Source organism: Anas platyrhynchos, chromosome 6 (assembly GCF_047663525.1).
Source record: "Anas platyrhynchos isolate ZD024472 breed Pekin duck chromosome 6, IASCAAS_PekinDuck_T2T, whole genome shotgun sequence".
Classification (NCBI taxonomy): Eukaryota; Metazoa; Chordata; class Aves; order Anseriformes; family Anatidae; genus Anas; species Anas platyrhynchos.
The window spans coordinates 18,754,898-18,866,742 of record NC_092592.1 but is presented as its reverse complement, the minus strand read 5'-3'; the positions used below and the strand labels follow the sequence as shown (position 1 = coordinate 18,866,742).

The window sequence follows — 111,845 nt, the reverse complement described above, 5'->3', positions numbered from 1 at the left end:
CTTCTTCAGGACCGACATACTAATTTTACAGAACTTTGTGGACAGCCACCCAAATGCAGCCCGTCACCCACAACACATGGAGAAGGATGCCTTGGGGACTCCTGGGATGGGTCATGGTTTGGGTTTGGAGGATGGGGAGCACCCCTAGCACCTAGCTGGTGATTAGTTGAGTTGATGCCCGGGTAGGTAGGACCACCTTTACCTCTCTTGGTGGGTACCGCACCCTATGGTATTTTGTCACCCCAGAGTTCAGTGAGAAGTGGTATTTGCTAACAGTAACTGGGAAAAACGTCTTGGGTATTTTAGGCTTCAACATAGTTCATGGCCTTTGGCACCATGGCTCAAGGTGGCAAGAAGACAAGGCTGAAACTAGTTTAAGTCCGTCTGCTTCACCACCTTGTCCTTTAAAATATCTTCCTCATAACACCTCATTGCAGCAGCCTCGATGGGAGGACATCTGTAAATCGTCCACCTTCCTTTCATCCCACAGCCTACCTACGGTTCCCCCGACACAACCCTCTCCCTTCTTACCGAGGAATCACCCAGGCCCTCGAGGAAGGATCTGGCAGCGTTGGTGCTCCATCAGGGACATTTCAACCCCCCCAGGGTGGCCGAAAGCCCCTCAGCACCCCGTGCTCGGCGCCGGGGCCCCCCGGGCGGCCGCGTCCCCTCAGGCCGCCTTCCCGCCCCGTCCCTCAGCCCCCAGCGGCCGCCGCCGCCGCGGGGCCGCGCCTCCCCCCAAACTTTATTGCCTTCCCCCCCCCCCCCCTTTCTCTCCCTCTCCTATGTTTTTTTTTTTTTTTTTTTTTTTTGAGGGAAAAAGGTGGGGGGAGCTCAATTTCCCACTTGCCAGCAGCAGATAAAAAAAGTGGGGAGGGACCTCTTCTGTCACAGCCTATGTAGATTAACCTTTCAATTAGCTGTTATCAGGTCCTGTGTCTTAGCACCAGTCCTCGCAATCTGCGGCCGCTCAGCGCCGGGGAGGCTGGAGGTGCGGGCTGGGTTTCTGGTTTAATTTCTGAAATTAAGGCTAATTGTTCGTGCGGCCCCCCCTCCCCCGCCGCGAGCCGATGGCTTGCGTCTGATCTGCCCGTCCACCTTGTAGTGTTTTGGAGGGAGAAGAGGAGCCCCGCGGAGGAGGAGGAGGAGGAGGGGAGACAAGGTATTCTCTCTGTATTCATCTTCTTTTCCCCCCCCCCTCTCGCGAAGGGGCTCAGGGAAGGTAACTGGTGCAATCAATCCGCTGGCTGGGGATTCCCTCCACCCCCTCCCCGGCTCGTCTGGCTCTCCTGGCTGGGTCCCCTCCGTGTGTGTGTGTTTGGGGAAGGGGGTGGGGGGAGGCTGTGTTGTTGTTGTGTTCCTGGCTCCGCTCGCAGCCAGGAGAGAGAGCGAGCGAGCGAGAGACAGAGAAGGAGCGAGCGAGAGAGAGAGAGAGGAGCCGCGATCGCGTTTCAGGGGCAGCACATTCCGCAGGAACCGCTGCTGCAGAAACACAGACGGGCAGAGAAAGGAGGTCACTGCGAGCAGAGGGGGGACACCGGCACCCGAGGTCAGACTGCCCGGAGTTGGCGCGGGGGACAGCAGGGAGCATGCGGTGGGGCTCGTCGTGCGCCGGGTGACAGGCTGCGATTTACCATCATCACCCCCTTTCCCTCCCCTCTCGCAGCGCAGGGGGCTTGTCACCAGGCTGGGCACTTTTTTTTTTTTTTTTTTCTTTTTTTTCCCCTTTGCATTGGAGGCTGCTGCACGTGTTTGCAGACACTCGCGCTGGGTAAATGCCTTGCAACGCTCTGCGTTGGGCAGGGGAGGGGGAGCGGCGGCAGGAGGCTGTGGCTGGGCTGCCTGGGGTGGGCAGGGGGGGCCGGGGCTGTGCTGCCCGGGCGGGCTGACAGAGCAGCCCCCCGCCTCGCATGGCGAAACTCGCAGGGACCTGCGTGCAGCCGGCAGTCATTGTCGCCGTCCCCGTTTCCCCCCTCCCCACCTCCCCTCCCCTCCCCTCCCTTCCCTTCCCTTCCCTCGGCGGCGCGGGGCGTGCGTGTGCGCGATGAGCGGCTGCCAGCGCCAGGCACCTCGGGCTGCTGCCGCTGCGCGCACGCCGCTCCCGCCCGCCCGCGCGGCCGGCGGCCCCCGCGGCGCGCGCGTGACTCTGAGCATCGAGGGCCGTGCCTGTGTGTGTGTGTGTGTGTGTAGCGCGCCCGCCCGCACGCCCCGCGCCCGGCTGCTCGCGGCGGCCACCGCCGGCGCCTCGCTCCCGAACTAACTTCAGCGGGTGGGGCGGTGGCGGATGGGGGAGGGGAGCCAGACGGACGGCGGCGCCAGCCAACGGGAGGGCGGGCTCGCGGCAGGTCCCTCCTCCGCCCGCGGCCGCCGGCCAATCGCTGGCGAGCGAGGCCCAGCGGGGAGGCGGGGCCGGGCGGCTGTGTGGCGGCGCCGACAGCCAATGGCGGCCTCCGGCACCGCCCTTTCTGAGGAGTGGGCGGGGCGGCGCGTGGAGGGAAGGGGCGCGCCCGCTGATTGACGCGTCCCGCCCTCCAATGGGAGAGCCGGGCCGGTTGCTGGGCGGGACGATGCCGCTGGATTGACGTCTCCCCGCCGCCTATGCTCGCGGCGCGGCGTGCGCGGCGCGGCCCAATGGCGGGCGCCGGTGGGCGGGGCGCGGCGGGGAGGTGAGGTTTTAATGAGCCTCCATTGGGCTGCGCTCAGTGTCATGTCGGCCGCGCGTCAGGCACAACGGGGCGAAACAAAATGGCGGCCTAGGTGAGGCGCGGCCGGGCGCGGCGGCCGGGGGGAGGAGCGGCCCGCGGGGGCGGGGGCCGGGGGGGCAGCGTGGCCGCCTCAGCGCGGCCCGGCCGCGGGGGGAGCGGGCGGCGGGCGGCAGGGTCCGGGCAGCCGGCAGCAGGGGGAGCCGCTGCGGCGCCCCGAGCAGGCTCCTCCCCCGCCCCCGCCGCCGCCGCCGCGGTCCCGCCGAGGTGAGTGGCGGCGCCGGGGGGGCCCGGCCCGGCCTGCGGGCGCTGCCCCGGGGCGCGGGGAGCTGCGTGGGGAGAGCCCGGGGCAGGGCGGCCGCTGGGGGCGGGCTGCGGAGCGGGGACACAGCCCCGCAGCGGCGCCGCCTGGCCCCGGGCTCGGCTCCGTCCCGCTGCCCCCGGGAGCTCCCCGGCCCCTTTGGGGGGCAGCGCTGGGGAGGTGCGGGGGGGAGCGGGGTCCCGGCAGGTGCGGGGCAGGCGGGGCGGTCCCGGCGTGCGGCCGCTCCGGGTGCCCGTGCGCTGCTCGCGCTCCCCGCAGCGCTCCTGGGGCAGCGCTGAACTTAGTGCGAGGGCTGCGCGTAGCGCACGGGCAAGTTTCAGCCCCTTCCCCTGTGCCCGTTCCCCGCTGCGCGTCCTGTGGCACGGGGTCTGGCTGCGGGAGGTGGGGAGCGCTCAGTGTCATGTGCTGCCAGTCCTTGGCCGTGTCTCCTTCCTCCCCGTCTCTGTGTAGGTGACAGCGTTTCGCGATGCTGAAGCGAGTGTCTTGCCTCTTTTCGCATCGCTAATTGAGGCTGGGGGGGGAGGACAGAGCTGGTGAGCCGCAGCGTTTGTAGTAATGGCTCGGAGGAGAGGAAAATGGCAAAGAGCTCCCTGAATGCAATGGCAGGCTCCTCTTCTTCCTTCTCCTCTGCTGCAATCCTTACCTGACCCTGATGCTGCAGCAGAGAGCTGGCCTGCTGCTGCTGCTTCTCCTAGGTCTGTGCGGAGCAGGTAGGAGGAAGCAGAAGGAAATTGTGCTTCACAGGTCACCAGCAGGTTGCACGAGTTGCTGTTCTTTTTTTTGTTTGTTTTTCCTCCCCTCTCCTTTTTATTTCTTTCTCTGGTAGCAGCGTTAACCTCAGTTTGAAAGCGTTTACCTGCATTTGCATTTAAGACAACGGAAGTGTATTTTATATGGATTTGTCTGAAAAAGACATCAGACAGTATTTAATAAAATGCTTTTTGGTTACTTGTGTAGTAACTGGCTTAGTTCTGTTTGGGAGTGGGTAACAGATTTTTGTTGTTGTTATTAGTGTTTTTTTTTTTTTTTATTCTCTCTGACTAGGCAGCTTGCTTTTAAAACGTGGATCACTCTGAAATAGTTCCAGATACCAGTTCAGCCTAAAAAAGACCTCATTACAGGATTATAGGATTACTGATGACACCTAAGAATGACAGATTCAGTCAATGCGTTCTTTAATTAGAACCAGCTGTACAGTAGCTGTAAGTTTTTATATTTGCTTTCAGTCTAAATCCCAAGCTGCAACTTAGCAACTTCTTGGTATTTATCTGATTCTTTATGACTTAAGTTGAAGGACAAACCCTGACTAGAGATGGCTTCTCTCATTTTAAAAGTAACATATTGTGCCCCCCGTACCAATGCTTATGTTCTGCAGCTTTTCGGTAGCAGACTTCTTAACAGACTTGATAGATATTATAACATGATCAGAACTTTATGCACTGTTACCACTTTCAAAATAAGATATCGTGTAGTATAGAAGCTGGAATATGACATAGCATAGAGCTTCACGATTCTTGGTGTAAGACTTGAAAGTGGTCCTGTGTATGTACGAGTCTGGGGAACCACCTTATCTGTCATTGGATGGGTGCTGTTGAGGGCTTGATTAAAGGTTATTTAATTACAAGATGAGGAGAATTAATAAATAGAAATGAGTGCCTGCTGTTAACTTATAATCACTCTTAAAAATCGGTATTTCCTCAAAAATCTCTGGGTAAACATCACTTTTTTTTTTTTATATTTATTTAAGTATTAAATGAGGTGTGACCTTTGTTGGCAGCTTTGGTGGAATAAATCCTGAACTTAGAAACCTGAACTTCATTTGGAAGCTCCCCATGCCTTTTTACGTTCAATTTGTAAAGCTCATTTCTGAAGCAGCTTGTGGAGCGAGTGAATGGGTACGTATAGATCTATATGTTGTTAATCTTGGATCAATAGCTGCCCGAGCAGGACCTGATTTATGAAAGGCCTCTTTAACGTAGAGCTCCCGGGTCACTGAGCTGGATTATGTTGCTGGCAAAGATGTTTGCTGGCAGAGATGTTTACTATGAGGAGGTTACGCTGAGATTTATGTATGGCAGACTGTGCCGTATGGGTTGTGGAGGTCAGGCTGCTGCACTTCGTGTACGTCTGCGATCTAAGTGGCAGAACAACTGAAACTCCTGGTAGGGGTAAAACAACTCCGAAATGGGATCAGGTTAGCTTTACAGCGCTTCCTAAAGCTGAACAAACTTAGATTCTGCTGGAAGGTGTGAACTGAAAATGTCTTGACTTTTCTCTTGGAATATCCCGCCCCATGTTGGCAACTCGATGCTCCTGCTGATACACTCAACTAGTGTTGATTTAGTAGGCGCTAGCATGCAGGAGGTTGTGTTACACGTGGGGAATTTAAAGTAAATAAGGAAAAATGTAGTTCTGAATGTGTATTGCTGTGAAATTCCTGTACCGAGCAGCAGGCTCTACATGAAGCTACAGGCTTATGCTCACCTTTTGCCACAGTCACTGGCCAATAAAAATTCCTGTAACCCACAAGTTGCGGCATTTATACAAAAATGCGCATCGGTGTCCGGGCGCCTGGAACAGACCTGCACTGTGTGTTCTGGAATTTAATGGAAGTGATGTGGTTGCTTGTATGAAATTCAATATAACAGTGCTGCAGGAGGGTGAAAAATGAGGGAAGTATGTCTGACTCAGCAAACGCAGCTTCCAGCGTTGAATTGAGTACTGACCATCTTGATGAGGACTCATAGAGCAGCCGAATTAAGGAACTTTGTAACGTGGAGCCGGCTTTCTAGGAAACTGGCGCGTTGTTTATATGCAGCTAGAAGGGCCTTCCAAAGCTTAGGGCCAAGCATAAAGCTATTTGTGCCAGTCTCCCCTATGGGTAGGCTTCTGCTTTGTTTGTCGTGTTATTGTTCTCAGAGTTGTGAGAGAGTTCAAAGGATTCATCATACCTTGGAAACTTGTATTACCTATACTTTTTTTGTAGTTTGCGGCTACAGTGTTGCTTTGGAATCAGGCGAAAATGGTGAATCTGAACACTGCTGTCCAGGGAGGATTAAGTTAAAATGCCTGTTTAGAGATCAAGTTACTGTGTTACTACTGATGCTGTATGTTCCCAATAGCTAACTTGTGTGAGTACAGACTGGAAACAAGAAACATCATCCAGCCTGTGTGGCAGGGTTCAGTATGAGAGCCCCTTAAATGTTCAGGCCCTGTGTTGTTATCAGGAGTGTGTCTTCGTTCCGGCAGTCAGTTGAACTTGTATATTTGAGTCTGAAAGTGCTTATGCTTCAGTTGAACATTAAGAATGTGAAATTAATTAAATGAATTGATTAATATTTTTACTATTTGGGTATAGAAGAGTTTCACATTCCCAAATTACCAGCTGTTCTTTTGTTACGAATTCTGTTGTGTAGGTGTAATAATATGTGAAACATTATCTTGTACCTTATATTTAAAGAGATTTTTGAGGGGGGTGCAGAGGAGAGCAGGTATAGGAAACCAAAAGCCTTTTTTTTTTAGGTAATTGTTCTCTTCACAGTTACAGAGAATTCTTTTGAACAAGTTAAAAAACAAAAGATTACTGTATCAATTCATTTTTTTTCCTATTCATAATTTACTCAAGTTTTAAACATGATTGAAATGCAAGGTGACTTGAATAAATGAATATAAATGAGGGCCAAGACTTACGTAATCACAGATATTTCTGCTCGTTGTAGGCTGATTGCCTTGGCTTGAGAAATGTAGTTTCAGATTACTTCATCTTTGGATTTTGCTGAGAAACTGGTGAATCTTCTATTTTATGAGACAGCACGCTTACTGAGAATGAAGATTTCTCTCTTTTTGTATCTATTTGACTTTGATTTATAGTAATCGTACAGCTCTGTTCATGTGTTCAAAAGTTGTCACTAACATTTCACAGCCAAAAAAAAGCTGTTAAATATATTTAGTCATTAGATGACCACTGTTTTAATTTTTTTTTCCATTTTATAAAAATGAATGTGTTGCAGAAGAAATAAATTCCTCATCAGGATGTTCTTTCAGATTTCTTAAAGAAGTTTTTGTAGCCTCTGAATTTTCTGTTAGAGGAATATATTCAATAATAAGTCAAAAAAATTGTTCTTGGAGCTGAATCACTGCAACATGTTTTGTCGATATGACCTCCATATGTGTTCTCATGCTGACTGTGTATTTATGTGAAAACGTGTCCTGTGACTTTGTTCTAATTTATGTTCCTGAGAGCCTTTCTCAAAAATAGGTGCCTGTTAACTGCACACCTTGGAATGAGATGTGCCTTTGTAATTACTTTCTGCATTATAGGATAGCTGGGTATTAATGAAAGATGTAATGCCAGTAACACCGTTCTGATTCTGGAGTATTGATTCTTCTCCGTTGTGTAATCAAAACAGGGCATAGTGCTTACAAGGCAGCGCACAGAAATGGCTGTGGTTCATAACTTCCATCAGTTAAGGGGCTTTTACTGTACAGGTATAATCCACACATGCAGTCATTCTCTTACTCCAGTGTGTCTAAGAACAATTTGTAGGCAGTTCGTGTTTTTGAGCATATTTTCAGATGTTTGGCTGGATGGAAGCTGCCTGACAAGTCAGTAGTAGGCTAAGTGCTGGGGTGATGGAATTCAGGAGAACTAAACCCATTGAATGCTATGGGAAATGTAAGGATTTTCTAATGACCTCTTTGATGTGGGGAGGCAATTATCCAATGCTTCAGATAACTTCTCAGAGATCTTTTGCATACTGCAGTATGTACACTATGAATAAATGTCGGATTGTGTTCTGCTTGTTACTCTGGCATTAACTGTAATCTCCCCTGCCTTCTCCTTTTTCTTTTTAAAGGTTGAAACAAATGTTTTGTAAGGATGTACGAGTATCACCATGAATGAATCCTTCCTGCCTGTCCATATTGGTCAAGTAGTTGGAAGTTTCAGCCAGCAGATGCTTCCCTGTCTTCTCTGACTCTTCAGGATGGGTTTTCTTGAGATGCATCCAAGCAGTGTGTGGAATCCCTTGATTTGTCTTTGAGGTGTGAGCAACCTCTGAAAAATTTCCTAAAAGGATAAGGAGGAACCTCTATGGGTAACCCTTGGCTGGAAACCATTACTGGTCAACCATGGTAAAACTTGCCAACCCACTTTATACTGAGTGGATTCTTGAAGCTATACAAAAAGTTAAAAAGCAAAAGCAACGGCCATCTGAAGAGAGAATATGTCACGCTGTTTGTGCTTCCCATGGATTAGATAAGAAGACTGTTTCGGAACAGCTGGAACTTAGTGTTCAAGATGGTTCTATTCTTAAAGTTACCAACAAAGGCCTTGCATCCTACAAGGACCCAGATAATCCTGGACGGTTTTCAGCTGTTAAGCCTGGCACTATTCCTAAATCTGTTAAGGGATCTAGAGGAGCTTGTAACGAGCTTCGTAATGTGGATTGGAATAAACTGTTGAGAAGAGCAATTGAAGGGCTTCAAGAACCAAATGGCTCCTCCCTGAAAAACATCGAGAAGTATCTGAGAAGTCAAAATGACCTAGCAAACATTTTCAACAATCCTGCCTTTCAGCAGAGATTGCGTCTGGGGGCCAAACGTGCTGTGAACAATGGGAGATTACTGAAGGATGGACCTCAGTATAGAGTGAATTATGGTGGTTTGGAAAGCAAAGGACCTCCAAAATATCCCAGTGCTTTCCCAGCTTCTCTTCCACCTGTCAGCCTTCTACCCCATGAAAAAGACCAGGTAAGGCTGAAAAAATGAAAGCAAATGTAGTAATGCAAAAGTAACGATCTGTCTTGTTCTTTATTTAGCCTTTTAAATGCATGTAAGCAAAGGTGCATGCTGAAAATCCGTGCAGGTTCAGGTCTGATAAGGCACGTTTACTTAGTTCCCTGCTGTTCTGTGTTGGGTAGTTTGTTTTTTGGCTTTTCAGTGGGTAAACAGCAGCAGGGAGGAGTACAGCTGTTTGCTCTTTTCTGAGTGTGAAGTTGTTCTGTCTTGTCTGGTGGACTGATGCTGATAGCTGCTATCTGGTTTGCTTGTGGCATTCCTACCTTCACTTCATGCGTGGACATGATTTTTCTTGTGGTTCTAACACTAGGAGAAGTACTACCAGTGGAACTCGTGATATTTAAGATACTTAGTGTTTTGTTTTTTTTAAGGTATGTGTATGTAGATAGTTCACTTAGCTTTAAAACTGTAGTTAATAGCAATAGGAACTGGAGCCAATGTAAATATTCTAGGAATATAAGTGCTGTCAGAGTGACAAATAGGGGTAAACTTGAGAATCCTCTTCCTATCTTCATTTTCCTTGGACTTGTTAGATGTGTGCTTTTTTTTTTTTTTGATTATTTGGACCTTCGTTTCAGGTTAGTTACTCACAGCGTTGAAGCCTTGAGGGAAAACGTTTGGGGGATGTCAGTTGGTGTTTTGTTTACAAAAGGCTAGCATCCAAGACGTGTCTGTAGGTATTCTTTGATTGTTCCTGATTTAGTGTGGTGAAACATATTTTGAGTTTTCAGTGTGCTTGGAAGGAAGCAACTTGTACTTCAGTTGGGTTATATGAAATGGAATCTGTGTGTTTTTTTTTTTTTTTTAACTTCATAATGGTAAAGTTGGAGACAGTTCTTTTTTGGCATGGAATATGCCAGACAACTTTGTTATTGTAGAGATGCCATTAGCATCTATTTCTAGATACTAGACTATGTTGTTTGTTTTTTTTTTAAGATGATTTTTACTCATCTTTTTCTTTCAGCTGATCTTAAGGCACTAAAGGGCATAGAGAAGAGAGTGCTTGCTTTAAAAAGAAAAAAAATACTGAGTCAAACTTCAAAGAGTTGTTCATGGAACTGCCAGAGGTGACACAAGGAATGTTGGTACTTGGAGGCTGACTTTTGTGAATTTCTCTAAATATGGTTGGTCTTACATGTGAATTTTTGTCTATTCCTGTCAAGTTGGACTTTGTGGCTGTTTGAAGGATGCATGGAGAGTCATGCTCAATAATCAGAATGTGAACTTAGAAGGTTTGCTTACTGTGCAATTACTTCTGTAGCCATACACTGTAAGAATTGAATTATTTGTAGTGATAAAGCTTCCTATTGTATAAGTACTTTCAGAGTGTCTTCTGTAATTCTGGTATTGCATTGGCATGAAAAATGTGAAGTCTGAAGTACAGAGCTATCACAACAGTTCAATGCTGTGATGCTTCATGTGAATTCTGGTTAAATAAAAAAAACTTCTGTGGTAGGCTACGCACTGGGACTGGCATCCATTGCTAGAAATGTTAGTTGGGTCACGGTGCTGAAAAAGCCGTCATTGCCGTACTAAAATGCTGGTACAGGGATAAATCTGTCTTTCAGAAGTTAGCCAAACAAATCTGTTATCTAGCAACTGCGTTGGCAAGAAAAAAGCTTTTGATTTGGGTGCCTCAAAATTAGCAGTGTGACTTGCGTGTTTAAAAACTGTTCGACATACACTTCTTCCCGACATAAAAATACTTCTGACGTGAGGTTGGCAAAGCAGTAGTTGTGCGTCCGTGCAGTGCACATCCTCTCGTGCTCTGCTCAGCTGTACTAGTTGTGGCCCAGGTTACTGGGCAAATGCGTGTAGACTTTGTTCAAACACAGGGTGTTTCCTGATCCCCATAGCTATGTGGCTTTAAAAACACTAAAGAAGGGACGGTTCTGCAACTAATTCTATAAGCAGGCTTGTTATTGGGATGTGACTGCGTGTTCATTTGATGTTAATGGTTATGTATGAATGAGCAGAGCAATGCTGCAGGAAAACTACTTGGCCATTTTAATTGGAAGAGTTTAGGTGGTAGTACTGGTTATATGCTGTGGTTATATTTTATTGTCAAAAATTGAGTAATCAATTGGCATCTCAAATGAATGGCTGGGCTTGAAAGAGATGAGTGTGTTTTAAAGCTTCTTTGTTTGACTGTTTATGTAGTTAGCTCCAGCAAAAGCTGAGTGCACACATGAGCTTTTGGTGTGGCCTTTTTTTTTCTTTTGCAAAGACTAGAGGTGAAGCTCAAGTGTATTTTCTGTCAACTTACCTTGAGGAGAAGAAAGAACAGGAGGGGTTGTAGAAAACTGCATAGACATATGACTGTTGAAGCTTCTTAACTATACACAAGTTTAAAAAAAAAAAAAAAAGAAATTAACATCTCATCAAGATGAGAGGTAAAGATATATTGCATTACAAGTCTGCATCTTTTCAGAGCTCCTTCTTTGGCAACCTGAACTTTCACACTTGCAGTACCACGTGCCAACTCTGATCCTTTCTTCCTGTGTATGAGGTGAACCAGCAGTGTTTGAGGGGCAGGCGGGGGGGATGTGCTGGTGGCTTTTCGCACAGATGCACCCCTTCCTTCCCCCTCCGAGCCATTAACGTGCCTAGTACACGGAGGAGATGGTACTGCTGTATTACAGTGCCACTGTTTAAAAAAAAGTTAGTTTTGTGGAGCTGGAGCCATGACTGTATGCCGGGGGTGTTGGGTGTTTTGTGTGAGATGAAGCACGTATGTGGAACAGGGAGCGGGAGGTGCTAAATTTTCCTCTGGGTGATGATACCGCGCTGCTTTTCTTGCCTCCTCGCTGAGTGGGTGATCCAGCACGAGTGGATGTCTTGGTTCAGTGCAAATGGAAGGAGCTGCAGTTAGTTACAGCAGCATTAGCTTGTATCACCATGTTTCGTCCTGTTGCCATTGGCCTGGAATGAGGGATTTGTTTAGAAACAGTATTTCTTTCAAGTGTTATCTTGACTACTGGGTTTGGGCAAAGGTGTGTCGGCTCGCTGTTACAGGAAGCAGAAGCACACAGTACAGCTGTTTCAGTTCTCTGTTCCTCCACCCCTTTCCATTCCCTCCTGTCTGTGCGGGTTGCTTTTTCAGTTCTTGAAGAGATGCAAGCACAGGGCTTATAAGAAGGACAGGTTGCATTGGGAAGTGGCTAACTCATCGGCTGTATGGCCTCTGGGCAGTTCATTCTGGGAAATGTAATGAGTAGCATAAAGATCAAAAAAGATGCCACAGTTACCTTGAATATTCTGGTGCTTACATTAAGAGAGCCTCTTGCTTGATGTAGATGGGTAAGGTGAATCAAAGCTCTTGAGTAGCTGCTTATTTTAAAGCGTGAAGTTTGTGTTAAGGAACAGCCTAGCCTCCAGCCAGAGGTGGGCTCTTCATAACAACAAAGGCAAGCTGAAAACAGCATGATACCCTTTAGGTTGAGGGCTTCAAAGGTTTCTCCTTTCCTGTAAATAAACAAAAATGAAACAAACAAAAAACAATGCATACAGGAAAGCAGAAAAAGAGAACTTGTTGCTTGGTATTTTGATCTTGTGCACTTTGCTGTAGTACAGTGCATAGTTAGTTTCAACAATTTAACTGCTCTGTGTGCTCCTCCTTATGTTCAGAGTATCTTGCATAGATAGCATCTCTCCCATGCTTCACACCTTCTCTCATGCAGCATCTTCAGGAAAGGGCTGTGGAAGTATGTTAATTGGAACATGCAGTGTAAAAGTTGAGAGCGCAGTAGGAAGGGGTGAGAACAGAGGGGGAAATGAATTAGAATATGCTTCGTGGTACCTAGCTTTTGGATAAGCCTCTGACACACTAAAATACAAGTCTGGAAATGCATCAGCAAAAGTTCTGGTTCACGTTCTTAAATGGGTGGTGAGTTTTATCTTCAGTGGAGTCAGTTGTGGAGCAGCCCCTGCTCTTTGCACACCGTGTTTCTTGTTCTCCTGGGTGCTTGGAGGAGCACTGGGAAGGCTCTGCTGCTCGGGAGCTGGGTGAAACCTCCTGGGTCTTAAGAGGTGGTCATCTCCTGAGCGCGGATGCTGAGTAGATGTAAACCTGAGGAAGCAGACATTTGTAGTCTGTAGACAGGGCTTTAATTTCTTACTTTTAAACATAATTTAAAATTAAAAAAAGGCTTTAAAAGATGAGGTAGTGGCCACTTATTTAATGTTGTCAGAGAACAGTGGGAATGTGTAGTCTATCTCAGTGGCAACATCCCTGCTGTGTTCTGTACAGCTGCTACCTAAAGGATCCTTCAAAAGAGGCAGTGCAACTGCTGCTAATCTGATGCATGCAGCATTTTCTAGGTTGTCCTGAACACTCCCTTAAACAGCTGAACAACTGCATTAGTAATTGTTTCCATTTGATTCTTGGCATGACTTTTTTTTTCTTACCCTCCTCCCCCCCCTTCCTTCACTTTCAGTTTGTATTTCTAAGCTGACCTTCATGCAAAAACAAACTTTTTTTTTTTTTTTTAATACTCTGAACTCCTATCTAATTTTGTTTTCACTGGCCTAGGTACATTTAGCTTTTCAAACTGTAACTTGGCATAGGTTGAATTTCAGTTTTCTGGTATGCAGCTTGTGCCAGTGCAGACACTGGGTGTTCCTCCTTCTGTCTTTTAGGCAAAGGTCCAATCTATAGAGGAGCTTTTTTGGCATCCAGGCTCCTCCCTGCTCTGCTCTTCAGTTTCCTGCCTTTATGTGGCTAGGCAAGCAACTGCTGGCTGAGGTTTCTTTGCTTGTTCTACCTTGTTCCCTCTGGCCTCTAGGCTTTCCACTGAGCAGAAACTGAAAAGTTAGGCAGAAAGGAAGTGCTACACAATGGATCTGACTGATATACACATACAGGAATATTTCTACTGCCTAGCTTTGGCTGTCGCTTTAGATGGAGTCTGTGTTCCTCAGGATAATTTTGAGTACCAACATTCAGGAAGGTAAAATTCTACAAGAGACTGCAGTGCTATAGCTGAGGAGGATGTTGTCTTCAGAGACAACCTGTGTTTCTGCCCTTGCAACATCTTCATGGTGACAAAAGGCCATGTTATTTGTTGTTAGTTGCTGCAACACTGCTGTCATTTGACAAGCACTAACTCATGTTTGTGCATCTCACTGTTTCAACTTAAAAGGTATCCACCTTAATTTCATGGAAGAGGAAGTGCCTTTGGCTCTTGTCCTTGAAGTTCTAGGATGATTGCTAGGTGCTGTTGTCTCTGTAGTTTGGGATACCAAAAGTACCAAATCCTTACTTGCAGAAGCCAAGTGAACACTTAAGAATGGGTCCTATTCACACTTCAGATTCTGGAGCTTAGCACAAGTTGGAGAATCCCTTACTCAATCTCTTGAGCATTTAAAACTAAAATGGAAGTCTTGTCATGGCTATCCTGGAGAAGCAGCTTATATCACTGTAAATGAATAATGGTCTTCTAAAGTGTGTGTGTGTGTGTATATGTATTTTTTTTTCTTTTAAGATACAGCAAATTTGGATCAAACCAAGGGAAGTGCTTGTATAGTTCTTCTTGAACTGTGTGGTGGGATAAGAATTCCAAACAGCTGTTTGCAGAGTTAGGTTGGGATGTATCTTTGTGGTGACACTGAGGGGCTGGCTTCCAGCTTAGCACACAGGTCATCTGGTGGCAGTTTCTTACCCAGCTACTGGGGAAGGCACTATTCATCCTTTTTTCCCCGAACTCAATGTTTAGTTGAGGAACGTAGTTTCACATGGTGTACTGTTCGTGGTTCTTGTTTACTGCGAGGAGCAGTTCCAAGCCTTATATTGTAAGTTGTTTAATCCTAAGGACTGTTAAAATTTGATTCCCGTGGTAGTTTCTCTTCAATTACTTGATGTGATGTACTGCAGTGAGAGTCTTGGATTGAAACAGACAGCAATGAATTAAAGAAAACCTGTGTGGTTCTGCAGTTCTGTTTGTGGTTGTTCATCATTCCTCTCTTCCGCAAACTCTCCTGTCTCAGCTGGGAGTGACACTGGATCCTCAAACTAGAGGTTTTACTTTTCATCTCCTTTCACAGGGTTTCTTGTAGAATATACAAATGGCTGATGAGTCTGATTTAGACTTGAGGAGTATGTTGGAAAATATCCACCTACCTTGGATATTTTCTCAGTGTTTTATTCTCAACTATCTTAAGTGCCTCTCCTCTTCTGTGTTCAATAATAGTGCGTGCTGACTCTTGGGTCTTTATTTTGTGGCAGTTGGAATGCAGTGAGTAATTTCCTCATGTTGCAGGAACTTGGTTGTAAAACAGGTGATGAAAAATATTGGAAATTTGCAGTCCTGGTAGTCTGGCATTTCTTGACAGATTTTATGTATATAAGCTGTGTGTGTGTATATATTTATATAATTTCTAAGAAAGTTCTCTGGATATATATCAAGTGGTAATTAATCAATAATTCTTCAGTTTGATAGTTGGAAATGGCAAGAGTAGTTTTTATTTTATTTTTTTAAAGAATTATGAACTTCTGTTAAAAGAAGAATTACTGAAATGGTGTAAAAGCATTTTTTTTCCCCACATTTGAGCCCATTTATGGTCCTGATAGCGTCTTCTTTTGAAAGGCAACTCCCTTCTGTTTATCCAGGACTGTGTTTTCCTTGGTTTAAAGATAGATGCACGTTTCCTTTTGATTGTTGGGTCCTCTTTCGGCCAGGACACTAGGACTTCATGGCACAAAGCAGGGACAGGTTACGTCCTTCTGTGTACGGGATCAGCACTCCTGGGACTCAGATCACGGCTGTGGAATTTTGAGGACCAAGTGCTTCAAATCAGGCGCCACGGGGCTGACGGATCTCATGCTGTCACTGGTGTCTACCTGATAAGAGGCTAACTAATCTTTTAGCTAGAAGGATTTCCTCTGGATGCTAATGGGGTACCATGACATTCTGTTGTCATGTAGACTATATTGTCTTGCTAAATGGCTTCCTTGTTTTGGCAATTAGGGAAATGATAAACGTAGGGGATGATAAACATGACTGTAACTTGATTAAATGGTCTAGTGTGCTTAAATAACTTAGCCTGAAAACTTAAAAGCTCAGCAGGAAAATTTTTGACGTGAAAACCTTACTAATAGACTGTGAGGTGGCAATGGTGCTGCTATTGACATCTGTTAACTCCGCTAAATTGCTAGAAGGAATGTGAGGTTTTGGTGCAATTCTCAAGTATTCAAGTGGCTAGATACAGTGAAAGTAAGTAATTTTCAAATTAATTTCCTGCTTCCAAAACTCATGAGCCTGGGCAGCACTCACAGTCCTGTATTCGGCATCTGACTTCTGAAACTTGCTTTTGGGAGTGGTCCTTCTGTTAAGTAAGTGACTTAAAATTGCAGTTCCCACTGAGTTAAGCTTACAAACTTTGGAGAAGGGAGGGTTGGACAACACACTTAACATTTCTGGTTCTGTGAAGTGAAAGGGACTGTGATGTCCCCTACAGCTGATGATGCAGTAGGAACTTCTGAATTTGGATTTGTTCTGTTAATGCGTCAGTATGGATGCTGGTGTCGGCTGTGGATCATTTCATATAGATAGTCTGGTTAGGTGTGTATAAAAGTAACAAGGTTAAAACAGAACTTCTAGGAGTACAGCACTTCATGTAGGAAAAGAAAATAAGAATTAAAGTAGAGTTGCTGTAGGGTGTGTTTTTACACTTGAATTTAGGCAGTGACAAGCCAACTTTACTTGCAAAATGCAGGTCAGCTCTTCCTTCTAAAATACTGTTACTGTGTTTAATGGGTCTTAAATATCTGCTTTTTTTCGCTCTCACTTGTAAACAATCAGTTTAGAACAGCTCAGAGGTCTGGTGTGGGTCAGTGAGGCTTTTCTCCCATGAGGAGACACCTTGTGGGATGTTGCAGAAGTAGATCAGAATAAGGTGCACTGATACCTTAAAATAGTCTGTGTGCGCTCTCTGTCCCTCAAGGTTTGTAAGCTGGCTCTTCCCTGTGAGATGGGATGCAGCCTTCAGTCCTGCCAGGTTCACTTGCTTGATAGGATTAGCAGACTTTTTTTTGGTCTTTTATATAAATTAATTCCTGAATTGTCCTAGTGTGGCTTAGCAGCAGCTGAGTGGAGGTGTATGGCAGTGCTTTGCAACCACTTTCTTCCTTAGAAATGTGGATACTGGATTGCTGATTCAGAGCACCAGGTATCACTGCCACTGAGGCCCTTCTGGGTTGAAGTTCCTTTAAGGGCCTCTGTTTGCAACTCCTTGGTAATGCAATCTAGGATCAAATTCAGTGTTTTTTTTCCTTCCACCATCCTCACTATTCTTCCTTAAAATCAGACTTGCAGTTGAAATGAGTATTGCTGTAATGTACTGGCCCAGAATTTTCAAGCAGGATGACATAACTTGAGTGTGTCTGTAATAATGCTGCTTCTCCAGAGCACTTAAGATTTGTGGATAATGAACAGTAGTTAGCCAAGCAGTTATTACAAATACATAGTTAAAAGGTGATGAAAAAGGCAGTGCTTGATAAGCCTAAAGAAATTCTCAAGACCAAAATAATCTCTTTTAGTAACTGAATTTAGTAATTATTTGAACAAGTTCTTTGCTTACTAAGGCTACTGGAGCTATCCCTTACGTCTGTTCCAAATTTGAAAATACACTCAGCTGTGATTTCCTACTTTGTTGCTCCTGTTTTGTCCTGTAAAGACGAGTAAACCTGCTGTAGGAGTTGGGTTAATATCATCGTCGGGGAAGAAGAGGACAGCATACTATTTAAAAGTAAGCATCTAAATACCAGTCAGATAATAGATATCCACATGGAAGCTAATGTAGTACACAGTGGGGTTTTACTTAAGTAAGGCATTTTTTTTTGACCTGGTAATTTCTGTTGTTTTGAAGTGTCCAGCTCTCTTCCTTTCCATCTTCATCCCATTATGAAAATTGAATTGCACAGAAAAATTGTTAATACTATTTTACAAAGAATGCTGCTTTAATAGTGGAAAACTGCATAGTAAAAATAATTCCTATTTATTTTGACATGCTTGGCAACACGTTCTGCTGATTTAGCAAAACAAGCTTTCGTATAGATGCTACACACGCTTTCTAAAGTTCTGAAAGCTGTAGATAAGTCAGCCAAGAAGAGAGTAAAGAAAGCCAGTCATCAGGTTTGATTGTCAAGTTAGATAGCAGCATGTGCTGCGCGCATGTGGAGCGGTCTGTTCCTGTGCGGGTGAGTGCATATGTTTAACTGCACGAGCAAGGATTCGCGTGCACGCTGGCTTAGAAACCAGGGACTTGTTCTTCTGTGGCCATTTGAAAGGATTCTTCCTGCTGGGTCACTCTGTGCTTGTCAGCTGTGCATCTTGAGGAGGAGGAAATTGCTGGTACTTCCGTTTTCTCAATGCTTCTACATGTTCCTAAAGCAAATTTTCAACTAAGACATTTTTGAAGGTGACAGTTTCCATTGTAGGCCAGTAATTCCTCCTCTTGCTGTCTGCGTTTAATGTCACTGTCTCTTGATTAAAAGTCAAATGTTTTACACTGGATAGAACATGCAACACGATAGCTCTTAAGAGAAATCCTGACTTAGGTTAATCCTCCTGCTTGACGTCCATTGAAGAGCATCTGATAAACATGAGTTCTGTTCTGGGCTTTGCCCTCCCAGTTCATGTGAAGATGGGCAGTTATTTTACTTTAATGCTTGTGTGTGTTTTATTTAACAACAGATGAGTAGCTGCTTGTCTTGGGGGCATGTTTTCAACTCTTTCAGTAGAGAGTTTCGGAAGTCTTTCTAGATAGGAACATGGGAGATGGTAGGAACATCTTACTTAAAATAATAAACCACTGGAGAAGTCTTCCCATGTGTCCAGCTTCCCATACACCTCTGAATTCAAGATTGTACCTTAGGTTTGTCTGCACACTTATGGAAATGACTGATGCTGCTGTTCTGCCCAGGGCTGGCAAGATGGAATTTTATACCTTTGAAAATCTGAATGGTGGGAAAGGGCTGTATGGGAGTTGGTTTGGTTCCTTTCTCATCGAAACTCTGCCTTCTCAAGTAACACTTCCAACATGTTTGATGGGCAGCTTCAACCTGTTACTGAGGACAGATAACTTCTAGGCTTAGATGGGACATAAAAAAAATTTACCTCATTTTGTTAATAAACCTGTTACAGTTGACTGTATTTGAGGAAAATGTATTTGGCAGCTGGCAGCTCTGTTCTTCTTAATGGGGAAAAGGAGTCGGGTGTTACGGCTTCGTGGTGTGACCATGCCGTATTCAGTCTTCTTCATGGAGCTCCAAACAGAACTGCCTACAGTCTGCAAATGTGAAACTGAATCTTAATGGGTTATATTGTTTCTTGCTTAGTGCTGTGTTTGGATGTATTTTGAAGAGACCTCTGAAAGATTCAGTTTCTGGGGGTAGAGCTGCTAAAGTAACAGCTGAGAGTAAGCGTTTTCGCTTTGCTGATCTGTGGGGTAGTAACATTCTAAATTGCCTTGTATTTTGGTATAGCAAGTGGGCTGTGCTGAAAGAAGTCGTTCGTTTCCTTTTTTTTTTTTTTTTTAAGTGTTGTATGGACTTTACTTCTAAAGCATGATGCCTTAAAACTTTTTTTTTTTTTGACATAGAATTAGTTAAGATACAAATGTCTTAGTGTGCTTAATATGAGAACAACAGTCATCTTCTCATGCCGGTGTAGCAGGTGGGGGAATCCTAAAATAGTTAGAGTGGCTAAAGTGGTTTTAACCTTGAATCTTTTATTTGTCTTTTCCTTTCAAAAATACTTATCTTAGTTTTTAGCTGACTTGTGTATTACCTTTCAATTTCCGGCAGCAGCCTTTAGAGTAATATCTCTCCTCTCCGCAGAACACAAGCATTCTGTTTACTTCATGTTACTGATACCATTGCAAGGCCAGCAGCTTTAAATAAGTTAACTTTTGTCTTCTACATGCATAGCTATGACTCCCATTGTTTTTTGCTTTCTTAAGCCATGACAACTTCACTTTTATTTCTAAAGTATATATTTAGTAGATTTTACCAATTAGAGCAGACATCTGTTTGGAGATCGCTGGCAATCAAAATCACTTACGAAGAAATTGTTGGCTCGTGATGCCTCTAGAGCACTTCTGTAAGTTCAGCTTCTTTTTAGCTGTTGCTAAGAGATAAATTTCCATTGACATGAGGGACGTGAGGACTTGTCAGCATGCTACCAGTTGTTTTATAGGCTGTTAGCTCTGCCGCCTTGCAGATGGTTGGAAAACTCCTGGTAGTGGGTAAATGTGTGCTGATTATCTCATTGAATTAAGGTAACCTTTTGTCATTCATTGAATTCTGCAGACCAGGCACTGAGCAGCTGCTCTGCTGTTGTTGAATTCTGGGTTTGGTGAATACAAAGATTATGCTAAAGGCTGTTCAGTCTAGTGCCAGGTACTGAGCATTGGACCACTCTAAGATTTTTTTGATACTGTCTTCAGTATTTTAATAATCAGGGCAATCATAAACATTATGAAAAAACTGTTTTCAAATTTTGTCACCATGTGCTCAATGATATTTTAAAGCTTTAGAAATAGGTCAGGAAGAGAGATAGCAGAGAGCTGTTAGCTTTTGATTTTGTCTTTTTCCCCTCCCTCCTACTTCTCTCCCCCTGCCTCTTCTTAAAGCAATACAAAGCAAAGGCACTTGTTTCTTCCTGTTTCTTGCATTATTAATTTTTTTTGTCTTTATATTTGACACTATCTCATGTGTCAAATATCAGTTTAAACTAGTTCCTAGTTTATTGATGAGACTGGCCTCAAGGACAGTTTAAGCAATCTGCCTATTATGAAGTTCATAAATAAATCTGTTTATCTGTTTTGGATTACACTTGAGTACACTTGTTTTATTGGATGTGTGTGTTTAAAGGTGGTAGTTCAGTGTCGTGTTAAAACTTGCTTGTAAACTTGTCTTTTTGAGAACTAGGCAGAACTAAGTTTTCAAATAGATTGCTTTTATTGAAGACTTTCCAAGAGTCAAATAAAATACTTTCTAGAATAATTTTTGGGTGAGGTAGGACAGGGGCATTCCCAGGTAGAACTAAAATGACTTGGATTACAGAAATCAAGAACCGATGTGGATTGTAGGACAGTTTTACAGAGCTTCAAAAAAAAGTTCAAGTCCTCATATCAGTGGTTATCCAAGAAAATTGTGTTCTGTAAGGATCTGGAAGGTATTTTGTCTTGGGGGTCCTAAGCAAAGTGTAGATTGGATGTCACTGTGTTTGGTATTCCAACATCTTGTCTTCAGGGTAAGAGGTGAAGAGAAGAGGGCTGGGGTTAAACGGGCTGTGTTGAGAACGCCACCGAATGCACCTTACAGGAAAAGGTGCTTGTGAGACGGGCTCAGATTCCCCTGACTTTGTTCTTGAAAGTGTCTTCTTTGTCAAGTATATGAGGTTTTATGGGTTAGACTTTATATTAGACTTTTTTTTTATATTAGACTTTTTTTTTATATTAGACTTTTTTTTTATATTAGACTTTTTTTTTATATTAGACTTTTTTTTTATATTAGACTTTTTTTTATATTAGACTTTTTTTTTTTATTAGACTTTTTATGGGCCCAGACTTTAATGGGCCCTTCGACCCGAATCACGTGTGCTGATCAGAGCTCTCCCAGTAAGTTGCTGCCTGCCTTCTGTACAATTTCAAGAAGTATTGTTGGGCTGCTTCTGTTGAAACTAAGTTGTACAAAATCTGTGGAGTCTGTTTTGATGTAGGCTTGACTTGTATTCACAAAACAGCTAATACTTGGTCTCCAAAAATATTTTTCTTAGACCTATTAAATCCCATCACAGATGTATTGGACACAGCTTACATGTGTTGTCAGCATCAGCTCCTTCCACGGATGTTGCCACAGGCGGCAGAGGTTCGGTGTTGGTGCTGTGCCTGGCTTTGTTTCCTAGCTGTGAGGTTCCAAGTACATTTCCAGCTTTTCAAGGAGTAACATAATCTAGAACAGATAACCTGCTAAATGAAAATAATACCAAATCATAGTGTTTTTTTCTTTTTTTTTTCCGGACAAAATATTCTTTCTGCTAATTTAGTAGAAATATACCACAGACTTCTCTTTTGAGCTTGTTAGTGTTTGTTTAGCCTTATCAGTGGGAAGTTTGAGGGGAAAAGTTGTAATAAATACTTCTTAGACACTTCCATGGTGGATTAAGATGTGTCCTTTTTGTGAAAGTGAGGAGCAGTAATGTATAATTTATATGAAACCTGTTCATGCTATGTACAATTCGGCTGAACACTTGGGGTTCTTTTTTTGCCCAAATTATCAGTTAGAAACCAGACTGTAATTCTGTGCTATCTGTGTTGGTGATAACAGTATCCTGTTTCCTTCCTTCTATGGTAAGTTTGGAGGCTTCTCCAGGGTGCTAACAGGTAGTCAGTAACACCAAGAGCCCAAGCAGTAGGCAGGACTCAGCAGATTTAATTCTCTGGTCTGTGTGGGACCAGTTCAGAAACTTCAACTGGGCAGTATTTTATTTTGTTGTACAGCTGCTGATGAACCCCTCCCAGGAGGGGACCTTAGCTGAGGTTAACTTGGATTTTGTAGTTTCACCCCTTCTAATTAGGGGAGGGAAAAAGCCAACCATGATCTGCATTCACTGTTGGGGTATAGAACACAGCATAGTTCAGGTCATGTCGTAGACCTTAATTAGGTTCTTTTGCCATATTAAATAATTGAATAGTTAGCTGAAAATAATCTGAGGAAATGGGAAACCTGGAACGTAAAATCTTCTTTCACCCATCTGCTCACCTTCCACTGTCGGTGTGCACAGCTTAGAGAGGAGCCAGCTCAAGGCCCTGACTGCAGTGTATCCGTGTCCTGAGAGAATGCTGCCTTAGGGCACTGCGTAGCCTTCCTGGCCCGGGGAACTTTGTGCAGCAGGGTGCCCTGCCGGGTCTGCAGGGGCAGTAGCACAGGTGAAGCTTTAGAACGGCACACAGGGAACACGTGTGAGCTCAAGAGCTCAGGCTTTCATAGCTGGATTAAAATTATCTTTCTTTGATTGTGAGTTACAACAGTTAAATCGCTAATCCATCAGAGTAGAATGCAAAGACCAAGTGAATGCGGTGGAGGCAGTTTTTTGAGCCTAATGCTTAATTCTGATTCAGGAGAAGATAGTTAGGGTGTGCTGCAGATGTTCTATTTGAGGATGGATGGATTTCTCCCTAGGTATTAAATAATATTGTAGGTATTAAATATAATATTAAAATAATAATAAAAAGATGGTACTTCCCTAATGGAGCATAAATCAGGCTACTCAATTGGGAGTTATAATGCGGAAGCTCTTCCTGTAGTACCATCGTTTTTTCTGTTTACCATCCAAAATTGGTCAATGCAGGTTTTTGTGTGCAAGATCCGTAGTGACCTGCAGCATCACCTTTCTTTTATTTATTTAAGGTGGGAACCTGAGGTATCTAGCGGTGTAAAATGGGAATGAGAAATCAAACTGAAGTGCAGTGTGCAGGTCTTGAGGTGGAACCTTGCCTTTTCTCTCTTCCCTTTCCCCATGGATTATATAAACTCAATTTAATGATGCTTCAACTAGTGATATCTGTAGATAGATGTCTGTCTATTTATCTCTTCAGCTGTCATCAGTATTGATGGGGACCTGCCTGTGAAAACTTATGGAGACGTTTGGTTAGTGTGTTATCCTTTATAAAATACGCTGGAGGAAAATGTTCTGAGTGCTAGCAGGTTTTCCTTTGCAGCTGTCACTGTGACAATGGACAGCTGTTAAGAGAGCAATAACTAAAAGGCAGAGCCTTTTACCTCCTCACAGGAAGCAGCTTTTTTACTCGTTTTTTGTTTGTCCAAGTGATGCAAAAGAAAATACTTCCAAGTGTCTGAAATTCTAAGCCATCATGAATATGCCCGATGTGAAAACAATATCCACAAAGCCCTACAATTCCATTACAAAAAGATGTATTATGCAGGTTGTTGTCCTTGTAAATTCACAGCATGATGCCAAGAAACCATGAAAAGAGTTTTCTGTTGCTGTAGAGTCTTTTGTCTGTGGCTTATACTAAGGGTAGAAGTGAGGGGTTGGGGGAATGCTACCTTTCTGTGAGAGTTGTCTTCTGTGCGCATGTAGTGCAGCATACCAAGGGTTGGGTTTGTAAAGCATGCTTTCCTCATGGCTTAGCCTTTCGTACGGATATGCGGTACAGCACAGCATGGCCGAAGGCAGTCAAATGTTGTCTTTCCTTTCCACTCCTGCTTTCTCCTTTGATTCAGTGAAGACCATTTGTGACACCTGAGGCCCAACAAGGAAGTGCTTCTTGGCTGTCAGAATTTCAGACCTCTTATGCTAAACAAGTCGGCGCTTATTTTTGCCCACCTACTTGTTCTTGGAGATAAGTTTTGCAGTATATGAAAACATCTCAGTATTTAATTTCAAATATCCATGAGAAACCCTTCCTGAATTGTTCGTTGCTGTCTTGAAATGTTGCTATTTCAAGCTGTTAGGGTCCAAGGATTTCCAAGACGAGACATTCCAGGTTCTCCTAGGAGGACATAGCAAGCTGGTCACTAACTGAAATTCAAACAGGACCTGTTCTATTCCTGTTAGTCTAGGATGGCATCTGACACGGCTGGACATGCAGGATTTCTACCTGCATGTCTTATTCACTGCCATAATCAGAACTAAATGTGTTATTTTCTAGTGCCACAGGTAAATGAATCTCTAACTGCTTTTCAGTCTCTAAGTAATGAGTCTAATCTATTGCAGTAAAAGCTCTACCAGTCAATGTGTGTGGCACTTTAAGTAATTCTGTTGGTTAAATCTAATTACTGTACAGTACTTTTTAAATCAAACTTGTACTGGCTGCAGGGCAAAGCATCTTAAGCCTTGTCAAACTTAAACTGTACATTATGTGGAATTATTTTAAGAGTGGTAACTGTGATCCCCCTGTAAATATAGAACATGCTGCACGAGAAAGAAGAGCTACAGCTGTTGAAGTTGGTCAATTATATAGGAAATAATGGGATCGACTATAGTGAGATGCCAGGAAATAATTGAGTGTGTAAATGAGAGCCAAACTCATTAGTCTGTGACGACATACAGTGAATGCAAGGTTTTAATGATAAACTGGGTACTAATTGCAAAGCTTTTTCTATACTACAAACGAACTAATTTATAAACTGCCAGCACCTGAAGAAAGAATTCTCTTAAGCCTGGAAGCTTGTGTATTATAACATATTTATTGGTTTGACAAAAGCTGTATTGCATTATCTGTCCAATTTAACCAGGAAGTATTTTTCTTATAATCTGACTGTAAATCTCAAGAGGAGAAAACTGTAGGAGTGTGATTTTGCATTGTAATGCTGTTTAGCAGTAGTGATTCGGGAATTGATGCAAATAACAGTTTTAAACAGCTTCCAGGGAAGAGATTTTTTATCTTCTATGATGAAGTACCCACAAAACATCAGTTCATCTTTGCGCATCTCTTACATTCCTACACAAATGCATTTATGTGTATATAAACATTTTATTTGCATCGTTATATATACTGTGAATTACCAACCTGCTCTTCTTGTGAAGACTGACATTTTTATTTAAAAAATGGGAAAATACAGTGCAAGACTCAGTGAGGATGGAAAAACAGAAGACGACAGTGAATGAAAGAAAGGTAAAAAAATACTCCATGTGCTGTTAACTCTACAGTAGTGACTTTCACACTTCAGAGCAGCTTCCATTCTGCAGGCACTGGCAGCCGTTCAGCAGTGTTGAACGGAGCAGATTTTTCTCACCTTAACCTAGTCAGTTGTCCAACTTGGTGCTGGCTGCAGCCAGCTGTAGATGCTTGGGCCAACAGGTGCAGAGTTGCTGTAAGAAATGCCACTCCACCACGCCCCACTGCAATTAGTCAGCCTTCTCTTAGTGGTGTGTTACGACCTTCTGAAATGACTTAGCAAAATTGTCCAGGAACCTCTGCAGTGCCAGTGCGTTCCTCACCCCTGAGGAATCTTACAGGAAAGCTCAGTGAGGGGTGGGAAAAACCCAGTAACACAGCCTTCTGTGTAAGCATGGATTCTGCCCTTTGTCGTAAGAACTTAAGGCACTGTCACGCTCAGTGCTCACGTGTGGAATAATAGTCACCTGAATCCAGCCCCGTTATCATGCCTGTGGACAGTAAAAGGACACGTAGAACAGAAAGGACCCCATTTCTGTTCTAGTTAGTGTAGCAAGAAGGGGGGAATAAGAGACACCCAAAGGTGGAGTCTCTGCCTTTGGGCAGCCAATGGAGCAGTTGCCTGTTTTGTGGGTGGTTTTCAGACTATTTTTTGTTGAGAAAAATTGCTAAAAAAGTTGCAATGATCAGGATGTGTTTTTGAGGGGTTTCTGTTCACTGAGGTGTTTTGTATACCCTGGTAGCTGTGTGTTGTATGTCTTTTATTGCAGCTCCATTTCATTGCCTGCGTGTAGTAGCAACTGGGATTGGTTTGAAGGTAGCATTGTTAATTGACTTTGGATGGTCTCAGCTGTTGGGTTTGAGGAAGGGGGAAATGTTTTCATAAGGGTTCCTCCTTTTTAAAGTTGCAAGAAATACTGCTGTGATTCATGAAAGTCTGTACCTCTGTTCATTACTAGCCCACTCTGATACGTGACAATTTCCAGCTCAGCTGTAATGTAGATACTGCCTGGGTCTCATAGCAAGAAGTTAGATGGGTGCATGTTTCTCTGCTCAAGACAGGCTGTGGAGGCGTAAAGTGTGCAGGGATGGGCACAGCATAGTCTTGCAAAGATAGAAACTTGTTTCGTGGACTTCTCCACCTTGAAATCGGATCACAGGTTTGAAGTAGATAATGTATGTGGAGTTTGAGTTAAGTCTGAGTATCTCAGTATTTATATCACTAAAGAGTTTGCCCAAGTGCATGTGTGAGCAAGCAGCCCCTTTGCATAAAGCATCCTGTCTGTCCCTTCTCAAACCAGAGGAGAAAAGAGAAGAGTGTGGAAGCAGTTACCGCCATGCTCGGAGCTAATGCATGTTTCCAAGCACATACAGAGTTTAACTCTTTGTTTTGCCAGAGGTTTTCAGACTGTACCGTGCAGGCACCAGAGCTCATGTGTTGATAGGCAGTGCCCATCATGCTCACCATGGGAGAGATGGAGACGGACTCCAGCTGCAGATGTGCCCAGACCCCTGGACTGTTCGGTCTGTCCCAGTAGCTACACGTGGAGCTGGATTGCTGTGCCTTCTGCAGAGTTGCTGCTGCTTCTGACTTCACACAGGATAGTGTTGAGCTAGTTTGTTTCAGCAGTCGATTTTGTCAGTTTTGTGCAGCCAAGTGACTTCCACAAGTTTCCCCAGCCAGTGGGTATGATAGAGCCTCCCAGGCTGGCTCTGAAGGAGCCACCTGTTGCTGCTGTAGTTTTCAAGCCAACTAAGTTTGGGAGCCAGGATGCTAAACCACATCAGTGTTAGAGGAATTAAACCCAACTTCTAAAACAGGTGGCTGGGAGGTTATTGTGACAGCCTGATCCCAAAATGGTTTATTTTGTGTGTCTTCGTGCTATTGGGGAATTTCTATGGTCAATAGAAGAGTATCACTGCATCAAGAAAATGTACTGAAAGCAAATAAATCATTAATGTTGACTCTTGCTCAGATCAAATGTAAATGCTTTTACTGTATTATGTATTAATGGTCTTGGTTTGTTTGGGTTACTTTAATGCACAATTGTTTTCAAGGAAATGAATCTTTTTGAGCTTGTTCAAATATACCAAGCTTAATGAAAGGCAGTGTGAACTGGATGTGGTTTAATGAGGCCTGCTTCTATCAAATTTACTGCTTTAAACCCAACTACAAATAAAGTGAATTAAAGACCAAATTATTTCAATATAGATGTGCATTGAGCCAGAGTGTTATAATGATTAATTTCCTCAAGTGTTTAATTCCCAGTAGGTTTTTGTGTCAACAGCCAAAAAGGAATTTATTGACTTTACATTAAGCATAGTTTGGTCTAGTTGATTGTATTATTCAAGTGTAAATTAGTGGGTGGTAGAAGACTGTGTTGTATTGGAATTTTATTTTGTCTTAAGCAAATTGTCTCATGCCTTATTAACCAGTGCTTTAAATGTATAGTTCTGATGCTTGGAGTAGATGCTAGGGTGATCGTAAGTTTTATTTTTTTTATTTTTTATGGGTTTCTTCTATTCACTGTGGAAGAACATCAGCATCCAAGCACCATCCCCTCCCCTGCCTTGAGTGGGTGCTTTTAGGATGCTGTTGAAAGTTTGAATGTGTTGTGGCAAATTCCCTAGTATTGTTGTTGAGCTCTTTTCTTTTTTTTTTTTTTCTCATGCTATGAGATGTTTAGGTTCCATTTCAGTGTATAGTAACTTACAGGTGAGTTTCTTATCTGCAATAAGCATAGTTGAGACACAAGTCATTTCTCATTGCTTCCCTTGAGAGTCCTGTCCTATGCATCTGTTACTCTAAACAGGTAACTTCGTGCGTTTTATGGATTGGAGTCACGAAACATGATTTGACTGCATGTCTTTCCTCATGCAAAGATAATGCTAGGAGAATATTTTTTATTTTTATTTTTTGGCTGTGTTTTCAAGGGTGGGAAATGCAATGTGGAATAGCTAAAACAGTGTATGTGTCATTGTCAAAAAGTTGTATCCTCAGACGCATTCTCTTCCCTACCGTAGCCTACCATCAAAGTATCATTAGAAATGATAGGTGTTGAAACAGATGATCCTGATAGACCTTTTTATGTTTCAATTAAAAATTGTGCTGTGAAAATTAAAAATAAAAAAAAAAAAAGTAGATTACTAGTTGGACTTGACAGCCCTCCAGTTCGAAAAATAATTACCGTTGGATCAAACTTCCTGTTCAATGTCTGCTATCAAGTTATCTATCAAAGAAAATGAGATGAGTGATTAAAAGGTTCAGATCAAAGGCAACTGATTTAGCTTCACTGGAGGCTCCCATCTTTTAATTTAAAATGTATCTATGTCTAACTGATTACTTCTCACATTTATAAAGAAATATTGACATCCTGCTGAAGTATGCAATGACCTCACTTCTAGCTGAGTTGTGTAGGTTTCACTGCAGGCACTCCGAAAGCATTGATATTCCTGTAACCTTTAGAGGCAAGATATGTGTTTAGTGTATTAATGAGCTGGTTGAAGTGATGTACAGTAATTTCATCCTTCGGTAAAAACAGATGTGAAAGATTCCGTTTTAATATTTAATCAAGCTCAAAGCCTCTGTTGGCTTGTTTAAGTTGACCTGACAGCATTATACCTGGAAACACTTTGAATTAAACCCTGAGTGCTTGACCTTGTTCAAACAGTTGTAATTTAATAAGGCTGCTGTCTTTGTGGAGATAGTGCAGCTAATGGGCAAATCCTTTCTTGGCCAGGACTGCTTTTTATTGCAGTGGAAAAACTTCCTATCTGTTCATAAAAATATTTTAATCAGGTAAAGTAATAAAAAGGAGAAAAGAAAAACAGCCCAAGAGCTTTTGCTCTGTTGGTTGCTAGCTCTAGATTATAGTTCAGGGATCCCAGAAGAGGCTGACTTCTTTCAGGTGTCTTCCAGTGTTGTCTCCTGACAGATCCCTGGCTTTCACTGTGCCATGGCTCATCTTGTTCCAGAACTTTTCATAGAGTTAGGGTGTGGAAGCTAGTTCTGAAAAGGTGTGTGTTTGTGTAGGTTTGCTGAAGTCAGTAGACCTTAAATTAGTTTAAGGCAAGTGAAAGACTTGTGCCTGCAAAAATGTTTCAGCCCCCCAATCTATTTCTGCTGAGCTGCTCTCCTGCCATGGAACATCAAGCTGTGCTAGACTTCTTAAATTTCATTGTGCATAATGGAGATTGTTTTAAAACTTGCAATAATCTGCTACTTGATCGGGAAGACAGTCAAACTACATGAAGAATGTTTTCATAATTCTAGAGGCTGTATAATTAAAACAACAATAGTAACATCAAAATTCTCTTGAAATAATTTTAATTCCAAAACATAGCAACACTTCATTATGCCACGGTGTTATTACAAAACATCATATGGTTGTTGCTAAAGAGTATTAATATTGTTTTGAAGTACATACTGGCAAGGACTGCATATATTCACAGAAAAACTACCATGTGTTGAATGTGCCTCACAATGCCAAACAAAATAATCATTAATTTAAAGAAACCATTTTTCTCTAGGAAATCAGGACTTGTAAACTCAACTTCAGTAAAATAATACTAATTCTAATATAATGGAAAATGTTGCATTACGCTTTTCTTCATACTCCTTATGTGCAATTGATAAACACGATACAGATGCAGGCATTTAACACTTGTGTTCTGGAACCAAGCAACACATCAAGGTAAGCTTAGCTGTGCATTATAAGGAAGTCTATTAGTACTGACTGGCTGCCCAGGAGAGGATCCAGCACACTTTTTTTTTTCCCAATCACCAGCATTTTTATTTTTTTAGCTTTTTTATTTTTTCCAAAGATGACATAAGCAATGAGGAAATAGCTCATAGTTGCTGAATCTCACTGAAGCATAGCTAGTTGAGGGTAGCCTGACTTGCATGGGTGAAGAAAAGAAAACAAATTTCAAAACAAATATTCTTTCATCTGATACTTACTCTATTGACACCTTGCATTTAGGGATTTTAATTGCTTCAGTGGTTTGAGAGCTTGCTAATGGTTTGTCAGTCTTGAGTTGGCTGCTGTGATCTGTCATCACCCTCCTTTCTGTGCAGTAGCTTGCTTGGTCTGAAGCGTGCATTTGTACCAGAACTTCAGCATGAGCACAAGGACACCAGTGGTAGGAAGCAGCTGTCTGCTGTGTTCATGTTGGGGACCTGGGGCAATGCTTTGGGTTCAGTGTCAGTCTGTGTTAAGTGTGGTTTTGTGGATGACCATCAGGTTCTGCTTGGGCTGCTGAAGCGCTAGCTGATAGCATTTTGGCAGTTCATTGTCATTGGGTTGGTAATGGCAATGTGACGCTCTTCATCTCCAGGTGAAAGTTTAGGCCCTTTACTGTGGGAGGTCATCGTGAATACTTGCAGGCTTATGTAAATAACAAGGGATCTTCATCCCCTTCCTCATGAGCAGGTGCCTGTTTGAGACGGGGTAACTTCATGTTCTTACAAGTGTAAACAGAGTCTGGGCTATTGATTAATAACTCCTGTAATGCAGGAAATATGTGAGGGTGTTGCCCTTTAACACAGCCATTCCTGTTTTGATTTCTTGGAATGTATCTGTAGCCATCTGATAAACACATTTGAGGAAACTTCATGTGCTGTACTTGCTTTACGCTCTAAAAATACAGCCCTTTTCCTGGGGCTGTCAGTGTGCTGCTGTAGCAAGCTGGTCAGCTTCTTCAGTTGTCTCGTTCTCCTGGGGGGCTTGCAGTTGGCTGTCGGTGAATTAGCGCGTGACACAAAGCATAGATGTAGGGGTGGGTGTGTTTTGGAGCAAGGATTCTGTAGCTGGTAGGTAAACTCCAAATTAATTTGGCTAATCAGAGGAGGGAGATTTGAGGTTAGGTTTACTTGACTTGAATGTGATTGAATACACCTCTGCCCCCCCAGTCCCAAACTAACAGAAGAGGCTCATCTTCAGACTTAAGATTTACTTTTTTCTTTTAAATGCATTTCCTATAATTTTTCACACTTGTTACTATTGAATTTTGGAATATAATAAGAGGGGGAAACAGGCTCGTGCTTTGTGAAGATGCGATGCCATTTAAGATGGTAAATGGTTCCTTGTGAGTCAAGTGTGTGGGCAGGTTGGGCTCCTTGGAAACTGAGAAGCTACTAGAGTGCATCTTTACGTGCCTCTGCAGTGTATGGTCATCACCATTAGTGAGAATCCTCATGGTGTACTTCCTTTACCGTTTGCTTATTAAAAGCAAGATTGGCCATGTTTAAGGAAAAAACACAGAGCAGTTACTGGGAGTAACTGGGCCTGAGGAGAGGTCCAAAGTTTTGACTTGTGTAAGGTGGTTTTAAAAATACAGTCTAGTAAAATGAGGCAGGAGAAGAAAACAATGTAAGTAAGGGATTACAGCTTTGCAGCAGGTTGGCAGGGTTTGTTTTGATGGGAAGTCTCTAGATTTTACACATCATTAAGCAGTGCTACTGTCTTAGGAAATATCTGTCTTAAATATGTACTGCTGGAATCAGCAGACTTGTTTAAGGTAAGGCTGGTCCATTATACTAGAGGTGGAAAGAAGTATTGGGGCTAAAACTTCCTTGAGGGTACGTTTGGCAAGGTTAGCTGCTGGCTGTTTTAATTAGTGCTTTCCTACACTTAAAAACAAAAGAAAACAAAACAAAAACAAATTAAAAAAAAACAAAAAAAAAAACAAAAAAAAAAAACAAAAACAACACCAGAATCCAGAGTTGTAGTTTCATTGCAACTGTAGTCCATGTCAGTCAGCTGTACTTCGCTCTTCTCCCCTCAATAGCATCTAACTTCTTGGCCATATGTTTTGTACTTGGTCAAAAATAGCATCTAAGTTTTATGCAAACAGTGGTCAAGGGATGTCTTTGGAAGTGTTACTGCTGAAGGAAAAGGAGGGACAGCTCTACCTACACTTTTGTTGGTCTTGTGGGTGGTGGCAGGTAGTCAGCTGAAGTGTTGATGCATGATACTGAACAATATGTTCACGTTTGCTGTTGGTGAGTTAGAGACCATGGGGACATCAAGAGGAGGAGGATTGCTCGGGTTGTGGGGGTGAGTATGAGGGATATAGTTTGAGAATTTGGAGACAAGGAGGTAGCAGGGAAGGTACAAGACAAGTTGGTTTCTCACTCGATTACCTTCACTAGATGTGTTGTTCTGGGAAATGAAGTATTCATAAAAGTTCAAGGCTCTGGGTTAAGCCAACGTTGTTATAAAACTAAATACTTTAAAAATCTCATGGGTTTAAGGGATATTTCATAGCCAAAAATAAAAGGGGAAATGTGAGTGTTTTTTCTTGTACAGTAACAGATACAGATACCATGTTTTTTAAAGGCTGTGGATATTCCAGCTGCACAGGCCATGGAATTAGCCAGCCAGGATAGCCACACACAGTCAAGAAAGACACTAACTTGTTTGGTGTAATTTCTCTGCACTGTCTCCTCTCCCATCCTGTTCCCATTATACAAAATTGGTTTCAAGAAACACATTTTTCCATTTGTGTACCTTAATGGAAGATGCAACAACACTGGGAATTGCTATATATATAATACATATATATATGTATATGTATATAACTTTTTTTTGGAACAATATGGTTCAGGAGTCATGTAAGCTCTTCTCTTTTGGCTACAGACAGACTTGAATATAAAGTAGACAGCCCAGGTTTTGCTTTGGTTACAATTTCTGGCATGTATTCTTAAGAGATTACCCCTGGAATCTCTTGTATATACAACTCCTCCACCCCCAATCCTTTTAGTCCTTGTGTAATGCAAGTCCAAAGCATGATTCCTGCCTGAAAGCATATAGTGGTATTTTTGAAGTTGGAGAGGTGGGGAAAACCGATGTATTAAATAAGGCAGTATGTTTTCCAGTGGTTGAGATGAAGAAGCTGAACACTTTTGTAGTACTTGGTAGTGCAACGCACTTCTGGTGGTGTAAGCATCTTGATTTGTTTTGTCTTCCTGGAAAACAAATGCCTAGATATGTAATTAAAACAGTAATCAGGCTAGCCTGTTTTCCTCAGTAGGAGGTGCAAATAGTTTTACAACTTGTCATGACTACAGCTTTATTTTCTGAAGGTGCAAGCAATTACCCTGTTGATATAGCTGTGTACATGGTATCAATACCCTGTGCTGTGCCTGCGGAGTGATCAGTGTCACATTGAGTGCTGCATGGTAGGATCTATCTAATGCGGTTCTGTAACACCAAGCCCAGGGGGGACTAGCAGCATGAGCAGCAGTTTGCTTTTGACAGCAGAATGTCCTTGTTGCTATTGATTGGGTTGTTCAGTGAAGTGAAAAGACATTGATCCAGCTTTAAACTGGTAGTTATATGATAATCCTGGAGATGAATGAGTATCAAGTGAGGTATTGCTGGAGGGAGGTGGCATGGGGGGAATCCAATACTGTTTTTTTTTTTTCCCTGTGTAGTTAATAATAGCCTAATGATACTTTAAAAATAGATGTTTTATTGTATAGATCTGCACTAAATTAAATGCAACTAATAAATATGAAACAGATCTTTCTGTACAACAGATGTAAATAGTGGTGAAAGGACATATGTCTCTTCTCTAATTCCCCAAACAGTTGTGTTCTGTGCTCTCTCTAGTCTAGGGAACTGCACGTAATGCTGATATCTCAGCTGGTGTTGGGGGTGCTGATGAGGGGTCACTCTTGCAAAACTACCAACAAGACACCGAAATACTGCTTGGCACTGAGGTGCTCTGAAACAATGCAAGTACGTTGTGCAGCCAATGCCAGTTAACTTGCTTGTCCCTTCTCCCTGTCACCACCTCATCCCCCAATACCATGTAAAGCTAGCAGTGTGAGATGATGATAGTTTTATTGCAAAGGTAACTTCTATTTTTTTTCCAAAATGAGGAATCTTGGGATATCAGGTTTGGAATATTCTCTTCCAACACTATTTCCTGGCTGTCTCAGATGTTACCAAGCTGAAAGGGATAATGAGATGGTATTGCTGAAGCATATTTGCAGCGTTAATATATATTCTGGGATTTGAGTTTACTTCGACTTTTGTACTCTAATATTATTTTTTCTTTGGGGTAGAGACTTCCTGCACAGCTTGCTTAAGAAACAGGACGAGTGTATATGATATCGGAGGATTGCCCTTTCCCCAGTCAGTATTTGGTAAATGTTTGTTAAGGGGAGGACTGAATGCCAATGGCTTTATCGCCCACCCTTGTGTTGCCAGTTACCTGAGTGGGGCTGCTGCTTCTTCCACCTGGGATACCATGAGCCTCACCCTTACGAGGAACACCAACATCTCCAGAGGCTGTGTCTGCAGCACCACGCTCTTCACTCCCTCTTACCACTACAGCTCACCTATTTGTAGGGCTGTGGCTATTGTAGCCCGAAGGTAGAAATTAATGGGTTTCCTTTTGTTGCACTTTGTACTTTTTTACCTCTGTCAAGCCACAGTTGTGCACACGTAATAAGGAACGTATGGAAAGATACTGTGCAGGGGCTTAATTTCTTTGTTCAGTATGGTCCACGGAACCTTCTCTAAATGAGTATGCAAACTGTAGCCTGTATTAAGGAATCATAGTGGTAGAAGAAACTACAGATCAAGCTTTGAGAAATACTGAAATCCACCTTCCATTCACATCAATTTTTGCCTTCCATGCTCCCCTAAAAGACTAGTACCTCAAGTGCTTGAATTGCTGACGTCTATGAGCTTCAGAGACACTGAAATAGTGCGTGGGGGAAATGAGGATGGATGGATGAGAAGCAGCATCAACAGCAGTGTGCAGAACTGCAGTCGAGCAGGCTACCGAAACAGGTGCTGGCCGTAGCTGTTCCTAGTGGGCAGCTGGAAAAAGGGATTTGAACTCCGTCGGCTGGACCACCCCAGGAACTTACTGCCTCACCTTCATTACTTGCCGGAGTTTGGTAGTACCGATGTGAGCTCTTAGGTGGATTAGATGCATGAGGTGATTGCAGTCTGTGTATCTTTGCTCCTCTTACTTCACTGCATGATTGTAGCTATTGCAAAGGATGACTGGACCAGAGGAATTGCTCAATTATCTCTCCTGTTTCCTGACAGTATTAACATTTTGGAGCTTGAATTAAAGCTTTTACTCTGTGTTGTCAAAACCAGGTTCTTCACTTTTGTAAATGAACTTATATTTTTTTCTTTAAGAAAAAAGCTTAGGTCTTCAAAAAGAATGACATAAAGTAATACCATCTAATACATTATGCATTTTTGGGGGATTCTTGGAGCATTTTTCATATGAACTGCATTACAATTATTCTTAATGTGTAGACAGTTGATTATAATTATGAAAGGTCATGGGTTTTATTGCAGTCAGTGCTGGCATCCAGGATCAGGATACTTACTCAGTCCCGTGTTTTCACATTCAACATGTTTCTTTGGGTTGTACAAGGAAGGTGTTGTTAAAATTATACGAGCTTCCACCTCCCCCCACTCATTGTACACCTTGATGTACAGATATTTTTGCTGTTAGTCTTGCATTGCTTCCTAAGTAGTGTGCCTCTTTTATATATAAGGAGTAACGAAACAAAAGGCAATGATAGCTGATTACTGATAACCCATTTTACTACTTGACCTACATTGACCTCTTCCAGGGAGGCAGTGTAATAACGCTGGGTAAGACTTTTTCCAAATGGGGATGCTTTTCATATGAATAAGTATTGAATATGACTTGTACTGTCGCTTCTGCTGCTTTTTTGTGCGTGCCCTTGCAAGTGGGGGGATGGTGGTGTTCTCATAGTCTAATTGCTTAAATGTGTATCCAAGAGACACGTGCTGTTATTAGTGGCTTGTTTTGGGAGAGTTACGTTTGTTAGGAGTGATCCTCCTTACTTTTGTAATACACTTAAGTAGCTTCATACATAAATTAATGGCACTGAGCTTGAAAGAGGCAAGAGTGATTTATCAGTGTTTTTGTCCTAGGTAATCCCCCGTTGTTTGGTTCTGGTGTATTTCTCTGCTGCTCTTTTGCTGTAACTGCCACACCTAATGGCTTTCCAGGAAAGCAGAGGCAGGCCCCCCAAAATATTTCCATTTTGGAGGAATCCCTTTTACGCAGAGGGGAGGCCTGTGCTAGATCCGCCTGCTGCTTTAAAAGTGTTCAGTGGCAAGTGTTGCTCTCAAAAATGTGTTTAATCATCTGACCAAACTTATTTTTCATTGTGGACCATACAGATAATGTTTTTGTGTTAACCTAATAGGCTCCTATTCTTTCAACCAAATGCAAAGGGTTGGTTGTCAGATGATGACTTGACCAACTGAAATGAAATAGAGACCTGTCCCCAAATTCGTTGTGATGGATTCCAGTGAATGGGAAGGCCAGCTGAGGAAAGCTGTGATGTTTTTGCTTGTGAAAACAAGGTGGGGGGTAGTCTAAAACGTGTATGGCTTGGTAGTGTGTGGGATTGGTGTATTAAAAACAGAATTGTTTTAAAATACTAAACTGAAATCTAGGATTAGCAGTGAAGTTCCTGCAGGGGAATTCTGCCCTCTTTGATCTCCAAACAGCCTAAGTGCGGATGAATGTGGATTATCTCTGAGTGCTATTAACTTGTTACCTTATGGTGTTGAGTCAAGTGGGCCCGTCACTTCACTTCTGAACTGAAGGGGTGCTGCATGGCCCAGAAACTCGTCCCTTGGACAGTTCTGCTCCGGGTCCTCACTTCTTGTCTCTGCATAGTGGGGGCTTGGGGAGGGAGGTTCCTTCCACCTCCATAAATTTGTATCTCAAAGTGGAGAAGTGCTTGGTACAACCACTTTTTGGGTAAGAGTGAGTTGAATATTTCTTAATAAAAATATTCTTCTCAGAGCTGACACCTTTGGACTAAAACTGTTGTAGGCTCTTCTCCCTCCTGGACTGCAGTTGTTCTAGCAGCAGGTCAAGGGGAGGGATGGGGCCGGAGCTGCCAGGTGCTGGGCTCCCTTGGGTGCTGGTGTGTCAGTGCTGCTGAGAGGGGAAGGAGCAGTCCATAGGTGCTGTGAGCAGCCTTCTGTTAAAGTATTTTCTCTGTTTAAATTGTAATACTATCAGGTATCCAAAGCAAGGAGGGAGTCAACTCACGGGTCCTGGAATTGGAAGTTCTGGACAGCTAGAACTGGAATCCTTCCAGTGAGGTAGTGGTCTTGCATGGCTGTGTCTAGCTTCATTCAGGTGCTTTCACTTAAGTGTGACGTAGAGACAGTTGTGAAAATGCCCTGCCACCTTGTTTGGTATTGTAATGGAAGTGGACTTGGTTGGGGGAAGGAGGAGTTCAGTATTGCACTAATGAAGCTATGCCTTTGTGCAAACAGAAGTTGCAGCGTGGCTCTGACATCTTTTTCAGCTCTGCCAAGTGGTACCTCTCATCTGTTTGCTGGGAGGTTGTGCACAGTTCTCATCTGTTTCAATGCTTCCCTGTTGTCAGACTTGATAGCCATTTTTTTTTTACCCTGTTTATTTCCCCTCCCCTTCTGGACACTCCAGAGAAATCCTTGGTACTTCCTTACAGGGACGATACGACAATGTGCTCCTGCCAGTGAACTTCGGGAATAATGGTTTGAGGAGGCTTTATGGGGAATGTGTGGGGAATACCTTTTGCCCAAAATTGTTTGCATATCCCATTCTACTTCTACTCCACATCTTCTTTTCCAAGCAGCAGTGATGTTCTGAAGGACACTGTCAGGAGATTGTGTGAATTCCTATGAGAAAGGCAGACATCTTCATAGAGATCTTAGAGTCTCGTTTCCCCCCATTCCCTATTTAGCTGTGATTACAGGTGACAGAGCAGCTTTTTTCCCTGTGAAACACAAGCCTCAGAAAGCAGAAAAGAATGCAGGTCCTCTTGCAAGATACTTTATCCTTCAGTTGTAATGAACAAGATGCAAAAAAAAAAAAAAAAAAAAGTAACAAATAAGAATTTTTCAGATGTCCTTTAAAAAAAGGACTTTCTTCCATAGCTGTGGGTATTACCTGTTGTTCTTGTGAAGGACTAGTGTTTTGCTTTATTTTGCTTGATTATTGGTTTTTATTAATATTTTGGAGAGAGACAGATTTGAAAGCAGAAGTTTAGAGTGCTTTATTATTTCAAATGATTCTTTTCCACCAGACCTTAATGCTTTAGGAAATCCTACCTGAAAATATCCATTTTTCATTTTTCCCTATCATCTGTAAGACAGTGTAGCGTTTGCTAATATGAAGGCATGAGAGATGTCCCAGTTGAGTTTCTTGGAGGGACATGTTGTTAGGGAACACTTCTCAACACTTCCCAAATCACCGTATTAACGGTGTATTTGGCTTATAGCTGCTGTTTTTTTCTACTGGCATCTTGTGGGAGCTGTTGCAATGAAGACCTTTGCTGCCTTATTTTTAATGTGGCAAGAAGTATGTGTTAATGTATAACAGAGCTATTAGTTCTCATCAGTCGTTTCTAGCTCACTTTGAGCAATAAACTACTTTCATCAGTGAATGGCTGTCAAACTTACTGTTCACGTGAATGTAGACTCATTAAATTGCAGTATTATAATTAAAAGGTATATAAATCAGTGAAGGCTGTACAGGCTGTCATTGATAGGGGATTTGAAGAGACTTTTCTAGAGCAGTTTGCTGTAACAGCAGAAATCCCTGGATATTTCAGGGTAAGGTGAGTTTTGCTGGCACGTGGGGTGTTGCGTGAAGTTTTACTTGTCTGTCCCGAGAAGAGGAGGGCATATTGCTCCCAATATAAAGGGGATGCTGGAGACACTTGGGTCTTCCTGCTCTTCTTGAGGACATTCAAACTCCGTGGATTCTTTGATGGGGCAGCAGGGGAGTGGGTTACATTTAGTGACCAGTAGAAGCAGAGCTACAACCTGAGTTTTCCCAGCAGAAAACAACAAAAAACAACCAACCAAGTAAACAACAACAACAACAAAAACAAACAGGAAATTGCCATCCCAAAGAACTTACTAAGGAGTAGAGAAATGGTAAGAAACCTTTGTTAATTACCATAAGCTCATTATTTTTGTGAAATAGCAGCAATGGGTTATCTTAAGATCTTTTCTAAGAGCCAATGATCTTTGTTATATTGAAATTTTAAAAGCACTTTAAGAGGAATAAAGTATGTAAGCCTGTGTCATAAAGCACTCCTAACTTGTCCTTCAAGGAAAATCCTCTTCAGGATTCATTACTTATTTTCTCGGTACGCACTTTGTGGTTCTTGCTGAACAAAATCAGTCTGAATTTACTGGCCACTCGTACAGATTTCAGTTTAACTCCATGTTTTGTTTGTAAGGAAAACAGTATTTGTTGTGGTAGAAAAGTAGTGGTGGTCCTTTCTGCCTGCTCGCAATTCGCTTGAGGGACCAACTGGAGTTCTAACTACAACACAGGGGAATTCTGCAAGATAGTGTGGATTCATTCCCCCACCCCAAAGTCAAGTTTTTGGCCTGCCTCGTGGTCATCAGAAGCTGGGCTGTTTTGGGTTTCGATGCATTATCAGAGAGGTCGACAGGGAGGATTAAAAACATGCTACTGGGAGAATGTTGTTATTGTCTGTCTTCATACCTGCTTTTCTTTCTGTATGTTTTGAACTACTAATTTGGATTTATTATTTATTAACTTTTTGGCAGGTTGGAAATGTAAATCAGACTATTTTGCTGAAATAGGCAATTTGTGCTTGATCTGAATAGTACTAGATCTATCCCATATGAGAAATGAAAACACTGTTGTTGTAATCTCAAATAGGAGCATCACTGAGTAAGTTACGCGATTCAGGTTTGTGTTTCTGAAGTTCTGCTTCTGCCGAATATCATTTAAATAGTCTGTCATTAAGAAAGATTAGAATAAGTTGTTGTTTTCGGTTGCTGGGTTCACTTGCCGGGTTCATTTGATTAATACATTCTGGCTTTCAGACTTGGAGCTTTGCTGTGTTTTGAGTAATAAAATTATACAGGTTTTTTGTGCAATATTAATACTTTCCCTTCCTTTCTCCCCTCTTTCTCTTCCTCTCGTCATGTTTTGTCACTGTCACCTCTCTTCAAGTGTAGATCTATTTCTCATATGAATTGTTGTTTTCTTTGGCAGGAGCTACAAGCAAGTCTGTGTGAAATTATGTAATGTCTGAAAAGTTATGTTCATGATTAATTAGCCTATCATAAAATGATTTTGGCCTGTGTGGAATAACTAGATCATACTTTTTATTTACTTGGCACTGGTAGTCGGCACTCTGGTCACATCCAGTAACTATAGAGTGCTTTGTATTAACTGCTCTGTACACGGCCCGATTTATATTTGGAACACGAAGTGCACCTTTTTATTGGCCAGTTAATGCGAACTTCGCATTCAGGTTCAAATAAACTTTAAAGGAAACTAGCTTGAGCTGCAAGTATGTCTTATTTCTCAAATGGTAGGATTTATAGTTATTTGCTTAAAGCTGAGCACCTTTTAAATGGCACGTTCAAAAAGTTTTTACAAGAAGTGAAAAAAAATGAGGGAATGAGATGTTATATCTGAACTGCACTGACATCAGTGGCATAGCACTGACTGCTGCAGAGTCAGCATCTCATCGAGGATTTTAAGGCTGGAGAAGGCTTTCTGTATAATTTATACTGTAGCTTTGCCTTATTTTTCTCTTTTCTTTCAAGAAATCTATTCACTACAGTTGAATTGTTCCAAAAATACTGTGTGGATTTTGGATCTTTCAGATCTTGGCTTGGTTAGTAGGATTTCTTGTTAGTAGTAAAGGCTTTTAGGTTCTATTCTGAGTGTCAGAGCAAGCATGATCTGCTCTGTGAGTGGGGCTATTTAGGATTCTTTACAGACTTTGTTTCTAAAGCAGTCTGGATTTTAGACAAGTAGTGTTCAAAAAATTCTATGCTCTTTAAAAGTTGTGATTTGTATCATTTAATTGATATTTGAGAAATGCTTGCTTTTGCAAAACTGAGGGAGATATTTTGCTCATCCTTAATATTACTTAGTTAAATTACCTTTGCTGAAGAATACCACATCTAACTTCTGTTTTTGCTAAGCTGAGGGCCTTCCCTTGCTTAGGAAATCTACTGTAGGCTTTCTACAAAAATTCTTAAGGCACCAAGGGACAAGAGCTGTAAATAACCCTGATTTAGGGTGGTAAGAAATAAGCTAATCGCCCTGGTTGTGCCTCAAGTACCACTGTCTCCTTGTTCAGACTGTTAAAGGAAATAGTGTTTCTCACGTTGACCTACAAGGGTCATTGTGAAATTTAACATTTTTTGACCCTACCCTAAAATTTTTGCAGGAGTCTATAGGATCAGAATTTTGTTGTTTATTTTCTAGTGCTATTAGCTCAACAGCAAGCACCTGAATTAAAAACTTGACATAGCTGGTTAACTTGGCCCTTGGCCTTGCAGGTTACTGTAGTCCTCAAGGCTGCTCAGCGAGATAGGCAGCTGCTCCTCTTTCCATTGGGTTATCATGCTTTCTCCTGGATGTGAACCAAGTGGCAAGGGCAAATCTGTGCCTAGAAGATATTCTTGTGAAGTGGATTCCTGCAGTATGTTGTACGTGTGTCTGAGTGCTCCTGTCCCAGCTGTGCTCTGCAGTCTTGTGGAGTTAAATCTAAGAAAGGGTTTTGTTGGTCACACTGCACCAGAAAGCTTGCACTGGAAATATGAAAAAATGGTCAGTGTCCCTTAACTATGAATGAAGCTGTAGGTGCAGGTTATTCCATCATTTAATTCTGTTCATGTGTGGAAACGAACAGCACCAGCTCTGTATGAGGTTGAAATAATCCTACCACTGTTGGAGGGAGTTGCTTGGCTTCTGAATGCTGTGAGACTTCATTTCATACTCGGGCAAGCTCCACTAGTACGGTAAGATTGATGTGTTTAGTGTTCTTGTATGCTCTTTACTTCAGCTATGCCATTTTGCTGGAGTGCAAGGTTCTTGCCACCATCTGTAGGCCATCAGTTGCTGTTCTTGAGACAAAGCATAAGCGACTTGAAGAGTGGTGTAAAAATCCCTCAGAAATCATAGTAAGTGAGCTGCTGGCTCGATGAACGTTGATACAATCCTTCTGTTATCCTTTTTTTTCCTATTATTATGATGCTACAACATGTAAATGCTCCCTAGTAGAATGGCAGTTCAATGTTATTGGCAGGACAGAGGATGGCCTCTTAGATTTTGTGGGTTTTTGCTTAGTAACTGCAGTCCTTGAGCTGATGTAGTAGGTAGATTTAAACCAGGGTTTGAGAGCCTGACTGATTCGTTTCCAGGAGTCATGCAATACAAATTACTGCAATCTTTCTTCATTTTTTTTTTCCTGCCTGCTTAAACATAATGGTTGAAGCCAAATCTTAAGCCTGTTTCCTTCAAGAGGCTTTCATTTAACTTTATTTAAAAGGCATACTTGGAAGCCTTTCTAAGAAGAGCTGGCCTTTGGCGAACTATTTATCGGTTTTGTTCTGAGCTGTTTACATAGCAGGACTGGTTAACAGTGTTTTATTATATTCACATGGAGATAATTTTCCCTGTATTTATAAAATGAAAGTGTTCTCTTTTATATAATTATAACAGTTTTAATTTGGAGGAAGGGGTGGGGTTGAATTTCTTCTATATTGGCCTTTCCTTATGCACATAAAGAAGCAGGGACCAGTAGAGCAATGTGCTTCATTTTGTTTGGAATGCCAGCCACTTAAATAACCCTTGGGGATGTGCAACTCCTTTGCCCGTTCATTTTTAGTATCCCACTGCTATAGGTTTCTGCAGCTGATCAAGTGAAAAACTGCTGTTCTCTTCGCTCTCATGTAAAATACACCATATGTACTTTACAGACCTAGCAGACTTTCAATGGCATCGTGTCTTGTAAAGTTAGAAGCCCTGTGAGTGACTTGAACGTCGTGGCTGCTGGAACAAATTGCCTTTCTCCTCTCAGGAATAAAATTCAGTTCCCATTGACAGGGTGGGGACGGTGGTGGTTAAGCTGTTCTCATTTAATCATTTATTTGTCCAGCTTTCACCCTTCTCAGAAAGGAGGTCAGGAGTGAACGTATTTCAAATCAAATGACTAAAAGTAGATTTTCAATATTTCTATTGCTCCTTAGCTCACCTAGCTGGGTAATGTGTTAGTGCCATTGTTTTCACCAAATGAAAACCAGTGACTTAGCAACAGCAAAATCCATGGTATATTGGTGTTACTCATTGCCTGTAGGAATACAGGGGTTTAGTTAATACTTGGGCCTCTGTAAGAGAGGTAACTGTCCTAACAATCATGTTATTTGTATTGCATCCGCTGTTAAAATCAGTGTTTTGGCAGAAAGGATGTCAAATTACAGGTGGACCATAACAAAACCTCGTTCTTAAACAAAGCAATCAAAAAAAAAAAAATCAAACACAACATAGCTCTACTTAAAGATTGCATTTTCATAATGACATCAGTGGAAGAATTCCAAAGAAACACTTCTCTTGTAATCCCATATCAAGTTCTGGAATGTGCAGCCTTAATCTTGCTTTGGGCCCAGTGCTTTTCCTTTACGTATGTCAGACGAACAGACAGGATATTTCTTGACTTTGTGTGGTAAATGAGCAGCAGCTTCATCTTGGAGTAGAACTGTGTTTTACTTGTTTTGTTTAAAACTGCACTTTGCACTATCCCAGTCCCACAAAGTCCTTGCTTCTGTATTTATAGTGCTACTCAGCTCTGGATAGTGCTGACAGTAAACTTGCCCCAAACAGTAAATGAAATAAAATATGCATATGATCCACTTAATATGCAATTAAACATTTTCTCTGAGCAATTAGCATCAAGACAACTAATAATTATCCCGTGCCACACTGCAAACATATTATGCACATTTATGTTGGATGACTTTGGTAATAAGTTATGAATAAAAATGTGCATATATACAAACATCTGAGTAAACATAATATTATGCCAACGAAGTGTGTACTTTTCATATGAGAGTTTGTTTAATCTACCTAAAAGCAATGTTTTTTCTCCAGTGAATGTCAGAATTGACATTCCCATCGGATCATGGCCTGTGAATCACAGCGTTGCTTACCTGCTTGTGATTACACATGTAGCTTCTTTCTTCATCCTACTTGCACCGCAACAACAGAGCTTGGAGTTAGGAAATGCAGTTCTATTCCAGCAACTCTTAAGTACCCGTGACCCAAAAAAAAGGTCTCCTGAAAACAAAGACTCAAAACCACTAAAAGTACAAAGGGGTTTTATCCAAAAAGTTTGAGCATCTTCTAAATACATGAAGAAAGCAAATACCAAGAAAACAAGGTAGGTGAAGAAAAGGTGAAAATAAGAAGTGAGAAGTGAGCAGAATTTGAGTTAAGCTGGGTACTTCGCTGTTTTTAAGCTGACCTCTGAATCAGTACCTAGAGGTGTACTTAAAGGGGTGAGATTCCTTGTGGGATTGCATGCTAATGGTGTGGATAATGTGTAATTTAACTGCTTTGTCATCAGGCACAATGGATGGCGTGGTGGTTGATGGTGTAGCAGATAAATCACGATGATGATGGTAGGTCAGTGTTGCTAGGCTTACATGCATCCTTTTGTGACAGATGAAGTACATGGGGAGCAATGGAAGTGCCTGGAAATGGAAGCGTCTGGGTTTTGTAGCTGCTGAAATGATCAGGGAGTCTACCCATATCAAAAGGCCTGGTTTTAGGCTGTCGACAATAGTCTTGTGTGTCCATTAAACCTGGATTATGGTTGGCCAACCTTACCTCTGCAGGCACAGAGGCTTTAAATAGGTTCTGTTAAAAATGAAAGCTGAGCCTACAGAGAACTGGGAAATTCATCTGTGGTTTTGAGGTGCGGCTTTGCACCTTTCTCCAGGAGGCTGCTTTGGATATCTGTTGTACAACAGAAGGGGGCTTTTTGAATTGTTTTGGTGGATGTGTCTTGCCAACAGAACACGAGTGTAGTTTCATTTGTATGAAGTCAAGAGGGCCAGGGCAATTAAACAAAGCCCTTTCAGAAAAGGTGAGCACATCTATGGATTTCTGTGGTGTTTTTGGTATGTTTTTGTTTTTAGGCAGGGTTTCTTCTGCCATGCATGTTGAGCAACCTTCAATATGAAGAATATCTTGGATGATTTCTTGAATACTGCTGCAGCAACTTTAGTATATTGAAGCTTTGGTTTTGTTTCTAACATTTGCATTTTCATATGAAACATGTGCAGCCTGCTTTGAAATAATTTGAAATAGAATAGAGCTTGGCTTTAATTGCATTTCCCAGTTTGCAAGCAAAAGAGGCTTTTGATGCCTGAAGTTGCATTTTGCTTCCTAAGCAGTAACTGTGAGTCCCCCTCTTCTAGGTTGTGTTGTTCTCCAGTTTGGATGAGCAGGAATATTCCCTTCAGTAACTTCTAAACTGTGTTTAGAAGACCACTACTAGCCTATGTTACTTTGTGCATGTCTTCTTCATTACCATGTTTGTTTACGAAGGCAGAGGTTAGCTTTTCGTCTGTTCAGTTCCATATGCTGTTGTGGTGACGAGGTCAGTCCTGAGGCACAAGAAGTGATGTGGGAGCTGTGTTCAAGTGAGATGCATGCTGTCCTGCAAGGTACCCTTGCTTTTTGGTACAGTCTAATGAAATAGTCTGGGAGGAAAAAGTAATCTACTAACACAAGTTTGCATTACAGTTTGGCTGTATTTTTCAGGGTGGGGAGGAGGAATCAAGTTTTACGTTTTTATACTTAATGGCTTTAAAACAAAAAAAAGTTGTTTTAGGGATCATACATGGGATTTTTAGCTGAAAAACAGTGCAAAAGCTAGGAGTAACTTGGTTGGCTCTGCACATCTTTCATCTCAGGATCGATGGGCACTGGATAGAGTCCCCACCTGTTTAGGAACTGTAACTTCCTTACAGGCTGACCTAGAGCTCCAGAAAGTGGCAGAATGCTCCCTTGCCTGCTGCCATTTGCAGCAGTTAGGTCCGTTTGTATGCATGTTCAGGGGTTTCCTACAACAATTGGATTTCCAGTTCTTAGGATGCCTGAGGAGTGCTCCATGAGCGGTGGTCCTCACGTGTGTGCTCTCACCATCTCCTTCACCCATCATATATCAGTTGCTCCATGTGTGCGCACAAAGGGAAGGGCAGGGACCTGCACGAATGGGTTGCAAGCTCTGAATCCTAGTACCACTGTTGCAGTTAAATGCCTTTAGGGGTGTAGATCCAGGCAGACACAAATGCCTTCATGCTTCTCAGTTTTGGGTAATTTAGTTACCTCAGAGTTATGCTGCATATCATAATTTCCATACATCTGTACCCCATGGAAGTATGGGAGAAGGATGTGAGCAGAGGAGAAGCCACTTTGTAATGAGGATATAAGACATCTATAGCTCAAAAGCAAACATGACTGTGTTCTAGCAGTGAATATCCTCTTTTGGGGGAAGAGGAGAAGCTCCAGACTACAGCTTTTCCTCCACATACTGTTTATGTATAGTTCATTGACTTTAATCTTTAATATTAAAACTTTTTCTTTTCCTTGGAACTGTTCTTACGCTGTTTTTTCGTTGTGCTTTCTGAACCTGTAGGTCCTACAGTCACATTTGTAGCATGGCTGATGTTTTCATGCTTCCGCAGTAATAGCCTGTGTGCATGTTCGGGCAGTTGTCATTAAAAAGTTGACTTAAAAATTAAAGTTTAGCTTACTTTGTAATCCCTAGTTCCTGAAACACAGCATTTTTTTTCCCTGATGTGTAAAGTGAACTTTTATTTTCTCCCACAGAATTGGTGCAGGAAGGGAATTGGAGCTGAAGGTACTGGTAATGCCTTGCCTTGCTTATGACCAGAGCAACTGTTTCAGTAGTTGAGACTAAAAATTACTATCTGTCTCGCATTCATTTTTTTGTTTCTCGGTATTAATAATAGTAGTTAAAATGTTTAGAGATGATAATGGTGGTAGTTCTTACTCAAGGACTTCGTTTTTTGAAATTAGGATATGATTGTCAAAAAAAAAAAAAAAAGACCACCACCACTAACCCAGCTCCAAAACGAAGATGGCTAGCCATTGAAGGTAAAGAATGAGATCAAAACAGTGGATCCCTAGTGAAGGTCACAGCAGTTCCCATTTGCCTCAATCCTGTTAACCTTGAAATGGCTTGTGCTGTTTCTATTCATGGGATAATAGAGATCTAAAATTGGTGTATTGCATATGGATGTGTCTCCTAGCAAGTTGTCAGATGCTGTTGAGGCCTTTCAGAAAAGGCATTGTGAGAGCTGCAAATAAGAAACTTGAGGCTTTTGGATTGCTGTTGAAACTTATTTTTTGGGAAGTATACATGAAACTTCTTAGTTCTCTTAGTGTGCATAACATTTAATGGGACTAGGACTTAAAACCGTAATTGTTTATATACAGCTAATGTCTAGCAGTTTTAAACAGATTGTCTGAAATCTTCAGAGTGCTATAGCAATGCAAATAATAATCTACTTGCTTTCAGTGGGATTTATAGTTGTGGGTAACTTCACATACTTGAAAATAAAGACTTTTCAGGACTTAAGATGTGACTTTTGGGGCTGCAGACTGTTAGAACATCGAATGCTCTAAGACTTCCATGGGAATTATAAATTAGAAGAACACGCAGATTCCTCCAGCACATGAACTACTGTAGGGAAAAAAATATTTTGAGATAGACTTTTGAGGCAAACTTATTTTGGCATAAGTTAACCAAAAACCAGCAGAATTTTAGCCGTGGATTAATTTTATGCGGTGGCAAAGCGTGTTAGTTTCTCGGAATAGATGGATGCGATTCACTTGAAAACAAGTAAATCACACTGCTTTCATAAGGACAAATTCTGCTAGCATTAAGATGAAGTTTTTGCTTAAGTACAGATGATGCACTAGTTGAACTACGTGCTAACACCGCTGTTACAATTTCTGGACAAAGAAGGCAGTAAGGAAAGTGGGTCCTTAACGTTTCACAGCTTGTAAAATATTCCAGGTAGTTGCAACTTTTTTTTTTAATCAATTATAAAACACTTCCTGAGGTCACCAAAACCCATGTTTCTAATTTGGTTTTAGCTTTTATCAGTAGCACAAACTCCCTGGATATTTTTTTTTTCTGAAAGTGATTGAAATGATTAAACAATGATCAAAATGTAGATGTACATACCTCTATTAGTGAAAAAGATCTTAAACATTAGTACATGCATGCATAATTACTGTCTAAAATGGGTTTGAAACCAGATCTTTTAAGTTACAGATTGAGTTGTGCAGGAGGAACTCCATTGTGGCATCCAAACTCCACTGACATCTCTGCTCTGCATGCGAGGCCGTGCCAGTCTGTGGACTGGCTGGCATCCTTTGGCCCCGGTGTTCCTTGTGAAGCCCGTGGCTGTTCCTAATTGCGGCAGTTATTCCAACAGACTTGGAAACACTGATCTCTGCTCATTGATTCTCCATTCTTCCTGCTCCCCCAGACGTTGAAGTCAGATGATATTTTTTGATTCCTCATGGTGGATTATGTCACTCGTGCATCTTTTCTTGTATTAGGTGGGTGGTTGTTTTGCCTTCCTTTCCTATCCTGTGCCCAGTGCAGACAGAGGATAAGCTGTGGTGCTCTCCTCCACCTCAGCTGCTGCACTGGCTTGCAGACCTTTCTTCCCATGTCGCTGTGACTTGGTCTGCTCTTGGTGCCTTCCTGCTCTGTGTGGTGGGGTAACAGCAGAGAACTCGTCTTCCCCTCTCTCAGGTTGAGGATGTGCACTCAAGTGACACCTTTAACAGCTTTGCACTGCACTCCTGATGAAAGGCAATACCTTTCAGGTTTAACTATCTCGTGCTCTTCGCCCTTTCTCTAGGTATTTAATGGCAGAAGTTGGAATATGGTGTTTGTAAGGGTTGTTTGTATTAGGTGTCATTATTAATAATATTTTTTAGCATAAAAATTTCTTTGTGTACACAGCATACCAAACGTCTGTTTGGAGTAAATGAGCTACAGACCTTATTTTTTTCCTTGATTTTATTAGTGCCCTTTTTAGGAAGGTGATGATGCATTTATGAGATCAGAGCAAGGTTTGTATAGTGCCTAAAGCAGACACTGGCTGGGACCTGCTAAATATTCTGAGGTAGTCTATTTAGGAAGCCAGTGTTTTTGAAACATTACCTGCATGGCTCTTCTGGTTCACACAGGCTTTTATGACACTGTTCTGATCAACTGCAGTGGGTGATTGTTTACAGGAATGATCTTGCCTTTGCATTTCGTGCCTGAAGGGAAGGGGAAATACATTTGAGACTTCCTATTGTGAATGTTTAAAACAACGCCTGGTTTATTTAACACTTGTGCTGTATTTGTAGCAGGATTAAATAGCTATCACCTACCAAAAGCTAATAATTCATTTGTCATCGCCAAGCAATACACTCACAAATTTGGAACAGATTGTGTTTCAGAAACTCCAGTTCCACATTCTACGTTACAATCCTTTCTTGCTTATTGGAGGAATGTCGTGTCGCAGTGTGTGCATCACAGGGGTTCTGACCCAAAATTACTGGTGACAGTGAAATTACCATGATATGGCACTGGCTTGTAAGGCTATTTACAGGACAGATGGGCTGCAGTAGTTGAAGTGTGAAGTTTTTAAAGGGTGGGTTGGCTCTGATTGTTGAATGCATTGTGTTAAAGTATTGTTCAATTTCTAATTGGGAAGGAAAACAATCAGTTGACAGTTGCTGAATTGTTTGTCTGTTGTTGCTCTGTATTAGATTTAAAAACCAAGTTAAAATCTGACTGCCTAGCTGTTTTTTTTTTTTTTTTTTACAAAGCTTCAGTTTCTGAAGGCAACTGCATGTTGGCATAGTGTGTGGATTTTCTGCATATTTACCCCTACTGCAATTGTAAATACACTGTTACTGGAACAGGGCGGCCTTCTAAATTTGGATATACAATTTCTAGTGATCTAGAAAACCAAAACCTTCTGACAGACATGATTTAGCTTGTTCTCCAAGTTCAGTTGGATGAGAAGTTCTCCTCAGCTTATTAGCTCTGTGGAAGAAACAACAGGATGTTACTGGAGAAGCATTGCTCAGACCTGTATTCAGGGACAGAGCAGACAACAAAACCTTAAAGTTTTGGCAACAAAATCACTAATGTGATTCTGAAAAATGAGATAGGAAAAAAAAAATAAACTCAGATGGAATAGCAAGAAAAATACTGGTTTATTTAGTGTAAAATGTTACTGTGTTGAATAACCGAAGTAGTGCCTGCTTCCTTACCTGGGATGGGCTGAGGCGGGAGCAGGTTTGTTGCAATAGCCAAAATCCCAGTCATGGTCCTCAAATCCCACTCACGGTCCTCAGCTCCCAGCACATCGACTGCTTGCTTTTGGGAGTTTCTGCCCCTCCCAAATGCTGCTTGGGGAACATCCACCCGTCGCCTGTTTCCCCCTCAGTGCCTCCCATCCCGTACTTAGCCTCTTGCTGCTTTCACTGCTCTTCTGCAGCCTTCTCCCAGGCCTCCGTGAGTTGTGTACTTGCCCTTCTGGCACCCATTAATGTTGTGACCCCATGGGTGTGGGAAGATTGCGACAGTGGGTTTGTAGGATTCTGTAATGCACAAGAACTCGAAGGCTTTTGTTTCTTGAATTTCTTCATTGCCAGTTGCTGCAAATCACTGCTGGTAAAGCAAGTATACACTTGTGATTGTTTACCTAAGCGCCTGCCTGCGTGTGCTGTTTTGAAGGGCAGCTCTCACCGAACCCCTCCCAGGGGCTAACCTGGGCCTCCTCAGCTGTGGGGCAGGACTCAGCTGTGTCATGGAGCCTGGCCTCAGCCAGGCATCCCCAGCAAGGGCCTGTCCCATTCTGCAGGTCTCACATGGAGAAGTTCTTGCAGGAGAGCTTTGGCAGAGAAGCTCATCTCAGAGTAGAAAGCAAGCTGCTCTTGGATGTAGGGAGATGTACGGGGATCGGATCCTAGTTCCTGGTACAGCCAGTAGCTGGTGGCGATTCCTGCTTTCCTAGCCCATCAGTTGGTTATCACAGCTCCTCTGTTCGGTGCCCATCAGGGAGATCTGGGGCTCCCAGCTGTGCTTGTCAAGGATGCCCTGATTCCCAGGCCAGCCAGCGCACCGTGTCAGTGGTTTGACACTTCTGGCTGCTCCAGCAGCGAATTACTGGCCAGGCGAGTTTCTGTAAGAGATGAAATGGAATTAACCTCGATGTTGACTAACAGTTGTGTTACAGAGGATAATGATACTTGATTACTGTGTTTTAGGTGGGAAACTAGTGATTAGGGCTTGAAAAATGATACAGGTAGGAGATGAGCTTCTTTGTTTTATATGCTGACAAAGACTTTTTATGGTTCATCCTAATTGAGTCAGTTGCAGGACAAAAATACCACCAGTATGACTGCAGTGCTGCTTTAGCTATGCAAGTTCAAGTAGCATGAGGCTTTACTTAGTGTGCTGACAGGAACGTCTGTATTAACTAACGTCAGTAGCTCAGAGATCAGACCTAGTAATGTTCACAGTTATTAATGTAAATGGCTCCTAAATATATACAGGAGCCTGTAAGTTTCTTGAAAACCTATGTGTGAAGTGACAGGATTTGCAAGCTCTCTATTACTGCGTTTGGTATGGGAACATCAGTCTTTGGAGCCTTGAACTGCCAACAACCTTTGTCCTTTATTTTACCTTCAGTTAAAAAAAATAAAGGGGGGGGGAGAATAAGGGGATTGAAATAGGAAAGTACATGAATGTTGGCTAATGGCCATGTCTTTCCTAAGTCTTGGAAAGATAAATGAGAGTGTGGACCTGGATTTGTTTCATTGCATGAATGATATGTGATGTTTTGTAAATAATTTATCAGAGCAAGCATTTCTGAAATGGCTAAAGCACTGTGATATCAAAGGAAAAGAGAACAGTATCATTGCCAAGATGAGGCTTTTACTGGCTTCCACTTAAATAAATAAATATCTTAAAATTATCTGTGTTAAACATTTCTTTAAGTTAAGAAATTTTCACAGGATGGTCTAAGTGAACAGATAGCTCTGAACCATTTTCCTACTGCTTTTTATTGAGGTCTGAATGATAAAACAAAAAGCTAATTTTTAGTAGTGTATGTATTTTTTTTCAGGTTAATACCATTTTCATGTAAATACATCTTAAAGTGATAATGATGGGACAGATAATTTTAATCATGATCTCTTACAGGCAAGAATTGTAAGGTGTTTTCCTTTATCTGTAGGTATGTTACTTGAAACTGACAGGTAGAAAACTCTGCGGGTATGAATGTGTCTTCCCCTATCTGGGAAGGTGCTTGTTATTACTTCGAGTATCCCACTGAAGAAATAGTTATACCTAGTTTTACTTGTTACAGACCTGTTTATAGACTCTCAATTACTACTGATTTACGTATTTGGATGATGCAGGTAACTAGTTTGACTCAAAATCTCTGAGAATTTCCCATTGGGAGAATTGGGAAGTAAATTTGTTGGTTTTAATTTTTTTTTTATTTTTTTTTGCGGAAAGCTGTGTGTCAATTGCAGGTATTGAAAGGTTTGCGTGTTGGTTCTGTTGTGATTGCATGAGATAGTTGATGGGACTCATCATGCTGGAACAAACAGCTGATCTACTGAAACCAGTGTTTTTAACCTAAACTGGTAGTTTGAGAGAGAGGCACAAGGAAGCTCCATTGGACAGAAGTAGATGAACTATGTCTTAACATTGACATGAGTACACGTACTCCTTTAGAAAGGAACTATTCAGCTGTAATAAAAACTAGTTTGTGTCTTAATCTTTGAAGTACTATTACAGCTGAACCAATGATTTTTTTGTGTTCTGGAGTTGAAATAGTATATTTAAGAACAATGTCCTAAAATTATTATTTTTCCTGTTATTTTTTTAACACTAATCTCACGTTAGAGATGTTTTTATGGGTAAGTACATAAAGTGGCTAATTACGGGTTAACTTCTGGTTTTGAAACAGGTTAAGATGATAAATCTTATTCAAAAGCAAGTAAATTGTAATTAATACATAATAAAACAAAATGACAATTAAAAGTGATTCTCTGAACTCAAGTATATGGGAGACAAAAGGCCCCTGAGAAGGGTTTGCCTCTATTTGTAGTTTTTAGATAACTTTTTTCTTGTTTAATAAAGCTAACAACGCCTATTTGTTTTTTAAATCTAGCCACGAGCTGATCCCATCCCGATATGTAGCTTTTGTTTGGGAACGAAAGAATCAAATCGTGAAAAAAAACCTGAAGAGCTGTTGTCTTGTGCAGACTGTGGCAGCAGTGGTAAGTTGGACGAATTTACAAACATTATAAATATTAATTTATAAATCTGTTTTTAAGTTAGTAAAGTGTTTTCAATGTGAGAATGTCATTCTCTCTTTGGACATACATTGAGAGTTAATTGAGTGGAAGAGGCAGGTTTTTTAATAAAATTCTGTCAGACAGCAATCAATGAGTTGTTTGAATTCATTTGTAGGCCCAAAGTGTAGATGTGCTGAGGAAATACATAAGGGAATGGTACTTGCAGAATGCTGGAATGGTGTGATTTATTTTTTTTTGTTGGGGGGGGGGGGGGATGTCTATGCTTGATTTGAAAACTAAGTTTTGCTCTGTGCCTGCAAATGATCGTCAGGAATTCTGTACTCATTTGCAGCACTTAAGATGTTGGGGAAGAATGAAAAATAAAGACAACTGTGTAGCAGTCTTTGCTGTTACGTATCTTCGGTATCCAGTTAATTTTCTTGTAAAATTCTTTTGTTACGCAAGTGGTAATTTGTGTAGTGTTTAAAATAACCTACTCAAGCTGTTAGGAGAAACATCACATTTGTGTTTCACTCAACAGAAAATGTGTGTGGTTTTGAGGGGAAAAAGGGAGTTGTAAGAAGAACAAGTCTTTTGGCTAGTAACAGGAAAATCACTGAATCTGGGAAATATTTTACAAGTACAAAGAAGTCTGGCAGTTAATGAGCTAGATGTTTGCTTCCCTGTGAAGTTACATAAATAAAGCAGAACTTTGCCATTTTCTTCAACTTTTTTTTTTTACACTCCTTTTTTCTTCATATTCTTCAGCTAATGTGAGAAGCCAGCTTCCCCTTTGAATGGTTTCCATTACCTTGCAGAAAGTGTTTATAAAAATGGGATGAATTTTTATATCAAGAACTTCTTTGTCAGAATGCATAGGATGGTTTTTGATATTGGATCCTTATTTTCCCCCTTCTAAGAAAGTGACCCTGTTTGATAAAACAGGGCTATACTTCACTGCCTGTTCCCTGAAAGGTGTTTGCGTGGGTGGTGGTAGAGCTGATCCAGTAGTAGGTATGGGAACAGGTATGTAGGCAAACCAGAGGCCACCACTTGATAGACACAATGAAGTGACCATCTACTTACACGTACCTTGCTGCTGTGCACTGGAGCTGCTCTTACTGACCCTGTGCATCTGATCTGAATGCAAGTGCTTCCAGCAAAGTGATTGTCTGGCTTAATTTTGAAACCATCTGGGTTAATTTTGGAATCTGTAACACACTGTTGCTTTGAGCACTGATGGCACATGGATGATACCAAGTATGTTCTTGGCTTAGGTTATTGCGGATTCACAGGGGGATTTGGCTATGAAACTCATGAAGACCTTGTTAGAAAAAGCTTTATGGCATATAGCTGGCCTAACTGTCGAGTTTGGGTTTTGAAAATCCTCTGATCAGTTCAGCTATTCTAAAAGAAAATCCCATGTAAAAAGGGCTTTATATCGGAAGAGGAGTTACTTGACCAGTAGAGCTTGTCACTTGGGTGGACTGCTCTTGTTAGCTGTGTCATTAAAAGAATTTTTGCCCACGTAAGCTACTGCTGCTTAAGGAAGTACTTTCAGCAAAGACTTCTGCAGTGGAGATCATCCCATCCCAGCTCACAAACACACTAGCACTACTGCTTCTTAAAGGCACAACCTGCAATGTGCTACCCCTTCTTCTGCCCTGGAGCCCGTGGTGGCATGAGAGCTGGACTGAGGAACAAATGTAGTTGAAAGATGGCAAGTTGGATTGGTTCCCTGATGGAAGTTCCCTGCTCTGCCATACAACTTTCTGCGTCAGAATGAAAATGAGGGAAGTGCTTGGGTGGTAAATGAGTAGGGCCATTGGTGCTCTTGAGAAGGATGTAAGTGAAAATATTGTTTCAGTGTTTTTAAATTCAGAGTATATATCTCTCACAATTTTGTAGGTGTGCTGCTGAAGATGGTTAATCTTTTGGTACTGTGATAGCTATATAAGTACTCAAGTAAAAGCAAACCAGTATGGAACAAAAACATATTTTCAGTTAATCGGGGTATGCTTTTCATTGTGTGCTTCTGAATCCATCACCCTGGACAGATTATTTTTATTCTAACCAGTTTGTTTTCTAGTATATTTAAATGATTAAACAGTGAAATAAGGAAGTGGCTTTACACTGAACCCCTTAGACTTGTTAAATGGCTTTCCATATGGCTTACAGGATTCCTGCACTTTCCAATCTGTGTTCTAGTATTTGGAAGTTAAATAGGATTTGTGCTTGGTTAGACTGTGGTACGCAAAGTTTACATTAATCAGGTGACCTCAGATAACAGCTCTTCTGTTATGGAGTAATCCCTGGTAAGTCTGAGGGCTCTGGAACTGCAGAAGCCTTGACTTTCATGGATCAGCTTCCCTTCGAATTAACACTGATACATTCTCTCTGCCTCATTAAGAGTGAATTATCTTTAATTAGTTCCTCAGATGTATTATATATGAAGAATGAAATGTTGAGACTGCCAATCAGATTGCTGCATGGTTAAACTTTAGCTACTGATGCCTAACTAAAAGAAAAACCAATTTCAGTGCAGTATATAAATAATAAAACTTCATTCGAGTAGAGGTTATTGTAATTGGATTTGTAATTTTGCACACTGCAGTATGTCTCAAAGCTGGTCTTACTGTATAAGAAACATAAAAGAAAATGCATATTGTGCACAGCAAGCAAATTGTTGTTCAGTTGATCAGAGATTAAATTGCAGTGCCCACTACTGGCACGTCTGCTTTGCCTTAGGTTTTTTGTTTCAGTTGCTTATGGTTCTTCAGGTAATGCTTCTGCATTCTGAAAGCAGAAACTATCTGGGTATTTGCACACCCCTCTAATATCACTCTGATTTTGTGATATAATCTATTTGGGTAGTGAAAATGAAATGCATTGCTGTGTCTCCTTTCACGGGGTGTTTCCTAAGGGAGTAAGATGAGGGATGTCAGATAAGAGAAAACAAATTCTATTACAAAAGCAAACATTGTTCCTTCCTTTTTCCTGCCTATTTTTCCTTGTTATCTTTTGATTTTGAAAAATCAATAGACTTGAACTGGAATCAAACTCTACCTTTGTTTGCACAATCAAGAGGTGCAGAAGCAACTGAAGAGCTGCTGCTGGCAGATTTTTGAAAGGGAGAATGAAGTTTGAGAAAGAAAGGGGAAAAGTAGAGTTACTGGGAAACTATAATAAATACTTAAGAGCAACTAAAAAGCACAAACCAAAACAACAACAACAAAAAAAATACAAGAAGAACAATGGTTGGTTTTATTATTCTAAATAAGTATTATGGTAGGCTGAGAAGGCAGCAGGGTTAGTGAGCAAATGTGGATAGGGGAAGCTGGAGAGCAGAACAACAAGGTTTTAGTCAGTTCAAGAGGAACAGGGACAGGAGATGTTTGGAAAGCCACCTGTGGAGGCTGCTTTACTAAGGGAGATCAGGATGTGCCTGAAATGTAGGAGCTCACAATGGAGCAGGGGGTGTGGTCTGGAGGCAGCTGCAGCCCATGGAGAGCAGGAACAGGCTCTGGTCCAGAGCTGCAGCCCATGGAGAGGAGCCTACACAAGAGCAGGTGATCTGGTGGCAGCCTGCGGGGGACCCATACTGAAGCATCTGTTCCTGCAGGATGGGCCCTGTGGTGTGGACCCCTATTGGAGTAGTTCTTAAGCTGCAGTCTGAGGGAAGCTTGTGCTGGATCAATTCAGGAGGGACTGCATCCTGTGAGATGTGCCCCGTGCCAGAACAGGGGGAAGAGACCATCCATGAGGAGGCAGAGAGGAGGTGTTACGGACTGACTGCAACCCCCATTCCCTTCAGTTGCACGGGGGAAGGATGTAGAAGAGAGTAGGTGTTGGGGAGAAGGTGTTCTCAGTTTCCTTATAGTTCTCATTGCTCTGGTCTGTGATCAATAGGCATATAATATATATTAATATATAGTGTAATGTTTGTTTTATTAATCTCCCTTATGCAGAGTCTCTTTTGCTTGTGGCAGCAGTTGGTGTGTGATCTCCCTGTCCTTATCTCAACCCATAAGCTTTTCTCATTGTTCTGTCCTTCTGAGGATGGGGAATGAGAGAGCGGCATGGTGATGCTTGGCTGCCTATTGGTATTGAACTGGTACATAAGGGAATATAGAAAATAAGGGAATATAGAAATTGTCTTTTACTCTTGTTTACTACCATATGTGGGAGGAGGTTTGTTAGTTGGTAAAATGAACTGCTAAGAATTCTGTAGCTAGAAAACCATACTGGATGCCCAAGTTAGATGCCCAAGATAGATGCCTTTCTCCTTGTAGTTAAGTTCACCCTAGTTAATAATGCTTTCTACCTAACAAGTTATTGAACACATTTTTCTTCGCAAATTACTTAATAGATTTGTTTCCAACAAATTTTTTTTTGTATGTCAAAGTTAAAAATGACATGATATTAGTGGGTCTAATCCAGCACTGTAAGTAATTGTTGCCAGTAGTGTAACACTCCTCACTTAAAAGACTGGTGTTTTGTCAGATCCTTTGAAGAACATACAAGAGTCGAATTTGCAATGAGGAAACAGAAGTGGACTTCTTAAAGGAGTTCTCTTCACTCAGGAGTGAGACATTGTTTTAACTTCCCGATCTCACCTATTTTTACCACATGAACATATTGCAAGTCTTCACCTTTGCTAACTGGGGTGGACAAGAAGATTTTAAAGCATTTGATTATTTTATTTTTTTAAGGTTGAACTAAACATATATATGTATTCCTGGTGGGAATTGGCAGCTTTTGAAGGTTGAAGTTACCTGTAATCTGTTAAGTTAGTAATATATTGATGTTGCTGAGGCTTAAAAGAAAGTCATAGAATCATTTAGGTAGGAAAAGACCTCTAGGATATCTAGTCCAGCCTTTAACCTAGCGCTGGCAACTCCACCGTTAAACCATGTCAGTAAGCACTACAGCTACATGTTTTTTGAAGACCTCCAGGGCTGGTGACTCAACTATTCTGCTGGGCAGCCTGTTCCAATATTTGACAACTGTTTCAGTGAAGAAATGTTGTGGTGTGTTTATGTGGCAAGGTTTAGCTAGCAGGGGGCCATAGGGGTGGCTTGTGTGAGAACAATCCAGAAGCTGCTCCATGGTAGGTAAGGGCCCTGCTGCTTACCAGAGCTGAGCCAATACATGATGATGTTTGTGCCTCTGTGAGAGCAGACTTGAGAAAGGGGAAAAACAAACAAACAATAAAACAACAAACTGCTGGGAACAGAAGCTGGGAGAGAGAAAGGAACGAGAAACAGCCTTACAGATGCCAAGGTCAGTGACTATGGAGGGGGAAAGGTGCTCCAGGCACCAGAGCAGAATTCCCCTGCGGCCTGTGGTGAGGACCATGGTGAAGCAGGATGTCCCCCTGCAGCCCATGGAGTACCACGGTGGAGCAGGGTTCCACGCTGCAGCCGGTGGAGGAGTCCCTGATGGAGCAGGTGCACCTGCACTGAAGAAGACTGTGGCCTGTGGAGGACCCCTGCCGGAGCAGGTTCTGGGCCAAGCTGCTACCCATGGAGAAGAGATGATGCAGGAGCAGGGGATCTGGGGGGAGCTGCTGCATGTGGGGAACCTGTGTTGGAGCAGCTAGCTGCTGGGGGATGGACCCCATGGTACGAAGCCATACCTGGAGCTGCGTGTGGGAAACCTACACCGTATCAGCTCGGGAAGGACGATGGCATCCCCTGGGAGGGACCCCACAGGGGTTAGGAGCAGAGAGTGACTGGAGGAGCAGTGGAGACAAAGCACTACAGACTGACCACAGCCCCTGTTCCCTGTTACCCTGCACTGCTTGGGGCGAGGAGGTGGAAGAGGGTGGGTGGGGAGAAGGTGTTTTTGGTTTTTTCCCTTTGTTTTACACTTGTTTAGCTTGTTAATAATAGGAAATAAATCTTACTATTCTCTTTGCTCTGAGTCTGTTTTGCCTGTCACAAGCGTTGTTGAGCGATCTCCCTGCCCTTACCTTAACCGTTGAGCCCTTTGCATTGTCCTCCTTTCCCTTTGAGGAGGAGGAGTGAGAGAGGGGCTGAGGTGGAGCTCATCTCTCCACCTGAGTAAAGCCATCATAAACGTTTTCTAATATCCAACTGAAGCCTTTTCTAGCACAACTTGCGCCCGTTTCCCCATCTTACCACTTAGTGCTTGGGAGAAGAGACTGATCCCCACTTTGCTATAGTCTCCTTGAAAGCAATTGGAGAGGATACCTGCGATAAGGTCTCCACTGACTCCTTTTCTCCAGGTTAAGTAACTTCAGATCCCTCAGCTGCTCCTCGTAAGACTTGTTCTCTAGGCCCTTCACCGGGTTTGTTGTCCTTCTTTGGACATGCTCCAGCTCCTCCATGTCCTTCTTGTAGTGGGGGGCCCAGAACTGAACACAGTACTCGAGTGGGGCCTCAGCAAGACCAAGTACAAAGGGGGACAATCAATTTCCTAGTCCTGCTGGCCACACTGGTTCTGACACAAGCCAGGATGCTGTTGGCCTTCTTGGCCACCTGAGCACACTGCTAGCTTGTGTTCAGCCAGCTGTCAACCAACACCCCCGCTCCCTTTCTGCAGGGCTTTCCAGCTCCTCTTCCCTCAGCGTGTAGTGCTGCAAGAGGTGGTTGTGCCCCAAGTGCAGGACCCTTTGGCCTTGTAGAACTTCGTACACTTGGCCTTGGTCCAGCATGTCCAGATCCATCTGCAGAGCTTTTCTACTCTTGCGCAGATTTACCCTTAAGCAGATAAACACTCACGGCCAACTTGTTTTTTAATGTGAACTTAAAGTCAAGTGATTGAACCAGAAGAAATGACCATATCAATCTGGAGAGTGATAGAAAGTTACTGGAGTACTATGTCCAGTTCTGGGTTCCCAGTACAAGAGGGACTTGGACATATTGGAAAAAGTCCTGTGGAGGGCCATCAAGATGATGGAGGGACTGGAGCACTTCTATGAGGAAAGACTGAGAGAGCTGGGGCTGTTCAAGCAGCAGAAGAGAAGGCTCCAGGGGGTCTTCTCTGTGTCTGTAAATACCTGAAGGGAGGATGCGGCCAGGACAGAGCCAGGCTTTTCTCAGTGTTGCCCAGTGCTGGGACAAGAGGCAATGTGCACAAACTGGAGCACAGGAGGTTCCCTGTGAACATCAGGAAGCAATTCTGTGCTGTGTGTGTGTGAGTGCTGGTACAGGTTGTCCAGAGAGGTTGTGAAATTTCCTTCTTGGAGCTTTTCAGAAACTGCCTGGATGTGGTCCTGGTTACCCATGTCTACGTATACCCCTGCTTGGGCAGAGTGTTGGACCAGACAACTGACCTCCAAAGGTCCCTCACAACCTCATCCTTCTGTGATTCTGTGGTGAAGACCTCTTGGCAGATACATCTGCTTCTGAATATACAGGAGATAGTATGTTCTCTCTCTTCAGATCAGTCAGTGCTGAGATTATAGGGATTTTAGAGCCAAAACCATGCTTTCCCTCTTGAGCAATTTTACAGGTATTTTCTTTACATTTGAGGGTCACAAGGACTCAGTTTAATGGACTACAGAAATTGGTTTAACTATAGAAGTAGTTTAAAATATAAGTCACGTATAGAAGCAAAGCCTGCGTTGACTGCTACTTAATGACTGTTAGGCATAACCCACTTTTTGTTAATGTTGTGTTTTTCCTATACAATCTTGTATCCAAAATGAAGAATATAACTCTTACCAGCTAGTAAAGAAAAATACCATACTGTATTTGGAAATTTAAAAATCTGTGCTGTTTCCAGTAGCACATACCTAGGGAAGACAGTAAAAGAACATGGCAAACAAATAGTGATATTTCCCTTTGTACAATCCCAGCCTACAGTTACTTGAGTAACTGTAAGTCTGTTTGAAGGACTTTGAGTCGCAGGCAGTCTTCATGTTTAATCCCAGGAGATGTTTTTCATGTTTGTTTGTTTGTTTTTTTAATAATAAAACCTTTAAGGATAGAAACGAATGTGTCTTAAGCTGTGTAATTTCTTGAATGAAAACTTTTACGTTGGTAGGTAACAGAGAAATTAAGTAACCCTGTTTTACTTAGTTTGTGTAGTTACCAAGTAGTGAGAATAATGAGCCTTTCTTAAGTTAATAACTGAGAAGGATAAACATACTGCAAAGTTAAAATCAATGAGTTAACTTATTTATGCCTTGAAGTAAATCACTTCTGTGCAGGGTAGATGTATGTAATTCTAGTTATGAGTAAGGAGATAATTGGTTTATGATAACGCTTTAATGTGTTAATGTACATGTTAAGTCATGGTTGATGAAATAAGTCTGTGATATTGATTATTAATATTATTGACTTTAGGGAGCTTTTTTCCTTCTTAGCAGGCATTTTTTTTTGAATCAAGCACTCATTAAGCTTTATTGAAAGGGACAGAGTGACACTGAACTGCACTATGCAGTTCCATGGTGCATTTGTAACTTACAAGAGAAATAGTTACTTTAGATGTGCAATCAGTCATAAACACAGATTGTTAATTTCTGTTAAACTGTATGGTAAGTGTCAAATGGCAACATTTTCTTATATTTCTGTTTTTAAAAGGATTTGTGGAATTTATTCCTGAATGTTTTTCACTTACAGATTATATTTCTTATTTTATAAAATGGTATTTTTACCCTGTTTAAATTGCTTTTTTAACAAGAAGTGCATTGATTAAATCTTGGGTATGTGCTGTAAGAGGAAACAATCAGTACAGATTTCAGATTTTGGAGTGGTTTTTGCATTCCTTCATTCATCTTTGTCATTCTTGACTCAGTCTATTAGAAGATTAAAATAGCAAATGCTTAGGGATTAGCCGATATCCTTGTTTGTGGTGATTTAGCTGTGGTGGTTTAGACTGAGAGAGAAACAACAGATGGACAAAATCTGAATCACCATTACCTGGAAGAATGTACTTACCAGCCTCTGGCAATGAGAAGAAAGCATCATGCATTCTCATGACATCGGTACAGCATGGCATCAGGGATTCTTACCTCCCTTACAACTTGATGTCCTTGATGATCTCTAAATTTAAGTGCTTCCTTGGGAAGGTTTGTTCCTTCCTGTTTAACAGTGCTTTTATCTTCTATGGATTAAGGGTTTACACTCCATTGAGATTGTTGAAGACAAGAGAAGTCACTGCCAGTATTGCCTAAGGTGTTATATGTGTTCAGTTTTCTGATACCTTGTATTAATTGGAAGAGCTTCCAGGCTGCCATGAAAAAGATGATGATCCCACTAGGGAATAAAATGCAATTTCATGGGAAAGTGAAGTTCAGCTACTCTTTTCTCACTACTTCATCTGGTCCCTCACTTTTAACCTTCCACAGTAGTAAACTTTTTGTGTGTCACTTGTCCACTCCATTTTTTTCTTCTAACTGCTCTGAAATTGTTCTTCGTATATAACTTAGTAATAAGTTGGAATGAAAAATGCATATAGCTCAACCATTAAGTTTCTATGGTAGGTAGTTAGAACATTTTGAAAAAGATACTAATTCAGTCTTGTATAAGGATTTAATCTGTTTGTTGCACTGCTATAAAAGGAGTGGGTTCAAGTATGTAGAAATGCTTTTTTCAAGACCAATGGCAGTTGGTTATTTCCATCGCATGTATAACTAGTGAAAGAAAAGATTATATTTCAGATGTTTGTGAAGACTTTTCACAGGTGTCAGTTGTCGGCTTTCTGTTTCTCTTTATAAATGAGTTTTATGGCAGTTTTGCCATATCTTCTTTGTAAGAAGTGAGTTAAATGATGTATTGCAAAATTCTAAAAACTGCTGGTGCTTACAAGGCTCTGGTGGTGCTGGCTACATTTTGTTGAACATAAGCATCAGTATTTCTTAAATCTCAAGCTTTAAATATATTGTGGTTTATTTTATTTTTTTAGGACATCCATCATGTTTGAAATTCTGTCCTGAGTTAACAACAAATGTGAAGGCCTTAAGATGGCAGTGTATTGAATGCAAGACATGCAGTGCATGTAGGATCCAAGGCAAAAATGCAGTAAGTTAGACTGTTCAGTGTTACCTGACTTTTGTTTATCATAGCTCTATACTTAGCACATATGCAAATACAAATCACTGTTGTGCAACCTCTAGCAATGCTGTATTAAGTCTTTTTTTCCTCTTCCTCTTCCTTCCCCCACTCCCCTTCAGGATAACATGCTTTTTTGCGACTCCTGTGATAGAGGGTTCCACATGGAGTGCTGTGACCCACCACTTTCCCGAATGCCAAAAGGTGATAATGAAAATACTTTCATTCACAGTCTTTTCTCATATTAAGTGACCAAAAGCTCTTAATGATGCTAATTACTTTTGCATTGGTGAACAATATAGTTTCAATCTTGTCAAAGCCAGAATTTTATTTTTTGAGTTTTTTTTTTCCTCTCTGAAACTGTAAAGGTCAGTTGACCAGGTGAATTCACCATGAATTGAGTTCTTGGCCTATTATCGAGAGTGAAGTTTTGCAAAGGCTGTTTAAAATGTTTGGAGTGTATATATTGATGTAGAAATCCTTAAAGCAGGTGAAAAAGACAGCTGCCTCATGTAAGGGTAACTTAAAACACCTGTGTCCTTCAGATTCTCTAGATCTCTGATATATAGCACCTATCATTTCTAGTCTCACATCTTTATGGCGTTCCTTATTTAATCTTAAAATTACACTGCAGATTTTCCAGCTTTTTTTCTTTAAATCTTCTAGTGTTATTTATAAAAGAAAAAAAAAACAAAAAAACGCAAACAAACAAAAAGTGTTCAGGTTATCTACTGTTAAAAGGATAACAAATTCAATTTGTATGTTAAACCAAACATACTTCGTTGTGATCTGATGTTTTCTTCAGCATACTCTAGACTAGTTAGCTGTGTAATTCACATGTAATTTTTTCCCAACTTAATTTTTTCAAAAGAAATATGTATCTGTAGTGTAAGGAAGAGCAAGTTATTACAGACTTTCTTTTAAGAACCCATTTGCTCACCATCTTTTGTGATCTCTTTTGCAACTTCTTTTTCCCCCTTTCCTTGAGCACTTTGCTGTCAAAAATTTTGAGGTATAGGTAGAAGGGGATCGCTTTTCTTTGTCTACTTCCCCTTCTACCTGTCTTGTTTATGAGAAAACTTTACATACATGGCATATATCTTGGTAGGCACCTGCAAGACAGATTAAATATGTTGTGTACAATTAAACTTTTTTTCCTTTATGTAGGGATGTGGATTTGCCAGGTCTGTAGACCAAAGAAGAAAGGGAGAAAGCTACTTCATGAGAAAGCTGCCCAAATAAGGCGACGATATGCAAAACCTATCGGACGACCGAAAAATAAACTAAAGCAACGAATGTTGTAGGTTTCTCTTATTTATTTATTTATTTATTTATTTATTTATTTATTTATTTATTTATTTTACTGTACTAGAGAAATAAGTTTCAACCAGTTTTTAACTATGTTTCAAATTGGGGAAAGTAAGTTATGAATCTTCTAGTACAGACCTTCTAGTCCAATGGATAATGACTTCTTAATTATAATGGTTAATTTTCACATCTTGTCAAAACCTGGTAGAAAAAACTTCCTGTAAGTTACTTTTCTAGGTCCCAATTTTTTTTTAATACAAGTTGCACCTATACCAAATAGAAATAAAAGTCTGTACAGTAATAAATGACACATCTATCTTAATATGTAACTTAAAATAATTGATATACATACAGAGACCATATTAAATCAATAATAAATAATGAATTTACTTATAAATAATTTCAGGCAACTGTTCTGTTCAAAGGCCTGTTCAAACGTAGTATAAAAATTACTTTATTTGTATCAGTTCATAAAACCCATTCCAAAGAGCACAACATGTAAATACTATAGAAGTTCTGTTTTCAGTGGTACTCTAGAAAAAAAAAAAAAGTGTTTGAATTATGTTGTTAAGCTGCCACTGGTTACTTGGCAAAGAGGCTGCAGTTTGTTTTACTTATTAGGAATGTGTTCATCTAATACAAGAGAATGCTGTAATTCTTTTGGCATCTGTCCTTCCAGGGAACACTGTAATTGGGCATCTTAAGGCATGGTTGGAGGGCTTTTTTTTTAAAAAAAAAAGCAGTTTAAAATGCTGAGTTGTCTTTACACTCAGTCTTAAACAAGAACAGATTCTGTGTTAACTTCAGTAGCATGTTGCCCTCCATTTCATGTTTCTGTCCACATGTGCCTTCCTTCTCTTCCTATTTAAGTTTGTTTGGCTGTTTCAACTCAGCAGCTGAAAGGTTTTCTGCCTCTGTCTACTACTCGTTTTGTCATGTGGCTGTTACCCAACCATTTTTCTCTACAGTCTAAACCTGCCTGGTATACTTCAGAGTTGTGTGTTAGCTGCTGTAAAACCTTGCATTTTGCAGAATAAGAACTTGTGGAGTCAACGTGTAAAAGGGGAAACACATACATATATTAAAAAAAAAAAAAAAAGTAAATACTGGCAGTACTCAAGTACAGCATAATAGTCATGTTGATGTACTTGGTAGTGCAGCTTGCTATCTATATATTTATTCTCTTTATGTCAGGATCTCATCTTTCCTTGAGGTCCATGTTCAAAAGTTCTGGGTAGGAACCCTAGGAGGAAGCATGGTACTATATCGAAGTCAAAAATGTAGTTGTAATGGATCATAAGAACATGCTCATAAAGGAAGAATGCATGAAAAACTTTTATTTCTCCCTTCTCTCAACTAAATAAGTATTTAAAAGTCATTGAAATAGCCATACACCTTTCAGTGTTTTTACATGGTGAAATGGCTGTGTTTCCTTGTGTGTGCATCTCCCTCTGTTTATCGCTACACCTTTGTGTTTACCCCTTTGAAAATTCTAAAAACTTGTCCTTGATTTATGCATTCCACAGTGGGTTTAGCAGGAATGTTTGTCTGATACAGTATTTCTGCTTCCCCTCATTCCATATACATGTAAAGGAAAAGTTGGAAAGCTTGTGGGGGTTTTACTGTTAGCTTTTGATGATGAAATTCTGAGCTATGGCTTTTAATGTGAATGCTGTGTTAAAGGATGTTAAAGTCCCTGTAATGTTGGATTATGATTATGAATATAAAGATTTTCTTTTCTTTGTAGCAAATGAACCACATGAGCATGTTAGTTTAGTACTTAGGGAAGTTTTTTTCTTTGTAAAAATACTTGCATTACTATGGGCACACTTCTACTACTACCATGTCTAATCTACATGAAGTAATTTTGTTTTGGAAAAATAATAGTTAGGAGATGGAGTAAGAGCAGAGATGTGTCCTCATAGAATCCTACTTAAGTGATAGTAATGTACAGAAGACAGCAGTGTCGTACATAAATGTGAGCGGTCACATGAAATACAGCAAGATTAGCTAATGCCACTTGATTCTTTTTGTGTAGCACAAAGAATCTGTCGGGTTATCCTAGAATAACCATCTGCCTATTGATTGTCTGTAGGATATCCTTCACAATTATACTATACAGGCAAATTACTATGTAGGATTAACTAAAAACAGGTGCGTTAGTCACCACTAGTGCCAAAGGCCAGTACATCTGGTAGTGAGAGTAGGTCTTGTTATGGACACAAGCTTATGGCAGCAAAGGATTTGAAAGACTTAAGTTTTTGGTTTTGTTGCCTCTTAAGAGCTACCCAAATGTAAGGATGTGTGAGTAGAAAAGGGCCAGTTCTTAAACTGGTGGGCCCTTGAAGTTCAGCATACCAGATGGTAGCCCCAGGCTCTTTGATCTCTAATTAGAAGTAACCTGTTGGAATTAATTATTTCAGCATCTCAATTAAGAAGGCAAAATCTGTGAAAGAGAACTTTTCACTGCAAAATAAATGAGCTGACTTCAAAGAGCAGGATGGAAAGGGGGAATGGAAGCATTTGATGCAACTATATAGCTCTGTTTGGATTTTTCATTTGATCATGCCTCCTGATATTTATTTCTCTTACTCCAAATAATTTTAAACATTCAGTTTCTATATACTCACTTATTCTCCAGCTTGCCCTTCAGTGTTGTGCATCTCTTTAGTCATTAGCAACCAGCTGAACCTGTACTTCTGCTGTCACAAGTGTTGGCCTTTCACCATGCCCTCTTTCTTCCTAGCATTCAAGTAGCAGTTACCACTCTTCTTTCTTAACATTTTCCATGTTAGGCTTGACTGGTTTGTGGTTTTTCTATAAACATTGCTTGTTCTTATGGTTTTGATCTTTCTTCTTTATGGTGATTTTTTGTTCCTGTTGTTCAAATATCTAGGAAAAAAAAAAAAAAGAGGCCATTTGTTTAAGTTTGTTGTAATGCTCTCCATAAATGACCTCAATTTTCTTTTATGTCTTAGGTGGTAATTTTTATTGCTATTGTTGACATATGTTATCAAATGAGTGTGGATAAAAAGAGCAGTTTGTTGAAAATCGACTGTATTGCTAACTAATAGACTTTCTCTACAGTTTAAGTAAATGTTTTGATATGCATTAACTTATTTACATTGCATATGAGCATCTTCTTTGTTTATACAATAAATTCTATTGTGATGAAGCCATTACCATGCTCAAGCACAGTGCATTAATATTTTTCTCCAAAGATGCACTTTTCTAACATGCCTGAAAGTAGATGGAGAGGTTGTATACTTGGAAGATCTTGCTATCTGAGCAGCATCTGTTCATATGTACAGTGGACTACCTTATTTAAACAGAGAAAAAAAGAAATGCGGTGGGGAGGGGAGAGAAAAAGTTGGATGTTGCATCATAGCGTGAATTACTTTAAAAATGCGTATGTCCTTAGTTTTTTTTTTAAGATTAAGTACAGTGGCATAAGTAATTTGTATAAAGTATAGTGCTATTTGGCAGTAGCTGTGTCTTTTTAACGCTGATTTTTGTTTTCCAAATTTTTGCATAGGTCTGTAACCAGTGATGAAGGATCCGTGAATGCATTCACAGGAAGGGGGTCACCTGGTAGGGGTCAAAAGACTAAAGTCTGTACCACACCTTCATCTGGTCATGCTGCATCTGTGAAGGATTCAAGCAGCAGATTGCCTGTTACAGACCCCACTCGGCCTGGTGCCACCACCAAAATCACCACCACCTCCACCTACATATCTGCCTCTACACTTAAAGTTAACAAGAAAACCAAAGGGCTTATTGATGGCCTTACTAAGTTTTTTACACCATCACCTGATGGTCGCAGATCACGAGGTGAAATAATAGACTTTTCAAAGCACTATCGTCCAAGGAAAAAGGTCTCTCAGAAACAGTCATGCACTTCTCTTGTGTTGGCTACAGGTACCACACAAAAGCTAAAACCTCCACCTTCTTCACTTCTACCCCCAACCCCCATCTCTGGTCAGAGCCCCAGTTCACAAAAATCCAGCACTTCTACTTCTTCTAACTCTCCCCAGAGTTCTTCCAGTCAGTCAAGCGCACCCTCCTTTAGTAGTCTTCCTAGTAATAGTCAGCTAAAGGGACTCTTTGATGGACTCTCTCATATCTATACTGCTCAGGGACAGTCTCGAAAAAAGGGACACCCAAGCTATGCACCGCCCAAGCGTATGCGTCGTAAACCAGAATTATCTTCTACTTCAAAATCTAATAGCCATTTCTATGGAAAGAAAGAGGTTAGGAGTAGGTTTATTTCTCGTGCCTGTACCTCTGGATGGGGTGTGTCTAGAGGACATGCTTTTAAAGCAATTGCTCACCTCAAGAGAACAACTTTCCTTAAAAAGCACAGGATTCTAGGCAGATTAAAGTATAAAGTGACCCCTCAGATGGGGACCCCCTCACCAGGGAAGGGGAGCTTGGCAGACGGAAGAATTAAACCTGATCAGGATGATGGTAAGCAAAGGTCAAAGCGCCAACCAAACCTGCGTCCCGTCCAAAACCAAAATTCTTATTTTGTCACATAGGTCTTAGCTATTTCTCTTATTCTTACTTCACTTTCATACAAAAGCGACAAAGCTGACCTTTTATCTAATGCTGACTAAACCTCCAAAATGTTATTTCTGACTAATACCACACCACCTTTTTATTATTTTTTGCATCTGTAGTGACATTAGGAGCCCCAAATGCCTTCATGATGTTGCTTATGGCTGTTTAGTACCGCATGAATAGCCACTTCATGCTACTTCCTTGTTCTTCCCCTGCCCTTTCTCTGGCAGTAGTGCTGTCATTATGATTGTGTGCTGTCAGTGCTTATAATGGTGGGCATTTCAATTCATTTCCCTCTGCTCCATTGCTTTTTCATGAACAATTCCATCCTGCTACAGTCTCCACAACACTTGATCTGTACTGCTGTAAACCACCTTTTTAATAATTACTTTTATTTAAGAAAAAAATATACTGGTGATGTTTGAATGTACACTTAGCTTAGCATTGGTCTCCAACTTTTAAGGGAAAGTTTTTCTCTAATTTTTATTATTCAAATAGAATATCCTTGTAGAATATCCCAAAATTTATCAAGTGGCATAGTTTTAATGAGAGAATATATTCCCTTTTATGAGGTTCAAAACTAATTTAGTAGAACCAGACTGTAAAGCCTTAGACAGAAAGACAAGCAAGTAGCAAAAATTGCTTACGCAACTGCATACTACAGAACCAGAAGAGAGGAAAGATTGATTTCTGTTATTTATAATCCCAAATTTAGTCAAAATGGGAAATCATAACAGCTATAACTGCTACAATCCTATTTAGGAGCAACACTTTGGTAAGGCATGTGTAATCTTCATGTCTGTGAATAAACTTTTTGCTGGTTTTAAATAACAGATACTGAAATCAAACTAAGCATCAAACAAGAAAATACAGATGTATTTCTGGTGGGAAGCAAGGACACAGTTACGCAGGAGGATTTGGAAGTATTTAAACAGGCTCGGGAGCTTTCCTTGGAGGTAAGACTATGTTGAATGAAATTACAGAATCAGAATGGTTTGGGTTGGAAGGGGCCTTAAAGATCATCTAGTTTCAACCCCCTGCCAAGGGCAGGGACACCTTCCAGCAGACCAGGTTGCTTAAAGCCCCATCCAGCTGGGTGTTGAACACTTCCAGGGATGGGACATTCTCAGCTGCTCTAGGCAACACGTTCCAGTACCTCACCACCCTCATAGTAAAGAATTTGTTCCTTATATCTAGCCTAAACCTACAATTTTTTAGCTTAAAGCCATTACCCCTTGTCATATCACTGCACTCCCTCATAAAATGCAGTTACATATGTAAATTAAAACTACTTTCATTCTCATATTCTCTCATTTTTAATAAAATCCTTTTGACCTACTGCGTCATGCTTATTGTAAATATAATTTGGGAGATAGTGTATATGCAGTTAAAGTCTCCTAGATTAGAGACAAGGGCATGGAATGGGTCAGGTAAGTGAGACTTCAGATAGATTTTGAAAGATATCCTTGAGCATTTTGGACACAAGACTACCATTGATTAAACATAGACATTAAGCACAGCTGAAATAATGGTCGTGACTGAGAGGATGATGGTCTGTGAGAATGTGCTTTGATGTCCTGTGCAGAGAAAGCAGCCACTATGAAAACTTAAGCCCCTCCCAACAAATACTGCTTGATAGAAGGCAAGGGGATTTAGTGAGCTCATGACTTTATTTTGCCCCACTGTTTAACACACTTTGAGTTTGAATATAGATGACTTCTAGTAGTAAAAATGCTTGAGTTAAATCTGACTAAAACTGTTTATACCAGCTAGTGTTAATGCTCTTCTTTAAGGTACGTACTGGTAATCTAAAGCTTGCTGAGACTGAGCTGGTTTTCTTTACCAAGGAAGTTGGATATGGCAGCTGAATCTTCCTTTTGCAAAAGAGGCTTTTAAATTTCTTTGTCAATGAAATGAGCAAGCCTAGTAGGCTTCTATGTTGCAAGAAGCTCTTCACAAGTCAATCATGAGGAGATTTTGCCCTTCAAGCAACCAGTGTCTTTGAGAACCTGGGTCAGAAGGGAGGTGCGTGTAATGCTTCAACTGCTGCTTTTTATAAAATTGCATAGTAAACCATTATGTCTAGTGCTTTTTCTAGCAATGCAAGTCACTTAATTTGTTTTTCATGTTAAAAGTAAAAGAACCGATGTTACTTGCCATAGGTCAATGTGACATCCTTATCACAGTCTGAATTCAGAGTGTGTTAACCAACAAATTCAAATGAAGTTTAAAGAATCAACTTCATGATTAGTTTGTGTTTCCATTTGCTCATGGAAACGGTTTCCATGTCCTCCTCATTTATTTCTTTCACATGCAGTCCAAAAATGTTACGAGACAAGATTGCTGAAATTGGGGGCAATTAAATTACTTATTTTTCCATTTTTATTTTGTTTTTGTATTTAGTCTAGCAGTCATTTTCTGATCAGTTCAATCTCAGTATGTTAGCTGAGAACAGCATATTTTAGTATACTGGGGACAGTTATGAGGTCAAATCCTATGGACCTCCAGAAAGGTTCTGCTGATCCCTCTTCTTTCCTTGTTTTGACAAGATAATGGCTTAGGGGTTGAACCAGGACTGCAGAAAAGTCCTTCCACTAGATCCTGCAGAAAAGGATTCAGGCAGTTGTGCCTCTTCTTTGGCTGGGCCATTCATCATCTATTTCTATGTGCTTATTTGTAAGCACTACTGACCTCACTTCATGATTGTGGGTTTGTTTGGCACCTTGAAAGGAATGTTCCCTTTTTATGTCTAGCTTTTTGCAAACTTTGTTCTCTGCCTGGGCTGGAAGAATTTAAGCGACATTTGAATACTGTAGGTTTGTCACACTTTCACTGGGTGAAATTGATACAAAGATAAGTTTTTGTTATTGTTGTTGTTTGTTTGTTTGTTTTTAACTTTTTTTATAACTAGTATTGTGCTTTTGTTGTACCTGACAGAAAATTGGGTGTAAAAACACTGGTGAAACAAGTGGGCGATACCCCTCAGTGATTGAGTTTGGAAAATATGAGATACAGACCTGGTACTCTTCACCTTACCCACAGGAATATGCAAGGTAACAAGTCATCAAAATCAACATATATTGTTTTGATTTTTTTCTGATGTAATAGTTGTGGTTTACTTCCTTACTTTTCTGAATTGTTTGTAACTTACTCATGTAATTTGAAGAGCAGATATGCTTTTGTAATTATAAGGGAGATCAAGGAGTTGTCTTTCTTTTTCTACTAGTTCTAATCAAAGATGCATTAAAAATGCCATTTTTTCCAGTTCTGCAAAAACATTAACTTTGTAGCATGTATTAGTATTTTCTTTTTAACAACTTCAAACCAGGAATGCCTAACTTGTGGCCATTTAGAGCAGTTAATCTTGTTTGTCATCCAGAAGTTAACTTTCTTCTTTTTTAAGGACCAAGAAATCTGCATATATTAGATAAATAAAGTCAAAGTGAGCCAAGTGTCCCATTTCTGGCTGCCTGTGCTGGGACACCTCAGTCAGGCAGAGAGCATGAACTAGTATGTGTGCTCAGTAGATTCCTGCTGATTTTGGCATGTACTGAAAAAGCATATTTCATGAATCTGTTGGATATGTGGTACACATGGAAATTTGCAGAACTATATGTTCTTCAAGACATCTACTCCAGCAGGCAACTGAGTTACATGGTCTGTTTCAAAAAGCCTTTGCATGGCATTAATGTAAGCTTCCTTTTCTCTCCTTCCCTCTCATTCCTAGGTGTTAGCATCGTGGCATAGTGGGAATGAGGGACGTGTTGTCAATTGATAATACAAAAAACAAGGGCTAAAAAAAAAGTGTAAACAGCATGTTTCCTGTTATTACCAATGCCTTTATAGTGTTAATCTTTATCAGTTACTCTTTTAATCCCTCAATTTATATCATATTATGAGAGAGAGATTTGTTACATCAAGCAAATTAATTCCACATACAGGCATGATAATGAATAATTGTTAGTACAAGACAACAATGAAATATCATTTGTAGGAGGCAGTTCCTGGCCCTAACTGCAGTGGGATTACATCATGGAATGAACACTTCAAACTATTTTTATGTTGTTGATAAACTTTTTTAGAATCCTGTAATTATGCAAACCATGATGATGATCCCAGGATATGCCAGTATCTTCACAGCAGATAGTTTTTCCTCTGCTCTAAAACATTGTGATATAATCCACTGCTCCAATAATTTTAAAATTGAGGTTAATAGCCACAAAACTCATTGGAAAGGAGCAGTTTGTGGTATGTAGAACACTTGTCAGCATTGTCTGATGTGAGGCATATGTGTTACTTGTATCATGTCTGAACTGAATCCTTCTTGGAAGAATAGTCATCATCTAGGATGCGTTGTTTCGTGGACATAGGTGGAAGGGAGACTTTTCACATATATGGTCTGTTTAGACAGGCTTCTCTGGTTGAGTTAAGAAATAACGTAGGCAAGGGTGGGGGATGACACTCCTACCACAATTGCTTTCCCATTGAAGTATTATGAAGATAATTGTTTCCTATATATCTTCCCCATATCCAAAGTAAAGAAAATTAAAGGGAAGGAAATTCTTTGTATTCTGCTGTGTGTCCTCTTTGTCTTTATTGGAAGAAAAAAGATGAAATTTGAGGTATGACTCCAGTGTGCTTGCTTTGATGGAGACCACAGCGAAAACTTTGGAATGTGGGAAGGGGCAAATCACAGGGATTTACCTAAAGTTGTACCACAAAATAGCTGACCACAGTCACACTCTGTTGAATCAGATTCACTGTGATTGAGCTCCTATCTTTTTTTCTAATAGCTAATGTATATGCTTAATAATTCCCTGTAATGTAGTGATACTTTAAATTAATATTATTAAGTCTGTTTTTTAAACTTAAGCAGCATTTACTCAGGGTACCTTATAATAAACTGGGCAAAGAGGAGCATGTGACTTTGTGATAACTTTTTTTTTTACAGAACTTAATATTTTTAAAAAATGAAATATTTTTCTAATTTTTCTGCAGACTACCAAAGCTTTACCTGTGTGAATTCTGTCTTAAATACATGAAAAGTAAAAACATTTTGTTAAGGCACTCAAAGAAGTGTGGCTGGTTTCATCCCCCAGCCAATGAAATCTACAGAAGAAATGACCTGTCAGTATTTGAGGTAGGTGTATCCAAGTCTAGATTTCTGAAAGTAATTGTTTGGTAGACATTACAGACCAGGTGTAGAACAGTAGCATGGAGACTTTAACATACTTAAGCACTTCCTCAGAGATTCTTACTGCATTGCAAAAACAAGCCCATCTTCCCTGTCCCGTTCCACCGTGTCAAATTCTGTCATGACTCTTACTTTCTTTATCTGTAATTCATGAATTACTCAGCCTTTTGAGATGCTTTTATAGCATACATCTTAGAATGGACTGCAATGGATGCTCTTTGACTGGATTGCCTTTTCCTTGTCAGAAGAAGTGCCTTCCATCCTTTCATTTCTAACAATTTATACGTTTTGGGTGTAGAGACACTACGAAGCATCAAGTAGGTTCTTCCAAGATATAAAAGCAAGCAATGCAGCTTATTACCCACTGTTCTAGAAATACAAATGATAATTAAGTGCTTTTGCCTCCTTCTGGATGTTTGAACATGAAATGTCCTGGTTGGATGATGGAGGTTCACTCCAACTTTGGCCACAACAAATGGCCTTCAGTTTTGAAAGTCCAGAGTTGGGCTTGTGGGTACACAGCCTTTTATAAACTAAATTATTTTCCTGGGGGACTACTTCTTTAAAAGTATTGGAAAGTTTAAGGATATCTTGAACAGCAGAAATCTTGTATGTCACATACGTTTAATAACTGCAGGCATGCTACACATTAACCTGCATGTGGCTGTTTCTCAAGAGTTGTTACCAGTCACATTAAGAGAACAGACTGTCAGGGTTACTAGGACTTGTTTTTCAACAACAGAACAGCTTCAATAGTTAGATGAATATGTTGCCAACTTCTTTTTAATTGTAGGTATTACAGGTTCTACTTGAAACTTGTGTTTACATATTGTATAAATGTCTATTGTGCCTGATAATTGCCATTGTCTGATCAAACAATCGTAGATACAGTTTTGGAGTCCTTAAATGAAAATCTTGAAGTTTGGTTCATTAACCTATTTGTTTTTATGCTATTAAAGAAAATTAGCTATCTGCATCACGATTGTTTCCTTCCTGTCTTGAGCAATTTTTCTAAATACTGTAGATTTGCTGGCAAAAGACTTAAGTTGTAAACAGGCTTAATTCTTTTTCTATTAAAAACAGAAATTGTCCTGTCAGTCTAGAATAATTAACCTTTTCTCTGTTTAGCAGGTGTTAAGACTTGTGCAGCATACAGCAATAGGCAAATTCTGCTTTCCAGTTTGTTTTATTTTTGTTAGCTACTGCCAACACATGAATAGAAAGTTCTTAAAAAAAATAAAGTAAAATACAGCTCTGGGTGGGGAGGAAACCACACACACACACACAAAACACATGGAAAACAAGATGCATGTGAAAGGAATGTCCGGACTTTTTCTCCACTGGTCTTACCCCTTTCTCTGAGGTACTTCAATAAGCACCTACATTAAGACTTCTGAAATAGCTGTTCTTATTTCAAAGGTTAGCTTCTATTATTCTGATAACTGTAGAAACTTACTCATCAGATCATGTCTTTCCTCATAGGTACTTTAATGAACTTTGTGCATCCATTTTCTGTTTGGCAGGATAAAGGGTTTGTGGTTTCCTTTGTGTTCTCTGTTTTCTAGAGAAATATAAATGACTTTGGCATTTAAGATTTATGTACCCCTGCTCAGAGCATGACTTTGACAGATTTGAGAGAAGGCTTTGACACAGTTTACTACTACATTGTAGCCAAGGAAGTTTGACAGATGCTTCCTTTTGGAGTTTTAGTCTTTTTTTTTCTTTTTTCTTTTTCTTTCTACTTCTATTTGAAGCTGATGAACAAGCTGTGTTTGCCTGCCATTTAAGGAGTCTTTTTGCATTTCTGTACAGACGTTCTTGCTGAAAACGATATCTTACATAATTTGGGTTTTCAGACTTGTGGCTTATTCAGTGATGATTTTTACTTGGTTGATGTTCTCCTTAATTTGCATGCTTGCTAGTAAACATGAAAAGAAGGAAAAAAAATGGACAATGGAGTGAGTTGCATGAGAGCTTAGTGTACTTGATACATTCTCAAGTGCTATATGAAGTTTATTCTAATGCATTTATTAGCCGTAGCTGTCCATTAATTGTTCTTTCTTTAATCCAGATAACACAAGTATTATACAGCAGTAACCTTGAAGTCCCTAAATAGATCCAAAAGGTTGGGAGTTTACTCAGTTTTATAACTAGGATTCTAACTAGAAACGAAGTAGAACATGATTTCTTTTTCAGCACTGTGTGCATACCATTTGGCTGTCTCTGTGAATGAAATATAAACAATGACTTTATCAAAGAACATCAGTACAAGCAAACCTTTCCATTAAGATTATTTCAAAAAGACTGTTGCCTTTGAACCCTCCCTTTCAAGGAGTGACTAATTGATCGAGGAATTCTGCATGTATGTCTGGCTTTTCTGTAGCTGTCTGCATCACAGCTTGACTCTTTACACTCATAACATACCTAGACTAATTGTAGCACTTAGCCTGAAAATTTACTTCTCTTGCTCAGTAGTGTTTTAGTCTAGCATAGAATTTTTGTCTTGTCTAATTTATTCAAAACATAGCTATGTTTGATACAAAATCAGCAGCCTGTTCATTGGACTTACACCTTATAGATTCAATGTAATGAGCTTCGTTGTCTTTGATTTTATTTATTTATTTATTTTTGGTGTGTGTGCTGGACACTGCAGCCTTCTTGCAAATCAGTTTAATGTAACTTTGAATAGCACATTTTTGCTGTCTGCCAGTCATGTTCATTTTGTCTCAAGAAGTAAGTGAAAGAGGTAAGTCTTACTTGAACAATTAAAAAGTAAAGTTACTTTGTTTAATAAAACCAGATCCTCAGAGGATACTTACAAATGCAAAGTAATTAGTACTAGTTCAATAATTCTTATCTAACAAGAAGCAGGGGCATCTTCTCTTGACTTTTTTTTTTTTTTTTTTTTTTTTTTGTAATGCTACCTTTTTCATGTTTCCTTCTAGGATATGGTTGATTCAAGAAGCTGTTTTGTTCTAACATACTGGTGGCTTTGGAAGTAACTTCATCTGTCTTGCTTTCTAGGTTGATGGAAACGTGAGCAAAATTTATTGTCAGAACCTTTGTTTGTTAGCTAAGCTCTTTCTGGACCACAAAACCTTGTATTATGATGTTGAACCATTCCTCTTCTATGTCCTTACAAAAAATGATGAGAAAGGATGCCATTTAGTTGGATATTTCTCAAAGGTAAAGGAGAATATGTATATATTTTAAACATTTGTACTTTCCCACTATCTTTTGCATCAACAGCAAAGATGATTTTGGCTCAGAAACGTATAATTCTCTCTATGGATCTCAAATGGAATGTACATATTTGTCCCAAATCTACTACTACTATCTTTGAGAAAAAAAATGATGCAAGTTGAGAAATTGTATGTGCAATCAGCCATATGCATTGTTACTTTTTGTTGTTGTTGTTGAATGTGTTGTGGTTTATATTGTACAGTTGAAAAATTCAATTTTTTTCCTCCCCATCAGTTTTGTAATAATATACTAAGTCTAACTTCTGAAAGTGCTAAGTATTTGAAATTATGTTCATTTCCATGTGTTTTCATGGCTGCACTGGTAAGCAGTTCAAGCTGTCTATTTAGATATAAACAGTTGGCTGTTTTCATCTTTGTTTCTCTCTTGCATAGAGTCTAATCTAATGAAGCTACTTAGTGCACAGAGCATAAGAACACAAGCCTAACTTTTATGGTGGATGTCTCTTTTAGAGTAGATGTCTGTTACTTGTGGCTTTGCTTGGAATTTTAAAACAGTAGTTGTTGCTGTAGACCAAAAATATTTCTGTGGACTGTCATGACAAATGCTAACAAAAATAATGGTGAAAGATAATCAGATATGCCTGCAACTAGAAAAGCATTCAGCTGTCTACTTGTCTGTAAGAATTTTGATCAATTGGTATATAGTTACTTAGAAATGCAATACTTGGTGGTCTCTAGCATCACCTCCTCCCTCAGTATGTAATTTCCTTTATTTAAAAAATCATTTATATGAAAATGCTAACTTTAAGAAGTCTAAAAATTATATCAGAGTACCTGCATGCTGCGCAACATTCTCTGGGGTTTCTGTCTTCTGAGATGTGGGTCTTGTTGAGATTTGAAAAACAGACTGATAGGCACAATTTACTCCATCTTATGTTAGCTAGAAGTTCTTGTGGAATCCAAACATGTCAACTCATTATTGGCAAGTATTTATCTAATAAGTTTAGATACCGCAGGTGTCCAGATTAATCTCTCCTGATATTTCTTCTGAATGACTATTCAGCAAGGATGCATTTTGTTTCCTCACTCTACCCATATTGCTTCGCCCAGTCTGTTTGTCCATTTTGATGATCACAAATGCTTTCACTACCATAATTTAAGAAAAAATGTTAAAGTCATATCCAAATTTCACTTAAGTACTTAATTTGTGTTGTGTCATCCTGTCCCCCCACCCTTTTTTTTCCAAGTGTGTGTTTGTATATGTGTTCTTGCTGGCAGATGTGCTCTGGCTTTGCTTGCCTGAGTACAAATATGTTGGCAGGATGTGTAGTTCATACTAGCTGTGGTCTTGAGAGTTTGGGATCCTGAACAGAGTTTGGAAACCCATGCAGAAAAAAAATAATACTTCAGGATTCATTATACCATAGAAAATAAGAAACCTACAGAAATACGACATGGTTATCTATTCTCATGTCTGAAGAAATGTTTGGAAACCAGGCTTGTGGTCCTGTCGGTGTCATCACTGATCTGGTGTCATCTTATGTGTGGAAGCTGAAATAATAGGTGGTATTTTAAACTACCAGTGTGCTGGCCCTACTTCTTGTTGGTTATGCTGACCTGGATATCTTTAGTTGATTTATTTGGTCTTTGTCAAAACTACCTAGTGCTGATTTTTTGTTTTCTCTGTAATCTTTTAAAGGTAACAACACTTTAAGGATCTTCCTTTTTATCAGTAAACTCTAAAGGAACTAAAGCCTAAAAGCTGTATTGTTAGAGCAGCTTCCTAGTTAAGGTTCTTCCTTCTGTTGTTTTAAACAGTCAGTATAATTTTTGCATCCACTGCCTATGTCATATGAATTCACTTTGTCTGAAAGAGCTCTGAATTTGGAGCGTTCTGCCTTCATTTGGATTCAGGTGAGAAGCTTTGAAAGAGTTAGCATGACTTAGTTTTGTGGATATAGGTTGTTTCCCCCAATATTCATTCAAAGAAGACAAAGGTGGAAACCAGCAAGCAGTCAGTGTAGCAATTGCAGAAAAAGCAACTTCACCATGTGTATGGATGTTATTTTCCTCTTTTATATCCTTGAGAGAAAGGTCAGTGAAGCATGAAAATATCTCCCTTTTCCCTGTTCTCCTCCTTTATTGCGCTTAACCTTCATTATGCTGTTTAGACAATGTATTTAATTTTAAAGGTGCTGAGTAGTTAACTAGTAAAAATAAATATTTTGAAGGGTATGTTTGATTGATATTTCCTTCTTATAATTAAATATTAACATTGAATTATTCGACTTTGGTACTGACCCCAGGCATCTGTTCACCTTATTGGGATATTTTAAAAGGATAGTAGTGGCAGGTGCAGGCAATTGCCCACTTCAGCACTGCTTTGACATACTTGATCTGTTTCTCCTTCCCTCAGGAAAAGCTTTGCCAGCAGAAGTACAATGTCTCCTGCATAATGATCATGCCCCAATACCAAAGGCAAGGATTTGGAAGGTTTCTTATTGATTTCAGTAAGTGAAGTGTTTTGTTTACATTTGTGATCCAAGGAGCTGATGGTTATTGTAAAAAATGGTAACATGTAAAACTTTATTTAACTTGCTTTGTTTTTTGTCAATAGATGATGGGATTTCTGTTTATATTTACATAGGATAGAAAAGCTCCCTGAAGTGAATAACTTACTGCTGCTCTGTTATTGTACTCCAGGAAATTGAGAATGGATCTCTCAGCAGTGTAATATTAGCTCACAAAGCTATTACCCCGAATGAATTGTCTAAATTTCTTTCCATTTTGCCTTGCTCATTAGTATAAAAAGAGGCAATTATTTGTGATTAAAGCTTAAGAAGATACTAGTCCAAGGCTTTCTCTACATTCTAATATTTCTAACTTACGCCTTCCTTTAGCTAAAGAACTGTTTTTGCTGAAGAATTGCCACATAGAATGTATTTTGGTTTTTGTCTTAAAATGCATGACTTTACCTTAGTGGAAATTGTTACGGAAAAGTGTAGGTGTTCATGGTTGTTCTTGCTGATTTATTTTGCTGAGCTGTTGATTTGACTTGTTTGAAAGCTTTAGGAACAATTGTTTAAATATAGATTTGTTAACCCCCAAACCTTAAAGCTGTAGTGAAACTTCAAACAAAATTATCCAAGGAAATGTCTCGGCTTAATGGCCCCAGTATTACTGAATCCAACTTGCTACTATAATTTAAAGGGAGGATGTTAAGGAATTTGTGTGCATTGTCTGTGATTAGAGAAATGGTAAATATAGTTTTCACTAATACTTGTGATTTTTAAAGTGCTTTAGAATTACATGACAATAGAGATAGTTAAGATAATAGGATTCCTGCCCAGAAGGTGTGTGCAAGAAAATAAAATGCAAATAAAAATACGTTGCAGTATAACAGCAGGACAAAGACAATAACTTGTAACTGTAGAATTTTCAAGTTCTGAGTCTTCAAGTGTGCTCCCCAGCACGACTATGTTAGGGTTAATAAACATACTTAGTATTTCTCTTCGTTCTGTGGCTTTTTAACAGTTTTCACTATACCCCTGTGAGTTAGGTAAGGTTGGTCTTGGACCACTTAATCTACCATTGAAATGCAGCCATCACTGGAGTGGAACACAACAGCTGTTCCATTGTGTGCATTCTGCAGCATTTTAGGAAAGGCAGTGAGAAATACCACATGCTAGAACTGCAGAGTGAATTTAAGCTTGTTACTGAGGCCGAAATTGGTCCTTACCTGAGGATTAGCATCTCCTCATGCAAAAGGAGATAGGGAACTCTTACTGGGCACAAGTGGTAAGTACTTCTAGGCCTTTTCTTTGTTTTGTACTTCGGTACAAAAAGAAAAAAAAAAGTCCAAATCACTCTTAACAAACATCTTTCTGGTTGAGTATTGTCATAGCACTGGAGTTGTGCATACAAAACTGGTGGCACAGCTCTGAAACCTGTGGATTCCACAGAAAGTTTGGATTCATACGTACTGTGTTACTGTGGATCCCCATGCTCTGTTATTCTGCCACGTGCTACTTAATCTGGAGAAATTGGTAGTGTGTTCTGTTACTCTTACCTGCCTGTAAAAATCTGGAAGCACATCAGGCTACTTGAGCTGTTATGATTTCTGTGATGTCTTGCAATGTTATGTAGTGGTATAATTAGGTTGAACCTTGTCTAGTGCTGTCTTTATGCCTTTCGTCTTAGCAAATGTGATCAGATCACAGCTGCAGGCTACAGCTGAATACATGTTGGACGTAGTCCAGAGACCAGTTTTAGCTTCTCCTGTGGCTGAGCAAACATGCAGTCCAGTCCTTCAGTGCTTTTCCACAGTGCCTTCCCTCTTTTTTTCTGGACAAGAGGTTCCCTTAACTGACTTAACTGAGTCATAGAGCTGCTAGTGGCTGTCTTTTCCTAAGTGTAGAGAGGAAGCAAGTCTTGTTTTCTTCAGTTGCATTTATATCCTTTTGCAGGATTGAGGCTGAATGTCATTGAACAGAGCAGCCATAGCCTCATCCAGATTAATAAACCCAAAATGTATCTCAAAAACAAACAAACAAACAAAACAAACAAACAAACAAAACACCCAAAATCTTTTTTTTTTTTTTTTTTAATAATTTTACTTTCACCTCTTCTGTTGTAGCTGATGTCTAACTGTTGTCTTTTTTTTGTGCTTCACCCTTCCTGCTCAGTTCTGGTCTTCTGAGAAAACTGTTCTAACATGCCTGAGAATATGGGATATAGCCAAACCCAGTTATTATTTGAAACTTACATAGATCAAGTTTCAAATAATTAAATAAAAAATTGCCGGTAACTTTATCTTTAACTTTAGATTGTCATATTTTCATAAACTTATCAGAAGATAAATTTTATGCTCGAAATGTTAAGTCTTCATTTATCATGCAGGTAACACGTCTAAGTTCTGCGTTTTGAATTTTGTGAGGCAGTCACTGAAGCTTGTTGACTTGTTTTAATAACAGTACCTAAAACAAATTTTAGTCTAACATAATAAAAATGTTACTGTTGAGCAAGTAATTTTTCAGAAAGTGATAGCTACAAGCCGCAAAGCTCTCAAGAACTTTGTGCAAGCAGTCAACTGCTCATATTACTTTGTATATAGATGTAGACATTTGACAGTTGGAAAGGCTGTAAAGAACACTGCCTTAAGCCGCTATGCAACTCCTGCTTTGTCAGCAGTATGGTGAAAATGTAGTTTGTGGTACAAAGCTATATTTTTTTTTGGTAAGTGAAATGTATTTGTTCTGATCGTGATGCATTCTTTTTTCTTGAACAAATTTCATCTTTGCAGATGAGTCAGTATGGTCTTCCTCTAACTTGCAAGGGAAACATCAATTATTTTGCAAAAAGAAAATAAGTATTTGTCTGTCCCTTGAATTTTCAACTTTTTTTTTCTGATAATTGTTTTTAAACTTACTTGTATTCAAATAGAAACTGATAATGCTATTTCTTACTCCATAGACACAAACATAAAGATTTTTGTAAGCTCTGTCTATCGCTTCATGAATCTATAATTTCATGGGGAAAAAAAAATTCTAGGAAGAGTACTTGAACTTTTGTGAGATGAAAGTATACTGTGAAATGTCTGAGTTGTCTAGCCTGATTGTTTTCAGCAAACATTTAATGTGTAGTGTTTTCTGTATCTAAATTGGTTGTTTAAATAGAAATTTTATTTTTAAAAATACAATATATGCACGTGTATCTGCTATATTTTTTAAAGCCTGGTAAGGTTTTTTAATTTGTATGGAAGTTACTTGTTTTGACTGTGATAGAAATTTGTTGGGTTGTTAGAAATGGGTTTAAAACAAACAAACAAAAAACCCACAAGCTTAATTCTAAATACTTAATACTTTAAACTGTTGATATTATGTGATCTTGTTTAATTCCCTTTACTGTAAGATAAAATTAGTTTGACCTACTTCATTTCTCTAGAATCATGTCTAATTTGAAGACAGTAGTCTGCATGAAGTCTATATTTTGTCTACACTGAGTATACTATATTAAATATTCTTTTATAACACTCTGATTAATTCAAATAAGAAAGTAATTTTTATTGGAAGCGTATCTACATATGTTAAAGTATTTCCTGGAAAAGGAGGGGGTCTTAATTTGCTTGTTTTATTTAATACCTTCCTGCCTTTTTTTTTTTTTTTACAGAATGGATATTTGTTGCCAAACATTTTTTTTTTTTTTTAGTTTTGTTATTTTTTGTATTCTGTGGGGCTGACTGAATTATGATCGTAGCACTGCACCTGAGGGAGAATAATTAATGGATGAATCTTCTGTAGTTGCTGTAAATTAAGTTTCAGGCAGGTAGCTTGTAGTTTAACTTGATCCAGAAATAAACGGAGAGCAGTAAAATAAAAGAGCAGGCTTTTAATGCATAAGATCCCAATCTGGATTTGTTTCACTTTATATCCGTGTATGAGTCCACATGAAGCGATAACACAGCTATTGCTCCTATCATGAGAATTATATATACTTGTATTTGCACAAGTCTTTGTGTGTCTTACATGAGTTCAGCCTACGTTACCGTTGTGGTTTTGGCAGTGCAAGTACTGATACTGCTGTCTAGTTGCTGCCCCTTTCCAAGTGGTCCCTTTTTTTTTTTTTTTTTAATACTTGAGCATATACTTTTTTTGTTTAATACTTCTCTATGCCAGAAGTTTTTCTTAATTGACTTGAGATCTCAAGAGTCTAAAATCCTTTGTATACTTTTTGTTTCTATACGTTAAGATGCAGTGCCAAAAAAACTTACTATTTCTTTATTTTTTGTATCTAATAGATAAAATTCAATATTGCTGGAGTACAATACTGTGGTATTTCATATTTGTTTAATGAATGTTTTACCTAAGTTTAAAGTAATCTTTGGATGCATGCTTACTCATTAAACTCAGCTCTTGCTGGTCCCATGTTTTTGCTTACTGGATTGCAGTTTTCATGCTGGAGGACCCAGTGCACTTAATACAACAGCAGTTGGAAGAAAAAAATGCACCTAACAATATTAGGATAAACTTGTCTAAATGTGCAGGCTTGCATGTTGACAGTTCATTTGCATCACAGGAACAGTTGGATTCAATGCCCAGGAGCAAAGTCCTTGATAGCCTTTTGTTATTTATCTTGAGGGTGTTTCTGGTCCAGTTGATTTGTAGCAGTTTCTTCCTCCCTATCAGAATTCCTTCTTTTCATTCGGTTTGTCTTCATGAAATGATTTTTCTTGTTTGAGAGAATAAACTTGCTTTAGTATTGTAGTGATTCTGCTTGGGTTACATGCATGTTCTTTGTTTTGTGTGTGTTGTTTCATTCTTTATGTATATTTGGGAAGGTCAGTGCTGACTCTTTGACCTTTTGTACCATTTATTGCATGCAGCTGTAATACCTCTAAATAAAGCTATTTTTTCATTAGCTTGAGCTAACTCCTGGTTCCCTTCTGGGAGGTTAGGAGTCCATGACAGGGAAAGACCAATTCAAGCCTTGCAATGGAAGAGAAGAAAAACAGAAAAACCCTGCAGAACTTATATTACTTGGTGTTCTGTTCTGGTACAAGAAAAAAGGCTCCATTAATGTCCTTGTTTGCTTGTTTCCCTCAATCTGGTATCTGTTTCTTGATCTAGTATTTTTGGTTTTGTTACATACAAATAGCTGAGTAAATCTCAAGTCCTCACTTGCAGAAGCAGCAAAGTACCAGCAGTAGCAGCACTTGTGGAACAGTAATGTATATCGCTAGGGAAGGCACATTTCCAAAGGAGGTGAGGAAGAAAAATTTGGCTCTACAAGAGAAAACAGTCTGTTAATGAAAAGAAACTAATCACGTCTTTACTCTTAAATGCTTTTCATGAGTGAACACCAGAGCAATTGATGAAGGAGGTCAGTACCACTACTATTGTTTATAAACTGGTAACTGAGAGAGATGTCCACTTTTTTGCTCAAAGCATTTAGGTTTGTGTCAACGTTCATTAGGATTTTGTGCTTCTCAGTAGGAGGTAGCTAAGCAGAGGCCTGTGTATGAGACTTGTTAGAGTGGTGTATCCATTTGTCATTTACAGCTTTGAAAAACTTGAGTGCAGATCTGTTTTTTTTATCTCAGTTCTCCTGTCTTCTCTACTGCGAATTCCTGCAGTGGTTTGGGGGCTTCCATGTGTAAATGCTGAATCAGTGAAATATTCTGGGCTAAAAGGGAGCAAGGACTGATGTCCCTGAAGATGTTCGTTTAAACTCACATCGCTTACTGAGCCTGTACATACGTTCACTGAGAAGTAAGTGATGATGATGAGATAGTGGATAGACCCCGGGGAACATAGATCCTTTCCTAAAGTGCACTCTTAAATTCTTTTCAGTTTATGCACTTGTTTCAGAAGATTTGCATCTCTGGACGCGTGAAAGGCCTTCATTGCTTAGGGCTTAGTCATGTAGAAGTGGTGAGCATTGTGGAACCAGTCCAGAAAATTACTTTAAGCACAAAAGGTATCCCAGAAAAATGGACACTTAACGCAAACCTGTCTTAATGATGAAGGAGACAGTGGGTTTACTTCTTTGAGGTGCTTATTGCCGGCAGTTTTGAGACAATTTTGAAATTATCTAAAAACTGCATTGCATGAAACCTAGGATAGTTTTCAAGCACATGAGTTTAAGGAGATTGGGAGGAGTATGCTCTTTTCTTCTGGTCTTCAGTGCAATTTTCTTCTCCTAGCAAGGTTGGTAAAGAGCTGGTCTAGCCTATAAAAAGTGAGGTTTTCCATATATGTTAGCATCAGTAGAGGGGGAGCCTTTGGAAGGGCGACACTTTGTTTCCTGAAGGGCTTTCATTTTTCAGTAGGAAGATAGAATGAGGCAAATGACCACAGTTAACACAATATGGAAATGTTGTTTCTAAGAATACTTGAACACAATAAGCAATACCGGACTATTAACAGGAACACTAAAAGGGCAAAGGAAAGCAAAAGTAATAAAAAGACATAGTTTTATTTTGAGTTATGAATTCACATTTCTTTGCTGCATCTATATAGCCCTAGCCTGTGGTGTTTGTTTTAATTAGCCGTGTAGACTTAGCTTATAGGAGCAGGTTGAGGGGGTATCAGATTTAAAACTCAGTGTTCAATTGGAAGTGAGGCATAGGACCTGAAGTGACTAACCTTATGTTGTCTATAATTATTCATAAATTAACTTCTGGAAACAAAGCTGGGGGTGGTGGGTGGTGGTGGAATAGTAAAGACGGCTTCTGTAATGAAGCGTATCTATTACCAGAGGTGAGATGTGGTATGTTCATGTGTATGACATCTGAGTGCTAGTACCTGCTGAGAACCACTTCTAATACCTGTGCTGCTTAGAGCTCAGTCAAAGCTTCTGTGGGTTGTAAGTGGTTGGATATACTTTATTGGTGTGGTTTATATAGAGTTGATGGTGTAAATCTCTTGACCTTTTTATGGGAAATAGTGCACTGGCCAGAAAGTAGTATTCGTAAAAAATATTTCAAGAAAATCAGGATTTTTTGAGGATGGGTAGGGAACAATGAACTCCTTCCATAGACACCCCTCAGTATTCTTTTCCAGAGTATGACATTAAGATGTTTTGTGGTTTGCCATAACAAATACCGAAATGTAGCAGGAATACAATCTATGAATAAATACACCTTTAAAAAAAAAAAGTGCACAGTTCTACTTTGCTATGCTCTGTGAACAGAATATAGAGGGGATGTAGTGGGACCATACATCTTAATCAGGAGCATCTTCATGTTCCCTTTCTCACATCACAATCCGGAAAGAAAAGTTTTGGTGCTGTTGAGGGTGTGGCCAACAACATAGGGTAAGAATGAGAGGCTGAAGGTGGAGAGGAACAGGATATGATTTTTTTTAAATGAACTTCACTGCAAAAATGTATACTTAAGGTACTCCTAAAAAGTCAACACCACTAATTTAAGGAACTGTATATTACAGACCTGTGTCTATTATTACCTGTGGTGCCTGTGGTGGCCATTCTTTTTTTTTTTTTTTTTACCTTTTTCTTCCTGACTGATTTGCTTGTGTACCCCAGTACAGAGCACTGTGTCAATCTCTTGGTCATTCTTGTTGGTTTGTTTACAGATGTGTTGTGTCCAAATGAAAGGTTGAATTATCTGCCTGTTTTCTTCAAGAGGGAGCTGAAAGTCTGGGAGCTGTGAATTTGCGAGGGAGCCTGAATGCTGCTGCTCATTTTATGTTCTTTTCTTGACAATTGATTATGTTGCTGACCTGAAGGCATGAGTTTGGCCTCTCCTAAATAACTAATAAGGAACATTCTGTCAAGCTGAGATTTAGATGAGGGGGGAATAAAGATGGATTTTGAATCAAGCTTTGTTGACTTAATCTTGGGATTTCTTGGCATCACTTTTATATAGCTTCAAGACATTGCATTTATCAGAACTGCAAAAGAAATCAGGCATGTCACTTCACATATAAAAGCTAAAACTATTCTTACTGAAGAGCATCTTTATTTCAGATAGCATTGAAAACAGCTAAAAGGCAAGGCCAAACATAGTAGCAATGAAAACAAATGTTTGTTGGACAAAGCTGTCCTTTTAGGGGATGAGTAAACAGGAGAAGCCATCTGCCTGAGACTGTTGGCTGAAAACAGATTTAATTAAATAGTGCATCCTTAATGATCAAGAATTTTTGCTTTTGACTACACAGTGTAGTTCTATTACAGTAGGTCAGTGGACAAAGCAGGTATTTGTTCATGATGTGTTGCCTGTCGCTCTGTTGTTGAGGCACTTCTAGCATCACAGCAAGACATCTTGCCTCAATGAAATAACCTTGTGGCTTTCTTAACAGATGTCTTTCTTTGCTAGTGCCATCTCTTTTATCAGACAGTTCTGCCTTCTTGTAAAGAAATGACTTTTTTGCTTGCTTACCGCTGTTTTGAGTAACAGTAGATATTTAGCAGATTGCCACGTCTTGGACTTAGCTTTTTGAAGTGTACTGTAATAGATTTTTGTACTTTGTAGACAATGTGTGTTTTTTTTATCATGTGATTTCTGCATCTTCTGGCTAACTAGGTATGACCATGAGATTCCTTAACAGCCTTCATAATCTGTTGGTTTGTTGTTCCAAATCTTAATTGGTTAATGTCTTGCTCGACAGAATGCGCTAGTATAGCAAACAAACAACGAAGTTTTGCAGCCCATGTAAGACAAAAATGCACTTTTCATGTTTTTGTTTTACAAAATGTCTGTGTTATGAACACTTAGCTGAGCAAATATAGTATTTGTAGTGATTTGTTCTTTTCTCTTTGTCCAGGTGTGTCTTTTCAGTAGTGACTCTCCATTTCACTTTTCCCATTGGTCTAGTATTATGAGTCTGTTTTTTGTAGTTAAGAATAAAAGAATGATAGAAAAAGATTTTGGGCTGTGGAACTTGGTCATCTACTCTAAAAACTGTTTAAAAACCATCCCTGATACAGTTCTGGTCCAGGACATCTGTCACTTTCCAAGCTGACAGCAATTTTCATGAGCTGTAAGTCTGAGAGTTATGTTAACTACCAGGTTAGGTGCAGACATTTGTTCTCTTTTAGAGAGTTAAAGATTAATGGTATGGTTGCCATACATTTGGCTGGCCTCGTTGCCATGAAAAGGTTCTTGTTACGTTAGGCATAGCTTGCTAGGGTTCATCTGCCTGTCTTGTCAATTGAAATCTTGTTCTGTTAGTATGTAGAGAAGGCAAACGTAGAATTATCTAATGGGCAAATTTAATTTTTTTAAATACTTTTCATAGGCTCTTCATGTTAACACCAGAAGATAATGGCAGTTGTTAAAAGAAATTTGTTCAACAGCTAGTTGTATAAACCACTTTCCATTCAGTCTCACTTATTTAAATTTACATCTTAAAATTATTTAACAAATTGGTGATTTAATAAAACATTGCATATAAAATTGAGATCAGTCCTACCTTATTAGTTACCTTCTAAACTACTTAACCTAGTGACAAATTTCTTCATCAGATTGGTGGTCAGGACTGATGCCCTCTGTGCATGCAAGTCTTCCTTTTTAAGGGTACTTCAGTTTCTTTTCTCTTTTGCTCATGCTTTCACTCCACTTTTAAGTAGTCCACTTTGTACACAGAATGTTCATTCAATGGATTTACTGGCAACTGGCACAGATAAAATAAGTGTTAGCCAATTAGTTTGCTCAAAGGGTGCCTTTTGTTGGTCTGACTGTAATGCAGTCATCTTTACCTTTCCTTCACTTCGTGAAGGGAATTTGTTTAGCCCTAACCTCTTCTGTGAAGCTTTCTGTAAAGGAACTAAAGGTTTTCGGCCCCCTGTGTTGAGTTTACTCGAGGATGTGGAAAGGAATGAGAGCTGGCATTATTTCTTACAACAATAATGAGAGAATCTTTTGGCTTCCTCTGTTCATCACGAAGAAAGCTTTTCTTCTACCAGACAAAGAAGAAAAGAGAATGTAGCAGGTTGTTCACGGATCTGAGCATCTCAAGTTACAGCTAGTCTTTTTTTTTTTTTTTTTTTAAGTGTTTGTGTGGATCTTGGTCTTGGGGTCTTTTGAAGCTGCCTCAAAAGTGATTTCAAAGAGGGTACTAACACCTATTTAAGATCCTCTGTCCTTGACCTTCCTCCCGTTTACATAGATAAGAACAGTCCAGAGGCACACAGAATAGTTATGGAAAAAATATAACATGAATTACAGTTTTAGGGATCTTAGGTCTTAATAAGCTCACACTTTCACCTTACCTATTTCTGCCTTTTACTCATGGTCACACCTCTGAACTAGGAATGCTGAGCTGACCTAATTGCATTGAGCTGTCTTTTCTGAATACTCAGCTGTTGTGATTTTTCTGACCACCTTTCTGAACCTGTCTTCAACTTAATATAATTTCAAAATGAAATATTTGTTATTTTATGAGACAAAAGGAGGTCTCTAATGATAACTTGAAATGCTGGTTTGAGAGAGATCTTTATTTTAGACACTGGTATATTATAAATGCAGTTACACTGTTCCTTCAGATCCCTGGTTTGATACTGAATGTAGCATGAAAAATTACATGTTCTTCCTTTCCATATTAAGGGACTTAGTTTACTTGGTTATGTTTCAAAGAAAACAAAGTTAAATGGAAAAGTGGTTGATTCCATCTGAGTGGTAATTCATTTGTGGGGGTTGGCCTTCAAAGAGGCTGAGAAGAACTCAGAACATGCAAAGGGGAACAGTTCACTGGTTGCTTCTTTTGTCCTGGATGGATTTTTCACAAATACATATTTTTCTGACAAAAATATTAACAACGTATACATAAATAGGGGTTGAGCGATGCTGATTACATAAGGGGAATCTTTTAAGCAAATGCTATTGCTTTTAAGACTCTTTCAGAAAGACTTCATTTTATGACTGAGGCCCTCCATCTGAGAAGTAAATCTTAAGCTGTTCGCAACTTCTGGCAGCGGTTGGACTTTTTTTTTTATTGCAGATATTTTTTCTGCTCAAGGTTTTCAGCCCTGCATTGGCATCTTTAATGTCTGTATCTGGAAAGCTTTCATAAGTAACTTGATTCTTTCTTCTGTGGTGTTGGAATACTTTCTATGCTGCTGGTGGAAGTATATGTAAACTTCTATATTGTGATGTGCATTCATAACTATGAACCTGCAATTGACGGATTTAAGTTGCGTGATGTGTGAGAAGAACTATTATCCTTATAAATCAGATTCAAGTCCAGAACGCTAATATTGCATTAACTTCTCATTTTACTCACGTAGTATCTATGTGCCTGAATGCTTTGGTTATTAGTGCATTAAAATACTCAGTGAAGTGTAGCCCTCACAGCAGAAGTCCATTTAAAAACAGTTTAAAATGAGGGAAACATCAGTAGATTAAGATCTGTTCTTAACTTCAAAGCGGCCTGCTCCTATTTGACTGTCATTTTCATGACATCAGTATGCTGTTCCTGTCCCTTTACTACTGTCCAGCAGTTCCTGTCAGTTGTGACATTTTTGATCTGCCTTCCCTGGCAGGTAGACTTGCATCTAGACTTCATTGGTGATCGCTTAAGTACAGAACATAATGAGGTGAATAATAGGGGTTTGATCCAAACATTTAGTTGCATGTATTGTTGTTCTAATTTGTGATACAGTCAATCTGTACAGTTGGTATACATATGCAGGAATGGGATTAAGGCAGAGCTTGGCTGGAGTTGCACCTGAGGTATGTGGAAAGCAACAAGAGAGCTCTTAAAAGCATATCGACAGCCAAAGTAAGGGTAAAGGGAGAGTATGGCCCTGCTGCTGAATCAAGTAGGCACTGTGTGGTGCTCTCAGGTGTGGCAGAATTTAAGGAGTGGAGAGAGGTGGCATCCATGGTAAAGGAAGGTTAAGAGTGCATAAGTAAAACAAATCCAGATTCATGGGGCCAGATGTGACGTACCCGAGAGGACTGGCTGACAGGATTGTCAGACCTTTCCCTGTCTTCTCTGAGAAATCATGGCAAATGGGAGATCATCCTTAGTGACTGAAATGTGGCAAATGTTATATGTGTCTTCAAAAAAGACAAAGTCTGGACAACTGCGACAGTGAATGAAATAAATTAATTTGTATCATCATTATATTACTTGGTGTAAATAATGGAACAAGTGCTAAGGTGCTTCTAGTTCTGAAAAGATTCAAACCTATTGATAGGATCAGTGACATGTTGCTATTGTTAGTACAGCTGAACAGTTTCAGAAGGATAGTACAGGGTTTAGTCGTGCCTTGACAGTAGTTGGGAACGGCTGTTCAAACGTGATTGAAGTGGCGTTAGTGCATGGCTAGAGAGCGAGCACGTCCCCTGGGATGGTGATGGTGTTTCTGTCTTTGTTGTCTGTCTTGTCCTTGATTCACAGGCTGTTAAGCCATATACATCTCAACTGCTGAGTAGTAGTGCATACAGATGACACATCTCTCAAGCAAATTGAAGCTGGTGACACTTTACCTTATTATGACATGCTGTATGTTGTAGCAGCTCAGTAGCAGTTTTACGACTGTGAGAACTGGCAACCTGGCAGTTGTTCTTAAGCTATGTCATTCCTCTTTGTGGGCTATAACCTGATTTTAAAATGGTGCTCTACGCAGGCAAGTCTTGAGTAAGTTTGCACCCATTTCAGTTGACTTACATGTTTTGCTCTAAGACAAATTTGAGTGGTGAAAGACAATTTTGGAAGTCATGCTTAACAGAACTGAATTTGGGTCTTGCTTCATTTGGTGTATTCCCTACACTGATGCTAAGTTATTACACATTACAAGAATAGCATATGACTTGTGGAAATAAAGCTGATTGGAAGATTATTCAGATGTGATGTGTTGTGTATTGTTTGGGTATTTTAATACAGAACCAATAAATTAATGCATTTGCAATTATATGGAATGTTACTTCTATTAAGTTGTGATCCTTTGCACTGCAGAAGGTGGAGAGTCTTTTTCTTCCATGCAACAAAGTAAAAAATCACAATAAAAGATTTTCTCTCTGAAGCAAGGCAACATGATGACAATCAAGCATTTCATGAAGAAACATGAAACATGGTAGCCTAAAAAGTATGAAAGGAAGATGTCTTGATGAAACCCTGCTGAATAGGACAAGTATTTCATAGCTGCTAAGCCCTCTGCTGTTTCTAGTGGAGTCCAATAGGTTGAACTGTTAGGGTTAATTTACCTGCTGAAAGACTCTTAGGAGTCCTTCCTCTGCTACATTGCATTTTCTGTATTGTTCTTGTGCTCTGCAAGAGTTATTCCTAGTAGAGGGCTGTGTGTTTTATTTATTAATAAATCTACGAATGTGTGGGGAGGAAAGAGGATGTAAACAGTTCTCTGTAGTGCTTGCAGTGCAGCACAGCTCTGCTTTTCTTTCATTGAACTACCACCAGTGTTTCTCTGTTTTTGAAAGAAATGCTTGCCGTATGTCATTGCAGCTTTTCTGTAAGACTACAAACTAATCTAATCTGTAGATGACTTTTTTTTTTTTTTTAAGTTTAATTTAAGTGGCAATTACAAACTGAATGAAGCGGTTTTCTTTTGGAACAGATAGGATGATCCAAGAGGAGGACTCTGGAATACTCCGGTAACACATCCTGATTTTAAGATGTTTGTCCTTTTGTTTCCAAGTAATTAAGACATTTAGATAGTCCGTATGGAAGATTGACAGAACGGTATTTTTCCCCTTTAACAAAGGATGTATAAGGGCATGTAATACTAATATTAAAGTCAACGTGATTTTTCAATCAAGCTGATGTTAATCAGTAATCAATGTTCAATCAAGGATTTTTTGTAAGCTATATTCTGGCCCAGTTATAAGAACATAAGACGTTCTTCACTAGTATTTGTTGTTTGTTTGTTGTTTGTTTTTTTTTAATTCAGAGATTAATACTATCGATTTCCTAGAACTTGGTAGATAAGGGAGAAGACTCAAAAAAAATTGTTTAGTTTTTCAATGTAAACTATTATTTCCAGCTTTTTTTTTTTTTAACCAAACAAAAAATCCATCTTAGCTAAAATGCAGAACACACAAATCCCTACCCTTAGGGTCTTTTCTGAAGATCATTTAATTTTTAACCTGCATAAGTGAAAAACAAATACATGAATTTGTTGCTAGTAGCATAGGAGAAAGGAACCTCAGTTTGTAGGTCCTCGTCCAGGTACAGAAGGAGATTCAATACTCTATTTCCCATTCAGACTCATTTTTGCTCATTCTGTCTATGTCTGCTGAAGACTTCCTTAAAACAAACAAACAAGCAAAACAAACAAACAAAAAAGGCAATATTTTCAGTAGTTTTATTACTTGTCACTCGTGCATATGAGAAGTCTTCCAGTGTGAGCTGGAAAAAACAACACTGGAGAGCTAGCTAAAAAGTAGTCAAGCAAAGTAGGCTCTTTTGCTATTGTGTTTTTTATGATGGTTTATATGCTGGCTTTGCTATTAAGGATGGAAGGTTTTGTGGTGGGGAAAATATGGGGGAAAAACAAAATTACTTAAAACACTCCTTGTGTTGTGTGTGTGTCTGTCCCTGCCATGTGACCCAGTTCTCTTTGTCAGCTGTATATTGAGAGACAACCCTGGCCCAAAGGTTTTTGGTTGTGATCTTCTATTCTTTTAGAAACTCACTATAAAACCAAATGGAATCTAAATACTTAAATTTGTCATCTCATAAGTGCTTATTGTGCTTATATTCATAAGAAATTTTATGTATTTTCCCAAGTGTCACTTCATGGAATATGACATATTTAAAATTATCTGAATATACCTTAAATGTACAATCCACAATATAGTATTAGTGTAAGTAATGTCTTGGAAAAATACAGAGCTGCTTTTAACTTAGGGATGGGGGATTGGGGGCTATTTGTGTAAGTCTGTAACGTGGAAGGAAATTTGATGACAATCCAACTTCATAGAGGCATTAAAAAGAAATCTGCATTGTAATGTAGTGATGACTTTTGGATCACCATACGCAAAGAAGTGTTTTCAGAACAGTAGTTAAATATCACGTGTGATGTTCTCACAGAAGTTAAGTAGCCCTGTGGCACTGGCCTGAAAGAACCAGCCTACCTGTAAGCTGTGAAATTACATGAGTGGAGGAAGTGTTGTGTTAATTTGGCACAAAGCCCACAGTCCATTGTGTGTGGCATGCATGGGGAGGTTGATCTGTCAAAAACGCATGGGTAGTAGAACACAAGGAGTGATAATAGAGGTTCAGCTGGTGGCATCTTCCTGAGTACTTTGCATTGAAAAACCATCCCCAGGATGCTCTGGGTGGATTGTGTTCTGGTTGTATGGTGAATTTTCAACAAAGTGCACAATTATATTGCCTGCTGGAGATTGTGAAAGATGTTGTGATACCTTCGTAAAAAGAGGATTAATAACATGTTCTTTATAAGCCAAATGTAGCCCTCCGTTTCACCTCCTTAATAAATACTCTGCTGTAATTCTTAATTCTCTGAAGTGTAGATGCTAACCAATAGACTACTGCTTACTCTTAAGCCAAACAAAGTCATCTCTGTATTTACTGTAAAATGCAGCCTTTGTAGAATCTTTCCAGTATATAAAGTTTTCTAAAAACGGAAATAATAAATACAATTACATCAAAAATACATGTTCAAAACCTTAATATTAGCTAAGCTCACTTAATTCTCAGGTGAATAGGAAACCACTAATGAAGTGTTCATTCAATCCTGTGTATTACATTTTAGCTACTTCTGTGCATAACTGAGCCACTGTATGGCCTTGCTCTTCTCCTGCATGCACAAATGCGTAATTCAGTCTCATACATCCAGGTGGCAAATGGTGGGATGAAGGGAAGGGAGGACAAGACTGGGATTTCTGTTCTGTGGTTTACTTGATTCAAGTTACATTACTTAACTTATTTGAAAACCTAATGACTTTATAATGATTGTGGCGAGTCTCAAACACACTCAAAGAAACTGAACGTCTTTATAGCTAGATCTCTTTTTTGCAAAACTTTTCATTTCCGAAATGAAATGCAGCCCTCAGAAATGAAATGCAGCCCTCAGAAATTAAATAAATTGATTTTTTTTCATTGCTGTAGAATATAAGGCATATATAGAGAACACACAAATTGCTGATGGTCCTTAAAACATCTTCAAACCTCATTTGACATCCTTCTGTCACTTGGTCTCCCTCAGTATACCAATTCACTCATTTGGTGTCTATTTGCAGCTTCTTCCTGTGCTTCTGGCTTCTATATAATGTGCGTCTCTGCCTCCTTTCACCTTTGAGAGCATGCCTGCATTGGCTGCCATGTCAAAAGCAAAGGGACAGGTCTATAGTTCTTCGACAGATAATAAAGTTTAATTCAGTTATCTTAAGTGAAATGGTGTCCTCCTTATTTAAAACCATGGAGTGGCTACTGCTTAAGGATTAAGTTAGACTTTTTATCAGAAAGCTAAGGGGGTGAATATTAGAAGTGTGTTTGGCAGGGTAAGAAGGATGTGGAACTAAAAGGGACTTCATAATGAAATAGCAGCTCATGGCAGTTTGTAACCTGAAGTGCACCAAAAACTGCTTACCTCAGTGCTGCAGGACTGAAAGGGGCTAATGTGACCCCAGTTTTTCAGTTAGAGAGAAACAAGTCAGTTCGCCTTATGTCTGTACCAAGCAGATTAGTCGAAACTACACTAAAGAACAGTACTAGTGAGCACTCAGGCAAATGCAATGGATGGAAGAGGAAGCTGGACTCCGCTGTTTGCAGAAGACAGTGGTACTCAACAGATCTTACCAAGATCTTAAAAGGTATCGAGAAGCATGAGGGTGATGATATACATGTAGATCTTGTTTGTTGGGACAGATAAAAACTTTCTCTGTGGATTTCACAAGATGGTTGCCTATTTTAGTCTGTCCCATGTGTTTTTGTTGTTGTTTGTTTTTTTCCTGTTGGCCACTGTTGGAACAAGGTACTATCAAGTTGGGCCTCTAATCCCACACTGTTTTATCTGTTACAGAGACAGTAGTGATTGTAACAGAAGTAGTAACTGACTAAAGGTTTTTGGAGGCTTGCACAGATGAATTAATGTTACTTTTTTATGTAATTGTGTTGTAAACTGTGGTAGCTAATTACTTAGGGGAGCTGCATATTAGGAATCCTGCAGATTCAAAGTACAAGATAACTGCTCACATGAATTTCTTCAACTGTATACTTTTTAATGTTGAACTGCCTCTAAAATTTGTGGTGAAGGCATAAAATATATGTATCTTACACTATTTTTTCCTTTCTCAGACATAATTTCTTCTATTTGTTTTAAATACTGAATAAAATGAAACTTTAGTGGCTCTGGGGAGGTTGTGAGACAAAAATCAAAGTCTTTAATGGCATGTGGCATGTTGCTTCACTCCGAAGGTTGAGATAGTACAAGAAATAAAAATCATTGTTTTTTTTTGTCTTTTAAGTTTTTTTGATACCATCATTTACATGCCCAGATGATGAGACAGACAACTCTGTTTTACTAGGTTAAGTCTTAAAATTATTATTTTTATTTTTATTTTTTTTTAGCGTACAGTCTGACTTCTGTACAAGTGGGTGATGGGGAGGAGCTATATTTTGTCCTCTGATTGTTGCCATTGTTCGTAGTTGCAAGTCAGGTGTTACGGTTTGAGAGTTTTTTCAGGTTTTCACTTTGAGGCTATCCATTATTAAGATTAGGTACACAATGACGCTGGGGGTATGTGTTTAACAGGGACGTATTGTACTCATTTCAGATGCTTCAGGATAGATACACGAGCTATCAAGATCATTGTTTTTTATTTACCTGCAACTTAGATCAATTATTTGGCGTCTCTTTGGTAAGTTTAATTTAATAGATGTCATTCAATTCACAGAATCTTAAAAGAGAAACTTTCCTTCAGTGCCTGTTACACATAGCTAAGACTGTTAGCTCAGGTCTATATTTCTGGTTCTACAGAATATCTGTTTCTTGGTTAAGTGTATGTTGTATTGTTAGGAAGGTAGAAGGAAAAGTACCAATGCATGTTACTGCCGTGTAGGATGAGTTTTAATACTTTGATGTAGAATATGTCAAAATGACCATTGAGAGCTAATCTCCAAGTCCCTAACCACTGGAAGGATCAGATGTGCAAGGGTATATTAGTAAAGCTCTAAAGCTATTTGCAGTTGCCTAATTAATAACGCTAAACTATTGGTAGTGGTTTCTTCAGTCTTAGATGTTTATCAAGGAAGTGTAGTTACAGCCATTTTATTTATGAGAAAAATGGAAACAGGGGAAGCTTACAGATACTTGCTGTTAGTGCTGAAATTGTCTTGAATGTCAAGTTGGTAGTTTAAACTGTATAGTTACTTGAAGTCAACTTTAAGTTCTATTCATGGAATTCTTTTGAAATCTAGGTACTTTTCCCTGTCTTTTTCTTTATTGAGACTCCTGTCACGACTTGTACTGCTGCATCTTTTTCTGTAGGCAACGACGTCTTGGTATAGAACTTGTGTTTCTAAGTTGTAAACAAGATGATCCAAAATTGGTACAAGTAAAACTCTTTACACAATTATACAGAGTGGGATATACATAAAGTCTAGGTCTCCTTTTGTGCATTTGGAAGTAAAACAACAATTCTTCAAACTAGTCAAGATGCAATCTGTTTTTGAATGTGAAAGTTCTTGTCAACAACAGTGACAGTACTAAGATGCATCATCCGACTGCAAAGTTTTCATATGCTGCCACTTGAAATGTTGAAGTACCTTCCATTTCTTGAGGTCCAAGGTAGTGTTTCTTCTGTAAGACAGAATAAATTAACTTGCTGAATTTCCAGTAGTACCTTGCAGATATTGGCAGGCTTTACGCAGGCTTCTATGTGCCTATGTAGAAGTAGGCAGGTGTGGGGTGGCATTCCTCTTGAAGTGCTAGCACCTTATTGTAAGTCACGCTAATGGATGTGAACGTGATGCTATGTATTTCAGTTTGCATGTTGCCAGTGATCACTTGGAAAGTAGTACTATAATTGCTTCTCTGTTTAAACATCTTTATGCAAACTGGAGGTTAGACTACGATGGCCACTCAACATGTGTATTCCAAATTCTGTAGCGGACCTTTCATGTTGTTCCCCCAAAAGTGAAGACACTTGTTTCAGGCTGAGTGAAAATGCATGTGTGTGTTTTATTTTTAGCTATAAATAAGTGTATGTATATACATGCATATATAAATATGTTTGCATATGCGTACAATGTGTATATAGTAGAACATGCAGCAAAACATGGAAACAGACACTGCTTCACCCAGCTGGGTGTTAATCATATGTTTTAAATTTGTAGTGAAGTTGGTTATGAGAAACTTTGTGGGGAAACAGTCACGAGGATTTGCGTAACAAATATGACATGGGTGTGTTGGGTATGTTTAAAGCAATCTTTTAACAATTAAAGGAAGGATTCCAACTTTTTAAAGTAAATTATTTCAGAAGAATATTGGTAGATGAAAACCATGTATGTTGGTGGACTCCAGGTGACTTGCAGTAATGTAATTCCGAAAGTGTCATGTCCTAGCTTATGATGGAAAAAGCAGTTTCTAACCCTGGTTTTCTTAGGACCCATATTTTGGTAGCATTTGTAATGGCACAGTGCAGAATATTACCGTGGAGAGATAAACTACTCTAGAAGGATACCTTTTATTAATTGTGTTATTTTCTTCTTTGTCCTGAATTAATTTTAATGGTGGCAAATACCAGAGTTCTTCTGTTGTCTCCAAGCAGGTGTATTCTACTTCGAATTGTAAAAGCTTCTTGAAGCTGAAGACAGTTGAAAACGACATACTACATGTATAGAATATAAAATGAGGATGTATACTATATATAGGAAAATGAATATTATGTAATAGCTGACAAGGTAGTTGTGAAGACTGAAAACTGGAATTATGTGAATGCTCTTGAACATGAATTAAGGGAGGTTTTTTTTTTTATTACTTCTAAGTAATTCTAGTAATTCAACTTGTGAATTACATGTTGCTTAAATGCAATAACTGTTTAATCAAAAACTTATGTCACTTGAGGCTTCATGAAGAAAACTGACCTAGCTGGTGCTACCCATGATAGTTTCTGCTGAGATTCTTCTGAAAATTTTTGGCTTCAGTGATGTAAAAGTTTCTCAAAAGGCCAGACACCTGTAGTTCTAAATGAGAACATGTATGATGAGACCTGCTGAAACATGTTGGCTTTCTTTCCTCCTTGCCTTATGATTAAAAAGGGGCTTTTGTTTGATTCTCATAATGTAATGTGTGAATCTCTTAAAATAACTTAATCTTTTTAAATGTCATTATAATTATGAAAAACAATCTCTTTTGTGGATAGAATTTATTTAATTGCAAGTGTTGCCAATAATGTAATCAGTTATACTGAGCTCTCTATTAATTTCAACTTTCTTAAAGGGTAGTTTAAATTCTTTAGTTATGTTCTCTTAGTAAGATACTTTGTTTCTTTTCATTCTAGGCTATTTACTTTCTAGAAGAGAGGGTCAAGCAGGATCCCCTGAAAAGCCGTTGTCTGATCTGGGTCGTCTCTCATACTTGGCTTACTGGAAAAGTGTAATTTTAGAATACCTTAACTGCCACCATGAAAAACAAATCAGCATCAAAGGAATGAGTCGAGCTACGGGAATGTGTCCACATGATATTGCCACAACCCTGCAGCAGCATAGCATGATAGATAAAAGAGAAGATAGGTCAGTGAATCTTACACAAATTGTAAAAAATGATGAGACAAAATACTTACTTTGTCTACGTACAAAACGTGATATCAAAAATGCCCATGTAAAATTCTGACTTAAAATTGAGTAACAATCTTACTGAAGAAGTCAGTAAGGCTGGATCATTTTAATGGGGTCCTGCATAAAGACTTTCTTTTCCATAACCAAATGGTGTTTTTTGGATCCTCTTTCATATTAATGGTTGTTAGAAGGGTGTTGCGCGCTTGAAACGTTTTCAGTGAAGAATTTAGTTTCATTCAGTATCATCATCTGTAAGTACAATTTTTTTAAAGAGTTTATATTTAATGCTGTGATCAATATTGAAAAGTTGAGTTAAATGCACTGAGAAGGTGAGTTCCTGTTTTGTAAATGTCTTCTTTCTTAATGATCTTGATTGCTGTTTTAAACACTGCATGATTTTATGTATTGCATTTTTTAATTTTTTTATATATTTTTTTTTTATAAAATGCCTTAAATGATTTTCAGTGGTATTTCTGTTTCTCAAGACTTCAATTCTTTCTGGATAGTCCAATCATGGAAACATAATTAAGTGAAATTGCCTTGCAAACAGTGAGGTGCCAAGAAATAAAATGAAGATCACAGATTAGCTCAGCTTCAGTAACTTTTATGTGCACCAATACTAGTATTCAAAACCAGTAAGTTTTGAACTGGTAAGAATGCAAGTATTCAAAAAGGAGATTGGCCTACAGGATGGTGTTATGAGAGTGATTTAGAAGGCTGTCATTAGATTAAAACCTTAATTTTCTGGGGTGCTTATTTGTAGGCAATCTGATGGGATTTATTTTACAAGATAAATAAATGGGTATTAATTACTACTGTGAAACTTGTGCCCTTTCACAAATTACTATAGGCTTTGAATACTGACATCCAGTTAAAAAATCATGCTTTTTCATCTACAGAATTCAAATTACTTTATAAACACAGTCAGTTAATTTTTTTTTTTCCACATGTAGTAAAGCTTAGACAGGGACATGAACTGACCTGGCTAAAGGTATCCAGGTCAGTAGCTGAGCTAGGAAAATAAATCACATCTTGGAAATGCCTGTCCAGACATTTACCTTGGGAGTCAGGTATGGCTCCTTATTATTTCCTACATTTAATTAATTGTTCTTACATTAGTGAGGTAGAGGTTTGTCACAGTTCTGCAAAAAAATGTTCATCTGGATTTGATTTTTTTTTCCCAAGTGTTCTCTTGGTGGAAAGTAATGTAGTCACTTGATGCCTTCAAAATCCTTGCTTAAAAGAAGTTTAAACTTTTATAGTTATTTACTTTATAACAGGATACTTCAGCGGGGTATGTGCTAGCATACTGCTATTATGTTAGTCTTTGTCTACATTTGATATGCTACTTCATAATAATTAGGAAGCTGTTTTCTACTGCATCAGCATAAGACTGAGGTACATTTTTATGTTTTGTTAGAAGACCTGTGTTTATAACTTCTTTTCTTGTCCGTTTAGCTGCCATCTTCAGTTACAGTATTAACAAGTTTCTTATTCTTTGCTTCATGATCCACAGTGTTTTGTTTTTATTCGTATGTCATATTAAAATAGGAAACTGCTCTGGCAGAGTGTTAGAGCCTACACTAAACCTACTGCATGTATTTAGACTGGTTTACTGTAACAGCTTAACTTTCTTCCCTAGTGATGTTTAGTGTTGAGTTTTCCTTTCATCAACTGTTGTTTCCTTACTTTTCTTAGAAAACAGTCAGCAGTGTGTGTTATCTGTGTACATTAGCTGCTATTTTTAGTTTGATTCATCTGTTGCTTTACCAGTTTATTTTCACAGGTTATTGTGCAAAAGGATTTAATCTGTAGGAAGACTGTTTTACATGATCACTTTCTAAAATAAAATACTGTTTATTGGATTGTAGATTTGTAATTATTAGAAGGGAAAAGCTGATTTCAAGTCATATGGAGAAACTGAAAGCAAATCCACGTATTAATGAAGTAGATCCTGAAAGCTTGAGATGGACTCCTCTGTTAGTTTCTAATGCTGCAGTTTCTGAAGAAGAGAGAGAAGCAGAAAAGGAGGTAATAGCAGCAACTTTTTTTTCTGAATTTCCTTTCTTTTAAATTTCATCATTCCCTAATATTCAACAGTAGGCTACCTTAAATAGAGCAGTTGTAATTTTGACCTCTGCCTAATTATGGAGGATACTGATTATGTTGTAATGCACAGTTTTGGAAACTGCTCAGCCAGACATGGTAACTTTTTCGGGGAGGGGGGATGAATATTAAAACTTAAAAATGTGAATCTCTTGTTGTGGAGACGTATTTATCACTCCTGAGGTAGTCGAGGAGCATGTAATCAGATCAAATTTGGTGCAGAGCTCAGGGGCTGCAATGTCAATCGATTCTTTGTGTTATGAACTTGCTCAAAGTGATCCATGTCAGTGGGCATGTAATGTAGTGCTAAAGGACTTAAATCAATTCGCTGCATCATTAATAGTGCTAAATATCCCATGAAATGCAATCTTCTTTGGTTTGTTATCCTAACTGTTGTAAAGGAGCCTACTAGATGATTCAGCTGAAATGTTGTTGCTAGGTTAGCCAGCAGTGCTAATCAGGGTTGACTTATTGTAACTCTTTAGCAGAACGTAAAGGATATGGCTAAGTAAATGCTGTTTCAGTGACCCGTTATTTTAACCTCAACCCTTCAGGCTGAGCGTCTGATGGAGCAAGCTAGCTGCTGGGAAAAGGAAGAGCAAGAAATATTCTCCACAAGAACTAATAGTAGGCAATCACCTGCAAAAGTACAATCTAAAAATAAATATTTGCGATCTCCAGAAAGTGTGGCAGTGGTGGGGGAACGAGGGCAATCCACAGAACAATCTAAGGAGAGCAGCGAGGAGGATGGTGGGGATGAGAATCAGCAGAGTTCGCCTCCCCGGCTGACAAAGCCACAGTCTCTGACCATGAAAAGAAAGGTGTGTTATTCAGTGGTTTGATTTTGTCATTTAACTCTGATTTCAATCAAAGCATTATCATCACAATAACAGTCTATTTTGTTTAGAAGTATTTATTAGACTGTTTTAGTTCTATTCTCTATCGTTAGAGCACTGAATGCTTCCTGTATTTGTTTTCTTCCCTTCCATTCAACTTCTTATCTTTTTGATTTTTTTCTTTATCTTATAAATCTGTCACATGTAAAAACATGGGTGCCACCAAAGAAATCAGAATTTCGTGTTTATTTTTAAACTAGTGACTGCCATCTGCTGTTGGGCATTGGTATTGATTCACTATTTCAGTGGTTTTTCCTTTTTCCCTTTTTCATTTTAAGATGGACTCCAACTTGAGGGGCTTGTATTCTTGTAGTCCATTAATACAGGAAATCTGTAAGGGGAGTACTTTTTTTCCAAACAAAAAGGCATTTATGTTTTAACCCATATCCTTCTAATCTCAAAGAAATTTAAATGTCATTTTCTGCTTGCTGCAGTGTTTACATAGTCTTGAATTTTGTTGAGAAGTTAACTGTTTGAATGGCTTAAATTACTGAAACAAGCACCCCAAAATTTTAAAACACATGATTTAGCACGTGTTTAGATGTCTTTGGTGAGAACTAGGGAACAGGAGTGTCTCTTTATTTTATTTTAAAGTAACAGACTTCAAAGAAACTGTGAATCTCTGAGAAATATAATTGCATAGCAATAGAAATAAAAAATTTAGGTAACTGTTTCTTTATAGCCGTTAACTATGGGATTCTTTAATGTACTGGTAAGACCAATGTACAGCTTGAGGTGCATTTCCTTTGCTTTTACTTTTTTTAATATATGTTATTTATGTATTTATTTATTTACTGTAAAATAGAAATGTAGGAAAAAAATCTGATACTTGTGAATGTTCTTGGATTCTAAATCTACAATGGAAAATCTTGTAAATACAATTTACTTAGTATTGCTATGAATGTCATTTAACAGAAGTAGAATGTAGAAATCACTGTTGTATGAACAAACTTATAGTCCTCATTTTTCCCCTACAGAAGGGTTTGTGTGTATGGATGAATACATATCTGTTTTAACTGTGTATACTTTACACATTTTACGCATGGAGTTGATCTACATTAGCATTTGATACCATGGTATTTTGGCATGAGTAAATTGATTAATGTGAACTCACTTAACATAAATGTATTTACTACTGCACCGAGTCAACTGACAAAACAGGACTGTAGGAAGAGTTATATTTGTGGAATTATTTTTCAGAGACCTTTCCTACTGAAAAAGAAAAGAGGCCGTAAACGCAGAAGGATTAATAGCAGTGTTACAACAGAGACAATTTCTGAAACAACAGAGGTGTTGAATGAGCCATTTGATAACTCAGATGAGGAACGTCCCATGCCACAGCTAGAACCTACCTGTGAGATGGATGGGGAAGATGATGACTTGAAGCCTGTAATTAGAAAAACTTTTGAATATCAGCCTGGGCAGCAGAAACAGGAGGAAGAGGAAGAACAGAACAAGGAGGAGAAAGACATTCGTTGTTACAGGAGTGATGACAACTGTACAAGTAAGCTGAAAATGTTCTTATCTTAACAAAATTAATTTGTCATGTGGGTTTCAAAGGAAATGTTATTCTTGTCATAAATAGGAAAGTTATAAAAAAGTTGTGTTTGGCTATTTTGATCTTATTTTTGATCTCTTTAAAATCTTATTGTAATGATTTTTGCTTAGAGGTGCTACTGGAGCCTTTATTAGAATCTGGTGGTGGCTTCATTTTTTTCTTTGTTTGTTTTGTTTTGTTTCTGTTGTTTGCTTTTTTTTTTTTTTTCCTCTATCCCAGAAGTATTAATGCTATAATATTTTTTGTTCAGAAAAAAAGTTTTCCAGTCTGAAACACTGGAGTCCATGCCATGTTGCCAAAAATAACTTCTCTGTCCCTGCAACAGGGCACTTCATACTCCACAGAGCAAGAGTGTCTTTGGAATGTTATCTAATCTTGTTTTTGTATCTTGGTAAAAGATACAAGCAAAAAGGAATATCTAGATTACAGAAATATCTTTCTGTTCAATGTTGCCGGTAATTCAACGAAATGTCTGTAGTTTCTGGGGAACAGTATGTCCTCATCTGCATTCAGCACTGTGGTACCTGTTTTTATCCCCTCAAAACAGGTTGTTTTAACTGCTTATCTAGTTTGATTTCAAATATATTTCCTGGCAGAAAAGCTAATGGATGGCTAGTGAAACTACTAATGAGCTATTCTAAATGTATGCTCATACCTTGACCTCCTGGCTGTCAAATTACATTTGTAAGTTTTAATTCCAGAATGAATGACTGGATTCTTAGTGCTACATATTTCTTTAAGAAGCCAATGAGTACTACTTCCATGTTTTTGTAATTACATGGAAGGTTTAATCTTCGTGATCCTCAGTTTGAGGATCCACTAATTTCTATTTTAAAACAGCTTTTGTGCAACTAGAACAGCCATGCTTATGAGCGTTGATGCTGTTACAAACCAGATACATTATACCACAGATACATTAGAATATTACTGCTTTTTCATGCTTCTTAGCAGGACTTGATTAAAGTAGTAGTAGCAAATTCAGTGTTCTAGCTATGTCCCAGTGACCAGGTTTGTACTTTGCTAATGAAACTGGTATTGTGTATTTGTCCATGGACAATGTCATCACATTAATTGACTGTAGTAGTGTTATAGCACTACAGTGAGAGGCAGAAATCAGCCAAGGAGTATCACTGAAGCCTTTACACTCCCAAGTGCAGCATGTTGTATCTTGAGAATTCACACTTTTTTCTGGTATATATGTAAGTGGTACCTAGGGAGAAAGAAGAGAAGAGTGATTGTTTGGAGAGGTTTTTTTAATAGACAGTGGATTAATTTAGTGTTCTGATGTGCTCTGTGTTTAATTTCAATTATCTTTTAGCTTTTGTCATGTGTTATGAGTTGTGCCATGATATGCTGCCCCTGAGAAGATACTTTTGAATGAACCACCTCTTTGCAGTGTTGGCACTAAGGCATGATTAGATGCTTACTCTAGCCTGTCCTCCCCTGTCCTCCAGTATGGTCAAAAAGGTGACTCCAGACTCTCACATTCCTGCTGTCAAAACAAAACAAAAAACAAAAACCCAAAACACATTAGCTTCATGTCTATATAAAGTGACCACAGAGTTCTTATTCTAAAAATAAAGGCTAATAATCACATCCTTGGATGATATGTTTAGTTTAGTTTACATGTGGTGTGATTTAAATCTCTAGGGTTCTTTTAGTGTATAAATGGTGGTTCCAATGGTCACTGTTAAAAGGCCACCAATCAGGAGGCACTTTACATATCTGTGTAAGTGTGTTTGAGCTGTGCTTATTATGTATTTCTTTTGTGGTATAAAATCTGTTTATAACTCTCATTCCAGAGTTTCTTAATGCATTTTGAGTTCATAAATTACTTTGGGTTTATGTTTGAAAGTATTGATTCATTAGTCTGTGCAAGCTAAGATGTTTCTTTTGTCTCTGTTGCCTCCCAAAGATAATACAGACGATGTAGCTGTGTTGGAAGAAAGCACTAAAGACAATCTTGAACCTTTAAAGAGTAAGCAGGGTTGGCCTAAAGGAGTTAAGCGTGGTCCATCTAAATGGAGGCAAAACAAAGAAAGAAAACCTGGCTTTAAGCTTAATTTATACACTCCACCTGAGACTCCTATGGAGCCTGACTATCAGGTGCTGGTAGAGGAGCAGAAGGAAGTAGCTGAAGATAAGCCCTGCCCAGTACCTGCTGTTACGGAGGAAGAGATTAAAGAGCCTGCTGAAGGATTACCACCACCAGATGATAAGGTAAAAGAGGTAGAGCCTGAACCTCTGCATCCATCCAGTGAACCCTTTGAAAAACAAGAAAATGATACGGTGAAAGCTGGGGAAGAAGAAAGGAATGTAGAAGAAAGTGGAATCGATTCAAAAGATGAAGAAAAAGACAAGCCAGATGAGGCTTTTCTGCAAAAAGAAGAGTCCGTGCACTTGGATGATCATGAGGAAGAAGAAGAGGATGACGAAGAACCTTCTCACAATGAGGATCATGATGCAGATGATGAGGACGATAGCCACATGGGTTCAGCAGAAGTGGAGAAGGAGGATTTGCCTGGCGAAGCTTTCAAAGAAATGCTGGAAACACAACAGTCTTTTTTAGACGTAAATGTTCAAACTGGTAATTCAAATCAGGAGGACTTAATGAATTGTAGCGTTGACCTTGCAGCTGATGAGTGTGAAAGTGACCAGAAAGAAGTAACTACAGATTCAGATCCAGTGCCGGAATCTGATGATGATCATGCAGATAACAACCAGGACCAAAAAGCTGATGAAGAATTACATTCCGATTTCAAGGGAGAGAGTAGTGAGACCATGGAGATTGATTCTGAGACTGTTCAAGCAGTACAGTCTCTAACCCAAGAAGCAAGTGAACATGAAGATACATTTCAGGATTGTGCAGAGACTCAAGAGGCCTGTAGAAGTTTGCAAAACTATGCCCATACCGACCAAAGCCCCCAGATGACCACGCTGGATGATTGTCAGCAGTCTGACCACAGTAGCCCTGTTTCCTCTGTGCACTCTCATCCCAGCCAGTCAGTTCGTTCTGTTAATAGTCCAAATGTTGCTCCATTAGAGAACAACTACGCTCAGATCAGCCCAGATCAAAGTGCCATTTCTGTGCCGTCTCTACAGAACATGGAGACCAGTCCAATGATGGATGTTCCCTCAGTTTCTGATCATTCGCAACAAGTTGTGGATAGTGGGTTTAGTGATTTAGGAAGCATTGAGAGTACAACAGAAAACTATGAAAACCCAAGCAGTTACGATTCTACAATGGGTAGTAGTATCTGTGGAAACAACTCTTCACAAAACAGTTGCTCATACAGTAGCCTTACGTCTAGTAACCTAACACAGAGCAGCTGTGCAGTGACACAGCAGATGTCCAACATCAATGGAAGCTGCAGTATGATGCAACAAACAAATATCAGCTCCCCTCCCACTTGTAATGTAAAATCTCCCCAAGGTTGTGTTGTTGAAAGGCCTCCAAGCAGCAACCAACAGTTATCTCAGTGCAGCATGGCCGCTAACTTTACACCACCTATGCAGTTAACTGAAATCCCCGAGACTGGCAATGCCAACATTGGCTTATACGAAAGAATGGGTCAGAGCGAATTCGGACCGGGGCATTACTCTCAGCCATCGGCCACCTTCAGCCTTGCCAAACTGCAGCAGTTAACTAACACGCTTATGGATCATTCTTTGCCTTACAGCCATTCAGCTGCTGTAACTTCCTATGCAAACAGTGCCTCTTTGTCCACCCCCCTAAGTAATACAGGGCTTGTTCAGCTTTCTCAGTCTCCACATGCTGTTCCTGGAGGACCCCAAGCACAGGCTACCATGACCCCTCCCCCTAACCTTACTCCTCCTCCCATGAATTTGCCACCTCCCCTTTTGCAGCGTAATATGACTTCATCGAATATAGGAATATCCCACACCCAAAGACTGCAGACTCAAATGGCCAGCAAAGGTCATGTTTCTGTAAGAACCAAATCCACACCTCTGCCACCTGCTGCAGCAGCTCATCAGCCCCAAATTTACGGGCGTGCTTCACAGACTGTGGCCATGCAAGGGCCCGCGCGGACCTTAACAATGCAGCGTGGTATGAACATGAGCGTAAACTTGATGCCAGCCCCAGCTTATAATGTCAATTCAGTGAACATGAATATGAATACCCTTAATGCTATGAATGGTTATAGTATGTCCCAGCCGATGATGAATAGCGGATATCACAGTAATCATGGGTATATGAATCAAACGCCCCAGTACCCTATGCAGATGCAGATGGGGATGATGGGAACTCAGCCATATGCACAGCAGCCAATGCAGACAGCACCCCACAGTAACATGATGTACACCCCTCCAGGGCATCATGGCTACATGAATACAGGCATGTCTAAACAGTCTCTTAATGGCTCCTACATGCGAAGGTAGGCCCTTTGGAGAGACAAACTACCAAACTGGCGTATTGGATTGATCTGCACAAATATCTTTTGGAGAGTACGATTTCAAAACCAGCAATTGGTGTGAATGCAAAAACATTTGTTGGCACCATTTAAAAGCTGTATGCAGCAGAAAGCCTTATACAAGTTTTTCTTTTTTCTTTTTTTTTTTTTTTTTTCCTTTTTTGCTTTAAATTTGTGGGATTTTCCTTTTCTTCTGTTTTCTTTGGGGGGAACTAGGTGGTTTTCCATTTTTTTGTTTATTTCACTGAGCTTGAAGTTTTCTGGAAAGGAAGAACTCTTTCTATGAACTGCAATTACACAGCAGCTGATGGTTCAGAGCCATTTTATGTGCCTGCTCCCATTAAAAATGTGGATAAATAGACTCCAAAACTATCAGACAGTACTGAATCTTGAGCTTTTCTCTCTCCTTTCCCCACATGTAAATGCCTTTTAGCAGTTCTTTTATTGTATTATTTTGTTTCTGAAGGTGACACTTCCGCATGCCGCTAATGTCTTTGTTAGTGACAGTGCATTTTGTAGTACTGTACAAGTGTTGTGCTTAACAGTAAGCCATTTCTTAATTTTTTTGCCTTGATTAGGTTACCCTAGTTTGAGGGTAAAAAAACAGAACTATATTTTTGTTAATTATAAAACTTGTAAAAAATAATAAAAAAAAAAAGCTGCAAAAGCTATTCACATTTTGGTTAGTTCAAAGGGTTTTATTGCTGTATGTTTAGTGTAAAGTTGAGACTCTCTTCCATTTTGGTGACCAGTTTCTTTGGGGCTGGGATAGGGAAAAAGGCAGCTTTCTGTTTTATATATACTGTTTTGGGTTTTTGTTGATTGAGACATCTCAGTGTTTATTTGTCAAGTTTTGAAACACTTTCATATATGTCCAAATACTTGGCAGGATTTAAAAAAAAAAAAAAGTAGTGAATTTGGTGTAAAGTTGCTATTTTATGGAAATGCCTCTAACTTTACATTTTCATTCCATCTGTAGATTTTTCTATCTTTATAAAATATTGGAGTTATTTTTTAAGGGAAAAAATAGAGCAGTAGCGTGTGAATAGCTCAAACTAAGCTTACAGATCGCATGTAAAAAGGCAAAAGTTATTTGTGTCTGTTTATATTGCTTCCTTTTTTGTAGCCTTTGTACCTGTACAGAGTGACTGTAAGGGCCGAACAGAAGAGGCTTGATACATGTAAAAATAGGACCCAGTGACACTCTTGTATTTATCTGTTATCTTTTTAGTCAGTCACTTAAAACAAAACAAAACAAAAAGCCCACAATGAAACACCCAAGAAACAAAAATAAAAACTGCAAAAAACATCCCCCCCAGCTGTACATTTTAACATAAAATAAATTATGATGAGCCATTTTTAGCCTCTTGTGTCTTGTCATAGTTTGATGTTGCATGGGAATTACCTCCTGAAACAGTGTTTGTTACAGTGCTTTCACATGCTTGATCTAAAGCCCATTAAAGTTGATGGGGTTTGGATTAGGCTGTTAGAGCCGAAGTGTAGGTTACTCATCATAATTGCATACACCTTGTGAAAATAAAGAGTATCTAAGATTATTTTTTTTAATAATCTTAATAAAATATTGAATAAATATGTATTTAATACATTACAAGGTTGTCAATATTTAATGTATGAAACTTTTTTCCTAT

The 111,845-nt window shown here is 39.6% G+C and overlaps 1 protein-coding gene across 11 annotated transcripts; it reads left to right on the top strand.

The window, feature by feature from the left end:
- Positions 1-933: 933 nt before the first annotated feature.
- On the top strand, positions 934-111,558 carry KAT6B (lysine acetyltransferase 6B). 11 transcript variants are annotated; one of them, XM_038181441.2, is made up of 18 exons: positions 3,170-4,226; positions 4,802-4,919; positions 7,881-8,775; positions 53,568-53,676; positions 63,571-63,686; positions 63,839-63,920; positions 64,884-65,016; positions 68,560-69,491; positions 70,419-70,540; positions 72,522-72,637; positions 74,583-74,724; positions 77,803-77,964; positions 80,398-80,491; positions 100,927-101,158; positions 103,075-103,234; positions 103,864-104,130; positions 105,406-105,709; positions 107,679-111,558. In XM_038181441.2, exons 3-18 carry the CDS (start codon positions 8,155-8,157, stop codon positions 110,162-110,164), a joined length of 6,078 nt encoding a protein of 2,025 aa, XP_038037369.1. In that variant the 5' UTR covers positions 3,170-4,226; positions 4,802-4,919; positions 7,881-8,154; the 3' UTR covers positions 110,165-111,558. The 11 variants fall into 11 exon arrangements, with proteins under 11 accessions (XP_038037371.1, XP_071895630.1, XP_038037368.1 ...); XM_038181443.2 differs by lacking the exons at positions 3,170-4,226; positions 4,802-4,919 and adding an exon at positions 934-1,162; XM_072039529.1 differs by lacking the exons at positions 3,170-4,226; positions 4,802-4,919 and adding an exon at positions 940-1,162 and having other exon boundaries at positions 68,560-68,615.
- The last annotated feature ends 287 nt before the right edge of the window (positions 111,559-111,845 follow it).

Bases quoted from the DNA above. Each gene is read 5' to 3' on its own strand.
- KAT6B (XM_038181443.2), top strand. From the start codon at position 8,155: ATGGTAAAACTTGCCAACCCACTTTATACTGAGTGGATTCTTGAAGCT. The intron at 53,677-63,570 runs GTAAGTTGGACG...TTATTTTTTTAG, and splicing joins TGCAGACTGTGGCAGCAGTG to GACATCCATCATGTTTGAAA. The intron at 65,017-68,559 runs GTAGGTTTCTCT...ATTTTTGCATAG, and splicing joins AAACTAAAGCAACGAATGTT to GTCTGTAACCAGTGATGAAG.